Below are 144,179 nucleotides of genomic sequence, written 5' to 3'. Positions count from 1 at the left end.
CATTTTCAGCAGTATTTCTAGTCTATTTGTTGCCATAGCAACCAGAATTTTTGACGTAGGAACAAAATGAAATGACTTGCATAATGTCCATATTGCCATCAATCCATGTTTCAAGTTTCATGAAAAAATATGTAGCACTCTTAAAGTTATCGCAGGATCCAGAAAAGTCCCCTCCGTTGAAACCGGTAGGGGACAATAACCTTCAAGACAGGCAAAATTAATACTTGACATAATTTGTGGGGAAAACTAGGACTTAAAATTAAGACAATTAAACAAGCTTTTTAGTTGTTGTTGTTTAAGTTTTATTTAACATCTTAATTTTGATGATGACAATCATGAATAATCTTAAATACCTCTGGATCATCCCTGCAACATGACTATAGCATGGCAAAATGAAATGATGACTAAAATAAAATGTAAACAAGAGATGTGTTCGTCAGAAACACAATGCCCCCTGTTGCGCCGCTTTGAAATAAAAATACTTTTTTTTTTTTTCACCTTTGACCTTGAAGGATGACCTTGACCTTGAACTTCCACTACTCAAAATGTGCAGCTTCATGAGAACCCCGCTTTGAAATAAAAATTATTATTTTTATTTATTTTTTACCTTTGACCTTGAAGGATGACCTTGACCTTGAACTTCCACCACTCAAAATGTGCAGCTTCATGAGAATGCCGCTTTGAAATAATGTATTTTTTGTTGACCTTTGACCTTGAAGGATGACCTTGACCTTGAACTTCCACCACTCAAAACGTGCAGCTTCATGAGATACACATGCATGCCAAATATCAAGTTGCTATCTTCAATATGGCAAAAGTTATGGCCAACGTTAAAGTTTTTTTTCCGGACAGACTGACATACTGACGGACAGTTCAACTGCTATATGCCACCCTATATGGGGGGGGGGGGGGCATAAAAATAACCAATTATGTAAAATAAGGAGTAAGAAAAGGTATACTACACGCACATCTACCTGGGCGTTGTCCCGGTTCCATGTGTAAAGCACCATCCTGGGCTCTGAAAACAAACAAAAACTTTATAAGAAAAGTTCCAGCCTTGAATCTGATCAGGTTGCCCAGACAAGGACAGTTAATTTCGTATAGTGACATGTGTCCCATAATAAAATCTTTACCGAAATCGTGCAATATCTATTCTCTGGAAATACTCAAGGTGTAAAATACTACACCTATTGATATATGACAGCCAAAAATCTATTTTCGTAGTAAAATCTACATTCTAAAATGACTGTCAAGTACATTATTTGTGTTTTTATCCCAACCTTTAACCCAAAATGCAGGTAAAAATATAAATGAAAATTAAAATACACAAAACTAAATTGTTTGTATGAAAAATAAACTTTATTGAATGAAAAATGTTTTTTTTTAATTCAAGGATCCTACGCAAACATACTCTTCTTGTTTCTCCACGTCCCATGCCCGTCTCCATTCGCCTGTGTTATTATTTTTAGATCGGTCCACGCGAGCCTGATCTACTTTCTCGCGCTCGTTTTTCCAGTCTGAGTACTGACGTCGCTCCTTGCCCGTCATCTGCATCGCCAGATCCATTTTCGTCTTTGGCGGTGATCTCTGCGATTCCTGTACGGCAAACAGTATAAAGTTTCAACAATTTTGACTAAATACATTACTCTATTTATGGTAATAAGGATTCGACAGTTAACTAGATTAATACAATATACATACATGGCTTTGAAGCAATAATAATGTTAAGTAATATATAATATTAAATTAAAAAAATAATTATTGTAACTTTCTTAAGCCTATAAAACTGTTTTTTTTCAAAATGTGACATAAACTTGATCCATAATTTGTTAATTTCAATGTCATTAAAAAGGATTGCACCAATATTGTTAAATTGAGGGTTTTTTCAATGACAAAGACCGCAGTCTGAAATATGACGCTTGTGCCTTGACCAAAACTTCAAGTTTCACTTCCAAACTTCTTCTTTTTCCCTTAACTTCTACATTAACCCTTTCCCACTCAGATGCAAGGAGCTAGTGGCTATATGCAATCAGCATAAAACCAGACCAGCCTGCTAGTAACTCGCAGTCTGTTCAGGTTTCATGCTATATGCTGCTCATCAATATTTAAGGGTTGGAAATGAAGCCTAAAAACTTGAATCAATAAAGAAAGGCCTTTAATTTAACTAGATTTTCTTAAGGGACTATAAATAAGTCAAAATTCGTTTCTGAATGTCAAAGGTTAAATTCCTTAAATGACCTTTGACCTCGCCACCTCCTACGTACCTGTCTCTCTTTCACCTCCTTCATCTTACTCTTCACATTATTGAAGTCTGTTCCTCCGAAATTCTTGGGGTGTCTCCGCGTTGCCTCCCCCTTGTTGTTGTTGTTCTGGTCTCCCCTGTTCTCCTTCTCCCCCTGGGAGAGTCGCTTCTCCCTGTTGGCTTCTGCCGCTAGACGGGGCTTGTCCCGGGTGCGGTCTGACAGGAAGTTGTACTGCGGGTCGGGAGGCGGACCCTGGTGGGACGCAGATGACACATGAACGCATTTTAGAACTAGAGCTTTGTCACAGACGTGACATATACCCCCACTTGCCGCATTGACACAGACTATTTTGCACGCTGTCTTCACAACACAAAAGAATCTAATTTATGGCTATTTTTAAGAATTATTATGCCATAATCATTTATGGCCATTTTGACCTTTGAACTCTTGAATTCTTTCGCATGACACGCCGTCCAATGACTGTGAACAAAATTAATGTACAGAGTCATTTTAAAATCTTACAATGAATGACATAGTTATTGCCCAGGCAAGCTCATTTATGGCCGTTTTTGACCTTTGAACTCAAAGTGACCTTGGAGATATTGACGTAATTCTTTTGCGCGACACACTGTCCAATGATGGTGAACAAATGTGCCAAATGATTTTAAAATCTCACAATGAATGACATAGTTATGGCCTGGACAAGCTCATTTATGGCCATTTTTGACCTTTGAACTCTAAGTGTGACCTTGACCTTGGAGATATCGATGTAATTCTTTCGGGCGACACACCGTATGATAATAGTGAACAAATGTGCCAAATGATTTTAAAATCTCACCATGAACGACATAGTTATGGCCCGGACAAGCTCATTTATGGCCATTTTTTACCTTTGAACTCAAAATGTGACCTTGACCTTGGTGATATCGACGTAATTCTTTCGCACAACACACCATTTAATGATGGTGAACAAATTTTCCAAATGATTTTAAAATCTCACAAAGAACGACATAGTTATTGCCCGGACAAGCTCATTTATGGCCATTTTTATGTCTCCCACCCACTATAGTGGGGGACATATTGTTTTTGCCCTGTCTGTTGGTCTGTTGGTTGGTTGGTTTGTGCCAACTTTAACATTTGCAATAACTTTTGCAATATTGAAGATAGCAACTTGATATTTGGCATGCATATGTATCTCATGGAGCTGCACATTTTGAGTGGTGAAAGGTCAAGGTCATCCTTTAAGGTCAAAGGTCAAATATATGTGGTCAAAATTGCTAATTTTATGAATACTTTTGCAATATTGAAGATAGCAACTTGATATTTGGCATGCATGTGTATCTCATGGAGCCGCACATTTTGAGTGGTGAAAGGTCAAGTTCAAGGTCATCCTTCAAGGTCAAAGGTCAACAAAAAAAGCGGCGCAAAAGGGGACATAGTGTTTCTGACAAACACTTTTCTTGTTTATCTTTGAACTCAAAGTGTGACCTTGATCTTGGAGATATTGACATAATTCTTTCGCGCAACACACCGTCCAATGATGGTGAACAAATTTGCCAAATGATATCAAATCTCATAATTAATAATAAAGTTATGGCTCAGACAGCATTTGACCTTTGAACTCCAAGTGTGACCTTGACCTTGGAGATATCGACGCACTTTTTTCACACGACACACCATCCCATGATTCGGAACAAATGTACCAAGTCATTTTAAAATCTAATGATAAATGACATAGCTATGGTCCAGACAAACTTTCGGTTTTAAACACACTAATTGACCCTGTGACCTAGTTTTTGACCAGGCATGACCCATATTCAAAGTTGACCTAGACATCATCTAGATACAACTTGTGGCCAAGTTTGGTGAAGATCAGATGAAATTTCGGGACAGACCGACAAACAAAGTGACTCCTATATAGCCCCCATTACCAATGGTAATGGGGGTATAAAAAAAGTATAACTTAGAAAATTATTCAGTTTTCTGTTAGTATATGCATCCACACAGCATGCAAAATGGGACTTTAAAAAAAACATTGTGCAAACGGGTAATCTATCCCTACTCAAACTTGGAAATATTATTAGTAAACATACATGTACATGCCTTAAGCAAACACTTTCATTAATGACAATAATTCTTGGCCTTAAAGTAAAACGCAACTTTATTACAATGCAAAAAAAAATGATGAAACAAGAGTGCCAAACTGTCACAAGATACGCCCGTTTTAAGGCTTTGGACAACTTGATAACTTTAAAATGACCCATTTTTGAACTTGACCTACATATCATCTAGACACAACTTCTGACCAAAGTTGATGAAGATCTGATGAAAACTACTTCAATTAGAGAGCGGACACCATGCTAAATGATTGAAATGCACTAAGTGACCTCGTGACCTAGTTTTTAACCTTGCATGACCCATATTTGAACTTGACCTACATGTAGATATTGTCTAGAAACAACTTCTGACCAAATTTGGTGAAGATCGGATGATAACTACTTCAATTAGAGAGCGGACACCATGCTAAATGCTTGAAATGGTTTAAGTGACCCTGTGACCTAGTTTTTGACCCGGCATGACCCATATTTGAACTTGACCTAAACATTGTCTAGATACAACTTCTGACCAAGTTTGGTGAAGATCGGATGAAAACTACTTCAATTAGAGAGCGGACACCATGCTAAATGCTTGAAATACACTAAGTGACCCTGTGACCTAGTTTTTGACCCGGCATGACCCATATTCGAACTTGACCTAGATATTGTCTAGATACAACTTCTGACCAAGTTTGGTGAAGATCGGATGAATACAATTTGAATTAGAGTCCGGACAAAGTGGCGCCGTTGAAAATGCACTAATTGACCCTATGACCTAGTTTTTGACCCGGCATGACCCATATTCGAACTTGGCCTATATATCAACTAGATGCAACTGCTGACCAAGTTTGGTGAAGATCGGATGAATACAATTTGAAATAGAGTCCGGACAAAGTGGCCCCTTTGAAAATGCACTTATTGACCCTATGACCTAGTTTTTGACCCGGCATGACCCATATTCGAACTTGGCCTAGATATCAACTAGATGCAACTGCTGACCAAGTTTGGTGAAGATCGGATGAATACAATTTGAATTAGAGTCCGGACAAAGTGATGCCTTCCGCCCGCCGCCCGCCGCCCGCCGCCCGCCGCCCGCCGCCCGCCGCCAAGGGGTTTCACATAATACGTCCTGTATTTTATACGGGCGTATAAAAACACAGACCCAAAAAAAACACTAGAAATGTAACACAGACACTGATGGACCCACAACCCATCTTTGGACACAGACAAGTCCAATATATTCTTCTGCTGCATGATTCCTCTATACAAGTTGGTACCAGAAAATGATTGGTTTTCATAACTCATTGTTCCTAATAGATTGCATGCAAGAATGGAAACCAGGTGAATTGCATTGATTTTCATTAGAGTCAACAGACATGACAATCATAACACTAATAATATCGAAAGTATCTTGGTAAAAGGCATCTCAAGTGTCCATGAGGAATTGAATGTTCAAGCATGCTTTTCTGACATTAATACAAGTACAAGAGCTTCACCAATTTGTTTGAAAGGAATCAAACACACAAAATTTCATTCTTTATATTCTGAAGTTGAAATGCAGACAAAGAAGACATAATTCTAACAAAACATGTTTCAGCAAAAATTCCTCTCTTTACAATCATCTACACATTCATGTTCTTCACATGTGAAAAAATTAGCAAGATCCACCCAATTATTAAAGAGGAGTTGAAAACACAAGATTAAGGAAATTAAAAACATACAAAGGGCCATACTGTGAAACCATTTATTTTCGTCGGCACAAAATTTCGCACTTTTCATAAAAATGACTATTTCGTCCGCTCTTAAATTCATTAATTTCTGGTTTTGAAAAAAAAAACAACGTCCGATTTGTTTGTAATACATGTAATACGCGGTTGCGAAAAAATCGTGCTGGGGAAAGAGAGGTGACACTTGGTAGTCACTTGCATAAGTCAATTAGCAAGTCTGTTATTTTAGGTGATAGTAACTGTCCCTTATTATTTTATGTCATTGACACGTTCTTTGTTATGATTAGCGGATAAGTGGGACTAAATAATCGTTAACGAGTGTTTTAAACAACGAAGCCAGTTGCCAATTAGTCTTTTTCCATTACTATCACGGTCAAACTGCTAACAATCTTACCTTTATCGGCGCAAATTAGAGAAGGTGCGAACATTATGGGTTATAATTAGTGTAAGCAAATTATTTTGGTCATATTTCATTAAAGTTTCAAGCGTTTTTCATCGTAAATATTTGAAACCAAACAACCAAACACAAATCAAAATGTTCTTTATTAATTTGTAACAAAGCGCAGAATATATGTCATTCAGGTGTTGATCACACATCGTGATATTTTAATTGCGTTTAATAGTATTGTCTTTAATCCGGATTCGCCGCGTGTAGGCTGTATAATCTGCAACACCCCTGAAAAACACAATACACACAATGGGTAATAAAGTTGTTAACAATTAGCGCTAATCAACACTATTATATCTAAACGAAGTCGACCCATTCGATACAGCCTTATTGCATTCGCGTTTTACAGGAAATGTCAGTTGTCAGTACAATGTATAATGAACATCCCTTTGTGTCAAAACCTGATTTAACTTGAGTGTGAATAGTCGACTGTTTCATGTTCTTTGTATCAATGCCATCTGTGTATCTGTATTATAAGTATACCAGTCAACAAACAAGGTGCGCGCTTCCGCATATGGGTATTCGGACGTTCAAAAAATTGACCTACGATTTAGCGTTCACGCTGTCGAACGCATTAAAGCAATAAAACTAGTTTTTTTTCACTATTTCTTTATTTGCAAAAAATACTAGTGGCTTATAACTTACCTGGCAATCTTTTTTTCTCGCATTTTGCGAGTGTGCGAGTGTTAATTTCGAGCCCTGTGTATATGCGTGGATTACGCTGGATTTAAATGCCTCATGCCTACGGTAATTCAGTCTTATTTGTTTCAAATATGGAACATGATTGTTCGTTAGGATCTTGAATTCGTCCATCGGTCGAAGGACGAAAAAGGCAAAAATTAATGTCGGACGAATAATTATGGTTTCACAGTAATTCTGCCAAAACTCTTAAAAAGTCCATTTCTTTACAATCATCTACACATGAGGGTCATTCAACAGTGGCATTTTTAGGTCAAAACATTAGTTGAGGAGTAATTAAAGACTCAAGTTTGGGGACATATAGATGTATATACAGATGTATGTACTGACAAGTGCAATGCTTACTGCCTTTCACTCAATAGGGCATAAAAACAGGTAGTATTAAACACAAACAAAATTCAGAATTTCGTATGAATCTGCAACAGTGAGAATCATCATTTTCAAGTGTTACTCACAAAACTATGCCCATCCTCTCTGCTCTCGCTGCGCTGATAAGGCCGGGTCTCCTCAACCCCATGACCTCTCTGACCTTGACCGGGTCTATCAAAACCCTGCCTTGAGTCATCTTCCCTGCCAGCCTGTCTAGAGTTCTCTCCCCTCCCACCATGTCGGTACTCCTCCCTCGCGTCACGGTAGTTATCTCTACGATCGTAGATATCATTTCTGTCCCTCCTGTCAAAACCGTTCCTGTCTCGTCTCGGCCAATCGTTACCTGCTTGTTGGTTCCCATTCTGATTCCTGTTACCCCAGTTAGAGCTATTCTGATTCTGGAAGTCACTCCTGTTGTTGTTATTATTATTATTCCTAAAACCTTGTCCATTTTGGTTGAAACCTCGACCTCTGTTCCCCCGTTCACTGGCAAAGAAATTACCGCGGCGATCATGCTGATCCCATTGGTTGCTAGGCCCACCGCCTCGGTTGCGGTCTTGCTCACCTCTACCACTGTTCAGTAGAGGATTGTTTTTCAACTCTGGCGGGAAATCACTTTCCCCGTTATTCTCCCAACTGCGTCGGAATGGTCTTTGATTGCCTCTCTGATACGGTTGAATATTGCCACGCTGCTGCACTCGGGGAGGGGAACTCTGACCCTCATCCTCAAAGGTCACCTGCTTATCAACGTGTCTGCGAAAGATTCTAGACTCGAATCCTTCAGTGTGCCTGGTGGCAGACCCATCAGACCCATTGCTTCCCCACGACCCCTGCCTGCCGTATGGCGGGTCGTGGTTGTCATGCATAGATATCGACCTCGACTGTCCCACGTCACCGAGGGACCTGGAGATCTGGATATCCTGTGTGAACGGGAAACATGCTTTGAAACGAAACATGCAGAGCAAGGCAACACGCAATGGTTGACATGGGGCTGACATTCATTGAGGAATATTATTACTATTTGCTAATTACTTTATGTACTGAATACTGATCAATGCATACTTTGACATGCAATTATATTTTGCCAATCTTAACCTGATACTTATTAGTAAACATTTCACACTTGATTTGTGTTATTTACTCCTGTTTTTTTTTTCAATAAGATGTTTAACAAAATGACAGCCTAACAGTAAATCTTTGATATTGTGTGCTCTTTTTAACTGATCAGAAATCACAAACTACTGAACTCATAGTAACTTTACTAAAATTAATTCGCACACAATGGTCAGTGTCAGGTTTATGATGGCCGGTTTTATCGTGCAGAAGATTGAAAAACATCGATGCCATGGGATTCAACTCAAAATAGAAAAAAATCCAAGGAACAGCATTTATTCATCAAACAAATATGACAAATAACTAAGATACATATACACAAATTATATACCAGTGAGACATATTATGGCTTAATTATGGCTTTAAAAGTATTATTCAAAGGACATACTGACAGTTTGACAATAGGACTATTTTCAAATTTGTGTTCTTTTAAAATTTCTCTTATAAATATACTAAAGTTGGTTGTGTGATTTATGCACTGATCAGATTTGATCCTGATGGTTTCATGTTTGTTTCAGAGACAAATCACATGTTTATATTAACCTAATTTTTCTTGATATATATTGTTTAATTCATGCAGTTCAGATGTAAAAAATAGCTTTCCAAAAATATACAATATGTGAACAGTTCAAATATCATTCAATGTCCAAAACCAGTTCTAAACTAGCGCTTTCTCACAACCTTACTAATACCAAAAACTGCTTTGTCAGTAAAGTTCAAGAGAAAAATAATAAGGAATGTGTTGATCATCAGGTTTGAAAAGCGTCTTGCACATCTTCATATTATGTTGATGTCCCATTACAAGTTTAACTACAATTTCATGAAAATTGTGGAAGTTATTGGCTCCACAAATGTTAACCACAGACTGACGGAATGACAGACTGACATAATAACTCCAATAGACCCTTCCCTGCGGTGGTATTACTGAAATGTGCCCCAACACCTTAAACCCTTCCCTGCACTGGTAATACTGAAATGTGCCCCCAACACCTTGAACCCTTCCCTGCGCAGGTAATACTGAAATGTGCCCCAAACACCTTGAACCCTTCCCTGTGGTTGTATTACTGAAATGTGCCCCAAACACCTTGAACCCTTCCTTGTGGTGGTATTACTGAAATGTGCTCCCAACACCTTGAACCCTTCCCTGTGGTGGTATTACTGAAATGTGCCCCAAACACCTTGAACCCTTCCCTGTGGTTGTATTACTGAAATGTGCCCCAAACACCTTGAACCCTTCCCTGTGGTGGTATTACTGAAATGTGCCCCCAACACCTTGAACCCTTCCCTGTGGTGGTATTACTGAAATGTGCCCCCAACACCTTGAACCCTTCCCTGCACTGGTTATACTGAAATGTGCCCTCAACACCTTGAACCCTTCCCTGCAGTGATATTACTGAAATGTGCTCCCAACACCTTGAACCCTTCCTAGCAGTGGTATTACTGAAATGTGCCCCAAACACCTTGAACCCTTCCCTGTGGTTGTATTACTGAAATGTGCCCCAAACACCTTGAACCCTTCCCTGTGGTGGTATTACTGAAATGTGCCCCCAACACCTTGAACCCTTCCCTGTGGTGGTATTACTGAAATGTGCCTCCAACACCTTGAAACCTTCCCTGTGGTTGTATTACTGAAATGTGCCCCCAACACCTTGAACCCTTCCTTGTGGTGGTATTACTGAAATGTGCCCCCAACACCTTGAACCCTTCCCTGCACTTGTAATACTGAAATGTGCCCCCAACACCTTGAACCCTTCTCTGCACTGGTTATACTGAAATGTGCCCCCAACACCTTGAACCCTTCCCTGCAGTGGTATTTCTGAAATGTGCCCCCAACACCTTGAACCCTTTCCTGCACTGGTAATTCTGAAATGTGCCCCCAACACCTTGAACCCTTCTTGTGGTGGTATTACTGAAATGTGCCCCCAACACCTTGAACCCTTCCTTGCGGTGGTATAACTGAAATGTGCCCCCAACACCTTGAACCCTTCTCTGCACTGGTAATACTGAAATGTGTCCACAACACCTTGAACCCTTCCCTGCAGTGGTATTACTGAAATGTGCCCCCAACACATTGAACCCTTCCCTGCACTGGTAATTCTGAAATGTGACCCCAACACCTTGAACCCTTCCTTGTGGTGGTATTACTGAAATGTGCCCCCAACACCTTGAACCCTTCCTTGCGGTGGTATTACTGAAATCTGCCCACAACACCTTGAACCTTTCCCTGTGGTGGTATTACTAAAATATGCCCCCAACACCTTGAACCCTTCCCTGCGGTGGTATTACTGAAATGTGCCCCCAACACCTTGAACCCTTCCTTGCGGTGGTATAACTGAAATGTGCCCCCAACACCTTGAACCCTTCCCTGCACTGGTATTACTGAAATGTGCCCCCAACACCTTGAACCCTTCCCTGTGGTGGTATGACTGAAATGTGCCCACAACACCTTCAACCCTTCCTTGTGGTGATATTACTGAAATGTGCCTCCAACACCTTGAACCCTTCCCTGGGGTGGTATCACTGAAATGTGCCCCCAACACCTTGAACCCTTCCCTGCACTGGTAATACTGAAATGTGCCTCCAACACCTTGAACCCTTCCCTGCGGTTGTATTACTGAAATGTGCCCCCAACACCTTGAACCCTTCCCTGCAGTGGTATTACTGAAATGTGCCCCCAACACCCTGAACCCTTCCCTGCACTGGTTATACTGAAATGTGCCCCCAACACCTTGAACCCTTCCCTGCACTGGTAATACTGAAATGTGCCCCCAACACCTTGAACCCTTCCCTGCAGTGGTAATACTGAAATGTGCCCCCAACACCTTGAACCCTTCCCTGCACTGGTAATACTGAAATGTGCCTCCAACACCTTGAACCCTTCCCTGCGTTTGTATAACTGAAATGTGCCTCCAACACCTTGAACCTTTCCCTGTGGTGGTATTACTGAAATGTGCCCCCAACACCTTGAACCCTTCCCTGCAGTGATATTACTGAAATGTGCCCCCAACACCTTGAACCCTTCCCTGCACTGGTAATACTGAAATGTGCCCCCAACACCTTGAACCCTTCCTTGCAGTGGTATTACTGAAATGTGCCCCCAACACCTAGAACCCTTCTCTGCGGTAGTATTACTGAAATGTGCCCCAAACACCTTGAAACCTTCCTTGTGATGGTATTACTGAAATGTGCCCCAAACACCTTGAACCCTTCCCTGCAGTGGTATAACTGAAATGTGCCTACAACACCTTGAACCTTTCCTTGCAGTGGTATTACTGAAATGTGCCTCCAACACATTGAACCCTTCCTTGCAGTGGTATTACTAAAATGTGCCCCCAACACCTTGAACCCTTCCCTGTGGTTGTATTACTAAAATGTGCCCCCAACACCTTGAACCCTTCCTTGCAGTGGTATTACTGAAATGTCCCTCCAACACCTTGAACCCTTCCCTGCACTGGTAATACTGAAATGTGCCCCAACACCTTGAACCCTTCTCTGCACTGGTTATACTGAAATGTGCCTCCAAAACCTTGAACCCTTCCTTGCAGTGGTATTACTGAAATGTGCCCCCAACACCTTGAACCCTTCCCTGCACTGGTAATTCTGAAATGTGCCCCCAACACCTTGAACCCTTCCTTGCGGTGGTATAACTGAAATGTGCCCCCAACACCTTGAACCCTTCCTTGCGGTGGTATAACTGAAATGTGCCCCCAACACCTTGAACCCTTCTCTGCACTGGTAATACTGAAATGTTCCCCCAACACCTTGAACCCTTCCCTGCAGTGGTATTACTGAAATGTGCCCCCAACACCTTGAACCCTTCCCTGCACTGGAAATTCTGAAATGTGCCCCCAACACCTTGAACCCTACCTTGCGGTGGTATTACTGAAATGTGCCCCCAACACCTTGAACCCTTCCTTGCGGTAGTATTACTGAAATCTGCCCACAACACCTTGAACCCTTCCCTGTGGTGGTATTACTAAAATATGCCCCCAACACCTTGAACCCTTCCCTGCGGTGGTATTACTGAAATGTGCCCCCAACACCTTGAACCCTTCCTTGCGGTGGTATAACTGAAATGTGCCCCCAACACCTTGAAACCCTTCCCTGTGGTGGTATGAGTGAAATGTGCCCACAACACCTCTAACCCTGCTTTGTGGTGGTATTATTGAAATATGCCTCCAACACCTTGAACCCTTCCCTGGGGTGGTATCACTGAAATGTGCCCCCAACACCTTGAACCCTTCCCTGCACTGGTAATACTGAAATGTGCCTCCAACACCTTGAACCCTTCCCTGCGGTTGTATTACTGAAATGTCCCTCCAACACCTTGAACCCTTCCCTGCAGTGGTATTACTGAAATGTGCCCCCAACACCTTGAACCCTTCCCTGCACTGGTAATACTGAAATGTGCCCCCAACATCTTGAACCCTTCCCTGCAGTGGTAATACTGAAATATGCCCCCAACACCTTGAACCCTTCCCTGCACTGGTAATACTGAAATGTGCCCCCAACACCTTGAACCCTTCCCTGCGTTTGTATAACTGAAATGTGCCTCCAACACCTTGAACCTTTCCCTGTGGTGGTATTACTGAAATGTGCCCCCAACACCTTGAACCCTTCCCTGCAGTGATATTACTGAAATGTGTCCCCAACACCTTGAACCCTTCCCTGCCCTGGTAATACTGAAATGTGCCCCCAACACCTTGAACCCTTCCTTGCAGTGGTATTACTGAAATGTGCCCCCAACACCTTGAACCCTTCTCTGCGGTAGTATTACTGAAATGTGCCCCAAACACCTTGAAACCTTCCTTGTGATGGTATTACTGAAATCTGCCCCAAACACCTTGAACCCTCCCTGCAGTGGTATAACTGAAATGTGCCTACAACACCTTGAACCTTTCCTTGCGGTGGTATTACTGAAATGTGCCTCCAACACCTTGAACCCTTCCTTGCAGTGGTATTACTAAAATGTGCCCCCAACACCTTGAACCCTTCCCTGCATAGGTATTACTGAAATGTGCCTCCAACACCTTGAACCCTTCCTTGCAGTGGTATAACTGAAATGTCCCTCCAACACCTTGAACCCTTCCTTGCAGTGGTATTACTGAAATGTGCCCCCAACACCTTGAACCCTTCCCTGCAGTGGTATTACTGAAATGTGCCTCTAAAACCTTGAACCTTCCTTGCAGTGGTATTACTGAAATGTGCCCCCAATACCTTGAACCATCAAATATATAAGCCTTACTGGGAGAAACTGGGTCTTAATGCATATGCTTAAGATGTCATCTCAGATTAGCCTGTCCGGCCTCTACCAGCTAATCAGGGACGACACTTTCTGAATTAACTGAATTTTTGCTAAGAAGAGACTTCCTTTAAACAAAAAGTTCCATAAAAGCTGTAGTGACGTCACTGATTAGCCTTACGGACTGCACAAGCTAATCTGGATCCACACTTTGCACATGTATTTATTCCTGTTTTGGCAGATTGAGATTTATATATATACAACATACCCCGGAATCACAAATGTAATTGAGAGTTCTGCAAGCTCATGAACACCTACCTGCACCTTGAGCTTCTCTTTGCTCATCCTAGCGAGCTGTTTGCCACGTCCAGTGGTCAGTTTTTGGGGCTTCTTCTCTGGGGATCTATCGGAGCGGTCGCTGTGGTCAACTTGTCGGATCTCCTCTCCGTTGAGAGGCTGAAACATCACAACAACAATTACTTCATTGTGAAAACAAGACAGAGAAAAAAATAGAGATTTTTGGCATTTTTCAAAGTTTATCATAAAATGCCTAGACTTGATATATAAATTTGAATAAAATTGTTTGAGTATAACATGATAACAATTTTAACCTAACAACAAGATGTGTTAGTGAAACAGTATGTTCCCCCATACATTTGACATTGACCTTGAAGGATTACCTTGACCTTTCACCACTCAAAATGTGAAGCTCCATGAGATACACATGCATTCCAAATATCAAGTTGCAATCTTCAATATTGAAAATTTGACCTTTGACCTTGAAGTATGACCTTGACCTTTCACCACTCAAAATGTGCAGCTCCATGACATACACATGCATGCCAAATATCAAGTTGCTATCTTCAATATTGTAAAAGTTATGTCAAATGTTAAAGTTTCAGGCAAACAAACAAACCAACAAACAAACCAACAGACAGGGCAAAAACAATGTCCCCCACCGAGATTTGGTTCGGGCTTGTTCAGTTACTTGGCAAGGTTTAGAAAAACTAAAACACACGCCTTGGCCAATGGTTTAGGTTTTTAGTGTCGAGAAACTCTGTACTAGACACATTTTGAGTGGTGAAAGGTCAAGGTCATCCTTCAAGGTCAAAGGTCAAATGTATGGCTTCAAAGCGGCAAAGTAGGGGGCATTGTGTTTCTGACAAACACATCTCTTGTTGTTGTGTATTGTAATATTTTTTTTATGTTAAACACTTCATATATAACCATAATGATTACAGAAATACATCCCATATTGAAATGTTGACTCCAAAGACCCAACAGAATCCTTCTACTTCAACTGACATTTTATCCGTTGTATGGTTATTAATTACAACCATGTTTTTTAGTGGTACATATAGCAAAATACATATTCCATATTTTATGTTATTAATATCTTTTAGGTATGCAAAACATTAATCTTGATAAGTAGTTCTACTTCTATCTTGAAAAACACTTTAATTATTCTGGGAACATATATGTGAGGGGGAAATATTAATTTTACAGCAGTGCAATTGATATAATTCTGACCCCAAATCAGCCCTTATGATACCTACTCTGGTCTCCTTTCTAGGAGACTGTGAGCCCCTCTGGGGCATGTCCGGCTGCTGCCTGGTGGGCAGGGGGCCTGGTCCAGTCTCGATCACCTTGTGGTTAGGACTGACCGAGGTCCACTTGTCAGCCTGGATCTCCTACAAGGCACAAAAATAAACATTATTGTGATTGCAAGCATACAGGGCTACCTTTTGTACTTTTGTACTATAATCTGTTATTTCTCTACCAATGTTCTATAATCTGATATTTTTCAACCACTGTACTATCATATGCTATTTGTCTACCACTGTACTATAATCTGTTATTTCTCTACCAATTCACTACAATCTGTTATTTATCTACCAATGTACCATAATCTGTTATTTATCTACCACAGTACAATAATCTGTTATTTCTCTACCACAGTACAATAATCAGTTATTTCTCTACCACTGTACTATAATCTGTTAGTTCTCAACCACTATACAATAATCTATTATTTCTCAACCACTGTACAATAATCTGTTATTTCTATACCTATGAACTATCATCTGCCACTTCTCTACCAATAACCTATAATCTGTTATTTCTCTACCACTTAACTACAATATGTTATTTCTCTGCCACTGTACTATAATATGGTATATCTCTACTAATGTACTATCATCTGTTATTCCTCTACCCCTTTACCATCATCTACGACTGTAATATTTTTTATTCATCGCTGTATAATCATATGTTATGTAATTGTGGAACTTAATCTGTTGTGCTTCAAACTTCATTTATGACACAAAACCAAAACAACTTAATGCATTTCTAACTTTTCTTTTATCGTTTCATTATCCACTGAAATATCACTGAGTTCAGAAAGATTGATCAATAATATAACAATATACCCCCAGCACTGGCTTGTCGACTATGTTTGATGGCAATGTCTCTGGAATGTGGGAAACATTTGCACATCTTCACTTAATGGTGATTTCACATTTGAAGATTCCGCCTAATTGAAGAAAATTGTGGAAGTAATTGGCTCCATAAACTTAGAAAATTTTTATTGGACTGATCGACTGACTAAAAAATCGATTGATAGGGTGACTCCAGTATACTCCTTTTAAAATTTTGTTTGTGGGGCTATAATATCAAACTTCAAAGGTAAGAATACAGAAATAAGTTTAAATGACTGTAACTGATGTAATTCTTACTGGTTTGTTCTGGTGGCCATTGGCCTCGTATACCTCATGTCTTATTCTTATCATGTCATTCTTTTTACGAATGGCCTCCATTTTCTTTGTGAGAAGGGCTTCCCTCTCTTCCTTCGTAAGTATGTCCAGAAACAGCTCCGCTCCGTCATTGTAGTTCTGAAATGTATGGCTTGCATTATAAGTGAAGTTCTAAAATATGACCCTTGAATTGTAATTGAAATGTTAACATACGGGTCTGAATTATAATTGAAGCTCTGAAAATGGGGCTTGAAATATTAAACATGGAGTTCAGATCATTATTAAAGTTAAGAAATATGGGGCTTTATTGTAATTGTAGTTTTGAAATATGTTCTGAAATATTTTTCTTGTTTAACATTGTAGTTCAGATATATAGGGCTTATACAAGTTGTAGATCTTAAACACAGGACTTGAATTTTTATATACAGTGCTAAAATGTAAGCCTTGAGTACAGATTGTTGATGTAGTTGTGAAATATGGGGCTTGAATCTAAATAATTGTTGAACAAGAGATGTGTTTTGTCAGCAAACACAATGCCCCCTACTGCCCTGCTTTGATTTAAATATTTTTGTTATTGATTATATCCCTTTAAAAATTATTACTTCCCTTGTAAAAATGATCTGTACCTGCCAAATGATAAAAAATAAAATTATCTCCCTTTAAAGCTTGTTTCTTCCCTTGGATTTGTTTTTTTGACCTTTGACCTTGAAGGATGACCTTGACCTTTCACCACTCAAAATGTGCAGCACCATGAGATACACATGCATGTCAAATATCAAGTTGCTATCTTCAATATAGCAAAAGTTATGGCCAATGTTAAAGTATTCGGACGGAAGGACAGACTGACTGACAGACGGACAGTTCAACTGCTATATGCCACCCTACCGAGGGCATAAAAATATGGGGTTTGAATTATTTTTGTAGTTTTGAAGTAAGGAACTTGAATTATACCATAATTCTCATTATAAAATCTACTCCTGGAAATATAATTACAGGTCTGAAATATGGGACATGAACTATATTTTTCAATACGGAGTCACCACTCACAGGGTTTGCCATTTTTTAGCAGTCCCTGGTCAGTTTCCTTATTCTAGAAGCTCAATGTTTTGAGTTCTGTTACAGTTATATCCCCTTTTTTTCAGCAGATGGCCCGTTACCGTGGTTACGTGAGTTATGGAGGTTCCCTGCCCCATACCTGAAAAATATAATTGATATAATGAACTGTACTTAACATGAATGAGATTTATATGTGAACATGTTGTTTTTTTTATTTCAAATAACCAATATCAGCTTCCCTGATTAATGTAATTGTATACTTATGTGAAAAGCATATTTTGAATTCAAACAAACAAGACAAGACAGTAACCAGTTCTGCACTTTCAGTACCAGTGCAGTTTTTTTCAGAATTCCCAGGCCTTTAGGGGAGGGCTGCTCCTCTGCACATTTTTTTTTTATGATGTTATTTGGTGCATTATGACTCTTCAAGAAAAAAACTATGAAGTCATGGATGACAACTTTTTTTAATTGTTTCATCACTTTCTCGCATAGATACGCATAATCCCGACTCAATTGATTCCCCAATTCAACCTTATCAACCCAACTCTATCAATTATTGCATACTTACTTCTTTTTCGGTTGCTATTCATTACCCAATTATACTCCCATCTATTATATTTTTTAAAGCAAATTCTTGTAAATATTGTGGATAAAAGTGCAAAAATATTCTATTAAAACATTCCTCTTTATTTGTTTAAGTTACAAATTAATTATTGCCTATGTGTCTATTTAAACATTTGATTTAATAACTTCCAATTGGCACAGGCTTTTTCCACTGAACACGCGTACATCGCCTGACTTACTTTTCGCGCTTTTATACAACAATAAATACACCAAAACTTTTCACATGACATTGTACATGTCTGCATATTTTTTCGCGCGTTTTTATTGAGTTAAAGAACTCCACAAACAAGAGGGCCCGAAAGGCCCAAAGTCGCTCACCTGAGATAACAAGATATTATGGGGATTAGTCTTCTGACCAAGTTTCATGAAGATTGGACTATAAATGTGGCCTCTATAGTGTTAACAAGATTTTACTATAGCCTTATATAGCCATATAAGGAAAAATGCCCCGCCCCTTGGCGGCCATGTTTTTCAAGCAAATGTAACCATTTTCGAATTCATCCAACAAGATATCATTAAGACAAATCTTCTGACCAAATTTCATCAAGATTGGACAATAAATGTTGCCTCTAGAGTGTTAACAAGGTTTTACTAAAGCCATATAAGGAAAATGCCCCGCCCCCTGGCGGCCATGTTTTTCAAGCAAACGTCACCATTTTCGAATTCATCCAAGATATCATTGAAAGCAATCTTCTGACCAAATTTCATGAAGATTGGACAATAAATGTGGCCTCTAGAGAGTGAACAAGGCAAATGTTGACGTCGCACGACGGACGACGGATGACGGACAATAGGCGATCACAAAAGCTCACCATGAGCACATTGTGCTCAGGTGAGCTAAAAATATGAAGCACTGTTTACTTAAAGCTAGAATTTGTTTATGTCACGTTAACATTTAAATTCAAAAGCGCGTTTCCGTACATAAATTTTATTATGATCTCTTAAGAATTCAATAAAACATTTACAGTCGTGTGTAATGAATTCACCAATAATTTGTTAAAAGGCTGTATGTGTCTTATAAAAAATTTGACCATATTATGCATGCAATGCACAATTTTCACAAGGATTATACCCTGTTGACATCATCAGTCTTCTTAAAAAATTGCTGTGATTTCATCTTTGAGGTGTTAACCTAGGGACCGATTGGTGTGGTAGGTGACAAATACAACAAACTGTTACAAACCCGCACACTTATGGCAATTAGGTCATTCGTCGTCTGCATACTTTTACTGCAGGTATAAAATTCCCACGAGTGCAATCGCTCATGCATTGGCAAATATTGATTTTCCAATACATTAACGCTATGCCTTTTGGCGGGCTTACGTTGGATAAAGAGATAAAATGATTGACGGATGTTCGTAAATTGGCTCTCAAAATATATGGCAAAGTTGATATCGCTTTGATCTTAAGATTGGCTAGTTGCAGTTACTCAAAAAATATACTAATGTGTAAATTGTAAGCGCTCCGCTGACTTTGATATCGAAATTCAAGCGTCCCTGCGAGGGACCATTAAACGGCCCTAAGGAAAGAACTGTTCAGTACAAATATGATTTAAATAAATCAGTAGTGCAATTATTTCACTGTTGTTTTTTTAGCTAAAATATTTAGAATTTTACATTAGTTTTTGAGTGAATTGTTGTACATTCATAAACAAAGTACTTAAATGTAGTGGTTTCAATTTAAATCTTGACTTAGGCAATTAGCCTCATTCTATCAGCGTAAACAATGTATGAAAGTGCCAAAACTCCTTGAAATGATATCATATTATATTATCCGAGAACAATTTTTTGCAAAACTCTTATATCACAAAGTAAAGAGCAAATTAAGGTGAAACAATATTTAAATCAATCACATCTGCCATGCTAATGATTTCAATTGAGATACTGGATATCTTGAGTAAACCCCCTGATAATAAAACACATGATGGTACTTCTTACACCATCCATCTGTTTATGATAAACATTTTACTCATCCTCTACCTGTCTGCATAGCAGTACGCACTGTGAACAGTGCTCGGAAATGCAATACACAAAATAGTTGAATAGTAATTTGCAGCTTGGCAAAGTAGCCATACCTTGATATCTGCTATAAATTATCTATTAGTGATAACAAACAGTTAGGGAGGAATGAAGCTAACTAGTTAATCCAATTGTCTAAGAATAATCCGCAGACAGGAAAAACACCTACAATGTCTGCTATTACTTAATGCTTCATAACTCCATTCACAGCATTATATTATGCAAGCATGTCTCTAAATAAGTAGTGACCAAACAAGCATGTGGCCAACAAAATAATGATTTGACATGGGTAAAACTATGCGTACCGGTAATACATTTTTCTGCAACAGTAGGCTTCAAAGTTGGTTGAAGATAAGTTTTCATTATTGAAGGTAAGCCTAAAAATCTCTAATAAAAGCAGTTGGTCAAGTTTCAAGAAGGATTTCTTCAGTATATAATCTGTATTACAACGTATTCCAAACACTGATTAATAAGTTAATTGCAGAAACAGATGAAGGATGTTTAGTCATAATTTAGTAGAATGCTGAGAGAAATCATAGTTGGCCTTAAATTATCATAAAATCAATTCAACATACAAATAGCCAATGCACTTTTACTTCATGTTTTTGTTCAAACAAAAAACCATTGGGTGATTGGTCAAGCTTAAATTCTAATAAAGCAACAAGCCTTAATATTTAACTCTTTATAGAACTCTCTGTAGTTTTTTATGCCAGTGAAGGCCAACATTCATGTAAGACAAAATAGACAGGCCATTACCTGCAAAACTTTCAAGTATGGGGCTTATCTGACATGAGTGAAGAGAAACCAAGCATAGTACACACACTTTCGAGAAAATAACTGCATATACTTGAGGGCTACATAAGTTATGTTTTGCACGGTGCTTTTGTTTTATTTCTTTTATACTTCTCCTGGCTGAACAGTTATACAAAAACAATTGTTGTAAACACTTATACTTTTTTGCGCAGAATAAAGCTAAATGCTCCCTCAACGTGTGTTCCGACACCGACATATCATACGTAAAAACTTAACAATAATGGCAAAGAGCCATAAATCTTCCAAAGTCAGTTGCTGCAAAAATTGCTTTAGTCACCACTATCTACACACTAAGGTCATTCAGTTGTGATAGTTAGAGCAAAAACTGCCTTGCATCTAAATGTATGTAATAAACACAATTTTTGGATTTTATATTTAATAGTTGAAACAAATATATAAAGGGCCATAATCGTTAAAAACTGGTTGCAGTAAAAAGAATCCTAAGGATCATCTGCACTTTAAAGTTATTAAGCTGACAACATTTTAGCAAAATCCACAGTTCAGTTAAAAAGGAGCTGAAAAACAAACTTTTTTGGTACTATATATATTTTATACAAGAAAATAAAACAAGAGGGGCAGTGGCCCACTGTCCCTCAACCGAGACTTCAGGGAACTGAACTGCTCTCATCAACTTTTGAGATAATTCTGAAATCATTTTCAAACTTGGCTAAATTGAAAACTTGAGATTTAACAAGGTTTTTCTAAATCCATATAAGGATAAAAGCACAACCCCTGGCAGCCATGTTTTTCAACTGATGTAAACCATTTTCTTACTCATCCCAGATATAATTGGAATAAAATGTTCTGATCAAATTTTATGAAGATTGGACTAAACAAGAGAAGTGTTCGTCAGAAACACAATGCCCCCTATTGCGCCGCTTTGAAAAAAATAATTGTTTTTTGTTTTTTGACCTTTGACCTTGAAGGATGACATTGACCTTGAACTTCCACCACTCAAGTGCAGCTTCATGAGAATGCCGCTTTGAATTATTTATTTATTTTTTTACCTTTGACCGTGAACTTTCACCACTCAAAATGTGCAGCTTCATGAGATACACATGCATGCCAAATATCAAGTTGCTATCTTCAATATTGAAAAAGTTATGGCCAATGTACAAGTTTTCGGACGGACAGACGCCATATATTTGACATTTGACCTTGATGGATGACCTTCACCTTCACCTTTCACCACTCAAAATGTTTAGCTCCATGAGATACACATGCATGCCAAATATCAAGATGCTTTCTTCAATAGTGGAAAAGTTATGGCCAACGTTAAAGTTTTTTCCGGACTGACAGACTGACATACACACATACACGCATACTGACTGACAGACAGTTCAACTGCTATATGCCACCCTACCGGGGGGCATAAAAATATGACTTCTTGAGTGTAAACAAGGTTTTACTACAGCCATATAAGAAAAAATGCCATATTTTTGGACAAACCATAAATATTTTTTAACTGAGCCGAGCTATCATTAGAACAAAATGTTCTGACTAAGATTCATAAAGATTGGAACATAAATGCAACTTTTAGAGAGTTAACAAGGTTTTATAGCCATATAAGGAAAAATTTCCGGGCCCTTGGCAGCCATGTTTTTCAACAGACGGGAACCATTTTCAAACTCATACAAGATATCAATCTTCAATTTAACAAGAAATCTGTTTGTCAGAAACACTATGTCCCCTTCTCGCTTTGACTTTTTTTTTTTTTTTTTTGACCTTTAACCTTGAAGGATGACCTTGACCTTCCACCACTCAAAATGTGCAGCTCCATGAGATACACATGCATGCCAAATATGAAGTTGCTATCTTCAATATTGCAAAAGTTACGGCAAATGTTAAAGTTTGACCAAACCAACAGACAGGGCAAAAACAATATGTCCCCCACTATAGTGGTGGGGGACATAAAAATAAAAAGGCTGTTTCCTTCATGATTATTGTGCATCCCCAACCAACTGTTCATGCATACAGAGTCACAGTCTAAACTGACTAATTTGAAAGCAAACATTGTGGGCTTTATGCTGTGTATGATAAACAAGAGGGCCATGATGGCCCTGAATCGCTCACCTGACTCATTAAGATCAGATGAAAACTATGACCTCTATTGTCTACACAATGTTTTTCTATGATTTGACCTAGTGACCTAGTTCCTGACTCTAGATGACCCAAATACAATCCCAATCCAGATTTCATCAAGATAAACATTCTGACCACAGTTCATAAATATTGGATGAAAACTGTGACCTCTATTGTCAACACAAGGTTTTTCAATTTATTTGACCTAGATTTTTACCCCAGATGACCCAAATACAATCCCACCCAGATTTCATCAAGAATTCTGACCAAATTTCATAGAGGTTGGATGAAAACTGTGATCTCTAATGTCTACACAAGGTTTTCTATTATTTGACCTAGTGACCTAGTTTTTGACCCCAGATGACCCAAATAAAATCCCAACCCAGATTTCATCAAGATAAACATTCTGACCAAATTTCATAAAGATTGGATGAAAACTGTGACCTCTATTGTCTACAGAAGGTTGTTCTATTATTTGACCTAGTGACCTTGTTTTTGACCCCAGATGACCCAAATACAATCCCAAACCGGATTTCATCAAGATAAACATTTTGACCAAATTTCATCAAGATTGGATGCAAACTGTGACCTCTACTGTCTACACAAACAAATTGTTGACGGACGGACGCACGGACACACGCAGGCACGCACAACGGACATCACACGATCACATAAGCTCACCGTGTCACTTCATGACAGGTGACCTAAAAATATGTGTCGGAGATAAACATGAACAGTTGTGGTTAAAATCCCATAGAAACAAGGGCTGTTTGTAAAACATGCATGCCCCCCTATATGGGCTATAAGTTGTAGTAGCAGCCATTGTGTGAATACGTTTTTTGTCACTGTGAATGGTGGTGGTGGTGGTGGTGGTGGTGGTGGTGTAGTAGTAGTAGTAGTAGTAGTAGTAGTAGTAGTAGTAGTAGTAGTAGTAGTAGTAGTAATAGTAGTTGTAGTAGTAGTAGTAGTAGTAGTAGTAGTAGTAGTAGTAGTAGTAGTAGTAGAAGTAGTAGTAGTAGTAGTAGTAGTAGAAGTAGTAGTAGAAGTAGTAGTAGTAGTAGTAGTAGTAGTAGTAGTAGTAGTAGGTAGTAGTAGTAGTCGTAGTAGTAGTAGTAGTAGTAGTGGTAAAAGTAGTAGTAGTAGTGGCAGTTAGTAGTAGAAGTAGTAATAGTAGACGTGGTGGTGGTGGTGGTGGTGGGGGTGGTGGTGGTGGTGGTGGTAGTAGTACTAGTAGTAGTAGTACTAGTAGTAGTAGTAGTAGTAGTAGTAGTAGTAGTAGTAGTAGTAGTAGTAGTAGTAGTAGTAGTGGTAGTAGTAGTAGAAGTAGTAGTAGTAGTAGTAGTAGAAGTAGTAGTAGTAGTAGTAGTAGTAGTAGTAGTAGTAGTAGTAGTAGTAGTTAGTAGTAGTAGCAGTAGCAGTAGCAGTAGAAGTAGCAGCATTACAAGACCAATACTTAAGAATGATCAAATGGGAAAAGGTAACATAGCACCAGCAGTAAATATGGGGCTCATTTACAGGTCAGATTTGGAATCTCTGCTGTAAAATGAGATTTTGAATGAATTAAAGGGAGGCAAATCTGTAATAAAAAGAACATGCATAAACCGTAGTTGTTTCCCTTGTTTGAACCATGCTAAATCCTTACAAGTTTGGAAAGAATTGGATGAAAAATTTGGACTTTATTGCATAAACACCATTTTCTAAATTCAAGGGGAGGTAATTCTGTACTTCATGGACCAATAATGCTCATTTTGTGTAGGGTTCGTGTCCTCATTGATATAAAGACACTGTGCAAATTTGGAAAGGATCGGACAAAAAATGTGGAAGATTTTTGAAAGTTTTCACAAAATAGGCAAAAACGAATAAACATGCAAAGTTCAACGAGCTCCTGCGGCCATGTTTTTTGACGAATCAAATTTCTTTGAACAACTTTTTCAGGGGAGCCCTCGAAGGTCATCCCTGTGAAATTTTTGGAAAATCTGATGAGCGGTTTCTGACAAGAAGATTTTTTAAGGTTTTTACCATATATGGTCATGGCGGCCATCTTGGTTATGTGATCAAATTTTTTTTAACAATTCTTTTGTCCCATGACCTAGGGATGCTCCACATGAAATTTAGTTGAAATTGGCTCAATGATTTAGTAGAAGAAGATGTTTACAAATTGTTTACGGACAGACGGACGGACGGACGCCGGACGCTGAGTGATCACAATAGCTCACCTCGAGCTATCGCTCAGGTGAGCTAAAAACCTCAAAAAGGGTGTACATGCTTGTTGCAACAAAGATTCCCTATTACAGTGTTCCAAATTCGCATTAGTCCTATAGCTTGGGGCTAGTTGATCTCGTTTCGGGCTACTGAATTTCCCTAGGTACCAGCCCGATCAGGTTAGTAATTTTTCCAACTTTTGAAAATTAACAAGAGCTGTCAGAGGACAGCGCGCTCGACTATTCGAGTGCTTGACAATATAACATAAGCCATCATGGGGAAATTGTTCATATTCAATAATTTATTAGACGATCTTTCAAAAATAAAAAAAGGAAAAAAAAATAATTTTTTTTTTTTTTGGGGGGGGGGAGTTGAGAGGGGGTATAATGTGGGGTGTGGTCATTAATTATATGATCATTCAAAAATAAAAAAAGGAAAAATAATATAAAAAAAATGGGGGGGGGGGGGGGTAGGGGTAGTGAGAGGGGGGTATAATGTGGGGTGGGGTAATTTATAAGATGATGTTTAAAAAAAATAAAAAAAATTGGGGGGAGGTAGGGGGTTCGGGGGGGGGGGGTTACTGGGGGGATATAATGTGGGGTGGGGTAATTTATTAGATGATGTTTAAAAAAAAATTGGGGGGGGGTGGGAGGGGGAAGGGTTTTTGCGTAGGGGCGTGGGGTATTGTTTGGGTGGAATCCATTGTGGTATTCAGGTAAGTGTTGTTTTGTCAAAGTAATAATAAAATGTGATCATAAATAAAGAAGTTATGGCATTTTAAGCAAAATGTTCAATTATCTAAGTGTAAAAAGGGCCATAATTAAGTTCAAATTGCTTGATACAGTGGTCTGCTCTTGTTTATAGGTTGGGGTCATGTTGGTAAACAAGTATGCAACATATAAAAGCAATATGTCAAAGGATATAGGAAATATTTGGGGTAGTATGCAAACTTTAACATAGATTTATCAATGATATGCATATTCTAAGTATAAAAGGGGCAATAATTATGACAAAATGCTTGATAGAGTTGTCTGTTCTTGTTTATAGGTTGGGGTGATGTTGGTAAACAAGTATGCAAATATGAAAGCAATATGTCAAGGGACAATGAAAATAAATGGGGTAGTACGAAAACTTTAACATTTGCTGCATATTCTAAGTGGAAAAGGGGCCATAATTATGACAAAATGCTTGATAGAGTTGTCTGCTCTTGTTTATAGGTTGGGGTCATGTTGGTAAACAAGTATGCAAAATATGAAAGCAATATGTCAAGGGACAATGAAAAGAATTGGGGTAGAACGAAAACTTTAACATTTGCACGCTAACGGAACGGAACGGAATGGAAACGCCGACGCCGGGTTGAGTAGAATAGCTCCACTATATATTTCATATATAATAGTCGAGCTAAAAATGCTCATAAATTTTATTTTCATCCATCGTTTGAACCATATCTAGCATTTATTTAGCTTCATATGGCGTTTCCTCACCTTCCTGATTTTTTAATATGTTGACATGAAGAGTGTTTGAATGAAGATTTTTTGTTGACCCCGTGCGTTTAAAATGAGGATCTACCCAGGCACATGGTCTATATTGAAACGCACGCTTTCCATGCCTGGAACTTTACTCTGTCAGCAACAATTACGCGCTCTTGTTAAATCACAGGTTTTACACATGGCATCATGTATAGTGAATGGCGCAGATGCATACAAAAGGACTTAACAATATTATCACGTGGCTGTAGAAAAATTGTGTAATTTAGTTCTATAAATGGACATGATGAGATATACTTGTACAGAAATTATATTGCTACCACATACAACTGTTAACAGGTATTGTTTTCACAAATTACTCTCCATAGTACTAAATTGCTCACCATTTGAATTTAACTTCTCGTAAGGAACAATTGTTGTTTAAGTAATTGTTTACGGTAAAAAAGATGTGATGATGATACCTGACACCATCTTTCATGTACTGTTTAATTACCGAAGGATATTACGTAAATTTGTTAACTGTGATTCCTAGAAAATCAATCTGCAATAAACGCCAACTTCAAGACTGACAACAATAAAAAATAATGATCGCCAGTTAACCCTGCCCTAATAGACATTCTCGTTACCAATTGGACGCTGAACAGCTCAGTTTGGCAACTGGAAAGTTACCAGAGAATTTCTCGTGTTGCATCTGTGTCAGCATACATGGCTGTGTAATGTGACTATATTATTCCATACTTTAATATCTCTTATCAGTGTGCGATCTATAACCTCATGTCGCTTTTTGGCGATTAAGCACGGAGCGCGGCTTACAGAATGAATGACCAGATTGACTGTTGTGAATTGCATGTCCCGTGTATTAGAAAACAGATGCCATTATTGGACGTCCAAGTGACTTCCACCATTTGTAAAACAGATGTACAAATGCCGGTTTGGGGCGTTATTTACGCCTGGACATCCATTAACGGAAGCGCTGGGACATACATAAAGAGTTTGCAGACAATATTGGGTACTACACGTATAACAAATTTTAGACAATTAGCTAGTGGACCTTTTCTTATTTCTGTCATTTTAACACTGTGAAACTATCATAACAGAAATTAGCTGTGACACATGACACCACAGGGCCCTCAATCTGTCAAATCCACCGCCTAAATTCGGCCGCATCCCCCCCCCCCTGAAAAGTATACTTTTTTCCCCTTTTTGGGGGAAATATTCCCCCTAAATTTTTTTTTTTTTTTTATAGATAGATGTCTCAGGATTACTATATCTCAATTCTATTTTAATTTAATCTTGTCAAACATACTAAATTATAAAATAAGCAATGAATATAGTGCAAACATGTACAAATGTAATAATTAGAGAGTAAGTTAAAAATCCCCCAAAAAGGGAAACGCCGCGAAAATTCCCCCTGCTATGGGTAGCGACCCGCTTCCCCTAAAATGTATTGAGGGCCCTGCACCAGACTAAAAATGAATACATGGGACAATTAACACCAAATTGTAATACTTTATGTCCATCATTTGCTGGGTCCAGACTGAGCAGTTAGAGCTATGTAAACTTTGGTTCGGGCTAGTGAAAAATTCCATCTGGTAGCCCGAACGGGCTAGTGGTTTCAAAAGTGAAATTTGCACACTGCTATTAAAGTACTTTAATATTACTTTTCATTCTTAAATATGTCCCAAGCAACATGCTTTGCAGTTTCATATGATTATAAAACCAATACACAAAATGTTTTATTGTTATACTGCATGAAGTTAAGGTGTTGAATGCACTGCAAACTGCATGTGCCTAGTGCAATTTTACATATACATTCAACTTTTTTAACATATAGAATGACATTCTATTTTCATAATCTGATACAACTTTACACCATGTGCACAGTTTTCATTTAATTATTTATACCAATCATTGTTATTGTATATTGCAATACAAATATATAGTTTAAAGTCATTTTAAAATTACTTTAAATAAAACAAGGGACAAAATTGTCACAAAACCAGGTTTTCAACTCAAATTGTGACCTTGAACTTGGAGATATTGACGTAATTCTTTCGCCCGACACACCGTCCAATTATATTGAACAAATGTGCCAAATGATTATAAAATCTCACAATGATTGACATGGTTATGGCCCAGACAAGCTCATATATGGCCATTTTTGACCTTTGAACTCAAACTGTGACCTTGACCTTGGAGATATTGACGTAATTTTTATGCGCGACACACCGTCAAATGATGGTAAACAAATGTGCCAAATAATTGTTAAATCTCACGATGAACGACATAGTTATGGCCCGGACAAGCTTTTTCCGTCCGCCCACCAAAATTCGCCAATCTAATAACCAGTTTTTTTCTTCAGAAAACCTGATTAAAAAAGACGATTATACAGAAAAAGACATAGATGATGACAATGATGATTAATATTATGACAAGAAAGGAAATGACAATGTAAATTAAGTGATGAAAACCTTTAAAATAACCATCAGGCCCCAGACTGATGATAGCAATGACAACCCTGATGTTGAAAAGGATTATCATAATAAATATTATGATGACAGCACTGTTTTTTTTAATTATTATTATTAATTATTATTATGATTATTATTTATTTTATTGTCTGGATTGTTCTGCTGTTTACAAAAGTATTTAATAACTTATATCACAACAGTGAATAAACCCAACAACACTTTGCCAAGATTAGTGCATATACTTGAGCAAATGAGTGACAACTGCATTACTTGAATAAGATGTGGAAGAAGAATAGTCTTAGGAATTATTGTATGACCAATCCTAACAGAAGTAATGTGGCCAGACTAGGAAACAAACCTGTGATGCTCTCATTTGTAGTCCAACACTTTTCAACTGAACTTAGTCGGCTGAAACCTTGATTAGACTAAGAAATCCATGGATTTAGCAATATATTGGAAAGACTAGTGCATATCTCCACCCTGCTCCTTCATACCAGCACCCTGTATTTTTATGATCTTTGATCTTTCCCTAAAGGTATTACAGCATGTATGCAATACAGCCAGGATAAACATGGTTTATAACTTGTAAATACAAGTGATGTCTATATCTACATGCATTTATCCAGGTATTTCCATGATGATTATGTCTAATAAGATAGATGGTTCTTACATTAGTGGAATAAAAAAGCATAATAAACAGTTGAAATGATTGAATTAACACTTGAGGTGTGATGTCATCTTTGCAAAAGTACTTTAGTACTAATCCCAATAGTGTGCGTCCGTTCTTTAACCCATTTTATTCAGCAGAAAATTGCCCCGGAATAAGCATACGCAAAGTCTCGAAGCAATCAGTTATTATTGTTGTTGATTTTCAAACGGGAACATGCACAATGATTTTAGCAAAATATTTCTAGCACCATTAACGTCTCTGTGTGTGTTATATTTGCATTTATGACAAATAAATGTTTCGCTTGAACAGAGATTTTTGTTAATATTCTGATATCGGCGCGATACGAATGAAACCGTATCCCGACTAAAATGGGTTAAAAAAAATAGAACCAAGGGGAAAATACATTTTTTTACTACCCACATTGGTAAATATTGTACTGATAGTTACACTGTTAGTAACTGATGGTGTATGGGAAATGCACCATCAGTAATTTCATATCATACGAGAGCTTAATACTGTGTAATGATTATATCTAAACCAACTACTCAATTACTCCTGGTGAATGGAAATTACTCAGGGACCCGGGTGTATGGAAAATACACCATGGGCACTTGACCGCTCTAAGCAAATCGGATTAGGTCATTTTTGTAGGAGGTAAGATATGAGAATATACCAGTCATACACAACCCCCTGGGTCTGTCTCTATGGAAACACTACATAACCATCAGGGATAGTAGGTTCTTACAATAGGTTGCCCAGACGGGCAAGTATCTTGAGTACATGTTCTTTAATAATGCCCAGGTCAAGAATAAGGAGCCCAAGTGAAAGTCATAATTATCTAAAACTTTCTTTTAAGAAAACGAAATCAGACAACAATACAATAAAGCTGACATGGCTCAAGCATAAAGCCTCCTTAATTGAGCCTGAATCTTCTTTCTTTAAAAAAATTAAGTTCTACTGCAGGGAAAATTCTAAATAGCTAGTGGCCTAAGCGGACTTCCAACTTTTGAAATTGACTTGCCCTGGCCTACAACTTATTGCCCCAAGCAAATGGGAAACATTATAATTTCTTCTAATTTCTATCCCTGACCATTTGGACACAACAATTCTGATACAACCCCTTGCATAAACCAGAAGGACTGTCTCTTCCGATACATCAGACGGATGGAATGTAGATCTACCTACACTAGCCAAGTCACACCTGAATGGCTGCTATAGCAAATGTCACTGTTGTTTGAATGATGGCCTTGTTTTCAACAACAAAGATGGTGTAATTATGTAGCCTAAACAGAACAAATTGTTCCAAACTGATTATGGCCAACTACTACTACTAGTGTGGCATCCATGTTGTGATACCCTATACAATAATGTATCATGCATTTAGAAGGTAACACATGTACATTCATACTGTAAATAAAATCCAATAACAAAACAAACGACCAAACAGGTGAATGCTTCACCATTTCAGATTGAAAACAGTTAGAACAATACACTATTGGATACGGCTATTTATATTGACACATTGTAAGTCTTTTTTCACCAACATGAGCAGCATTACACAAACTTACTATAATGTTAATATTGTTTGTGAAGAGGTTAATTGATAAAATCAGCTGTATAATTTGATTGGTGGAAAATAACACCACCAAGGCAACTATACTAAATACATGAACTTGTTCAGACGCTGTTTACTACCTTTACATGCAACATGAGTGTCACTAACAACCCAACTACTCCAGGCTGTAACAACATGGCAATCTAACCGACAAGATTCCAACCATTTGTATTCCGATGTTAAGGAGGTGTTTGTGTACCAGCACCTGTGATTTATTTCCTTTGAGATTCATAATTCATCAAAAGGTTGAGACAAAATAAGATGCCAACCTCTTCATCCAACCACCATGCACCTGACTGCATATCAATCGGTAATGTCAATGGCAGTGCTGGGCAGTGACAACTAACCTATGTCCTACCTCAGCAAGCTTATGGACTAAAGGTTTAACAGGCTGTCATGACACAGTATTCCAACCAATGAAATGTCCAACATCAACAGGCTCCAACACTAACAGTCATGACACAGAATCCCAAGTAATCATATGCCTACCTGTTGGTGCTAAACATGTTATCATTTAGATATTCTCAGCTCAACACCATGCAGACTAATTGACTACTTAATGTTATGATTGAGTGTGAAACTGCCCTATCTGTAAAACATTTCAATATCAGATATGCTTGTTTCATGCTCACTAGTCCATGGGCCTTCATTTCACACATTGAAGTGTCACAGTAAAAGGACCACCATTATCCACATGAACTGCATGATTCAGTGACATCATTGGTACAAGCAGGTTGGTTTCAATTAGCACATATGTGGAAAAAGCACCTGCCGAAACATGTTAACCAGCAAACTGAAAATACAGCTTTATTCATACTTTTAATTTCCTATAACAAAAGTTAAAAACTTATTTAAACAAACACATAATAATTACTCTTGTTCATCTTTAGATACATCAGTTTGAATCCCACCAGAAATGTGTTTGTGTGTATTCAAACTAACAAATGTGTGGTGTTTTGTTTGTTTTTTTTGGGTGGGGTGGGGGGGGATTCTGGGGTGGGGCGTGGGGGATAGTTTGGATGGAGTCCATTGTGGTATGTCAGGTAAGTGTTGTTTTATCAAAGTATGAATCAAATCTGATGTTAAATAAAGAAGTTATGGCAATTTAAGCAAAATTTATTAATTTGACCTTGAGAGTCAAGGTCAATCAAAGGTCAAGGTCAAATTCAACTTGCAAGGTACAGTAACATCATGATAGTAAGAAAGTATTTGAAGTTTGAAAGCAATAGCCTTGATACTTTAGAAGTAAAGTGGATCTAAACACAAAATTTAACAAAATATTCAAAGTTACAAAGACAAAAAAGGGCCATAATTCCTACAAAATGCTTGATACAGTTGTCTGCTCTTGTTTATAGTTTGGGGTCATGTTGGTAAAGAAGTATGCAAAATATAAAAGCAATATGTCAAGGGACATTGAAAATATTTGAGGTGGTATGCAAACTTTAACATAGAGTTATCAATAATATGCATATTCTAATTGGAAAAAGGGCCATAATTGTTACAAAATGCTTGATACAGTTGTCTGCTCTTGTTTATAGGTTGGGGTCATGTTGGTAAAGAAGTATGCAAAATATAAAAGCAATATGTCAAGGGACATTGAAAATATTTGAGGTGGTACGCAAACTTTAACATAAGAGTTATCAATAATATGCATATTCTAAGTGGAAAAAGGGCCATAATTCTTACAAAATGCTTGATACAGTTGTCTGCTCTTGTTTATTGGTTGGGGTCATGTTGGTAAAGAAGTATGCAAAATATGAAAGCAATATGTCAAGAGACATAGGAAATATTTGGGGTGGTACACAAACTTTAACATTTGCACGCTCACGCTAACGCCGACGCCGGGGTGAGTAGGATAGCTCCACTATATATATTTCATATATAATAGTCGAGCTAAAAATGTTTTCAAAAACTTTAGTAGCCTATTAGCAATTATAATTCCAGTTAATTTGAGAATTCAATAACCACTGGCTAATGGCTATTTTGGCAACTGACTACACTAACATTGATTGCATGTATTTTTTCTTCATGATGTAATTATACAATATTAATATTAAAAGTAGATAAATATATCAATAAAAAGTGGTAAACTGTATTGGTTTCATAACTGTCTGAATTAAGAAGAATTGCTGTTGATATATACACTGTGACATTAAAAGCCAGACATTTGAAACATTTTTCAATGTGCTGAGTTCTGAAGACTAAATTTTTCACAACCTAGATTGACATTCACAAATAAATAAAAACAAGAATCATCCAAAATCCCAACATGTGTCACAAAGTATTTTATTGCCCGTATATTTATGTTACATGTCATGATCTTTTTGTCAAGAGGGTCACTTCTATATGTAGGTCTAACATAGTCATACATTTCTAAACCATTACCAACGATGACCTTTTTACTGTTACTTCAACTCAAATTGGAATGAATTACCATGTTAGCAAAGGTTAATGCATGAAATGAATATGTATAGTGAATGGAAGGGGTACAAAACTGTTCATGTGACCTTTAAAAACATATTTATTTAGAACTAATAATGCAAGTTTACATAAAAAACCTGGAGGCTTATACCTTTTGTCTACAGTTACTTTTTTTTATATAACCAATATGTGGTATGTGTTGAATGTTATATTGTCATAATCTAAATTCTGAAAACAATATGTTAAACAGCCTAAAATACTATTTTTAATAGAACATTTGCAAATGAGAAATAGCGGTGCACATATATTATTATGTATACATGCTTATGTTGCAAGTTTTTAACTAAATTACTTGAAGCTTATACAACAACAAAAACAGGCAGTTCAGTTCTTCATAAGCTCCAAGACAATCTTATACTTATGTATGCATATTAGCACAAGGCTATTATCAAGGTGTTATTATCTGGTTTTTATTTCATCTTTAAACCTAACCCCATACACCTAAGTCTACAAATAAACCTCAATACAACATTCCATTCATCCAAAGTCAATATCATTAACCTGTTTGGTATTGTGCACTGGGGCTTTTAACATTTTTACAACCTCCTGACATTATAAACTCCACATTGAATATATCAACTAGCCTTACTATGTACATTCCATCTAACAAACTTAAAAGTGACACATTAATTACATTAACTTTTGTCATTCATTAAGACAATATTTGTGGAAACCTTCGATTGAGAATTGTTAGATGTCATCAGTGAAAACATGACATTGGAGTTTGGTCCCATTTATAAAATAGACCAAAAAAATCACTCTTATACCAACTTGATTAATTGGCCCATCTTTATGTTCGTGTCCTTGTCATCATGTGGCTCATTGTTTATCTTCAATACAATCTTTAAATTAGTAATCTTTAAAATGGGCCAATCTGATTATGGTATAAATTATAAACGTATGATTTGCATTAAAAGTAACGATTTAAATTTAAGTTTAACAATATTTATTTACACTAAAACTTATTGAAGCTCGATTGGTCATTGTATCCCGGGTACTCTTAAGTATACATAAATGTACCCTGGGTACGAAAATATACTGAAACAAACACAGGAATTCTTAAGCTAAATTGGTCGTTGTCTGCTTTTTTCCTAATTAATTCTGTTCATATTTATGTCAATATTCTGTCAAATGGCCTCTATATTACTGAAACTCCTGCTTACAGAAACATTTTAAGGATTATTTTTTCAAAAAGAATTTTGTTTCCTATTTTCATAAGCGTTTGACAACATTGGATTTTAGGTCGGAATAAAACTCGGGTACCGTCTAAATTGGCCGGGTAAGTGTTAGTATATTTTTCATAACTGGGGTACATTTCAGTAAACTTAAGAGTACCCGTGGTACATGTAAGTAGTACCTGAGCCGACAATGACCAATCAAGCCTAACTGAAGCTTTATCTTGGTGATGTTTTTTTTTATCTGGAGCACTGTAAGCTGACACAGCCAATACAGAAACAAGGGCAGTTGCACGCAATGACCAGTTGATATGTAAGAAACTTACACAAATCTTTTAATTTGTTCCGCAAAATACTATTGCTTTTGCTAATTGCCAAGTTTAGTACATGGTTTATTTAACATAATTAATTGTTTCAATTAAGCTAAGAATTCTTTATGTCTAGTGAAAAAGGAGAAGTTTGTTTGATATTCTTATGTCATTTTGTGTTTGTTATAAAGAAAGTTCATGTTCAATTTTTAATTTTATGCACTCATTTAATTTTTTGGATGGAAACAACTACCCAAACCCAATTTTATATTAAAATAATATAAAAGGATCCAAATTAAATAGGCGTTTTTTTTCTCCACTAAACAAGAAATACAAATATAAAGGATCTGACAACATTTCCATTTGCTGTGATGCTTAAAATACAGTATGAAATCACAAGTCAGTTTTTGTTAAAGAAGTTTTACAACAATTCAATTTTAATGTGAACACATCATGAAAATATTAAGTCTTACCTAGAAATTAACCAAACAATTCTGAAATAGGCTGAGAGGATTCGCCTGACCTGTTTTAGGACAGCTGATCTCTAGAACAATACAATCAGCCCACATATAACTTCTATGTTTTCTTTTCAAAATGCAATTATGAGTCATTGGATGTTATTGAGTTGTTATAAGTTCCAATTGAACAATATGTTACCTAACATTAAGTGACACTAAACAGGTTGAACCTGGGATGTTATTTTAACAATGCTTCATTGAATTCTTGTCTGTCAGCTTGAGAAAACAAAATTTATTCTGCTGCAACGTAAGCTCCTGGTCACAAACAGTTGATATACACCACATTATACCCAAACTCAAGCTCCTGGTCACAAACAGTTGATATACACCACATTATACCCAAACTTAAGCTCCTGGTCACAAACAGTTGATATACACCACATTATACCCAAACTTAAGCTCCTGGTCACAAACAGTTGATATACACCACATTATACCCAAAGGTAAGGGTATCACGTTTAAACAGTCACATTTTGTGTTTTGCTAAAAAACGTTTACAAAAACAATAAACATTTAAATGACAGTCAATATCAATATAATACATATTGGTGTGCAAATACCATAGCTGACTAGCAGTACAGAGTATCTTGATGACAAACTGCGGGTACTTGCGGAAAATCGGGGCACTACCGAATTCGGCAGTAATTTATTTCTGGTTGGATAGCGAATGGCACGAACATGAACGGAAACTAACAGAAAATATTTGCAACCGAAATTCTACATCTTGACAATGAAATAGTGCATATGCCAACATCTTGACATATTTTTAGGTGATTGATAAGCAAACTAAAGCACTGCGGTAGCATGTTGAAAAACAATATTTTAACCAAATTGATTGTAATTTTGCTAATTAACTGGGTTTTCATTTTCTGCAGTCAAACGATATGCACATTGTAGTTCATGTGCAAAATACTTTTTAAAAAATCGGAGTGTTGTTTTCGGATCTAGTATTTTTCTTAGATTTTACATTCTTTTCCACATTCTTTAAATTGTCTTTTATGAATACACATGTGGTGATACGGATGGTCTGATAATATTTTATTGTTTTAGTATGACATCATTTTGTGGTATATGCACTGAATATACATCATGTAACTTCCGGATATAATTACTGCTTTCACATACATGCCATACGTCCCGGATTGTCCGGGACAGTCCTGAAAATGAAGAACTTGTCCCGCTTTCCCGGAAATCTGTAAAATGTCCCGGAATTTACAAAATCCATATATACATGTACCTGATCTTAGGCTTAACTGCAGCTCAAATCTGTGTATATCTGCAGCGTCTCCATGACAATGCCTACCCAAATAGGCAGACTACGCTACGTGTCAAAATGGATCAATTAACAGGGGTCCTGTTATCATATCGATTGTCTCACGTTCGCGGTCAAACCGAAAAGGCGGCATTGATTAATGTGGTTTTTAATTGACTTTAATCTACTACGTCATTATTTCCCGCTGCGTAAGGGCAAAGGAAAGTTGTTCACACATCTAAAGTCCAACATCGCTGAGTAAAAAATTAAAAGCAGTTTATGTTCGCACGTTTAACCAACAAAGAAGTTGAGTAAAAAAGTAAGCATATAAAAACGTCATCCTCACTAGGTTTATTATTGTCTTGTTCTAAACCCCCAGTAAAAATAACGTTAAAAATAATAAGTGAATTTGAATTGCGTTGCGTATGTATTGTGAATTGATTTGAGTTGACGATCTAACGGTACTGTATTGTTGTATTTTTTATTATATAAATGTTATAAATGAATAAAGGCGTATCAACAACTACGCATTACACACCGGTCTTAATAACAATAACGCAGTGACGTCACCATCTAAGTTTAGAACGCTTACACTGAAAACACGTGGCTTGTATCTAGTAACGGAAGTAGTAATGTTTAATTTGACGTTAATAGATCAAGTGTATTTCGGATAGGCTTTCAAACTTTTGCAATTAACAATGCGAAACAAAAAAACGTACCAAAAATGCATATGTCTATAAATATCGCTACATTTTATACATGTCCCGGAAAATCGGCAAAAGTCCCGGACAATTTAACTCAATGTCCCGGAATTGGTCTGAAAAATTATGGCATGTACAGGGCTCAACATTAACGGTTGTCCTATTGCCCCTGGCAAGTAAAAGGTGGGTCCGGGCAAGTTATTTTATAATCTAGTTGTCCGCCCAGAAAAGTGCAAAAAAGAACAAAGAGCATCTAATTTAGACTTTAATTAGACTTTAATTGCTGTAATCATTTTGTTAAATGTTCAAAAATAAAAAGGGTTTTGTGGTGTATCATTTTGGTATATTAAAAAATATGAGGTTTACAGTTGATGTGATATTTCATGTTTGGGCAAGTGGCTTTACGTTCAGGGCAAGTAGATTTTCTAAGTATTTGCCCAGCAGGGCAAGTTGGTTTTTCAGTTAATGTTGAGCCCTCATGTATGGCTTTCAGTTTGGTAATGCGATTGTACTGATGCTTTTAAAACGGACATAGGGATACCATTTAAACAGTAGCGTTTCGTTTATTTCATTATGCTTAAACGTTTAGAAAATTCTGTAAACATGATACCCTTACCCAAAGTTCCTGTCCAACATTTTCATATACATTTTGAATCTTGTCGAGCATTAAGTCAATATAGCTGACAAACAAGCATGTTACCTTTGATGTTTTCAAATGTAATGTCATACCTTATGTCTAATGATAAGACATTTAATTAGGCTCGATTGGTCATTGTCGGCTCGGGTACTACTTACATGTACCCCGGGTACTCTTAAGTATACTTACATGTACCCCGGGTACGGTAAATATACTTAAACGTACCCGGGAAATTTAACGCTAAATCGGTCGTTGTCTGCTTTTTTTAAAAATTAATTATATTCACATTTATGTAAATTTTCTGTAAAATGGCCTCTATATTATCAAAACTCATACTCAAAAAGCATGTTGACGCAGTTTCTTTTAAAGATAAGTTTTTTTAAGATAATCGGTAGCGCGTTTACGACATCGGATTTTAGGCGGGAATACAACTCGGGTACAGTCTAATATCGACCGGGTACGATAAAGTATATTTACCGTACCCGGGGTACATGTAAGTATACTTAAGAGTACCCGGGGTACATGTAAGTAGTACCCGAGCCGACAATGACCAATCAAGCTTTAATTAGTGTCAGATTTCTCTGATTGATTGACAGGATTAAAACAGAAAGGCACTAAATGTAAGTTATTTATCGTGCATCAATTTTGTCTACCATCTAGTATGTGGTATAAAACAACCACGTCTAACGCTCGTTGATCTCACTTTTTGGTTTGACATTTCATGCCAAGACAACAGAAACTTTCGACAGGCTTCTATTAAATGGTGACACTCGAGCAAACCAGTATTCCGCACAAATAATAAAGTACACACATTTTGAAATAAATTATTTCCATATTCATCGAATGTATTCGCAAAATCATGTACAAAACCTATTAATTTCCATATATAACATTTACTCACGAAAAGTTCAGCTCGCCATGTTCCTTCTCCACTGACTGAAGCTATCTTCACACTGAAGAGCGCTTTTCTTACCTGGGGGATCGTTTCAAAACATACATGATCTGTCAGACTTAACAAGTTAATAATGGATTGATGATGTTGGGCATTTGTGTGTACTGTACAGGTATATAGTTATGATGCACGTTTGTTGGTGTTTAGTAGAGAGATTTAACTTGTGACTCAACCTTTGGCAACATGGATTAAAATTACTCCACAATTGTATAATAAATTTCTTTTATTTGGTTATAAATTGTTTTCTTCATAAATAAAAGAATAGTCTAGTGGATGACCATATAACGCAGTGTTTGGTACTCTTGCTTCTCATTTACGTTTTCCCCACACACAAAAAAGTAAAATTAAAAAGCTGGAAAATTGCAGTTATAATTCGACTGTGTCAAAATGTGTGAGTCTCGTAATTAAATAAGACGGAGAGCATGGACACTCCAGATCCTCACATATTAAGGCCCCTGGCACAGAAAACCCACAAACTTTAAGCAAATCTGGCCCAGGTCACTTAACATGTTCATGATATAAAAACATTTTTTTTCTATGATCACGAGAGAAATAAAATCGATATTCAATCGAATCCAACAAATGTTCTTTTTATTTTATGCTTTTTCACCGTTTATTTTTTATTGTAAATGAGTTTAACTGGATAATTTCGCTGGATTTATGACGTTATTTCGTTGAAAAAAATGACATCATTTTACAGTCAAACAGTGAAAAATAACGTTATTTTTCACTGTTATTTTTCACTGTTTAAAACAGTGAAAAACCAGCTTTATTTCACTGATATTTCTCTATAAACCACCGGAAAGCATAAAATAAATTTAAATAATGGTTACATTCATGTTTGTTGTCAAATCTTGATGCATAGTTAATATCACTTATTCCCAAAGTCAATAATTAGACCTCCCTCCGAAATCCATTGTTTGAAGTAGAATGAAGCAACTTAAATATGAATGTTAATATGGCAAGATTTGTTTACAGGGCAATAACTCAGAACATTGTGATGGCTTGTATGACTCCACATGCTAATTGTCCACTACACTACTGCCCTCTGAGCTTTAAACTGAGGGTCTAAGCTGGACCTTGTGTTCTGTACAAATAGTGTTATGTTTCAAATGGTAAATGCATGTGTTTATTGTTTATAGTCTGATTATGATACTAGATTCATCTTCAATTGACTTTGACATTTACCCCCCCCCCCCTCCCCCCGATCACTGGGCTATAAGTGGGATTCACACATGAAAACAACTAGAGTTATGGTTCTTGCACTTTGAATAGTTATTTTGATGCTAAATGTATATTTTTAATCATATAATACACATTTGGTGTTTCATCTTTATAATTTTTTTATTCCACAAATTTAGAAGTAAATGAGATATGTTCCATACAATGAAATCAAACAATGGGCAATAAATCCACTCTCGAATACACTCTCAATGAATGTTCTATTTTTTTTATCTCTGCATAAATGGAGTTTATAGAAATGTTTTACTATTTTCCATTTTTTTATTTATAATTAAGTGACAACAAATACACACACATACAGAAGACAATTTATTCAGTAATTCTAGCAAGAAATTATTGTTGAAAATGATATATTGTATATAAAATTACAGTACATTTTAAATAAAATACTGTGTAACTTTATACAAGTGTTTTCACTAAATTTACATACGCCTGATTAGAAAACACAACAATAAATAAATAGACACAAAAAGGTAAACTACAAAACAAAATGACGGCTTATTGTTACTTCTAGCGTGGATTATGATGCAATACTCGATAATGACCAAGTTCTAAGTATTATCATAAATATAAATAAGTCGAATGTTAAAGAAGGGCGTTCAATTGGAAGTATGCTCACATATTTACATTTCTCTTGATTTTATAGTAAGTTATGTTAAGTAAACTGCAGATTATTTTAGATTGCTGCAGGCTGCATAGAGACTTTTAAGTATAAAGACATATTTTTTTTACAAGTGTGAGGTCTTTCTTTTGTTTTAGATGTAGATTTTTATTTTTCTTGTGATTTATCTGCTATTGGAAGTCTGGTAGCCCAAAAGACAATTCTAGGAACAACAACAAAATAATCAACATTCATAAACAAATGGACTGAAAGATTTTTTTAGAACCTTAACCAAAAAGACATGTGTCCATAGGGGACGGATAACCCCACATTCCACTGTTGTCTGAAAATTCCACTTATGTCACAAACAAGCTGGCCAAATGCGACTTTAGATCTCTAAGTGTAACCTTAGAGGGAATGAGTCTGTTGATACATGTGAGACACAATGTCCTCACAGGGTCATTTGAGGTAAGTTGATTTCACCTTTAAACTCTAAGTAAGAACTTCACCTTTGAAATCATGAGACACGTGCTATGTGCAACAAGTGGTCTTACATGTATAATGGATGCATTATTAAGCTGTTTTATGACCTTTGACCTCTTAGTGTGACCCTGACCTTGACAAGTTACCTTACAATCCATCAATGTATGGCAATTAAGGCTCAGACTGGCAACATTTCTCACAGGTGCATACAAAGGTACAGACAGGCAGACGGACAGATCAACTGCTATATGCCGACCTCTTTAAGAGGGGTACACGGGGGAATAAACATATATATACAAAATCTATCGTTACAAAACATTTCTACTGCAAGCAAAATTTGTTACATTTAATGAGCAACTTAAAGTTAAATTTGACGAGTAATTAGAATACAAGTTAGAAGGGCTTATGTCCTGAGCCCATATTAACAAAATCCTTAATAAAAACTTACGTACATTTCTTTGTATTTGGTTGCTTTTGTGTACAAGTCTTACTTAAAATAAAAAAACTTAAATACTAGTCAGATGTTTTCACTTTGCATTAAAATAATACATTTCAACCTACATACAAATATTTAGAAAAAAAGTTAAAGGTCATGAAATTGTCTTCATTTAGTTTAAAAATATTTATTGTCTTCATTTGAACATATAAATAAAAATAGTATGGTAGATCTAAGACAAAATGAGATAATCCACATCAATTCACACTCAGGAAACAATAACTCAGATCTACAAGCTTGTTTTTGAATTCATCTTTATTTTAGCACACAGTTGATATTTCTAACAACCATATATTACAAAAAAACTCGCACAATTCATATTACAAGTGATTTACAATGAGCCATTCAAATAATAGTATGATCACAGTCTATATACATTTATGTTTCAAAACATTCAAAATACTGAAATATCACAGTCTTTGCATATTAATTAATGAAACACATGCTGTGTTGTAACGGGTGTCAGTCTTGAAATTTAAAGATCCTTCACATGTTTAATTCGTTTGTACGGTAAATTTATCTTGTTCCTGAATAATGCAGCTTGGCATGGAAGATAAAATTTAATTTCATTAAAAACAACTTCACCTCAAAACAAGGGATTTCTCTTACGCATGAGAAATGTTTACTTACATAACTGCTAAAAATAAGAGAATTAAAAAAAACTATTTCAGCAAAAGCTGATTTGTATAGACTTAATAAAAATTATAACATGTACAAAACCAACCCTCTATGATTAATAAAAGCAAATCATTAAATAAATAAAATCAGATCTTCCTAAAGTAATATTTCTTATTAAAAAAAAGACATAAATGTGAATTCTTAAACTTCTTGTTAGTACAAATAAAATAATATCAGATCATAACATGTAAAAGGACGGAACTTATTCTGTAAACATGGAATGTATGATACAAATTATAAAATCATAAAAAATACTGTTAATAATAAAAAAATATTTCAAAGTATCTCCCTTAGTAATGTGCAATTTATTTACATAAAAAACAACAACATGGAATTCACTTCAAATTTTGGACAGTGATTATAGTGAAAAAACAAGAACAACAGACAATATCAGAGCTAAAAAAATAGCACAAATCATATGATACTTCTCATATTTGCTATGAAAAAACATTTTCTTTATCATCTCTCCAATAACACTGCATGTACTTATTGAAATCTAACAAATGCACATAACAATGCAACATACATATATCCATAACAACTATCACTAACAAGAGGGCATGTAAGGCCATAAGTAGCTCACCTGAGAAACAAAGGAACTGACCTGTTCTGTGCAGCCCAAGATATCATTAGAACAAATGTTCTGACCAAGTGACATGAAGTTTGAACTATAAATGTGACTTATAGTGTTAACAAGGTTTTACTATAGCCATATAAGGAAAATGCCCCGGCCCCTGGTGGCAATGCTTTTCAACCAACCGGAACCATTTTCGAACTCGTTCAAGATATCATTGGTACAATTCTTCTTACCAAGTTTTATGAAGATCGGACAATAAATGTGGCTTTGAGAGTGTCAACAAGGTAAATGTGGACGCTGCACAACACACAACGCATGATGGACAAAAGGTGATTAAAAAAGCTTACCATGAGCACAAGTACAGTTAAAGGCTTTCTGTTTCTGATGAAATTGTACACAGAAATAAAACTGATTTTTCAAAATTTCAATCTTGCACAAAAAACACCTGCTACTTTAGTACTAGTATTTGTATTTTTCTTTGGACAAAAGATAAATACTTCAATACAAAACAACTATAGAAACATATCAAAAACTTCTACTACTAAATGCAGTACAACTTATTCATCAATTATATTTTAACATATTTAGCATGTCTTTTGGTAACACCCATATCTGTAAACTTCGTGACGAATCACAAATGGTTATCTTCAATAGATTTTCTTCGTGCAAATTTCCGTTCGAAATCTTCATCGGACATTTGCATAGGTGCTACAGAGTCATTTTGACCTTTTGGCAGGCGGGAGGGTGGGGTTTGAGATCGCCTGTGCGGGCTTTTGGAAGGTGTGGCGATACGCACTCGATTGTTTTTGGTTCGTTGTCTGCCTGGAGATTTCTTCATGTTGTCAATGTTTCTTTCCAATTCTACAACCTGTAATTGATAGTCATTGTTCAGTGAAGTGTAGAAAAGGTATCAGAAAATTATATTTCCATTTTTTTCCAATAATAACAAAACTGAAACCAGCATGCAAAACCAGAACAAGCCAAACATATTAATACAAATGTCAAAACAGTAGAGCCACAACTGAGATCTTCAATCAAAATATGTTGTAGAAATAATGGAAATATATCTAATTAGACAAACAAAAATATTGTACATATATATATATTTTATAGCATTGTATGATATGTCAACTTGAAAATGAAGAAACAGTTGCAATCACAGAAGAAACATAGCATCATGTATAAATATGAAATAACCTAACACTGACCAGACCATGAAACACATCACCCACTATCCCAGTGATACCACCAGGCCTGCTTACCTGCTGATGGTTGAGGTTGGCCACCTTGATCTCGTTCTGCAGGGCCCTCATAGTGTCCTGTAGCCTCAGGTAGCGCTCCTCAATCCGCGCACGCTCCTTGTCCTGATTTATATAAAATGTTTGTAAATTTCGAAGTTCTTTCTGCGTCTGGGGCTGCATTATGTGAGGAACCAAAGTGTGTCCCAGCATTCCTACTTAATTTCATTACTATACTCAGGGAAGTTGGGATTTTTAAAATATTATAACTGCAATTTCTAGCTCTTCAGTTTTTACTAAAAAAGATATTCAATTTTGATGTGGTATATTGCTGTAGGAGGAAACAGTAGAAGCTGAAGGGAAACCCACCTATCTGTATAGAGATCACCAAACAAGGTCATATGTGCAGGAAGTGAGGTTTGAACTGAACTGCCTAAGTAAAAGTATGTGTACAGCAAAAATCAGACAGCAAAAAGTATGCACATTAACCCATTTATGCCTAGTGGACTCTCCCATCCTTCTCAATTGGATCAATTTATTTCCAAAATTAGAGATGTCTAGTATATTTATTTCTATATTTAGAATATTTCTTACAGAAATTCCTTTAAGCAAACAGCGTAGACCCAGATGAGACGCCGCATCATGTGGTGTCTCATCTGGGTCTACGCTGTTTGCCAAGGCCTTTTTTCTGGACGCTAGGCATAAATGGGTTAATAAAAAAATCTGATAATAAATATTGCATACATTATTCAACAGTTGAATTTGGAAGGCTGCAATTATGCTTCACATAAAATAATGATTTGGAAGTCCAATATCTGTTATAAATTGTACTGTACATAAATAGCCATTAAGATCATTTGAGCCTCATTTGGGAAAACTGGGCTTAACAGATGTGCATAAAGGGTCTTCCTTGATAAGTATGTGCAGTCTGCGGAGCTCATTTGGGAAAACTGGGCTTAACGCATGTGCATAAAGTGTCGTCCCTGTGCAGTCTGCAGAGATTTATCAGAGACAACACTTTCCACTTTGACTTGATTTTTGTTTGGAAGAGGCTTTACACAAACAAGGGCTGTTTGTAAAACATGCATGCCCCCCATATGGGCTCTAAGTTGTAGTGACAGCCATTTTGTAAATATGTTTTTTGTCACTGTGACCTTGACCTTTGACCTAGTGACCTGAAAATCAATAGGGGTCATCTGCGAGTCATGATCAATGTACCTATCAAGTTTCATGATCCTAGCCATAAGCTTTCCTGAGTTACCATCAGGAAACCATTTTACTATTTCGGGTCACTGTGACCTTGACCTTTGACCTAGTGACCTGAAATTCAATAGGGGTCATCTGCCAGTCATGATCAATGTACCTATCAAGTTTCATGATCCTAGGCATACCGGTAAGCGTTCTTGAGTTATCATCCGGAAACCATTTTACTATTTCGGGTCACCGTGACCTTGACCTTTGACCTAGTGACCTGAAAATCAATAGGGGTCATCTGCTAGTCATGATCAATCTACCTATCAAGTTTCATGATCCTAGGCATAAGGGTTCTTGAATTATCATCCGGAAACCATTTTACTATTTCGGGTCACCGTGACCTTGACCTTTGACCTAGTGACCTGAAAATCAATAGGGGTCATCTGCTAGTCATGATCAATCTACCTATGAAGTTTCATGATCCTAGGCATAAGCGTTCTTGAATTATCATCCGGAAACCATTTTACTATTTCGGGTCACAGTGACCTTGACCTTTGACCTAGTGACCTCAAAATCAATAGGGGTCATCTGTGAGTCATGATCAATGTACCTATGAAGTTTCATGATCCTAGGCCTAAGCGTTCTTGAGTTATCGTCTGACAACCACCTGGTGGACGGACAGACCGACCGACAGACCGACCGACAGACCGACATGAGCAAAGCAATATACCCCCTCTTCTTCGAAGGGGGGCATAAAAATTCCATAAAAGCTGAAAGTGTCATCCCTTATTTACCTTTTCAGACTGCACAGGCTTATCAGGATGAAACTTTAGGAACGTCCATTAGGCCCAGTGTTCCCAGAAGGCTGTTCATTGATGTTATTTTTATAAGAAACTTCAGAAAGAAGTCTATTTAGTAATCATACTATTTGATGAAAGGGAAGCAACTACACCAGTTCCCATACACTTTTACTGCTTAAAAATGCCATAATTTATCATGAACTGTATATTTATTGAAATGAGAAAGAGCATTTCCAGCAAACGCTTGTGCAAAATCCATAGAACAATAATAAAACAAGAACTTGACACAGTAGTTATGAACAACCCCCCACAAACACACATCTCACCACTGCTGCGTGAAGTAGTACACATGAAGCAAATTGTAAAAATTAAAACACCCAAGGTTTGCCAGTTTTTACCCCAGGCACAATGTTACGTAGTAAAATAATAAACCTTTCGTCCTTTTTCTTATAGTTTTTTTGTTACGTAAGTCTATATAGATAATTTTACCCCAGGGTCATAATTATATGAACTAAATAATGGGCAAATATAATATATCTGGGGGGTGTAGTTTCAGACATAACACTACAGACTTTTGCTTATAAAGTCAATAATAAATGAGAATAAACTTCAATAAGCTTGGCAGTATTTTTCCTAAAACAAAGGCATTAACACTTACCCTACTGCTTTCAATGTTGGTTATGATTTGATGCTTCTCTATTTCATGAAATAGCATTTTCTGTTCTGATTCTCGGATCTTCCGCACTTCCAACTCGTCTGTCAGGTCCAGAATGTGATCCTGAAAGCAAACAAAGGTTGCCATATATGATGGAAGTGGGCTCTTATCTGTGCTTATGATCAATAACATTAATGATATTTAATTACAGTTTCACAGCTAAGTAAAAAAATAAATAGTGTAGGACAAAACCTTGAAGAGACTTTGAATTTAAAACATTTTTTTTCAAGAATCACTTTGTCTTGTTTATAAAATGTTCTTTTATTTAAATTTTCATTGTTCATAATTTTAACAATATATGGTAGTCAAATGTACACTATTTCAATTACTTCTTAATAATACCCATTGAATTTTATATTTATTTATTATAAAAATACGCAGAAAAATAAAGAACACTTCCACTTTGTATTCCTAAAAAATAATTAAAATACAATTACAAACATGACATAAAATGAAATGTAGACAGTTGCTGATTTGTATCATTTAAGCTACAAATGAGAAAGTTTCAAATAAAACCATAATCCTGAATACTACAAAATCTGTACCAGTAATTCACAGGGACACAGACAATACCACAAGTAAACATACAACATTTATTGTCAGTTATCAGAATTCCCACAGCAAAGTTTGCTACATACATTTACAGAAGTCCACACATTATTACAAATTACAGACAAGAGCTGTTACAATACACCAGGCTCAACCACTCTTCAGCTTTGCTAGTATAATTTACATTTTCTGTCAGTAACTGATACCCAATGATCACCAAGACTTGTTTAAGTTATGCAATATATGTAAACCTAACGCTGAAAATTTAAAAATCAAAACAAGAATTGGGACCATTACAGGGTTTTGAAACTTGGTAAGTGACCTCACTAAATGACTATGAATATGTTGCAGATTAACCTTAACTGAATGACAAAACCAACATTTGGGTGAGCAACATAGCTATTCTGTTAATAGTCCAGCTAAAAAACATACAATCTAAGCTAACATTCAACTTAAAACAGTTCTCACTTTTTCTTTTAGTTCTTTGTTGTAATTGCGAAAATACTGTAAATAAAACAATTACTCCAATTTGTAATGTACAAGGTATACCAAACAATATTTTTTATTCTCCATCTGACTCTATTGAAAGCAGATGCATCCATATCAAGTACCAGACTAGATCAGAATTATGACGGCTATGACAACAGACATACAGTTTTGGTTCACACACAAAAGACAAAGAACACCGATTCAAAGAAGATACATTAGATATTGAATTGAAGATGAAAAGTGCCCATCAGACCTTGTGTCCACAAGAAAGTGACCATCTACATGTTTTTTTATTGTACTGTTCATAAAATTGGGTTTGAAAAGCCAAAGTAAGCCAACTAAGATACACACCTCAAGAACTTCAACAGCTTGGAGGTTTTCTATTTCTCGTTGGGCCAACTCTGAAACAACAACAAATAAATATTATACAGCTTCAATCAGTTTTTACTAAAAAATATTTAATATGATTTACCATAAATAATTTTAGACACACATGTAATGTTCAAGCAAGAATTTGTTCAATAAATTGGATAAAAGCTTCGATACCCCTATGCTTGGGAATACAATGTGTTCAAACATTTGCCTACTCTAAGGTAAGCCCTTCATGATGAAAAGCATGTTCAATTACCTTAAAAATAACTGTTTAACTTACTTAAGTCTAAAACTACAGATCATTGCAATATAAGACCAAAATGTATCAGTCAATAAACAAATATCCAAAATCTTATGTTCAGAGCAGTGTTACAAAAAATGTGACGGTAAACAACGTTTGATAGTCAATTGTGCACCTTGTTTAGCTGCCGCCAACTCATCGAGTACTTCCTCTCTGCGCGCTAGCTCTGTGAGAAGGAACTTCCTGTCGCTCTCATTGGCTGTGAGCGCATCACGGATGTCCTTGCGCAGTTTTTGCTCATACTTGATCTTCTCACGTACCTGGTTACGCAGCCACTTCATCTTGATCTGAGGGCAGAACGAGTTGAATACAGTAAAATGAATGAATTTATAAATTTTCTTGGAAAACGGGGATTACTCCATGTGGGTCAAGTGTTGTCCCAAATAAGCCACACTCTATCCACATGCATTTCGTCCAGATTTCACAGAATTAGGCTCAAACGATAAAATAAATGGTAGTTTCTTGCATCAGTCTGAATAAGTTAGGTAAGGTCTAATCAGTTAGGTAAGAAAGGGATTTAGGATGTTCATTGTTACAAAAATAATGCAAATGAATTGCTTACTCTTAAAAAGAAATACTTTTTGTCCAGAACAAGATCCTGGACCAGAATAATCGGTTAACAATATAAATCCAATTTTTAACACAGTTTATTTTGTAAATTTATATTCACTTTTTTTTCGAGGTCAAGTTGGTTTTATAATATATTTTAGTTTGAGCAATTTTGCAAGGCATGATTGAATTATCCACTTTTTAAAATCGCCTTTAGAAAATTATATAATATGAATCTGTGTGTGATATTCTGATAGAAAAAAAACTAAGATGATACAAGTTTTTTTGTGACAGAAAATGTGCAATTGGAGATGTTCATATTATAGCATTAAATGTTTTTGACAGCAAAACATGCCGTTAAAAATATTTCCATGCACACCTTTCCAAATACTTGATGTTTTTATGACCAATCATATTAACTTCTTGAGGTTCAATATCACATATAACTAGATGTAAACAAAGTAAATAACACCTACCTTAATATCAGCAAGGAGATTTCCATTCAGAGCACCTTTCACAGAACTAACAATCTGAAATGTAAATTGTAATTGTTTATAATTTACTGATATCAAATACACAGCTATGGTACCAACATTTGAAAACCATAGTTTATTAAATGCAGGTAAAGGTTTAAACTATGGTATCTTCTTAACTTTTCTACATGAGATGCAGCAGTTTCACACTAATCCTTCTTAATTTAAAGCATATGAGGGCCACTCAATACAACACTTCTAATTACAAATCACAGGCACTAATTCTTAAAAAGTGCAAAATACCAACTTTGCAACATAACAAACCTTGAATTTCTCTATGCATCCAGTAGACATGACATCCATCAAGGCATCAACTTCAGAAATCATGTCTGAGGTAAAATTCTGAAGGAAAAAAACATGGTGTGAATAGTGGGATCAATAAATGTCACATTTTATACAAAAGTATTACAAAGATGAAATGAACAACTGTTAGCAGCAGATGTTAAACAAACATTACAGTTTTTTCCTCAGTGGTTAGTTTTGTTTGTTGTCACATTGAATTCAATCAAAGGCCTTAAATTATTTGCATCAATTGTTTCCTAATATCTTGTATTGGCATTTTGTCTTCAGTCTGCTTATCAGGGAAAACACTTTCCCCCAACATATTTTTTTTTCATTCAAAAGAGGCATCCTTTAAACAAAAAAATCTATAAACAGGAAAGTTTTGTGACAGATGAGCCTTTTTGGACTGCACATTCTAATCTGGGAAACACTTAACACATATGCATAAAGCCAAATTTTCATAGAATGAGGCTTAAACACTGGTAGGAATTCCCATACAACGATACCTCATATCTGCGTTCAATCTTCTTGAGCTCGCTGTTGAGGGTGAAGATCTCGTCCTCAAGTCGCTTAGCCTTGGAGATGTCACTCTCCGTAAGCTGCGTGTGCGTCTCAAACTCCTTCTTGGTGACCTCGAGGCGACTCAACAGCTTGTGGTTGTCCTCCTCCAGTCTGCAAATACACAGAACCATGTGTGTAAAGTGTCATACCAGATAAGCCTGTGCAGTCTGCACAGGCTAATCAAGGACGAGATTTTCTGCCTAGATTGGATTTTCATTAAGAGCTTTCCTTTACATGACAAATTCCATAAATGCAGAAAGTGTTGACCCTGATTAGCCTGTGTGGATTGCGTAGGCTTATCTGGGATGTAATTCTTGTTCCCCTTTCGTCTGGGAATTCATGGCCTAAACAAACTTTGAGTACTTCATGTAGTATTTTATTTCAGGAAAAATCTCAGACCAAAAAAGTTAATAAACAGGGTGTTGCCTTCAACAAACAAGAGATGTGTTTGTCAGAACCACAATGCTGCGCTGCTTAAATTTTTTTTTTGACCTTTGACCTTGAATGATGACCTTGACCTTTCACCACTCAAAATGTGCAGCTCCATGAGATACACATGCATGCCAAATATCAAGTTGCTACTTTCAATATAACAAAAGTTATTGCGAAAGTTTAACAAAGGTAAAAGTTTGAGACGGACGGACGGACAGACAGAGACAGACAGAGACAGACAGACAGACAGATACAATGACAGATACAATGACAGACAGACAGGCCAAAAACAATATACCCCCGATCATTTGATCCGGGGGCATAAAAAGTGGGATAACAGATGGACCAATTTTATGACAACTTCTTCTGATGAGTTAAAATGAGAGTAAGGAAGTAGAGTTGAGGTCATTGACTTCAGTAAGTCTTGAATTAACAGGACTTATTTTACACAGAGACTACAGTTTTCCACATTTTTATTGAATCCCTATATCGGGTAAATGAAAGAACCTTTTAGACCCTTACCTGTTCATTCCCTGCTGTAATATCTCAGCATCTTTTCTGTACTTCTCCTCATTTCGCTTGGAGATTTTAAGACTGGACTTGTCCTCCGACAATTCCATCTGAAATGCATCAAACAGTTGTATAATGGGACTGTCCCAATGAGGAAACATAAAATATAATGGATGAGAATGAAGATGTTTACAATCATTATGATGATAACATTTATTACAATTATTATAATGATGACTTTGATTATGATAACATTACATTGAAGATAACATTTTTAATGTTGATAAAAAAGATAAGGGTGATTCATGAAAAGAATGCTGATGATGTTAACAAACATAATGATTATGATGAAAATGTGCATCAGTCTTATAAAAATTGGCATGCTGCATTTGTGAAGTTTCGTCCAAGATTAGCATTGGCAGTCTGCACAGGCTGTTTAAGAACTGAGTTCCTATAAATGAAAACTTCCATAAAATCTTAGAGTCATCCTTCGCAAACACTTAACATGTGTGAATTAAGCCCAGTTTTTTAGAACGAGGCTAAACAATTTATCATGGAGAAGGATCTGAGGCTGTTTTCCCCGTACCTTGAGGGCCTGTATGGCGGCCTCATACTCAGCCTTGTCCTTCTTGAGTTTTCGCTGCAGGTCCTTCAACACGTGAGCTTCACGAACCTTTAACATAAATGTTTGACATACACTAGACTGTGTCAGACACCACATTATTGATTTGATTTTAAACAGAACTGACTTTCTTCATTTTCAAATTTAACCAAGTTGTCTTTTAAAGCTGCATTTGTTTGGTCTATCATATGATAAAATATATAATTTAAATGCTGTTGTTAATTTTGTTATTGTATCGTGACTTAAGAAAGACAAAATAAATCCAAACGCACATTTAAGTAAACATTTTAGACAAAATAAATCAAAATGCGCATTTTAATTAACATTTTCATAGACAGCAACAGTAAAACTTTTTAAATCATTCTGTAACTCCGCTTTACCCTGCCTGGTCAAAAAAAAAACCTCAAGTGACCCGTCCTGAATTGTACAGGCCTTGACTCAAATGAAAGACAAGCCAATGTAAAATTATAAATAAACATATAAGCCCAGAGCTGGGATAACTGGGCTTAATATAATTGTGTAAAAAGTCCTCCCAGATAAGAATGTGAATCCACACTTTCCGCCTAAACTGGATTTTGGTTTCAGAGAGACTTACTTTAAATGAACAATTCAATAAAAACGGAAAGTGTCCTTTCTGATGAGCCTGCACTGACTGCACAGGCTTATCTGTGATGACTCTTAAGGCACAGGTTTCACATGACAAGGTCCATCTAACTTCAGGGTTTCTCTTATTCAGACGTCTCTGAAATTTCATCATTTATATATACTATTCATTTAATCAGACATTGTACCTTTGCCTCGTTGAGCTCCCTTTTAAGGGTTTCCACGGCGATTCTGCTGTTCTCGCGCTCCTCATGCAGTTTGTTAGTAATCAGCTTGATTTCCTCCCGGGCGGCGCGCTCACGATGCTGGATTTCCATGTAGCTCTGACGCAGATCCTGCAGGGACATAAGTGTGAACATTGACCTTAATGTGAGGAGTTTAAAAACTGAAAATGTTTGCCTTGTATCTTGCCAAAATTACTGCTTATGTGATCTACTTAATTTTTGCTATAATTATTATATTTAATCATAATAATTGATAAAAACCTATATATATAATGTATTAAACTTGAGCTTTTAAAATATAGAACAATTTAATACAGAGACTCCATTAAAGATACAAATTCTCGGCTATAGATTCTTTTAGATTCTAATACCAACATAAATACATGTATAACGTATATAATCACTGAAAAACAATTAAATAAAGAAAACAACCACAGCAGAACACATTCACAACAGAATTGAAATTAATCATGATAACTCCAATCGCAAAAGTCATACTATGCTTAAAGTTTCAAAACATACATGCTAAAATTGATTAATCAGGATTAAGTAGACAAAGACAAACAAAATGAAATACATCGTGCTTAATTGTATATTAAGTACTTAATTCTGATCTGTATACTATAGATGCTATACAATGTATTCAGAATTCAATCTGTTTTCTATATACAGAATAGACTTTACTGTGCTATTTGGATGCATGCATGTGTGGTGAACCACTACCTTAAAAATAATAAACAAATTATGTATCAAAATAAAAATAAAGTCTTTCTCATTTAAAGTATACATTTTTATTCCTCCTTGGTGACAACTGAGTTATGACTCGATCAATTTGAGCCTCAATCTGGAAACACTGGGCTTAATGCATGTGCATAAAGTGTCATCCCAGATTAGCCTGTGCAGTCAGCACAGGCTAACATTTAATGGAAGTTTCTTCTAAACCAAAATCCAGTCTAAGCATTATACCCAGTTTTCACACAGCCAACCTCATATAGCAATCGGAAATGTGACCAAAAAGCAAACATGCAAATAAAAAGGAATAACAGCAGTTTCATTCTACGCTGGCATTCTAACTACATGTCCGCTGTTCAAGCATGACCTACCCAGATGCCATTCGTCTGAAATTGGGTTAATGCACACATAAATGTTACAAAGTGCTAAAAACTTGTTAGAAGTTCGATAAAATATAAAATAGTAAAATCATTGAGAAAGCATTGTGCAGTTTATTTGTTTTTTGCATAAGAAAAAGTGATGTTTTGACTACCATTTCTTTTGCTTAACATAACAACATAAAACAGTATTGTCAATTCATCAGTTCATGTTGTTTAAAATGTTAGCCAAAAAATATATATATATATATATATATATATAATTATTGAATGAATAAACAAAGATTTCAAACAAAAAAAAATCTTAAGAAAAAAAACACACTCTTATGAGCTGAAACAAATCCCCTTTAACTTAATAAATGTTTATCAAAAGATTTCAAGCAAAAAAAATAAGTAAAACAAACACTGAGAGGAGCTAAAATATAATTTGGTAGCCAAAAGGGAAAAATAACAAATCTAAATAAAAACAAACATACACAAGCTTTCTACATGATATCACTGTATAGAAAGGGTTAAAGCAAACAAAATAAAAATATGAAAAAAGATGTTCAATAATAAGGGGGTTACGGGGTTAGCAGGTGACCTACATGGATTTTCCCATTCGCCTCGGACAACTCCCCGGCTAATTGGCCCTTTGTAGCACTAAGTTCCTTTAACTCTTGCTGCAAAAAGCACATACACACTTTCCATAAAACACGTGACACCTACAGCCAAAGGGCGTGCTACCTTCACCACTTGTAGATGAATGTTGTCAATTTGGGTGGACTTTACTTTGTATTGTACCAAATAGACATTAGAAATCAGTAAATTTGAATCATTTTATCAAATGCAGGAGCCAGCAACACCGCGACTACGTGAAACACACAGCTATAAACATAATTCTTTTTAAGCTTTTGTTTAATACTGTATTCAAGATTATATAATGTTTTAAAACAATTAAAATTGACTTTCTCTTTTTTTATTCTAAATTCTGTCAGCCATAAACATTTTCCATATCAGATATTTCTTTTTATGTCAATTATCACTTTTCAACCATTAAAAACATAACTCATTATTTCTCATTCATAATCCATTTTCGGCCAATGACATTTCAGCCTAACTCTCGCACCCCGTACCTGCAGCTGTGCTGCCTGGTCCTGAGCCAGACAGTGTGCGGCCTCTACAGCAGACAGTCGGTCCTCCAGGCGGTTCTTGTCCTCTGTTACCTGGGCAATCCGCTGCTGTGCATTGTGGTAGTCGTTCTCCAGCTGGAGGTAGACAGAGATATACATGTTATTGGGACTTGCATTGGGAAAACAGGGTTTAATGCATTGGCAAATGTCGTCCCCAATTAGCCAGTGCAGACTGGGAAGACACTATGCTTTTGTGAGCGTTCAAAGAAAGTGCACAGGCTTATGTTGGACAACACTTTACATATTTTGGACAACACTTTAATATTATAAATTAAAAATGTACACACATTTTTCATTGAAACACTATGATATGACTTCTGGTTGTACAAGCAAGAAAACACTGCACAAATTAAAAAACTCCTGTATTTACAACATGACTTATTGAGACAATTAAGCTTACCCGATCAGAGACAGATCTAGTGTCTCTCAGTTCTCTGTCCAGATCCATTCGGAGGGACTTCAGTTCATTGATTTCAACGTCCTTCAGTCGGATCTGCTCATCCTGGGCTGCACGCACAGCCTACAAAGTGATTCCACTGCATGGTGACAATTTTGAAATATTTGTTTCACATGTTAAGAGTTAAATTAGAAACTTAGGAAATTGGCAGGAATAATGCTTTCATCAAGTCAAAATAAAAATGTCAATTCACAAATATTGAGTCTTGCATCGTTGACAATCTCATGCTTTTGCTGAATTTTATTTCGGGGTAAAACTAGAAAAAAGAGTTGTTACAATCAAACAGTTAAAGCCAGCTATCGGCCGTTTTTCTTCTTTTTTTTGTAAAAGTGACCTTGACCTTAATCTAACAAGAGATGTGTTCATCAGAAACACAATGCCCCCTATTGCGCCGCTTTGAATTTGTTTTGTAAGGTAAAGGGATACACAAATCAAAATATAAGATTTCACATTGGAGCTTTATCAACACCGGTTATGGACAGAGAGAAGTTCCCATACCAGTGCGTCCCCGAGCTCACGCCGCATGTTCTCAAGCTGAATGCCGTACGTGTGTCCCTGCTGACGTATCATCTCCATCTCCTTGATCAGCTGCTCGTTGCGCACCATCATCTGCTGGTTCCCGTGCTTGTGGCGGTCCAGTTCACGCTCCAACTGCTTTACCTTCAACTTCCACCTGGGGATCGGAAAAAAATCTGATTGGATTAATATGTCAATAGCATCGTTGTATATGCAGTAGCCATTATTTTTGTATATTGCTTTTAATACACATGAAAATATGGTAAAATGGTTAGTACTGTACATAAAAATCAGCTGTTGGTACACGATTTGGAATTGTAAATACTAGACATTAAAAGAGCTATTGGTACACAATTAAGAATTGTAAATACTAGACATTTAAACAGCTGTTGGTACACAATTAAGAATTGTAAATACTAGACATTTAAACAGCTGTTGGTACACAATTAAGAATTGTAAATACTAGACATTTAAACAGCTGTTGGTACACAATTAAGAATTGTAAATACTAGACATTAAAACAGCTGTTGGTACACAATTATGAATTGTAAATACTAGACATTAAAACAGCTGTTGGTACACAATTAAGAATTGTAAATACTAGACATGAAAACAGATGTTAGTACACAATTAAGAATTGTAAATACTAGACATTAAAAGAGCTATTGGTACACAATTAAGAATTGTAAATACTAGACATTTAAACAGCTGTTGGTACACAATTAAGAATTGTAAATACTAGACATTAAAACAGCTGTTGGTACACAATTATGAATTGTAAATACTAGACATTAAAACAGCTGTTGGTACACAATTAAGAATTGTAAATACTAGACATGAAAACAGCTGTTAGTACACAATTAAGAATTGTAAATACTAGATATTAAAACAGCTGTTGGTACACAATTAAGAATTGTAAATACTAGACATTAAAATAGCTGTTGGTACAAAATTTTGGGTCACAGCGCTGAAAATAGCTTGATCTCTCCATATGAACACAACTTTCTATACCTTCATTAAAAACAAAACAACAACAAAACCAGTTCCAAACTAGAGCTTTGTCACAGACGTGACGAATACCCCCACCTGCTGCATTGACACATAATATTTTGCATGTCGTCTTCACAAAAAACAGTGGACAACATGCTCAATTTTTAAAACACACTAAGTGACCCCTTGACCTAGTTTTTTTTCCCAGAAAGGCCCATGTTATAACTTGGCCTTACGTTCATCTCCATAAAACTTCTGACCAAGTTTGGTGAAGATCGGATGTAAACTACTTGAATTAGAAAGCGGACACCATGCTGAATGTTAAAAAAACGCACTAAGTGACCCAGTGACCTAGTTTTAGGCCCGGAATGGCCCATGTTCAAACTTGTCCTAGAGATCATTTAGATAAAACTTATGACCAAGTTTGATGAGGATTGGATGAAAACTACTTGAATTAGAGAGCGGACAACATGGTGAGCTTTAAAACGCACTAAGATCCCCCGTGACCTAGTTTTTGACCCGGCATGACCCATATTTAAACTTTACCTAGACATCATCTAGATACAACTTCTTACCAAGTTTGGTGAAGAGTGGATGAAAACTACTTGAATTAGAGAGCGGACAACATTGTGATGTTAAAAACGCACTAAGTGACCCCATGACCTTGTTTTTGACCCAGCATGACCCATATTCAAACTTGCCCTAGACATTATCAAGATACAACTTCTGACCAATTTTGGTGAAAATTGGATAACAAGGGACAAAATTGTCACAAAACCAGGTTTTCATTGTGAAAAAAAATCTGATTAAGGGAGACAACTCAAACTGAACTTTTGAAATGAACAAACAAAATTAACCCCCTTTGTAAGTTTGTTTCAAAATAAATCTATTTTAAGTTGTGGTGACCTTGACATTGGAGATATTGACGTGATTCTTTCGTGCGACACACCGTCCCATGATGGTGAACAAATGTGCCAAATAATTGTAAAATCTCACAATGAATGACATAGTTATGGCCCAGACAAGCTCATTTATTGCCAATTTTGACCTTTGAACTCAAAGTGTGACCTTGACCTTGGAGATATCGACGTAATTATTTCGCGCGACACACCGTCCAATGATGGTGAACAAATGTGCCAAATGATTTTAAAATATGACAATGAACGACATAGTTATGGCCCGGACAAGCTTGTTCCGCCCGCCCGCCAGCCAGCCCGCCAGCCAGCCAGCCAGCTCGCCCGCATTCGCCAATCTAATAACCAGTTTTTTCCTTCGGAAAACCTGGTTAAAAACTACTTGAATTAGAGAGCAGACAACATGGTGAGGTTAAAACACACTAAGTGACCCCGTGACCTAGTTTTTGACCTGGCATGGCCCATGTTCGAACTTGACCTACACATCATCTTGTTACAACTTCTGACCAAGTGTGGTGAAGATCGGATTTAAACTACTTGAAATAGAGAGCGGACACCATGCTCAATGTATAAAACGTACTAAGTGACCCTGTGACCTAGTTTTTGAACTGGCATGGCCCATGTTCAAACTTGGCCTTCAGATCATCTAGATAAAACTTCTGACCATGTTTGGTGAAGATCGGATGAAAACTACTTGAATAAGAGAGAGGACACCATGCTGAATGTTAAAAAACCCACTAAGTGACCCCATGACCTAGTTTTTGATCCGGCAAGGCCCATGTTCGAACTTGGCCTTAAGATCATCTAGATACAACTTCTGACCAAGTTTGGTGAAGATCGGATGAAAACTACTTGAATTAGAGAGCGGACACTTAATACGGACGGACAGACCGACCGACCGACTGACAGACAAGTTCACTCCTATATACCCCCCTAAACTTCGTTTGAGGGGGTATAATAAAATATCTCATAGTTGACACTCACTGCCGCACTGTTTCCTGAGCTCTACCCTTGAACTCATCCCGTTTCTTCTCTGTATCCGCCAGCGCCAACTGAGTGTTTCGCAGCTCAGTAAGCGCCTTGTCTAATTCTCTGCTGCTGTCGCGCAATTTACCCGCAGTGTCTTCCACTTGCACCAACAGGTGGTTCTTGTGTCTCTCTGTGTCCTCACATTTGTCTGACACAGCCTTCAGTTCGTTGATCAATTTTGCTGTCTGCTTTTCACGATTTTCGAGGTCTTTGGTTAGTGTCTGAATGAAAAGAATTAATCAGTAAGTACATATTCAACTAAGCTAAGTTTTTAAAAACATTTTTCTGTTTCATTATAAGATTTGTATTCATTGTAAAATTAAAGTTATAAATATCGTTTTACAATAAAGAATTTTAAATAAAAGCAAAAGTCTACATAACATCATTTCAAAACTATTTGATAAACCAAGTATTTTAAATGTCACCAAAAAAAAAGCGATAATTTTTCAAATGAAGGGGACAGTACCATTATCTAATAACAACCTCACAAAAATACAACAAGGGCTTCAAAAGAAGCTCATACCCCGGTACTCTTAAAGACCGCCTACATGAACCCACCTCTATATGGTAAGAGAGCTACATAGACCTACCTCTATATGGTCAGAGAGCTGCATTCTCTGTCGCTCTGACTTCTCCAGATTTCTCCTGATATCCTCCGACTCAGAGGAGCTCCCCACAGTTCGATTCACCTGCTGACGGAGCTCCAACAATTCACGTTCTAGACTTTTCTTTTGGTCTTCCTCCACTGAAAATTAAATATAGATATTAAATACAAATGAAATTGAGGTCTGCTTTGTGAAATTCTGGCTAAACGCTCATAACGTATTTCTGCAGATTAGTGCGTGCACATGCAAACTAAACAGGCTAAGCTGGTACAACACTTTACACACATGCATTAAGCCCCATTTTTCTAGAAAGCAACTCAATTAAAATGAGATCTACCTGCAACAGTTCATATACTTTTTGTATTGCCTACTCATTTTTTATAAGCAAAATAAATGCTTTAAAGTATACAACAAGAATCAATTAAATTAATTTACCATTGAAAAAAAGATAAAAAAAGTTACTTTGAAAATCAACATAGTTTAAAGTACATCTTTATACATTTTCTATTACTTTTGAGAAAGTTTCAGAATTTTTTTCCCAATGTATACCACAAAACAAAAATATAATTTTGGCCAAAAAGATTAGATTTTTATTCAAATTTTACATTTTGTGGTATATTCAAAAGGAACACTTCCAATCAAAAGAAGTTTACATTCAAATAAAAATGATCATGAATCTTAGCTCTATTGTTAAGTGTGAAAACATCAACAACATGCACTGACTAGATCGTCGTTTCCTTCTCTCACGTAGCTCCTCTTCTATCCGGGCCTCCTCCATCACAGACTTCATACGGGATCTGTCTGTCTCCAGCCTGCGCAGCTGGTTACGCAGCTCGTCAACCTAGACATGGCAAGCATTTAAACTATCTAAAATGTATTTGTTTTCTAGGGAATTTATGAAAGAATATAAAAAAAATCAAAAATTTTCATGTTTGGAACATAAATATGTCACTAGCTTAAGGCCATGAAAATTAGTCATTTCTATGGTATTTACGTATTTAAAGATATTGTTTGAATCCACTTATTATGAAAAGAGTTGAAGCAAAAGTACTTTCTGTATCTTTTCTTTTTACAATCTTCTGCAGCAACAGTCATGTACAGGCAAATACAAAGATGCTTAATTCCTTACATATACACAGATTTCTTTTTAAAAAAACACTACTAAATGCCAAGAGTCAAGCGTAAAACTGTTAATTAACATGTTCATATATCTGCTTCATATTTCTGTAGCATACAGATTTGCATTCAACCTATCATTTCTCGCCACTGACCTGCGACTGTAGGGCAGACTTAGAGCCCTCGGCCATGTCCAGCTTCCTCCTCATGTCGTCTAGATCTGTCTCAAGCTGTAACACACACAGACAGTGTCAGTAACGGCAGTTGGCATTCATTGATTAATGCATGTGCGCAAAGTGTCAGACCAGCTTGACCTACGCAATCCACACAAGCTTATATGGGACAATACTTTCTGCTTTTATGGTATTTTTCGTTTAAAGGAAGTCTCTTCTTAGCAAAAATCCAGTTAAGGCCAAAAGTATTTTCCCTGTTGAGCATATGCAGACTGCACAGGCTACTGTAGTTTGTGACGAAACTTTACACACATTTTTTTAACCCAGTTTTCCCACAGCGAGTCTCATTTAATGGGCCATCAGAAATATAGATAAACAAGAGCACCGCATAACAGGTGCCACACTCGGCTTGAATAAATGAAAGCTTGTCAGAATTTTTTTATTTTTTTAGGGGTCACAGTGACCTTGACCTTTGACCTAGTGACCCCAAAATGGGTGTGGCGTGTAGAACTCATCAAGGTTCATCTACATATTTAGTTTCAAAGTTGTAGGTGGAAGCACTTTGATTTAAGAGCCAATGTTAAGGTTTTAGCACGACGCGGACGGCGGACGTCAGACGGCACGACGAGTTGGCTATGACAATACCTCGGGTTTTCTCCGAAAACGCCGAGCTAAAAATGGTGTTGATTGATTGAGGAAGAATGCTAGAGAAATTATTTGAAAAGAATCTTCTACAAAAGAAAATGATTCCTCTGATTTGAAAAACAAATTTGAAGAAAAAAAATATTAGATTATCATTAATACAAATTGTCTATAGTTAAGACTTTGTTTCAGATTGAAAACTTTTTTTGTTAGGGTCGATTCATAATTATTCAACTGCAAATAACATGCATATCGATGCATTATATCAGTAAGTGGAATACATAAAGGTCACTGCAAATTCTGGTTACATGCACATCACTTAAATTGCACATGAGCTTTCGAAAGCGAACCCTCTCCACCATACCCTGTGCTTGTGCGTCTCCGTTGACAACATGCTGGAACGTATACGATCCTCTATGGCGGCTTGCTGCGAGTGCAACTGCTGCTGCTGAAGTGCCTGCAATGTGCCCAGCTAGATGTGTCAACACACAACCACTACCATGAAAACCAACATCACATAACCATACATGTGAGCGAGCAGTTTACACATGAGCAAAATTGATTTTGTAAATGATAATGCAAACTGTGAAAATAGTACTATTTGCTTCTGAGAACACCGATAAAAAAAGCTTTTAAAAAGGCCTCTGGTTCCCAAGACACCAACTGCACATGTAACTTGCATAAAAAAGCGTTGTTTTTATCAAATAAATATTATTTCTTTACACAATTTTTAAAAAGTCAAAACTGTTCTGATAAAAAACCAAATAGACAGCATGAGACTGACATTTTTTTACGTATTCAAATGAACAAAAACAAAGAATTCCTTCTTTCTTAATTTATTTAATTGCCTTTTTTGTCTTCAACAACTCAGTATATCCTACAAATGATTTTTAACTTATAACTGAAGAAAGATTTAATAAAGGGCAGAAGTGTAAAGGAAATCTGAACGTATTGTGTACATTTCTGAGCTCCATGGAGAGGTTAGAAAGCTCCTCATATCGCCCGGTCACTGCACGGTCCATGTCCATATCAGCCTGTATGCTGCGCAGCCTGCGCTCCACCCTGTCTGCCACCTGTCACACAACACAACACTTCACACTGTGTGCACAAACATTGCCCAATAGATCTGGGCCTGTACTTACATACAGCCTCTGTTACACAAAGGTATGTGTATAAAATAAGCAGTGCTATCAGAATGGCAGAGAAATGTAATTATTTTTTACCAAAATCTCTATCACAATTATGTCCATTTAATAGTTAAATTGGTAAAGACAAAATCAAAACATTATTTATTTATTTTAATTATAATATTGTTCTTGCAGGTGTGATTTAAAATTGATATTTAAGAGAAACTTTGTGTTAAAGTACTAGTCCTTAATATTTTAATTTATTGTGTAAACCAGAAGCTATTTCTAATACACTGTACCAACATAAAAAAGGTGGAGATTGTGCATATTTCACACTCAATGCAAATAACTTACAGGATCGCTAGACTGGAATCTTTTTAAATCATCTGAAATCTCCCTTATCTTCCGTTTTGTGTCCATGTCATATCTAAAATGCAACATACTTTCTTATATGAACTTGTGTAACTCTATAGTTAGGACCGTTAAGCTTAAGTCTCACAAGTCCATTGATGTTTAAAAAAAATTTACAACAAAAGCCCAAAACTAATAATAAATTTAAAATAAACAAGGGCTGTTTGTAAAACATGCATGCCCCCCATATGGGCTCTCCGTTGTAGTTACAGCCATTGTGTGAATATGTTTTTTGTCACTGTGACCTTGACCTTTGACCTAGTGACCTGAAAATTAATAGGGGTCATCTGCCAGCCATTATCAATCTACCTACGAAGTTTCATGATCCTAGGCATAAGCGTTCTTGAGTTATCATCCGGAAACCATTTTACTATTTTGGGTCACTGTGACCTTGACCTTTGACCTAGTGACCTGAAAATCAATAGGGGTCATCTGCAAGTCATGATCAATCTACCTATCAAGTTCCATGATCCTAGGCCTAAGTGTTCTTGAGTTATCATCCGGAAACCATTTTACTATTTCGGGTCACTATGACCTTGACCTTTGACCTAGTGACCTGAAAATCAATAGGGGTCATCTGCGAGTCATTATCTATCTACCTATCAAGTTTCATGATCCTAGGCCTAAGTGTCTTGAGTTATCATCCGGAAACCATTTTACTATTTCGGGTCACCGTGACCTTGACCTTTGACCTAGTGACCTCAAAATGTATAGGGGTCATCTGCGAGTCATGATCAATGTACCTATGAAGTTTCATGATCCTAGGCCCAAGCGTTCTTGAGTTATTATCCGGAAACCCCCTGGTGGACGGACCGACAGACCGACCGACAGACTCTTCTTCGAAGGGGGGCATACAAATAATTATAACAAAATTGTAATAGTGTTAAATGTGCAGCTTATGCAAGCATAATTAGAAATTTAAAACCATATTTTTCTCAGATCCTTCAAATTTTGTATCAAGCAGCTGACAATTATCCATTACAAAATTGCATCTTTTTAGGATGATGTCATGAGAGAAAAAAATACATAACCAGAACATAACCCTTAGATTATTAGTGATGACAGATTGTCTGCACTTTTTACAAAAACAAGCTTTAAAGATAACCACTCTTTATTTCTACGTACGTATCTCGCCTGTCGACCTCTCTATTGAAGGTCGTCTCAAGGTTGAGATGATCGCTGGACAGGTCTCGCACTGCGTGGTGCAGCTCATGTAGCTCCTTGTTCATGTCGTCTGCAAATCTCACTGACGAGCGACGTGGTTTCCGTCGACGACGAGAAATAGGAGAGGCGACTTCGTACTCGCTGTCACTCTGTGGAAACATGCGTTTATATATTACCGGTACCTACACAATCTCAATCAATCTGTTAGGCTTGAATTGGAGAATTAAGTTTCCATTACAGGCATTACACATCACCACATTTAACTCATTTTAGTAAAGATCCAATTATCAGTAACAAATAAATCAGCTCCTTCAATTACATATACAGGTGTTATAAACATGTGTCTATTTTAAATGAAATGATAATCAACAGACTGGATTAAATAAGTATGCTACAAACAAGTGATCAAAAACAAATTTTCCACCACCAACAAGATTATTAGCATTTAATTTGTAACAATGCAATGCAGAGATATATGCTCACTTTGATTTTCAGCATTAATTTTTGAACACCATGCCTACATTTCTACAAAAAGTGTTAATTGAAAACAATATTAAAAGTAATCTAAATCGTAGTATGCATTTAAATGCTGAGCTCCATACAATTATATGCCATTTACCAATCATATAAGCTCTTTGACGCATTTGTAGTCTTTTATCAAAGTAAATTTGAGACCTTTTTTTAAATAGATTCAAGTTTTTAAGACTTCATTTCCAACCCTAAGATACTGATAAGCAGCACACAGAATAAAACATCAATAGACTGCAAGTAACTCGCAGGTTGTTCAGGTTTTATGGTCTTTGCATATAGCCATTTTTACTTTGCTTCTGAGTGGTAAAGGGCTATACAAGGTAAAGACTTAGGCCATGTACCCCATAGTCTCGGAACCTTTCCTCCCTGATCTGCTGGTGTGTTCGACCAACGTCCTCTCGTAGCTGGTAAATATTGAACACTTGGTTGAATAATCCAATCAATTAATCAATCAATTAATCAATGGACAAACACCCTTACACAAACAGAAAAGTGGAGTGGTCTATTTTTGTCTACTGGTTAATTGTAAATGTGATGAGGAATCAATGGCTTAAATTTTAGGGTGGTCAAAGACGGCATATTTTACCCTTACTTAAAGCATTTCATTTGCAAACAGAACTAATTGCTAAAAAATATATGAAAACAGTTGTTTTTAACAAATGCTGCATCAAGCAAAATTGTAAACCTCAAAATGCAAAAGCAAAAAATTGTGATTGCAAAAAATGTGTAGACCTATATGTGTGTTTAACTGAAATTTCAGCATGTGCTGAAATTTGCATATCTTCTGTTAATAAAACAGTTGAAACATATTAAGATTATTATATAAAGTAACATAAAGTTTACATGCAAGTCAGTTTGTTATTGGTTGTTGAAATCATACAAAAAGTGAAAAGAAACAACTTTTTTACAATCACAACAACAACAGTTGACATGTACAAATTTAAGATCTTCATAACATTTTGGTCCATAAATATGATTTTAAACCAGTATTACTCGGCAAGTATACTTTTATATATAATTATTTGTTATTGTTTTAGTATTTAACTCATGCTACATCCAACAAAATATGATAACTAACAAGGGCTGTTTGTAAAACATGCATGCCCCCCATATGGGCTGTCATTTGTAGTGGCAGCCATTGTGTGAATACGTTTTTTGGCACTGTGACCTTGACCTTTGACCTAGTGACCTGAAAATCAATAGGGGTCATCTGCGAGTCATGATCAATGTACCAATGAAGTCTCATGATCCTAGGTGTAAGCTTTCTTGAGTTATCATCCGGAAACCATTTTACTGTGTAAAGTCACCGTGACCTTTAACCTAATGACCTGAAAGTCGCTAGGGGTCATCTGCGAGTCATGATCAATGTACCTTTGAAGTTTCATGATCCTAGGCCTTAGCCTTCTTGAGTTATCATCCAGAAACCATTTTTCTAAGTTGAGTCACCGTGACTTTGACCTTTGACCTAGCGACCATATGGGCTGTCATTTGTAGTGGCAGCCATTGTGTGAATACGTTTTTTGGCATTGTGACCTTGACCTTTGACCTAGTGACCTGAAAATCAATAGAGGTCATCTGCGAGTCATGATCAATGTACCTATGAAGTTTCATGATCCTAGGTATAAGCGTTCTTGAGTTATCATCTAGAAACCATTTTACTATTTCGGGTCACCGTGACCTTGACCTTTGACCTAGTGACCTGAAAATCTTTAGGGGTCATCTGCGAGTCATGATCAATAAACCTATGAAGTTTCATGATCCTAGGCATAAGCGTTCTTGAGTTATCATCCGGAAACCATTTTACTATTTAGGGTCACCGTGACCTTGACCTTTGACCTAGTGACCTCAATTTCAATAGGGGTCATCTGCGAGTCATGATTAATGTACCTATGAAGTTTCATGATCCTAGGCATAAGCCTTATTGAGTTATCATCCGGAAACCATTTTACTATTTCGGGTCACCGTGACCTTGACCTTTGACCTAGTGACCTGAAAATCAATAGGGGTCATCTGCAAGTCATGATCAATGTACCTATGAAGTTTCATGATCCTAGGCATAAGCGTTCTTGAGTTATCATCCGGAAACCATTTTACTATTTCGGGTCACCTTGACCTTTGACCTAGTGACCTCAAAATCAATAGGGGTCATCTGCGAGTCATGATCAATGTACCTGTGAAGTTTCATGATCCTAGGCCTAAGCTTTCTCGAGTTATCATCCGGAAACCATCTGGTGGACAGACGGACATACGGACGTACTGACATACGGACGGACCGACATGTGCAAAACAATATACCCCCTCTTCTTCGAAGGGGGGCATAAAAAGCAACAAGAGTTATTTAGTAATGTAATTACCCTGTCTACATTGTGTCTGTGATCTGTGCTAACATCCCGGTACTGATCCAACATACGATCCAAACTCTTTAAGTTACGGGTTGTACCCTGAAATTAGCATCAACATGAAATGAAAATTCATTATTAGAAACATATGCTAAGCCTTTAAAGCAAAAATTTTACCACAAATTAACACTGCCATTGCATGATATACATGTATCACTTTTTTTCACAATTTTTGGAATGGGGCCTAGACCTTTCAATTGAAAAATACAATGTTGTTTTGATTATCATTTGAGCATTGAGTTGTTGTTTTTGCCTCAAAAATACTATAAAGGTTAGAATTAAAGTGAGTTTAATGTTTTAACTGCCTATGTTCAACATATGAAGCTATACAGGTAAGAGAACTAAACATTTACTGGTAGTTAAACAAATATTGTTTTTGGAAGCATTCAATTGGGTACTTTAGGCACACTAAATTAATTTAATATATTTTCAAAACAAACATTTAAGGGAATTTAACTACAAAAAATAATTAAAACTATATCAAAACTAAGTTTTCTTTATTAAATTGAAAAATGCTTGCATGAAGCCCCAGTGTCTAAATCACTGCATTATTTGTAAACTTCTCTCGCCAAAATAATGATTTGTATGATCTGATTTCTTCAATCAAAGAAATATCACACACAATTTCCACAAATCACATAAAGTGTGGTGATGTATGCATAGCATAAAAGGTTAAGGTAAATATTTGGCAATTGATTTTTGACAAGTACACTTCTGAATAGGTTCAGAGGTGATAAAAGAGATAGCATGAAATGAAAGATTAAGTGATCGATATTTCTCTTAACCTTATCTAAACTCATTTTCAATTATTACAATTTCATTCTTGGTGTGTTTATATGAATGTCTTTATTTCTTGAAACTGCAGAGACAAAAATCTGTGTATTTCAGAACTTTTCATAAATTAGCTTAATATTAAGATAAAATGGGTTTTGTTCAGTACTGTATGGCAATCACCATAAAGATTTGCTCCTATATAATATTATACATACCTAACAATGCGTAGGGTTAGTAAATGCTTTAACTTATTACACTGATTGAATGTTACTTTAGTGAAACAAATTATTTTAACACATCTACATTTTTAGTTAAAGCATCAAATTAAACGGATATTAGCAATTGGAATTCAGTCTATTATTTTGTGTTTACTAGTTTTGTTGTAAAATATTACTCAAAATATATGATGAAATCTTCACAAAAATGATTTAATTTTCAAGATTGAATAGCCTTACTCAACAAGACAGGCATCAAATTGTATGATTGCAATTGTTTCGGATTACAGGTGGGAACATGCTGTACAGTTAATCTATCGCACCTACTCAAATAATGCCCTGAGTGTAAGATACCCTGAGTACAATACACTTCACACTGGTTTACAACAGACCATGGATCTGATTGTCATCTAGATAACCTGAATTACTTTATTAGAAACTACTTGGTTGATGTAATAAACTGAACAGTTAAACAGGGCAGAGCTTGATCAAATGTTTATAAAAATTGATTAATTAATAAAATTGCATGCTTCAACTGTTATGTGATAGTTTCTTAGATATTTGAATGTAAAACTATTGAACAATTATAATTTAATATAAAATTGTAATACTTATAAGTTTGTAAGAAAAAAATGTTTCAAAGATTAACAAACAAAGTTGTTCAGAATGAAAATTATGATTTAGGTGGTATATTGTTATAATCATAATATGTTAAAATTGCCTATTAAAATTGGACATCATGTAAAAAGAATATGTGTACATTATTCCTTTACAATTTGGGAATATGTATATGTAAGCTAGGTGATCTCTGTAAACAAAGGTACCGGTAAATGATTAACCCATTTAAACAGTAAATTGTAAATTTTACCTGTGCACTACAATGAAAGTATACATGTACACAGCCATTTCTTTTTTTTATTATTACAAGTCTTTTATTTTCTTCGTAAGATATTACAGGCATACATACATAAATAACATACATACAAGCATACAAGCATTTATTATAAAAAGTATTTTATGAACATGTATTAGAGGGGTACTTAAACTACTCTATCCGTAAGAAACAACATATATACATGCACGCATGTTATTAACAAGATACTTAAGTACAGCTATTTGAGTACAGCATACATTAAGTTTTGAAACATACATTCAATTTACAATTTATACGGTTTAATATTTCTAACACTATAGCACCCAATTTGCTCATACATATTATAAGACTTTTGTTGTAGGTATGTATATATTTTGTCTGTATTATATTAAACATTCGAAAGGTAAATTAATTGCTGAATTGCATAATGTAAGATACATTAAACATGCAGACTTCACAAATTATCTGGTTTAGCAATATTTATGGTCTTTAAATAATGTGTTATGTATGATTAGTGTTGTCATTATGGGTGATGTCGACAAATATTTTTATAAGGGACCAGTCTCTTAATTCGTCATCTGTTTTAAGTGTGGTTTTATATATTTCAAAATTGTGCTTCATGCTATTCACAACGCCAAAGGTTGAGGGGATTGTGTTTTTCTTCTGACAATGAAAAATATACCGTTTAATTTCTAGACACAGAATGTTTACATCGTTCATTTTTGGGGTCGTGATTCTAAGTATAAAATCTTGACATGTAATATCAATATTTTCACTTGGTCTTCTTCTATTAATAGTTTCAACAACATATTTAACCATTTTCTTGTGAATATGGACAGTACCAGAACAAGTGTACAATATTTTCTACTTCATTATTACAAAAAGTACAAAGATTATTGGCAGCTATTCTCATTTTTAACATAAGAGATTTTGTTCCCAAGATTCTGTGGACTATTCTGCACTGGAACCATCTAATATATGTATCTTTAGTTAGGTTGAAGACGAGTTCATGTGTGTTTTTCCAGTCAATATTAAAAAAATCTGAATTCCATTTTGTTTGACATGCTGGAATGTCATTGTTTTTTATTAATGTTTTATAAATATGTTTATCTTCTTTTGGGCTGCTTACTATTTTCTTTATATATGTTGGTAATATATGCCCTTGAATTTTATTGTAAAAAATCAACATATCTTCAAAATGTTCTATATATTTACTTATATTGTTAATAAATCCTTGGTATAATAAAAAATTTACGTTTGTTCCGACATGTTCATCCAAAGATTCTTTGGAAATAAAGCAATTTCTTTCTGTCATAATATCTCTCACAAAACGAATACCTCTTTCATATAGACTTTTAATATAAATATGACTGTTGTTAATTTTAAAATTATGATTGTAAAATAGAGGCATGTCCAGAATATCACTGCCATTTCTTGAGTAAAACTATGTAAAGTAAATTGACTACAAGATTGATTATAATTATATTATTGGATTCAAAATGTTAACATCATTATGGAGACTTCCATTATGATTATGAATACAAAATTTACTTATTATAGCAAGAAAAGGACATAAATGATGATTGAACACTGAATAAAATATGAGCAACCTGCCAAACACTGGAGTGGCACAATACATTTATTACACTCCTTTGTTCATTAATCATCACTTTGAACAAGAGATGGGAAATAAATAAGCTGTATGATATAAATTTTTAATCTTGCTGTGCCTTAACAAGTTAACATGTAGCACTGATATTAAGATTATTTTGTAGAATCCAAAGAAAAACAAAATCAGCACATAAAAGGCATGCACAGTTCAAAGAAGTTTACAGCTTTATATTATCAGTTAAAATTATTCTGCTACATTCAGATTGTAAGAAGAATCAACCTTCCAAAAGAGTGTGTCTATAATTGTTATATAGACAAATTGCAAGCATAAGCATACACAAATCAATTGAACATAAATATTCTATTAATTTATTTCAAATCATTTGAGAAGATAAAAATGTTACAGAAATACAGTGATAATTATAATAAGAATTATATTAATTATCAAAATTCACATGCATTTTAAAAAATAATTTAATTACATCCCGCTTTAACCATAGCATAAATAACATTAAATTATTCATCACAATTCTGCTTTAATTAAATAACAGTAACACAACTGATAGTAATGGTAATATTCATACATGTACATTATTTGACACATAATGTAAACTCTGACTCTTATTCTATGTTTGGTACTCTATATTTTTAAACTGTAATTGTGCATTTTTGAGTGCAAGTTACTGTCATTGTATGTTAGCAAACACCACATTCAACTTCAGTTTTGATTGTACTTTTTATGATTTAAAATAGTGCTTAAACACCATCTGTAGATAATTTGTAGTTATGAATAATCATAACAACTGTTATCGTTTATACAACGGAGTTAGGTATTTATAATGTTGAAAGGTAAAATATTAGCATGCATACACGTTAAATTAAATTAAATTAGACAGCTACTATATTAAATAGAGAACTTCTGTAGTTTTGCATATTATTTTTTAACCCATTACATATTCACACTAAATAAAATTATTTGAATGACATTTTACAATATTTTTTCTCCACAATATCAACTTGCATCCCTGGCTCGTCAGCTCCTTTGATTGACAACTGGCGAGTGGTCAATTAATACATTGAGTAAAACACAAGAATCTGAACCCAAACCGATCTTATATATTGTTAATCAATCAATAAATTATTATATAATTAGACAATATTATCTCTTTGTAGACATAAACGGAGCAGTAGCTTCAACACATTTATTGGACAAAATGGATTTTTTTGTTTACCTCTAAGTTTTCTGTTAAACGGTGAACTCTATCATCTAATGCCATGTTTATTGATGTCTACAGTCCATGTTCCATACAAAATCTGAAAAAGCACACTTCATGGTAAGCATAATTACGATGATAGTTATTTAAAAAAAATGAAACGCTAATTACATAATAATGCATATCATCTTTTTTAGAAGGACACTTAAAACCATTGATAAAAATCATTTGTTCACTTTAAAATATCCATTTTGAATACAACTTTGTTATTGCAAAGCATACAAAAATGAAGGTGTATGTAACTATTAATGATCTTTTTTCAACACTTCACCAGTATTGGAAAAGCACAATATTTACAGTTATTATGTAAATTATCAGGAAAATGTCTTTGTATTGTATTGTTTGCATTGAACCAATGTGATATATAGAGACACATTTGTCCAGACAAGATGTCTGAATTGAAACATGGTTTGACAGTTTAAGGTTAGGAAAATATAGAATGGTTCATGCTTTAGAACTGTTAAAACATTTGGTTCCAACTTGTTCTTTTTTAAATTTAACAACACATCAAATATGTCTGCATTATTTCAACCATATTGCTCAGTTTCAATGTTCAATTAACTTAAACACAAATCTTGAACAATATTTCTTTACTGGTTACTGTGTAAACTAAAAGCATGTAGAATAATTTAACACACTTACCTCAAACAAAATTGCAAAATAAGCCACCGCCAAGCAGTATCCAATGTCTAAATGCTACATGATGTGCAGTTTTGGGCAAAACAATCCAAATGTTTCAAATGAATTTATGTTTCAATCTTCTTATCAATGGCTCCAAGCAGTTCAGCAGAAAATAACAATATGGAACCCACAGCAAGTTTAAACTTGAAGCTTCTAAAAATGGGCTCACTGATATTCAATTATATTGTGTCCATTGTACATAAAAATGTCAAATAATAATTTCAAGAACAGTTACATACAGTTGTAGATGAACTTAGATTACTTAGTCCAGAATAACCTGCAAATTAAAGTTGATTATTGTTGCAGTCATTGTATCTACATAAACCTATTTTTAATGAGCGTCTAAAGACTTTGATGACAAATTCGTAATTGGTTGAATAAACATGAACATTTCAATTAATATAACTACCAAATGCATCGGCATACGGTGCATTTTTATTGTCATGTTCATGTGGATTCTGGCTTTTTATATTGTAGTTGTTGTTACTTTAATCTGGTACTGATGGAGATTAAATGTGTTTGGGCTTGTCTTTGTTTACAATTGGCAACCAATAAAGCGTCTCTGTGTCTGGGTTGGTGTAATTTGCGGTGCAATGCATATAATCGTGACCCGATATTTAATTCAATTGTTTGCAAGCAGGTTGTGACCGTAAGATTAAAGTATAAATGAATGTGTTAACTTAAAAAAATCAGTGTTATTATGAAATAGATGACATAATGATGTAATTTATCATAAAGTTAGTAATCATAACCTTTGATCTCTAGCTGGTATTTATGTCTCCGTTCTACTAAAACAATAGCAGAAACCACCGTTTATTTATGTTTACTTCTGTTTACAACAATTACTCAAAATTTCCACCAACCAAGCATCTCCCACTATGACTTTTTAGATCTTTGACAAAACATAAATCCAAATAAAACAACATGCGAAGTACAAGTATTTCTTAAACTTTTTATTTTCCATAAATAAAATAACAACACGATTATGCATGAATAACATTCACTGGTTGATGCATGTCTAGATTTCTTTGCGGTGCTTATGTTTACATTTTTTAAAATCATATATGTCGTTTAAAGACTGAATTACCATCAATAATGAATACAAACACATTATTATATTTCAATACGTAACAGTCTACACACAATGTTGAAATTAAGTCTGGTATTTTAAGCCTTCACTTGGTGCCCGTGCCATGTAAGTAGATCCTTGCTCATGTCGAACTTTTCCACGTGACGATTCACGTGCACGATTTCCCATTTCTTCATCCACGGACCTTGAATTGTGGTATCGAAGGCGTCATCCTCAGCCACCTTAATGACCGTAGGACAACATATTAAAATATCATGCTACTTGTTAATGCAGATTGGTTATTATTGCGGTGGGACACACAATTATTGTACGCATTTTTAATAGGAAACACGTAACTAATGCACGTGAATAAACATGTTACCTAGTAAAAGAATTGTTCAAAATGAAAATTTGACTATGGGGAGATTCCGTTTGCCATTTTTGAGAAAAACACAAATGACTAGTACTATTTTGCCATTCAGTCATTTTATAAAAGAATTTTATAATGAAATGTAAACGAACGTCCTCGATTGAACATCGATTTTCACACGAATGCATTCAATAAAACAAACCGTGTAAATATAAGTTCATTTAACACAAGACTCGCAAAGGCATAATCACAAATCAGTCATGCCGATTTACTCACCGGTGTCAAATCTTTCATATCCTCGACCAATTTCTTTTGCTCCGCATGCCTATCGACGAAATCAAACTTGTCCCAGTCGACCACGTAGTGCGGATCGTCGGCAGTCCTCATCAGCACGCTCTCCTTCATGTTGTAGAAACCGTTGGGAAGGGCGGGATCCTGCCAGCGAAGGTCCAGGCTCCAGCGAATCACGTTAGACATGTTTGGGAGGCTGCAACAGCAAGTATTCCTTGAGTAAATAAGATTTGTGTCCCGAAAAATTCGGACCTAATGCACTATATAGTCCGTACACACGGGTTAAGCCAGGTTGAAACGTACGACATGCTTTCATGGTATGTTCTTCCTAATACATATACTAGTATATCTCTTTTGAACATATATACAATGCACTGATATTGTTGTTTGGTTCAGCGTGTGCGGAATGAACAAGCTGATTCGGAATTACGAGATACGGTTCGCATTATGTCTCGTTTTCCCACTTCTTGCATAATTTATTTTGTGAACCCAGATATTCGGACGAATATTTAAGAACCACGAACATATCTTTCTTTTTTCAACTTTTCTTAGTATCCTGTATGTTTTTGGTAAATATAGTTACAAACATATTGTATCTTACTGAGAACAGACAGTACCGGCCTTTTAGAAGAACGGAATTGCGCAATACCGTGACTCGACGTTATCTAGGAAACTTTGCAAATCAATATCATACAATACAAGCACTGTAAATACAAAATCGGTGAAGACATTTCGCAAAACTGTACCGTACACAATATAGTTCTTCATAATAAAAAATACATTTTTATGTCATACATCGTATAACATATAATATATCCCCTCATAGATTTAGAATAGAAACTGGCAGATTGTCTAAACCTAATCATTCACTTGTTGAGCAAAGGACATGTATAACCTTTAACCGTCTAGAAAACGAATGTCATGTTGTGCTTCAATGCAACTTATACTCTGATTTAATATGAAAATATTTACATTCATATTTTAGATAAAGACCAAATATGCAAAAAATTATATACTTTATGTCTTCCGATAGTGAATCTGTGTTAAGAAAACCTAGTGCCTTTCTTTGTGCCGCATATTCACTAAGATTAACTAACATGTGTCTGTCCATATGATAAAAATGTACCCATCAAATATATTCCATGCATGTCGTCTATCTATTAATGCTGTCGACTTATTTTACTAGCTAAAATATGTTAATTGCGTCAGTTGTTTGCTTTTGTATGTACATAAAATGTCCATATATTTTATACGTTATCAAAATGTTAAGAATCGGCATATAGTGTTTAAATAATTGTTTTATCGAATTTAATGTGTGTATTTAGGATTTTTGCTACGTAATGTATACTTTGCATGTCATCTACCGTATGTTTTTGTTGCAAAATAAACACGTAATTTGTTATGTTATTATAATGTAAAATTTTCATTCTAAATCACATTATTGCATGTTGTATTACTCATCACCTGTTTTTTTGTTCAGTAGTTTTTGTTAGTTCTTGTTATCATCTCACTATGGTTTTGTGACACAAATTTATGCACGTATAATTAACTGATAATGATTGACTGATATTATCTATGTATGAAGTATGTATAATTTTCAACAATCTCGCTTACTCATAATTCACTTACTTATTAGAAATATGTGTATAGTATTATTTTATCAATTGCCTGATATAAAATGTGTCAACATGGGCCATTGGCCTTATGGAAATATTGTTCATAAAATATTAAACATTGAAACTTGAATAAAATATTTTGTAGTTAGACAAAGTACCAACAATATGTCACCATATCAATTGTGTAACGATATCAAGTTCTGACTCGCCTTCTATGTGGAATCAAATTGTTAATCAGCAACATCCCGCCGTAAGGTACACGGCACAAAACACGGTTTTTCTCAGTGTCGACCTCTGATATGAAACAATTACAAAATTATACTTATTACACAAACCAAATGTTATTATATTAGATCAGTACAAGTTATATTAAACCATCACATCTTATGTGAAGTCTTTTTTTATCGTTTACTAAAAGATATAGAAAAATATCGTCATGGTCTTGACATGCTCACCTACATAAGCTTCATTACACGCTTAACGCTTTTGTAAAAAAATGAATGTTCAATGCAATAGTCGCCATTTGTAGAACATAGGCATGATATTATGATTTCTACATGTTTTTCAATACACGTGTGCGCCTACCCAATGTTCTCCGAATCTCCTCCTCCTCCAGCATCACGTACCACGTGCCTCCATGGCAACACTGGTGCGTGGCCACCCTGCCTGTACGGTGACCTCGCGACATCACCTGCAGCAGACGAGAACATACGTGGCTCGACGGTAAGATGGGTTTGCTATCATTACGTCACACAATAATTAACTCATGGTCGTACTTAGTTTTAGTTTGTGTAATTTATTCACATTTCATTTATGTACAAATGTTATAAAGAACGATAGAGAAGACAAAACGGAAAATGACAACACGTGCACGTTTACACCATTTTGTTCCAGAGTCATGGAATGGTTTTATATTAATTTTTAAGACAACGTCAATTTGGATCTTACTTTGCATCCAACTGCACGATTTCAACTTACGCTATACAACCTACGTGTATTTTACTTTTGTTGATTTGATGGTTGCAGTTTCACTTTACCTTATTCTAAACCATTTATACCTTTATACATACATGTAGTTGAACTATAACGTAGCTCATATACAGTACAAAAGTTGATGTCCACGCACCTCCATACAGCCGTTATATTCATCGGCGTCCAACAAAGGTATCCATGCGGTGGGCTGCAAGACTGTGTAAGAGTTGTTATCAAGGTAACCGACGTCTGAAATCCGTTTGTGTCAATACATTGTTCTTAACAAATAATTATTAAGTACTCCAAAATACATCATGGTTTACTCATATAATACAAGTAAATAACACTTTTTTTTAGAAATCAATAGATGTGTCGGTGTCCTAATTTAGTTTTAACGCTATGCTATGCAATATTGATTGTGCGTGGATAATAACAACACTTTCAATTTTCCATTAATATGGTTGCTAGTATTTTTAACGTAAGAGAGAAAGAAAATCACAAAACATGGGTAAGGAGTAAACGAGTTCAAGCACAGGCGAAGAAACATTGCTTTTGTAATGTCTATATGCACTGATTTGTTAAGAGAATTAAGGGAATCTCGAAAGAAACTCGTTTGTTGATCATGGTCTGTAACTTGCTTAGACAGTTTGGTTCGTTGATGCGTATCTTTATGTTCGCAAATAACACCATTACCTTGATGCCAGGGCACGGTAGTAGCCTCGTTTTGAGGTGTCTTGGTCCGAAGGTTCCAGACGGGATGGCCGGCAATATTTGGACCAATCAACTGCTCCACCACGTTAAGCAAACGCTCGTTTGTCCACAATTTCTTAAATGCCTGGAAGAGTTTTGTTTGGCTTTTCTATAACCAAATACGATAATGAATTGGCAAAAACAATTGAAAACGACAGTAAGATTCGGTACCAATATACATTATGCTTGGACATAATGTACATTATGGTACTTGCACAAATACATCATTACATCTGGAAGTCTTCCAAATTTGTGGAGAAGGATATTGGCCCCAGGAAACTCTGATTCTATTTTAGTCAAGCGTTCAAACAAGCCATGTTCGCTATATGTATCTGAAAAAAAAAACACGAACATATAATGTTTTAAATAAAATGCATATTCTGTTATTTAGCAGATCTACATTGTGTGCCTCCTCATATAAATAGTTTTGTGCTACTTTCAACATAGTATTGATATAGTATTATTAACATATTCTGCTTTCATGTCTGATACAGAAATACATGTGTCATAAAACCAAAAACATGTTCAGTTTCTTCAATTGAAATATAAACATTCTTTCATTTCAAATGCGAGGATTGATTAGCTGATCCTCGCACAGCAAATTTCTTTTAAAGCTAGATAATACCATTATATTTCATTAAAATAAACTTCCTTCAGAAAAACCTCTGATTTTTCCTGCCGTGTGCAGTTTTTGCACCATTTGCTCCACCAGCTCATTGACCGCCTCTCTGCAGGCATCCAGGTCCTTTCTGTCGAAGAAGTTGTCCACGATAACATAGCCCTGGTGAGATACGAACGTGAGCAATGTTACGCGCTTAACACTAGTGTGCAACCTTTCCGTTACTGGGTTTGGGGTATATATATGATGGTTTGTGTGTAAGATTTTCCGAATTTACGCCCAGACAATTGGCCATAGCCTTTAAAAATGACTAGCAGTCAAGAATAGCTCTCCCGATAATGTTTCCTGACTTAATTATTCATCAAATTTCAGGTTTTTTCCTCCCGTTTTACATAGTTAATTTAGGTAAATTAAAATATATCATTAAGAATATTTCATGTCTTTGACAATAATTGGAATACAACTGCACCAAAGACTCGCGTTCCTGCTACATTTTAGGTAAATGACTCAATGCACAATAATATCGACAGTTAATAGTCGTCGTTTTAAAACATACGAGCATTTTCAATTGACGATTTTTCAGGTGGGGTAATATTTTCGGTATTGTGTACTACAAACATTGAAGCGGGTATGCACGATTTGTATATGTGTTAAATTGTAATATATTGATAAAACATATGAAACATTAACACAAAATAGGCAAGAAATAATATACATTGAAGACGAATTTCATAAAATGCAGCAAAAACAAAATTATCGCCTAGAGCCGGGACGAAGATATTTCGTTCATGTTTTCCTACAATAACCGAAGCTTTCGTCTTTTTATTAGGATCGGAGTAAGTGTTCGTGTGTCGCTTGAATAGATATCGTTGTAGGAAATTAAAATGATACGTAAAACTAAATTTAGATTCACATCGTACATGCATGATATACATGCTGACATTTTCGATTTCAGAATTAAATATCTGGCCTATTTAGCATTTTTTTGGCACATGTTCTTCTTAACTTTTATTTTAATTTATATTGAAATATATGTATAATAAGTTTGCTTACACCTTTTACATAAATTCATAAATATTTGACAAAATCCTGCAACAATTCTAAATTGAAGATTGCTTAAGTTATCGTCTGCTTAGTTCATCAATATTTATTGGGTTATCTTTATGTTCACGGTCGTGAGGTCACGAGGCTCTTACACCGTTTTAGGTACAACAATGTTGTGACAAAACCTCAAGATTGTTTTCTGTTTTAACTATCGGTATCAAAATATTAAAGATGTAAAATCTTTAAACTAATAGAATTATTTTGCAGATAAAAGAATACTTTTCGGAAGTATACATTTAAACATTTATTTATAAAATATTTTAAGTCATCTGAACAACTAATAATGTAATATCGCCTATTAATGTGGCTCGTCAACACGTTCTTTAATTACATTTCGCTGGTTATTCTATTGCTATTAATTAATTCCCCGAGTCAAAACATAAATAAGGAAAGCCAGAAAAGTTATGCAACTTTTGGTTAAGCCAATATTACAGGGTGGCTTTTATTAATACTGGTTGGACTGTGAAGCAGTGTCAATATAATTTTTTTTAAATAAGAGGTATCGACATATTTCTGAAATATATGTACCCAACGAAAAAAGTATCGAACACATATTCTATGTAAAGCAACATTCCGTATTTGATAAAAATTAAACGAGGAACCAAAATACCGCCTTACGTCGTCGAAAAACTGCCGTATCATTTCCTCGGGAAGTTGGCCCGGTTTCTTCTGTTTGGGTTGTTCTGGCATCGCCCTGATATCAAACTTTTCGGGATGGGCATCCTTAGAACTTCCCGGAATAACTTCCTGCTCACCTTCCATGTTTGCACCGCCCTACTGGAGCAAAACTAACTCCTATCAGTATAATTGGGGTTACCGTGATAGTGACTTTAAAGCTACTCGCTATTTGTTTTTACAAATGCATCGTGAAGAGTACGTGACGTTTTTATTTACAAAAATAATTATTCTAAGGAAGTTGGCACAAGAATATGAACAACTCTGGATAGTAGTATATATTATGGTAATACGTGTTTACAGTAAAGCATATCTGTGTACTTTTTTTCAGCGTAAATATGCAAAGCCATGCACAAAAAAGTGTATTCCAATGCATGCCTTATGATATGTAAAAGAAAAGCACGTCGGTGCCGTTAAGTCAATGGAGTCAGTTTCATATTGAATTTTCGTATGTTAATAAATAAACAGCGTCATATGAGATGAACGTACGTACATTGTACATGTTTATCTTCATACCTTACATAATTCTTTTTAAAACATGGACGGGTTTGTATAAGTTTCGATATCAAACTCGTATTGTTCACCTGAAATAACGTGACCTACAATGACATAGATTTTCATGAACTCTCATGTAACATATGCATTCTAACACAGGAACTCTACTAGTCTACTAATTATCTATGTTTATGAAGTTTTCCCTCAGATTACCAAGTTTTCCCCTCAGATCCATACACAATAGAATGATGGTAAATAGCACCACATTGTTTATGTTTGCACTTGCTTGCTTGTGTTTGTGAAGGTAGAGAGCCCAATACGAGCTTATTGATATGATCTGTCAAAGGACTCAAAACTCTACATCTGTCGCCAAAAACTAATACCGTCATTAAACTCCGTCGTTTTATTTGTAATACCTGTAGAACTGATTAACTGAGATTACCACATTATCTTGATCGAAAGTGAAACTACATGTATATTATTTTCATTTCGCGACGTAAACACTAAGTATATGTTGTTTGACGAATAGAATCAATGAAAGGCGATATTAAGTCTAATTTTTCGGACATCATCGTTTTAGAAAAAAATAATAGTTGTGACTTATTTTCCCGACGCCCAGGTTTTCCCATTTTTATGACTCTACAAGTGTACGGGCAGATGCATGTTATTAGAATTCATCTTACCGGTCTTTGCGTTAATCCAGTAACATATCACACCTAGCTGTGCTTTTACAACCGGATTACGTTTATAAAACATGAAAGATACATGCAAGAAATCACAGGACCATTACGTGTGTTTACTCAATACAGGTAATGATTTCACAAAATAGCTTTAAGTAGTATCGCAGTATTAATGTACGTGTATATTAGGTAGTTTTTTTTATAGTGTCTCAACATTTTGTTACATTTACTTGTGAGAATACTTTTGTGTATTAAAATTTCTAGTGATTACGGTAGACTATTATTATTATATAATATACTAAGAATTCACATTATCATCATTTTATTATATACATGTATGATGATTTGTTTATTTTATGAATTAATTATAATGATTGTCCATGTGTCGTGATCTTTAATAAAATGTTTCACTCAAGGTGTTAGTTTATCAGTATGATATAATATACTGCTGCTTCGAGGATGATGCTTTGGAAAACGATTTTTGTTCATTACTTAATAAATCTCAACATATTTTAAAATATTTATCCCTCTAGGTGCATGGTTGATAGCTAAATGTCTTTGATTAAGTATGAAAGACTGATGAGCATCACGTCATCAACCCAACGATACCTCATGTGGCTCTTACTCGGAGCAAGGCTACTATGAGTTATATAAATTCTGACACTGATGAAGACAAATTAAAAGGTTGTTTTGCACCCAATAATTTCATATTGATTTTAGCTTCTCGGTCTTCTGTGAGACAAAATGAAAATCATAAATGGTATAATTGAAACATACACACGTGTGTAACTGGTTTTAAAAGTATATGACGGTATGTTATAATGTTTTCATCACAGAGCAATCAAATTTAGTTTAATTAAAAGATCTATGCTATGATTTGACTATCGACTATTGCAACCAAAATTAAACTTTTTGTTTGTGTGTTACAATATATTCCATGTGACTTTCCCGCGACGATATCCGAACATTTACGATACACGCGAGATTGGCGTCTGGAGCAACGCAGCTCTGATGAAAAATAAAAGCGAACATATTGTATCTCGTTAAATCTATGCTACCTTGCTATAAGGAACACTGATTTTTTGTATGGGTTAACTTTATTTTACGAAACATTGTACGAATTTTCGTTGATTTTGAGTGTTATTGTGGCTTTAAGACGGCATTTGACATTGTTTGGTATGCAGCATTGTTGGCTTCAAAGAGGCTGTACAACATCAACGTCAAACTGACCTGAGTCATCGATCACCTGTATGACAAAGCCACCAGTGATGTCTACTTCAACAGCAGCATGGGGACTGGTTCAAAACTACAGTTGAGACAATGCAGTTTGCTCTCTCACACCCTCTTCAGCACCGGTACTTAAAGTCTAAGGCTGATATCTACATCTACATGGTACTGTATATTCAATTAATTCGGCATTAAAAATTTGGCTTAAATGACTGCTCAGTATGACAAGAGATGACATAGAGGTATCATAAATTGTGTTTAATGACCACATGTGGTTTATGCAGAGCCCAAAGTATAGGTCCCCAGCTGGCTCTATGACACCGTGTTTTCTTTGTCTGGACAGTATCCAATCATAACAAGATAATCGGTTTGTGATGAAGAAAGGGGCATTCAAATACCTAACATGCGGAAACAAAAAGTGTCGAAATTGGTGTGAATTAAATAAAAACAATAACATTTATCATGAGAGTTTATTTAATACGTAACAAGGTAATAAGGTAACAAATATAGAGGTTCAAATCAGCTACTAGGGCCTATATGTTGCATATATTAAAAATTTATTGGTTGTTTGTTTTCATCCTTATTTGTGTTCGTTCATTAAATTAAATTAATTATGAAAGAATGTCTATTTCTGGGTATTTTTATTCTAAAAAATGGTCGCGAAAATGTGCCTTAACTTAAGAAAATTGCGAGCAGTGTTAAATATTTCAATGCAAATAAAATGGCGACAGCGCTTTTGTTTTCACCGTCGTCAAGGGGCATGTAACTCTAACTGACGCAAGTGCCCGGATGATCATTGTGTCACACCGGTCTTACTGTGACAATAACGTAGTGACGTCACCATCTATGTATAGAATGCCCGGATGTTGCGATAAGGTCGTTGAACGATTATCCTATATTTCATACACTACTTTGTATCATTATTAAAAAGTCTTCTTTGGATGTAGGCCACATGGCAAAGAACCCGTTGTACTCGATACAAATCTATAACACAAAAATGCATGGCCCTTCTACAAAGCTACCGGATTTTCTATACTTTGACCTTTTTTTTTACTTGTGGTCGGTTTGACCTGCTCCTAGCTTCGGTACGCATGCGCACTAAACCGCGCGTTTTATAAACAATAACACAAACCAATACATAACTCAAAATGACCAAGAAGTCGAAAGGTTTTGGCTTTTTATATTTATAAGCATTATGTTTAATTATGTCATTATACCACGTACAATATTTCCATTTTGTTTTATATACTTGTATTAAAGCGAGCGTAAATTAATTGCAGGTCGCGAAATCGTATGACTGTCAATACGATCCAAACTCTGTCAGTCAGTGTCATGCAAATAATGTTAATAATGATGCACACATGTGCTTTCATTGCTTTCAGCTGCTCCTATACGGATATATTACTATTGCACGTATATTGCAATAATGGTGCATACACCGTCCGTCTTAAAGTTTATCCTCCAGTATCCTAACATCGTGGTAATAACGAAAGTCGGCCTTGCGCGACGTAAACTGTTAATAGATCTTGGCGGTTCAACACTTAAATAAATCATCGGTTATCGGTTAATGTTACAACGGTAGATAAAACAAAAAACATGCAGCAAAATATTACATAATCTACCATTTCATTACATACCCATTGCTCAGCGTCTCGGTCCCTGTGTATCCTAAGTTCGTGGTAAACCTTCCCGGTTAAAATTGTTCAACTTCCAGTTTCAAAATGTTTTTTTTTGTGCATTAGGCCAATCAAAACAATTGTTTACTGTAATTAATTAACTTTCATTTAGCTGAGAATTTTTTTTATGTGGGATTAACAAGTTCTAACTTTTGAACACTGAAAATAACAAAAACACTATCTACATATGTCTCATTAAAACAGAACTTATTGTTCGGAACCAGCAATGGCTGAATGCAGTAAAAGAGATCCTCAATCCTTACATAATATTATTAGCTGCGTTTACATAAAGTAACGTAACTACTCAAAATCAATGAAAATTTCGTACAATATTTCGTAAATAAAGCTTAACAATTAAAAATCATTGTTCCTTATGGTCACTGTCGAAAGTTCAACGCCAGATGTGGTCTGGTACACTAGATGTTTGTGGATACAAAATACTTGTTTTTAATTATGGTTTTAACATGGTACCATTTTAGTGTTCATGTGTCGTGTCAATACATAATCGCAGGAAATTAACATGGAATTTATTGTGGTCACAAATAAATAAAAGCGAGCAGTTTGTATCTTCAAAAATCTAGTAATCATACAACATCTAGCGTTGAAATTGTGGCAATTGCTATAAGGAACACTGATTGTTTAAGTGTTAACTTTATTTGACGAAATACTTTACGAAATTTTCGTTGATTTTGAGCGTTTAAATGGAGACTAACCCATTTTGACCATTGATAAAATGTAGAAAACAGCTAAAAAAATCAAGTCACTTTAACCAAAAAATAAAAATTGCTTAGCCATAAATTTAAGTACTCATTTGCATACGCGGCCCTTGAAAGGTCACGTCGTCTGCTCTGTTAACGAAAAAAATGGGGCAACACTTTTGGGCGTTATATCGGTCATTTTTCATGTGCTATGAACATGGAATAGTAAAATATCATTTTTTTAGAAAGGTGGTAATACATTTATTCTTATTTACCTGTTTGAATCGCATTTAGTTGAATTTCTTCTCGGACGCTGTGTCAACAAACCACTATTCTTACTTCTGATATAAGTCACACGCGGAAAAATAACGCACGTGACGAGAGGTCACCAGAATAATGGATACCACGATGTTGGGATACTCGACAATATAGTATTTGCTAGTACTTTTAAACCAGTCTCTTTATCTTTCTCAGTTTCTGAGAAAGTTTCTCCTCAACTTCTTCACATACAGTACACTCCACGCGTTTTCCCCCAAACCCCCCCCAAACCCCCCCCCCCCCGCGTTTTTTTTTTCTGCTAGCAAGTGTTCACGCGGCGTTGAGAGAGCGAGGTGAACTCGATAAAACGCTCGGCGTTACGCCGCGTTCGCTAATTCCCGCGGCCTGTATTACTTTAGCCTAGTCGGTAAATGCAGACAATTTCCGTTTCTATCAGTGACCGCCGCGCAACGCCGCATTAGCAGTGTGCTACTGGGCATGCCAAAAAATAAAAACATTGTTATAATAAATTGTTTAATACTGTAGAACATGTATAAAAAAGATAATTGTATAGAAAATTTATACGTATAAAAATTATGTTTTTTAATTCACAGGTACGTCTACAATATGAATGAATATAAGACATTTGACAAATTAATATTTAAATCATAACACATATAAGACAAGAATAAATGTTACGTAAAGTTTCCAAATGATAATAATAACTAGTAATCCGAAACACACTACGATTTTTAATGTTAACACGACGTTTACAAATGCTTCCAATATACAGTCATCATGTATATTTCCCGACAAAAGCGCGCAAAAATTATGCTGCAATGTACAAGGTATACTCCTGCAAAGCATGCGTGTATTGATTTTTTTGATACAAACTTTATAGCGCAGACAACATTGAATTTGGTTGATTTCGGTTAAAAGTTTCTTTGGTATTTTTTAACAAAATTATATCGCAAATAAGTTGATATTTCCTCCAAAATAATTTCAATTCATACACGCCGAATCTTTATCTTTACGGTATTTTAGTAGAGTAATTATTTTAACAGTAATTGTACTATAAACTGATTAAAGAAGACATCTGGGCAGAACTGGATTTTAAGTGTTTGACGTTATGAAAACACGCAAAGCTTGTCTACTGACCTATTGTGTAGACTGCTGTCTGCGGTGTTTTGACAAAAGGGATTAACATGTGTGAATGTCACTCTGCTGATTTGGTCCATAATTACTGGTAAACATTGTTTTGAATTTCGACGCAACAAGAATACAACTGTGAATATTAAATGCAACTATCAACTCAATAGCTACCACCTTCTCTTAGCAATCAATGGAATAACCTAACTTCAAAGAGAAAATAATTGCCTTAGCGAGCAGAGAATTGACTTTGTTCCGACAATTAAAACCATTCCTTATGCATTCGTTAAAAGTGTTTACTTGAGTAAGTTATGCCTTTAGACAGGAAGCGGCTTTTCTTTGATTACGTCAAACTGTCAATTCACACAGATTTGTGAGATTTTTAGGGTCCTTGGTCATTTGTTTACATGTTCAGTATAGAAAATCACCTGCTAACATGAAAACTTTGGATTAAATTATCAAAATAAAAACAATGTTGCAAACTGTGTTTATATTAATTGGTAAGTATTAGTTAAAAGTAGGGATGTCAACGAATATCCGAATATTCGGTCCCGGACCGAATATTCGGATACTGTTTTCCGAATCGAATTTTTGGAAGAAAAAAAAAATCCAGTAATTTCAAAGACTTTGTATTCGTAAAATATGCTTCAAACATTGTCAAAAAAGTTGTTCCTCGTGTCATAATGTTTATTCCGGTAGGCGCGTTAATGCTTCTCTATGGTGATGACAGTATACCGGTCATAAATCCCGCTAACAAAGCCAGACACTTTGTGTCAAAATTATGATAGGTGCAAATCGCGTCGGCAATCAAAACACCGACCTGCACTTGATCCACTGACTCCAATTACATTTAAAATTATCAAAGATTAAATGGGTGAAGGAAAAGCCACTTTGTGTAAAAACAAATAAGACCGTATGGCAATTAAAGCACCGACCCGTCTTGATCTAATAACTCGAATTACATTTAAAATGATCAAAGATTAAATGAGTAAAGAAAGAGCCGACTTGGTGTGAAAAACAAAACAGATTGTATGTTTATAATCACGTTGTCCAATCAAAAAAGCTTTTAGAAAATAATTCACTCAACCTCTAATGAGTATTTGCGTATCGTATGGTCCAAACATTACTTAATTACTCAATATTCAATCAGGTATTATACTTAAAGAAATGTTTTTGGTATTTCACCCTCATTTAATTGAAAATATTATAATTGCTACACGCATAAAGTAAATATCTGTCCAAGCAAAATGCCACCTACGCCTTCCGCTGCTTGGAAGTATTTCACGACATCATCCGATAAGAAGTCGCCGATCCAAGTGTCTTTTAAACGTGGCAACTTTAAAAGACTGACTGTTTAGTCTGTTAAACAGGTTCAAAGTGTGTTGTGGCTATGTACATACTAAGTAATTCGTTTAAGTTCAGCTTAAATTATATGTAGATCTAACTGTTTTGTCATGTAATTATTTTGTCGTCATGTAATATTATGTTTCTCGTTCTATTGTTGATGTACGATATAATAGTTTAAAAACAGTTTTTGTCATTCAATTTAAACAATAAAAAGTAATCAACAACATCAGCTTCGAATTAACGACGGCAACGCTGTGTCAATATTTAAACACTTCCGGTGAACTTCCGGTAAAAAACGAAAGTAGAATTCATGGAGTAATGGTATGGTAAACAAAGTTGACTTTTTTCCAACAGATGTTGACCGAATATCCGAATATTCGTTCGGAAGGGTGACCGAATATTCGAATACCGAAATTGGTATTCGTTGCCATCCCTAGTTAAAAGACAACGTTTTGTTTGTCGTAAATCAACGAGTTTTCTATACAACAACAACTACTTCTACAACCACGTCGGGATCGATCTACATGTATCTTGGTATTTTTTTTTTATTGAAAATATTATACTACATGTACATGTATGAACTTGTAATAAATGTAATTTTATTTGAAAATCTGGAAGTCAAACAAAAATTGATCGTTATCTCGTAAAACGCGGAGTTTCCCCCCGCGTTGCCAACGCCGAGGGCCGCCGCGTCGGTTTAACAGTTTTGCCGATCGTTAACCACCGCATCCAAAATCATGCAAATGCCGCGTCTGGCGGGATTTTCTTAATCTCCCTCCAGGTCAATCACCGCGGAGTATGGAGGGAAATTGGGGAAAACGCGTGGAGTGTACTGTAGTATAAAATTGTTAACAATCAGGTGCCATCCATCAATCAAATATTGTTTACTTCAGTAAAATTGATAACAAGCAAGTTTGGTAATGCCAGTACAGAGTTTTTTCTGCTATGTAAAAAAGGCTAAAAAACCGACCCAATCCATAACGGAAATTGTAAAATATGATTATTAAATCTCAATTCTAATTCATAAACATCTAACTAAGAATAAAACTACTGTATTGTTAGCTAAAGAAACTTCAGTGTACAGTTTATATAGTATTGACATACCTGTACGCTGAAGCCAACCCCGTATCGAAAGTCATCCAGAGTCGTAACTTATTTATGTCACGCTATAAATCAAAGAAAGCTCATTTTCTTGGATACATTTCTACGTTTATTGGTGAATGAATATAAATTACTGCATTGGGGAATATTTTAAGGTTCTAATGTTTCAAATGCAGCTTACAATAGATGAAAATAACTCATCAGTCTGAAATTCACAATTTTGACGCCATTGTCGCTATGTCACGTGACGAGTTTTCATTTGGATATTTTCGGATCGACCTTGACATTTTTTGCTGAAATTGTAAACATTACTTTTGTTTTCTGAAATCTATTATTTGTGATTAACAACTTACGTCTGGTGGATTATATGACTGATTTCAGTGTGAATCAGGTAGTTTAAATAATATTTACCTTGAGTTCGTATTTACACTACAATTTGTTTACAAAACAAGCCAGAATAATCTAAAATACCGGGAAATGTCATTCTGAATTTTAAAACAATTGAGCACAAGGTATGCAGTGCTCCAGCTAGGCCTAGGTATGTTACTAAAAATAGAAATAACTTCATATGACCGTGAAATCTCGAGAGATTCGCATTTAAAGAAAGTCTGTCACTGTTTTTCTCGATATGTAAGAGCAGAATAGATAAATTTTAAATGTTAAAGATAGGATTTTGTGAAAGAATATATCAGTTAAATGTGAAAAATGTCGATCTTTCCGATCAAGTTGTTAATTTGGGCCAATAACTGCATTTAAAAGCTGTTTTATACCGGTTTTTGTTAATTGTCAACTTTTCTGGATTTCTGGTTGACTTTCCTAATGGGGTTGGTACATACCTATAAAGTCGCGCCGGTCACAAGTCATAATCAAAGTACTGACAGTACTGGTGTGACGATGCTTTTGAAGAGGATGGATATAAAACATCAATTTAAGTCTATCTATATCACCACAATTGTGTATGTTGTTACAAACATTTGGGTACGGTAAAAATTTTGGGTACGAAAAAAAATTTGGTAAAAAAAAATTTTGCGTACGGTCAAATGCTGCTGGGGGGGGGGATGAGATTATCCGGAAAAAAAAACTGTCCGGAATGGTGACCACAAAAAAGACAAAATATAACATTGCGCCGGGAGCGGGAATCGAACAGGTGTAGTAAAGGTGAAAAAGCGAACGTCCTTACCACTGCGCTAGGGGGACGGACACTTACGCAGAGAAATGTTGTTATATCTATATATATCATAGCAGTGCAGCGTTTACAATTTGCAGGTTCGAAATTGTTCGCATTCTTTAGTTTTGTGATCACGTAAAAAGTTAATATTACATGTTTTTATTCGCAATTTATTTACTAAATCGAGAACAAATATCAAACAAAATAGAGAAAATATATAGTTGTTTCATTGGTCCATAAAAATAAAATGGATGTAAAATTACTAATTTTAAATTAACGTTCTGATACACTTATTGAATCTGTTTCCCCAGGATATGCTGTTCTATTAATATTTACCTTTATCAACACTAACGACAACTCTGCTAGGAGAATGTTATCAATGAAAATCAACAAGCAATCTCCTACGCAGTGGCGAATGCCAAGGGAAGTAACTGAAAAATCGAGTTATCTCAATCGGACTGGCTCGGTCTTTTACATAGGTCCCCATTGTGAAGAATTTTTTTACTGGTTATCAAACCTTAGACGACGCTGTTCCAGCATTGTCAAAAAGCGAAATTTAAAGTTATGGTAGCCAGAACTACTGTATTATTTTTTAGCTCCACTGGCCAAAGGCCACCGGGGCTTATGTCATGGTTCTGTGTCCGTCGTGTGTGCGTCCGTGCATGCGTCCGTGCGTGCGTTAACTTTTTCTTTAAACATCTTCTTCTCCTAAACTACTGGTCCATTTCTGATGAAATTTCTCAGGAATGTTCATGTGGTGAACCTCTTTCAAATTTATTCAAATTATGCCCCTGGGGTCAAATTTGACCCTGCCCCGGGGGGTCAAAAAATTGAAAATTTGCTTATAAAGGGCCTATTTTGTGCAAACTTTAAAAAATCTTCTTGTCCATAACCATTGGGCCTAGGGCTACCAAATTTAGTATGTAGTGACATCTTATAGTCCTCTAACAAGTTTTTTCAAATTATGCCCCTGGGGTCAAATTTGACCCTGCCCCGGGGGGTTAAAAATTGAAAATTTGCTTATATAAGGCCTATTTTGTGCAAACTTTAAATATCTTCTTGTCCATAACCATTGGGCCTAGGGCTACCAAATTTGCTATGTAGTGACATCTTATAGTCCTCTACCAATTTTGTTCAAATTATGCCCCTGGGGTCAAATTTGACCCTGCTCCGAGGGGTAAAAAAATTGAAAATTTGCTTATATAAGGCCTATTTTGTGCAAACTTTAAAAATCTTCTTGTCCATAACCATTGGGCCTAGGGCTACCAAATTTGCTATGTAGTGACTTCTGATAGTCCTCTACCAAGTTTTTTTAAATTATGCCCCTGGGGTCAAATTTGACCCTGCCCTGGGGGTCAAAAAATTAAACATTTGCTTATATAAGGCCTATTTTGTGAAAACTTTAAAAATCTAACTGTCCATAACCATTGGGCCAAGGGCTACCAAATTTGGTATGTAGTGACATCTTATAGTCCTCTACCAAGTTTGTTCAAATTATGCCCCTGGGGTCAAATTTGACCCTGCCTCGGGGGGTCAAAAATTGAAAATTTGCTTATATAAGGCCTATTATGTGAAAACTTTAAAAAATCTTTACGTCCATAACCATTGGGCCTAGGGCTACCAAATTTGGTATGTAGTGACATCTAATAGTCCTCTACCAAGTTTGTTCAAATTATGCCTCTGGGGTCAAATTTGACCCTGCCCTTGGGGGTAAAAAAATCGAAAAATTGCTTGTATAAGGCCTATTTTGTGCAAACTTTAAAAATCTTCTTGTCCATAACCGTATGGCATAGGGCTACCAAATTTAGTATGTAATGACATCTTATAGTCCTCTACCAAGTTTGTTCAAATTAAGCCTTGGAATCAAAGTTGACCGTTCCCCAGGGGTCACAAAATTGAACATATGCTTATATTGGGCCCATTTTGTGCAAACTAAAAAAATTCTCTTGTCCATAACCATTGGGCCTATTTCTACCAAATTCGGTAGGTAGTGACATATAATAGTTCTCTACTTAGTTTGTTCAAATTATGCCCCTGGGAACAAATTTGACCTTGCCCCAGGGATCACAAAAATGAACATAAGCTTAAATAAGGCCTATTGTGTGCAAACTTTAAAAATCTTCTTGTTCTTAATTATAGAGCCTAGGGCTACTAAATTTGGTATGTAGTGATATCTAATAGTCCTCTACCAAATTTGTTCAAATTATTCCCCTGGGCTCAAATTTGACCCGGCCCCGGGGCTCACAAAACTAAACATATGACGTTTACCAGTGGAGATTACTGCGGTCGTTTGGCTGTGACCAACAACATCAACATCTTGAAAACATGAGATAAAACCCTGTCATTTAGTGCCATTTTAGGTCAGATGGTGACTGCTTACAAAGGCATTGAAGTAAGAACATGTGTTATGAATGTTTTTCTTACAAACTGAAAAAAGTCGGGTTTTATTTTAATATGTCGAAAGTGACCATATATCCGGATGAAAATATTTTGGATGACATGTTAATTTCATGTCTTGTGTAGTGTTTAAATCAGTTTTATAATATGTTATTGATTTTAAAAACACAACTTCCATGAACATAATTATTTCAAGAAAAGTCAATATATGATACTGCACGGTAAACTCAAACTTTGTATCCAAGAGAAGGTGTTGAAATTAATGAAGTGCAATGTTCTTAACTATCGTATATGCTGCTTTTTAATCACTAATTATTCATTGTTCCATTTGTGAATCGTGACTCATAAATTGTGGATATGATTGTCAATTGCTCAACAATCCATATATATTTCTGACCATTTTATAATTTTTTACCAGGTTTTCCGAAGGAAAAAACTGGTTATTAGATTGGCGAATGCGGGCGGGCTGGCTGGCTGGCGGGCTGGCGGAATAAGCTTGTCCGGGCCATAACTATGTCGTTCATTGTCAGATTTTAAAATCATTTGGCACATTTGTTCACCATCATTGGACGGTGTGTCGCGCGAAATAATTACGTCGATATCTCCAAGGTCAAGGTCACACTTTGAGTTCAAAGGTCAAAAATGGCCATAAATGAGCTTGTCCGAGCCATAACTATGTCGTTCATCGTCAGATTTTAAAATCATTTGGCACATTTGTTCACCATCATTGGACGGTGTGTCGCGCGAAATAATTACGTCGATATCTCCAAGGTCAAGGTCACACTTTGAGTTCAAAGGTCAAAAATGGCCATAAATGAGCTTGTCCTGGCCATAACTATGTCATTCATTGTGAGATTTTAAAATCATTTGGCACATTTGTTCACCATCATGGGACGGTGTGTCCCACGAAAGAATCACGTCAATATCTCCAATGTCAAGGTCGCCACGACTAAAAATAGATTTAAAAAAAAAAAAACTTACAAAGGGGGTTAATTTTTTTTGGTCATTTCAAAAGTTCAGTTTGAGTTTTCTCCCTTTATCAGATTTTTTTTTCACAATGAAAACCTGGTTTTGTGACAATTTTGTCCCTTGTCTTAATATAAGTTATGAATTGATCTTAGAAGTCAAATGTATTACTTAATTAAATACATTTATAAATATAAAGAAATAATCTTAAGATTATCATAATATTCTCAGGCCTGTTGGTCTTAGGGATGTGTGGGTTGATGAGCAATTTCTCCTTTTATCACAATGATTTCTACCCTACCTGATCATTTCCTTCATATTCCATTTTAATTTAATTGACGTCTGCAACCTCTTTCAAATTGGGAAAGTCCAAAATGTGTCGTTTGGTAAAGGGTTAAGGCATTTTGATTACTATGGGTCTTGTGAATCTGTTTCAGATCAAATGCGTAGATTTGATCTTCAGCATCTAAAAATATGTGACATAGAAAGAACGACAATATCTTTTGGAGAGATAAATGTACCTACGTTATAAGCAAAGGACCTGTGCAACAATTCCCGGGCTTTTAAGTCTGTTTAGTTAACACGGTAGTAACTTTTTCCATATATAAAAATGCTCACCCTTCCAACTTTAAACCCCCAGTGGGACTAGGGATAGAAAGAGAAAGTCAAATGCTTGAGTACATTTCAACCCATGCGCATTGCACGTTTTCTTCGCAAAGAAAAAACAGTGGAGCGATACAGGGCCATCATGGCCCTCTTGTTTCCAAAATGGCCAGGAAAAAGCCTGATGTGTCAATAATTGTTGATAGAAAAATTCCCAATATGGTCCATTTTGTCGCTAAAAAATGCAAAGAATTGTCATTTCAGTCATTTCAAAATTCCAACTTTGGACAGGCTCTTTTTGTGTACATGAAGGAGTTTTCTGATGGACAGTTTTCCTTAAAATGATTTACTCCTGTATGAAACTGTTTTTAACCAGGTTTTCCGAAGGAAAAAACTGGTTATTAGATTGGCGAATGCGGGCGGGCTGGCAGGCTGGCGGGCGGGCGGAACAAGCTTGTTAGGGCCATAACTATGTTGTTTATTGTCAGATTTTAAAATCATTTGGCACATTTGTTCACCATCATTGGACGGTGTGTCGCGCGAAATAATTACGTCGATATCTCCAAGGTCAAGGTCACACTTTGAGTTCAAAGGTCAAAAATGGCCATAAATGAGCTTGTCCTGGCCATAACTATGTCATTCATTGTGTGATTTTAAAATCATTTGGCACATTTGTTCACCATCATGGGACGGTGTGTCGCACGAAAGAATCACGTCAATATCTCCAATGTCAAGGTCGCCACGACTAAAAATAGATTTTTTTTTAAAACAAACTTACAAAGGGGGTTAATTTTGTTTGTTCATTTCAAAAGTTCAGTTTGAGTTTTCTCCCTTTATCAGATTTTTTTTTCACAATGAAAACCTGGTTTTGTGACAATTTTGTCCCTTGTCTTTGTTTATTTCCCTGTACTGCCCTTTTGATTTTTTTAAAGGTTTTGATTCATAAATGTTGTATCTAATTTGGAAAAAGTAATAATTATATTATACCTTACATGCCAGAAGTCCCAATCTTGGTGGGAGTAGGGACAGTCCTGACACAATTGGTCCTGACAGTCTTAAAAAAAACGACATGTGTTCTATAAGTTCACAATAAAATTCGCTATTCAAGCTCCGTCTGGTTTAAATTACCATCGCTAATCCTTTTATAGCCCCCTATTAACAAACCATATCTACTAGTCTAGTTGAGTGATCCAGTGTTGATTTTGACACCTTATTAGTGTCTCTTGGCAATTTTTTTTTTTTTCTGGCATTCACACCATGGTGTTTTTATGATAGGGTTTGCTAATTGCTAGCAATAGATGAATAGACTGGTAGTGAATTTAAAGCAGACTGCTTTTGTATTTCATGACCCAAATCAAGTCCAAAGATACTATTACGCGGTATTCTGTGTATTTTACCACCTGAGGCTAAAAAAATTGTCAAAACACCAATTTGGTATATCAAACAAATTGAGCGCTGTCTGATATACATTGATGTTTCATATAAATTTACTTTTTGTTTTTAACTGATTTTCAGAAAATAATTTGTACATATTGCATCAATCTTAATTTAGAGTTAAATGATGATTGGTTGAATGAAAAAAAAGTGCTTGATCTGCGCACATCTCGTTGAACGTTTGCACATGCCTAGCTTTTTCCCAAATGGATGTCAAATAGAGGCATGCCCCACATTGATTGTTTTTATTTGTCCCGCTTTTGGTCAAATGTCCCAACATTTTTTATGGAATTTTGATTTAGACCTGAAAATTTTCAGGCATGTATAATACATGTATATACTCATTTTAAACTAGCAAATTTTACCAATTTTCTGCTACCATTACATAGTTTTACAATATTCTTATATCACAATATCGTGAAATTAAAAGAAGGAGCATTCCACAGGACATTTAACAGTCTTGTCAGAGCCCGTGAATTTCCAAATAATAGTCCTATGGGCCAAATCTTCTGATCCAGGTGATAATTTCAGTAACTGCAACATTCTGGTTATTATGCAGAGTTTGCAAAGGTCTGAAATCATTTTGTTGTTAGGTTACAAAGTTTTGGGATTGCCAAAAAAAAAAAAAAACAAGATGTATGCAATACCCCTGGGGCTTGCATTTTATCAACCCAGATGCACTTAAATAATCGCCTGGGATTTCAATAGATTTTGAAAACCAGGAATTGAATGACTTCTTTTTTTTAAATTTCAGGGGTCAGATGAAGTGTTCTGGGGTCAAAGTACTAAAGATAATTTGTTTGTACATGCTCAATTAATTCTCTGCAAATGTTTCTTAGCGTACATTTTAGTTAAATACTATGCATTTTAGATAACAATATTTGTAAGAATTTAAAATAAAGATGGATGTATAACAGGCTTTTTTAACCAGGTTTTCCGAAGATTGATTTTGAAACAAGGGGGGGTAATTGTGATGAACAATCATTAGCAATGCACATTTTGAGTTGCAGTTGTCTCCCTTTATCAGACTTTTATGCCCCGGGATCGAAAGATGGGAGGTATATTGTTTTGGCCTGTCTGTCTGTCATTGTGTCAGTCAGTCAGTCATTGTATGTGTGTCACAAAACTTTTATCTTGGTTAAAGTTTTATAACTTGCAATATTGAAGATAGCAACTTCATATTTGGCATGCATGTGTTTGTCATGGAGCTGCACATTTTGAGTGGTGAAAAGTCAAGGTCATCCTTCAAGGTCAAAGGTCAAATATAATTGTATTTTTCGTTCCTGAAAACTTAACCTTTGTTAAAGTTTGGTCATAACTTTTTGAATATTGAAGAAAACAACTTGATATTTGGCATGCATGTGTATCTCTTGGAGCTGCACATTTCGAGTGGCTAAAGGTCAAGGTCATTGTTCAAGGTCAAAGGTCAAATTTATGGCTTCAAAGCGGCGCAACAGGGGGCATTGTGTTTCTGACAAACACATCTCTTGTTTTTTATTGAAAACCTGGTTTTGTGACAATTTTGTCCCTTGTAAAAACTTTTATAAACTTTATTTGACAGGATCTGACAATGCAGAAACAATATCAGCATCAGCGGTAGGAAATAGCACCTATGATTTCAAAGGAGAGTCACCTTGTCATGGAGTAGAAAACAAGCTGAAAAAGAGACCTACGAAGAATGCTGGGGAAAAACAAAAGCCAACTACTGGCATTAATGCAAAGTCAGTGAGCGAACCAACCAAAACACAGACAGAGACAAGAAAAGGAAAAATCAATAGTTTGAGCAAAGTTACTCCAAAAATAAACCAACCTTCATCTAAATGTAGAAGCCGCCAAAATGAGGTTGTAACTTCAGCATTGGCTAAACAGAGGAGTAACAAATTTGTTAAACCAATACCGCCTCCAAATTTAGATGACATTTCTCCAGTAGTAAAAGACACAAAACAATCGAAGGGGAGGAGCAAAAATGAGAAACCTGTTCCAGAAAAAAGAAGACTGAGATCATCAGACTTTGCACAAGAGTCACCCATTGTTTCCAATACTTCCAAGAATAATGACAACGACAGTGCAATCTTCCTTTCACCAAGGATTCCAACATCACAGTTGTGTGCAGAGAAGACGTCAACACCAGTCAGTGTGACAGTAAAGAAAACAGCAAAGCAAGTTAATAAGGTTCTGAAATCGAAATTAGAAAACACTTCAACACCGAACGACAAGTGTAGGCCTACTAAAACTTTTTCAAGAATAAAGGACAAGTTACCAGCTGTTGGTCTGTCACCAGTAGAAACTGTGGAAAGAACGGAGACGCCAACATCTGACTATGCATCCATGGACTGCATTGTGACACCAAGTCCTGTCCAATCAAGTACACAGAGAAGAAAACGAGAGCACTCCCCAGCTTTCACACTTGATGATGAGACTGAACATTCAGGTAGTCTGCAATTTTAAACTGGTCTAGGTCATTTTTAGCGAGGCTGTTTTTGGAGAAAACCGGAGCTATTGTCATAGCCTGCTCGCCGTCCGATGTCCGCCGTAGGCGTCGTGCTAAAACCTTAACATTGGCTCTAAAATCAAAGTGCTTCCATCTACAACTTTGAAACTTCATATGTAGATGGACCTTGATGAGTTCTACACGCCACACCCATTTTTGGGTCACTAGGTCAAAGGTCAAGGTCACTGTGACCTCTAATATAAAACTTTAACAAAAACCTTAACATTGGCTCTAAAATCAAAGTGCTTCCACCTACAACTTTGAAACTTCATATTTAGATGCAACTTGATGAGTTCTACGTGCCACACCCATTTTTGGGTCACTAGATCAAAGGTCAAGGTCACTGTGACCTCTTATATCAAACTTTAACATAGGCTCTAAAATCAAAGTGCTTCCACCTACACTTTTGAAACTTCCTATGTAGATGCACCTTGATGAGTTCTACACGCCACACCCATTTTTGGGTCACTAAGTCAAAGGTCAAGGTCACTGTGATCTCTAATATAAAACTTCAACAAAAACCTTAACATTGGCTCTCAAATCAAAGTGCTTCCACCTACAACTTGAAACTTCATATGTTGATGGACCTTGATGAGTTCTACACGCCACACCCATTTTTGGGTCACTAGGTCAAAGGTCAAGGTCACTGTGACCTCTAATATCAAACTTAAACACAGGCTCTAAAATCATAGTGCTTCCACCTACAACTTTGAAACTTCATATGTAGATGCACCTTGATGAGTTCTACACGCCACACCCATATGGGTCACTAGGTCAAAGGTCATGGTCACTGTGACCTCTTAAAAAAATAATTCTGACAAGCTTTCGCAGCCGAGCGTGACACCCGTTATGCGGTGCTCTTATTATGCCCCCGGATCAGATGATTGGGAATAACCGGGTATATTGTTTTGGCCTGTCTGTCATTCATTCATTTATTGTGTGTCCCAATTTCCCAAAACTTTAACCTTGGTCATAACTTTTGTGATATTGAAAATAGCAACTTGATATTTGGCATGCATGTGTATCTCATGGAGCTGCACATTTTGAGTGGTTAAAGGTCAAGGTCAAAGGTCAAATATATGGCTTCAAAGCTGCGCAATAGGGGGCATTGTGTTTCACAAGCACAGCTCTTGTTTTATGCGTGCTGTAATTTTGAATGTTTTGTTGTTGTCGTTTTAGCTCACCTGATTGCTCAGGTGAGCTTTTGTGACCTGTCTTTGTCTGTCGTTTGTCCGTCTGTCCGTCCACATTTGTTAGTAAACACTCTAGAGGCCACATTTATTGTCCGATCTATATGAAACTTGGTCAGAAGCTTTGTCCCAATGAAATCTCGGTCGAGTTCAAAACTGGGTCGTGCCGGGTCAAAAACTAGGTCAAAAGGTAAAAAAAAAAGAGAAAACTTGTAAACACTGTAGGTCACATTTCATGCCCAATCTTCATGTAACTTTGTCAAAATGTTTGTCTTAATGATATGTTGGTTGGGTTCAAAAGTGGTTCCAGTGTGTTGAAAAACATGGCCGCCAGTGGGCATGGCAGTTTTCCTTTTTGGCTTTAGAGAAACCTTGTAAACACTCTAGAAGTCACAATTTTTGCCCAATCATCATGAAAGTTGGTCAAAACATTGGTTTTATTGATATCTCGGACAAGTTCGAAAATGGTCCAGATCGGTGAAAAAAAACATGGTCGCCAGTGGGCGGGGCATTTTTCTCTATATGTATATAGTGAAAACGTGTGAACACTCTAGAAGTCACATTTTTGGCCCAATTTACATGAAATTTGGTCAGAACATTTGTTTCCTTGATATGAGAGTTGAGTTCGAAAATGGTTCCAGTCAGTTGAATAACATGGCTGCCAGGGGGGGGGGGGACAGTTTTCCTTATTCGGCTTTAGAAAAACCTTGTAAACACTCTAGAAGTCACAATTTTTGCCCAATCGTCATGAAAGTTGGTCAAAACATTGGTTTTATTGATATCTCGGACGAGTTTGAAAATGGTCCATATTGGTGAAAAAACATGGCCACCAGTGGGCGGGGCATTTTTCTCTATATGTATATAGTGAAAACATGTGAACACTAGAAGTCACATTTTTGGCCCAATTTTCATGAAATTTGGTCAGAACATTTGTTTTCTTGATATGAGAGTTGAGTTCGAAAATGGTTCCGGTCAGTTGAATAACATGGCTGCCAGGGGGGGGGATGGGGGCAGTTTTCCTTATTTGGTTATAGAGAAACCTTGTAAACACTCTAGAAGTCACAATTTTTGCCCAATTGTCATGAAAGTTGGTCAAAACATTGGTTAAATTGATATCTCGGACGAGTTCGAAAATGGTCCAGATCAGTGAATAAACATGGCCGCCAGTGGGCGGGGCATTTTTCTCTGTATGTATATAGTGAAAACATGTAAACACTCTAGAAGTCACATTTTTTGCCCAATATTCATGAAATTTGGTCAGAACATTTGTTTCCTTGATATGAGAGTTGAGTTGGAAAATGGTTCCGGTCAGTTGAATAACATGGCTGCTGGGGGGGGGGGGGGGAAGTTTTCTTATATTTATATAGTAAAAAAAGCTTGTGAACACTCTAGAAGTCACATTTTTTGCCCAATCATCATGAACCTTGGTGAAAAGATTGGTTTTATATAAATCACATAATTAATGCCATAATTATTGCCATTAGATTGTCCAAATTTTCATATTATACAAAATCCTTGTAAACACTCTAGAGGTCACAATTTTGTTTCAGATTTTATGAATCTTGGTCATAATATTTATTTTTGTAAGCAAAGTTTGATGTTTGGTAAGGGGGGTGAACTCAAAATATAGGTCACCAGGTCAAATCATACAACAATAAAATCACTCCATATGCCAGAGTATTGGTTCAATAAGGATGAAACTTGACCAGGATGTTTGTCTGGACAATATCTAGGTCAAGTTTGACGTTTGGTAAAGATTAAATGAACCGACTCCTCTCAGGTGAGCAAATTAGGGCCATCTTGGCCTTCTTGTTTCACAAGTCCTGTTATGCAGAACTTATTACGATGTTGTCATATTTTTATTGTATTTGATCTATAGCATTAGTTCAAAAGTTGTTGTTCAGAACCACTTTTATGGACTACATGTAACATAATTTGTTAAAGACGCATAACTGAATTGGATTTTGCATATTTTAAAAGAGACTGAGTCTTCAGTAAAAGGACAATTTCACAGTTTACACTCGCTGTTGACCTCAAACTCTTGGATTTGTAAAGAACATTAAGAAGTTAGGGAGCAAGACAAAAAAGAGACCGATTATAGCGTAGCTGTATTAAACGCTCCAATATATATGAAATATTACGCTAGTCAATTGTTCCAAGAGTTTGTATCACTCGAGTGGCTTGTGTGATGACGTATCACACGAGAGGCAGAGCCTCGAGTGTGATGAGAAATAGCTAAGAGTGATAATAGGGTAATACAAACTCTTGGAACAATTGACTAGCGTAATGTTCCTTTTATTATATACAACAACTAACGAAAACAGTTAACAAATGTATTTTTTACATGTACTTTAATAAAACTGATAAAACAATGACTAAAACAGTACGCTTTAGTTTATTTAAGAGGCGTATGAATACAGTTTATGTAAGTTAACGTGTAATTATTCGAACCGGGAAACACAGGTTTTCGACACGCTTACCTCAATGCCATGGTTAATCCAATTTTTATAACAATTAAGTTGACAACTTTAATCCGATGTTAATAACAAAAACATTTAAACGATATGCACTTCCACTTCTATCTTCCATGTCTTTATCGAAACTTAGTTTAAACCACACTATTTTATTGTTTTTCTATCGAAATATACATTTATGCATGATACACACTCCAAAATACGTTTTTAACACATAGTTTGCTGCTAAAAAGCACCACATCCGACATGTCATTACAGAGTTTAGATAAAACTATTGTGTTTTGTCACAGAAATGACGTCACAAGATTTGCTACGTAATATATTTCGTAATATAAAATATATTTTATTTTCGATGCGTGTAATGTGACGTCATTAAATGGGTAGAAGTAGTCCGGCTAGTATGGTAATACGGAATTGGAAACAGCGAGTAGGGTAATACAGGATTTTTTATTTCAACGATTGATACACCCTGTATTTTGTTAAAAGCATTAAATAGGTATATAATAAAAGTTTGTATTATTCTGTTGATTATTTTCTTAAAGTCTTTGTTAATAATAAGACTTCAACCAAAGTTGGCGGTGTTGTTGGTCCATCTTCAATAAGTCTGGGCAGAGCTCCAGATAAGGATTTAGTCTAAAGGGTATTTCACCCCGTGATATTATTCTTAAAGCGTATTTTACTCCTTTGTTTCAGCCATAAAGGGTATTTAGGAATTTTTTGGGGTATTTTTCATTTTCATAGAAAACTGACACAGTAAATGGCGTGTTTAATCTAGAAATATTATTATTGGTTATTTATATTATTAAATGCAAAAAGAATGAATTTACAAGGACGATATGAACAGACTTTCTTTAAAAATGTTCCCACAGGAGCCGCTGGTTGCTTAAAAATCCCTTTTTAGCTCGACTATTATATATATATTATATATATAGTGGAGCTATCCTACTCATCCCGGCGTCGGCGTGACCGTCTGCATTAGCGTCTGCGTTAGCGTGCAAATGTTCAAGTTTTCGTACTACCCCAATTATTTTCTTCGTCCCTTGACATATTGCTTTCATATTTTGCATACTTGTTTACCAACATCAGCATCAGACCCCAACCTATAAACAAGAGCAGACAACTCTATCAAGCATTTTGTCATAATTATGGCCCCTTTTCCACTTAGAATATGCAGCAAATATTAAAGTTTTTGTACTACCCCATTTATTTTCATTGTTCCTTGACATATTGCTTTTATATTTTGCATACTTGTTTACCAAAATCACCCCAACCCATAAACAAGAGCAGACAACTCTATCAAGCATTTTGTCATAATTATTGCCCCTTTTATACCTAGAATATGCATATTATTGATTTATCTATGTTAAAGTTTGCGTACTACCACAAATATTTCCTATATCCTTCAACATATGGGTTTTATATGTTGCACACTTGTTTACCAACATGACCCCAACCTATAAACAAGAGGCAGACCACTGCATCAAGCATTTTGACATAATTATGGCCCTTTTTACACTAAGATAATTGAACATGTTGCTTAAAATGCCATAACTTCTTATTTATGATCACATTTTATTATTACTATGACAAAACAACACTTACCTGAATACCACAACGGATTCCACCCAAACAATACCCCACGCCCCTACCAGAATCCCCCCCCCCCCAACCTCACCCCCCCCCCCAAGTAAAAAAAAAACAACATCATCTAATAAATTACCACCCCCCACATTATACCCCCCTCTCACCCCCTACCCCCCCCAACCCCCCCCCCCTCCAAAAAAACACTATTTTTTTAAACATCATCTAATAAATTACCACACCCCACATTATACCCCCCTCTCATGCCCTCATCCCCCCCCTCATTTTTTTTAAAACATCATCTAATAAATTACCACACCCCACATTATTACCCCTCTCACCCCCCCTACCCCCCCCCCCCCCCCCCAAATTTATTTTTTATTTTTTTCCTCTTTTTATTTTTGAAAGATCGTTTAATAAATTATTGAATATGAACAATTTCCCTATGATGGCTTACGTTATACTGTCAAGCACTCGAATAGTCGAGCGCGCTGTCCTCTGACAGCTCTCGTTTAATCCACAAACATGATGGTCCGCCATTTTAATTAGAAGCTTATTTGGTTGCCTTACTTTTGATTCAATGGTTAATTTACACTTAAAACTCAACAGGATTATTGTTTAAACCGGTTACGCACTTTAATCTATTTAAAATACGTACAAAGATTTGTATTGCGTTTTTTTACGTACTGGGCCGATTTTTAATGTGTTTTATTTTTTTATTTTTGCGTAAATACGCAGATACGCCTCTTATCTGGAGCTCTGAGTCTGGGTCAATTTTTGAAAATTATTAGGAAAAATAATCTATTAAAGTTTTGAGAGATTCATTATTGTTTTGCAACATCATATTGTGGTCCACTACTTTTTTTTCAAATCATGAGTCTAAACTTGCCTCACTGCAGGATCACAATTAATCCAGCTTACATGCTGATTGACAATTTGAATTGTATTAAACTCTGTACCATGTTCTGTTCAGAATGTTTAGAGCTGAACAAATCTGTGGATAAGATGTACAAGAAGAGCAAAAAGAAGTATGACCATCACCCCAAAAGATCAGTAAGTACATATACTTACAGATAGACTTTTATCTAAAACATCTGACACTTAAAAAAACATGATATGCAAAATGACAAGTTACATTCACAATCAGAAAAGTCCTAGAACAGTTACTGTTAAAGAGATGCGTGATGCTCCTAAATACATTGTAAATGCTTTAACATTTTTATCGAGCTGGATTTCCAAAAGCTTGATTTCTCAGTCACAATTGAGTGTATATGTATGTGCGTGCATTGGTCCAAACTTGTATGGACTATAACATTGTCAATAATAGTGCAATTTTAAACTTACTTACAATGAATGTTCACCATCATGAGAACACATTTGATTTATCATGATTAACACATCTGACCCTGTCTGTAAAGTCACAATTAGAGGTCAAATGTGAAATTCGGCCATAAATGGCTTGTATGGACTGCAACGTTTTCTCTCATTAATGATGCAATTATAAAAATAACTTAACAGAAATGACCATCATGAGATGATGTGTTGCATGTAACAACATTATCACTACCCCAAATGTCAAGGTCACATTAAGAGGTCGAGGGTCAATTTTGGCTAAAAAAAAAGCTCATTCAGTAAAAAAAATAGTCATGTCCAGCCATGACAAGCTCTAAGTGAATGTGTAGCATTTAAATTCTATCTCCCAACCTCAATGTCGAAGGTCAAACTTAAACAACAAAGGTCAAATTTGGCCCAAAAAATAGCTTGTCAGAATTGTTTGTTCATTATTAACCAGGTTTTCCGAAGGAAAAAAAATGGTTATTAGATTGGCGAATGCGGGCGGGTGGAACAAGCTTGTTTGGGCCATAACTATGTTGGTCATTGTCAGATTTTATAATCAATTGGCACATTTGTTCACCATCAATGGACGGTGTGTGGCACGAAAGAATTACGTCGATATCTCCAAGGTCAAGGTCACACTTTGAGTTCAAAGGTCAAAAATGGCCATAAATGAGCTTGTCTGGGCCATAACTATGTCATTTATTGTCAGATTTTAAAATCATTTGGCATATTCGTTTACCATCATTGGACGGTGTTTCGCACGAAATAATTACGTAGATATCTCCAAGGTCAAGGTTGCCACGACTAAAAATAGATATTGAAACAAGGGGAGTAACTGTGATGAACAATCAGTAGCAATGCACATTTTGAGTTGTAGGTGTCCTTTATCAGACAATTTAGTCCCTTGTTTATTATGCAATTTTAAAAAACTTACCATAAATGTCCATTTTGAGACTGCATGTAAAACCCGTTTAGGTGTATAAACCATCTTTCTGCCCAAAGGTCAAGGTCACACACAGGTAAAAGGTTAACTTTGGCATCAAAACAGCTTCTGTAAAATGTAGCTTCATCATTCCATTTAAATTATTTAACAGAAAAATCACAATGTGAAAAAAGTGTGTCCCTCCATGGACAAAGATCAAGATGACGCTGAAGGCAAAACAACAAACATGTCACCAGCTTGTTAAATAATTGACAATGGTCTCATCATGCTGAAAGCAGGCATCAGGCTAGATCAATAAATGCTAGAACTTTTTTTTTCTAAAAAAATAAATGATAAGGCGTATATTTCTTTAAACTGTAATTGTAATAATTAAATTGATAGAAAATGGTTTTACATACCATAAGTCTATTTATTTGTTATTTCATATTGTAAACAATGAATTAAATTGAACAAGATATTGCTCTCTTAATTTTCCAATTGATGCTTGCTTATAGATGCAGCTATTTAAAGATTTCCACCATGTCACAGTAATAAAATCTAACAAAATGTGTAACTATGTTTTGTCATTTTCAATACAATGAAGCCAAGGTGGCCATACATGATCACCCACAATTGTTTGGCTAGAGGAAATGATGGACATGTTTCAAATACTATTAAGTAGTCATCATGCAAGAATTCAGTTGAATCTCATTTAATGCCCCCTATCTAAGAAAAGGGGGCATATAGTGATCGGACTGTCCGTCTGTCTGTCTTTCTGTCATACTTTGCGTTTAGGTTTAGAAAAATGCTCATAACTTCTATGTCCCTTGAGATATAACCTTCATATTTGGTATGCATGTGTATAATATGGACAAGGCCTTTTCATACGCTCACAAATTTTTACCCCTGTGACCTTGACCTTGAACTAAGGGTCCGCGTTTAGATTTCGAAATCTGCGTTTAGGTTTCAAAAATTCTCATAACTTTAATGTCCCTTGAGATATAACCTTCATATTTGGTATGCATGTGTATAATATGGACAAAGCCTTCCATACGCACACAAATTTTTACCCCTGCGACCTTGACCTTGAACTTAGGGTCCGCGTTTAGATTTCGAAATCTGCGTTTAGGTTTCAAAAATTCTCATAACTTCAATGTCCCTTGAGATATAACCTTCATATTTGGCATGCATGTGTACATGGACAAGGCCTTTCCATATGCACACAAATTTTTACCCCTGTGACCTTGACCTTGAACTTAGGGTCTGCGTTTAGGTTTGGAAATCTGCGTTTAGGTTTCGAAAAATGCTCATAACTTCTATGTCCCTTGAGATATAACCTTCATATTTGGTATGCATGTGTACATGGACAAGGCCTTTCCATACGCACAAATTTTTCTACCCCTGTGACCTTGACCTTGAAGTTAGGGTCCGCGTTTAGGTTTCGAAATATGCGTTTAGGTTTTGAAAAATGCTCATAACTTCTATATCCCTTGAGATATAACCTTTATATTTGGTATGCATGTGTTTATGGACAAGGCCTTTCCATACGCACAAAAATTTTGACCCCTGTGACCTTGACCTTGAAGTTAGGGTCTGCGTTTAGGTTTCGAAATATGCGTTTAGGTTTTGAAAAATGCTCATAACTTCTATGTCCCTTGAGATATAACCTTCATATTTTGTATGCATGTGTATATGGACAAGGCCTTTCCATACGCACACAAATTTTGACCCCTGTGACCTTCACCTTGAACTTAGGGTCCGCGTTTAGGTTTCGAAATCAGCGTTTAGGTACTAAAAAAAGCTCATAACTTCTATCAAGCGTTTATAGGGGGCATAAGTCATCCTATGGTGACAGCTCTTGTTTTTTTTTTCCCTGTGTTTAGGAGTCAAAGCTGAATGAATGGGCAGAAAAGATGAATTCAGAGCTGGAGGACATTGAGAACTTTGAGCTCAGCGTGGAAGGCTGATTCACCATACATGTACCTATGGGACAGAACTCTGGGGGCAGCCATCTGCATTTCACAAAAAGTTGTGGTACTTGATGTACAATCAGGCATATGTATAGACATAGTTGCAAATGTATGGCTTAAAGTGCGGACCCTCTACTGTGTAGCACAGGTAGTCATACCTTGTGGATAGATCCCTTCTATTTTGACTTAATGTGTTTTAGTGGTTAAACTTGTAAGAGTATTTATTACATCTTTTTTGCTGTAGACAATAAGTGTTTGTTGTTTTAGATTTTTCTCAAATGGGGTTCTTATTATCACCTTTCGTGTAAAACCTATTTTCAGCCACTGTACATTAGAATACAATGTAAATTAGATATATGTGAGATATATTTACCACGGAGATATATTGGAGCTTTGTTGAAAACTTAGCAAAATAGTTTAATTACATAAATTATATTACATACTATGCACATTCTCTTGTCATACAGTTCCACAAATCTGTGTACTATCACTTCATTACAAAGGACTTACTAATTAATTGGCATATAAACAGGACTCACCTCTTGTAAGTGACTTCCTCTCTCCTTCCGATCTTATTGCGGACCAAAATTACAAACACATTTGAAAACAAGTGATGCAAAGTTCTTAGATTTTTGCAAAGTCAGAAATTCACCTATAAACATATCCCAGAAATTGTCATTTTTAGCGAGGCTGTTTTCGGAGAAAATCCAAGCTATTGTCATAGCCAGCTCGTCCGACGTAGGCGTCGTGCTTAAAACTTAAAATTGGCTCTAAAATCAAAGTGCTTCCACCTACAACTTTGAAACTTCATATGTAAATGCACCTTGATGAGTTCTACACGCCACACCCATTTTTGGGTCACTAGGTCAAAGGTCAAGGTCACTGTGCCTCTTATATCAAACTTTAACATAGGCTCTAAAATCAAAGTGCTTCCACCTACAACTTTGAAACTTCATATGTAGTTGCACCTTGATGAGTTCTACATGCCACACCCATTTTTGGGTCACTAGGTCAAAGGTCAAGGTCACTGTGCAGGGCTTTTTTTCCTTCTTTGGGACCCCCGAAAAATCGGCCCTTTCCCCTAGGATTTTTTTTCCCCTCAGCAGGTAAATTTTCCCCTAGACTTCATTTTTTTCCCCTAAAAAAAAAAACAATTTTTTTTTTTAAACTTTAAATACATAGGTTAACCTGATCCAGTGTAGAAAATATAACATACAGCATGATTAAATTATCTGTTGCCTTGAATTTGTTTTAAAAATGGCAAAATATGTCAGGCTTTTTCCGCTCCATTTTGGGAAAACGCCACACTGGAATTTTGGGAATTTCGCGTCGTGAAAACCCCCATTTTGGGAAAAAAATTAATCGCAAAATTGGCTCAATTGGGAAAAATTATCGCATGTAAATAGTGTTTCTTATATTTCAAAGAAGCCGTAAACTGGTAAATAACGACTATTTGGATAACTTATTATTAATATTTTACAAAATATTATGAACATGTGTGATAAGTGCAGGTTTTTTAATCTGAATTTGGGGAAAAGGCTTGGCCTTTTTTGAGGTGAAAAAAATCAAGCGAAGCGCCGGATTTTGAGGAAAATAAGGAAATTCTTAAATAATCATTAACATATTATACAGTTTTTAAAACAAATTCAAGGCAACAGAATTCAGGGTTTTTCATCTGATTTTGGGGAAAGGGCCTGGCCTTTTTTGAGGGGAAAAAAATCGCGCGAAATGTTGAATTTTGGGGGAAAAAATCTGCGAAAAGCCGGATTTTGGGGAAAATAAGGAAGTCTAAAATAATCAATTTAACATATTTTACTGTTTTTAAAACAAATTCAAGGCAACAGATAATTTTATTATGCAATATTTTTCTAGTTTCTACAGTGGATCAGGTTAACTTATTTATAAAAAGTTAATTTTTTTTTTTTTTTTTTTTTTTTTTGGGGGAAAATGAAATCTAGGGGCAAATTTACCAGCTGAGGGGAAAAGAATCAGAGGGGAAAGGGCCGATTTTCGGCAGGTCCCAAAGAAGGAAAAAAAACTGCAGATAATTTAATTATGCAATACTTTCTATTTTCTACACCAGATTAGGTAAACTTATAAATTTTAAGGGTAAAAAAAAAAAAATTTTTTTTTTTGAATTGGGATTTTTTTTTTCAATTGGGAAAAAAACAACCAGATTTGCATTGGGAATGGGGCCGAATTTCGGACCCGTGGCATAGGGCGGAAAAAGCCTGTATGTTGAATTGATTATTTAAGACTTTCCTTATTTCCCCCAAAAACCGGCGTTTCGCGTGATTTTTCCCCCCAAAATCCGGCATTTCATGCAATTTTTTTCCCCTAAAAAAAGGCCAGGCCATTTTCCCAAAATCAGATAAAAAAAAAACCTGCTGTGACCTCTAATATAAAACTTTAACAAAAACCTTAACATTGCCTCTAAAATCAAAGTGCTTACACCTACAACTTTGAAACTTCATATGTAGATGCACCTTGATGAGTTCTACATGCCACACCCATTTTTGGGTCACTAGGTCAAAGGTCAAGGTCACTGTGACCTCTAATATAAAACCTTTTAACAAAAACCTTAACATTGCCTCTAAAATCAATGTGCTTCCGCCTACAACTTTGAAACTTCATATGTAGATGCACCTTAATGAGTTCTACACGCCACACCCATTTTGGGTCACAAGGTCAAAGGTCAAGGTCACTGTGACCTCTAAAAAAAAATGTTCTCACAAGCTTTCGCAGCTGAGCGTGGCACCCGTTATGCGGTGCTCTTGTTTGAAATACCAATGACAAATTTTTAAGTATTTTAAATAAATACAATGTAATAGTTTGTTGAATGTGTTAGAGATGATTTTTTTTATTTATGAAGTTCATCAAATATATAAATCAATTTTATAAAGTGTAAGTCATATATATTTTGTGAGGTTTCAATTAATTATTAGAATAAATCATTTAAATAGGGTCACATACTCACAGTAGTGAAATGACTAACCCTTATTTATTGTATCTCACCAATTGCTTAGGGTGGGGGCATATTGTGTTTGTCAGTCAGTCTGACTGATGTCAATCATTGTTATGTTGCATTTCTAACTATACTTAATTGTAGAGCTTTCATATTTCACATGTTGATTGGTTTCTTTATAATCAATACATGTGCCAATATGGATTTTGGTTTCAGTAGGTCTTACAAAGATCAGGCTTAAATGGGTGACTGGGCCACATGTGTAAAATTAAGTTTCTGCTCATTATTTTGAGAATTAATAATTCAAGAGCTTTCATTTGCTGATTTGACTGTATTGAATACAAGAACCTTTTTATGTCCCCACCACCATTATAGTGGGGGACATATTGTTTTTTCCCTGTCTGTTGGTTTGTTTGTTTGTTTGTTTGCTCACACTTTAACATTTTGCCATAACTTTTGCAATATTGAAGATAGCAACTTCATATTTGGCATGCCTGTGTATCTCATGGAGCTGCACATTTTGAGTGGTGAAAGGTCAAGGTCATCCTTCAAGGTCAAAGGTCAAATTCACTCATTTTATGTACTCTTTTGCAATTTTGAAGATAGCCACTTGATATTTTGCATGCATGTGTACATGTATCTCATGTAGCTGCACATTTTGTGTGGTGAAAGGTCAAGGTAATTCTTCAAGTGCAAAGGTCAAATATATGGTGACATAGTGTTTCACAAACACATCTTGTTGATTTTGGGTTCAGTAGGTAAAGGTCAAAATTGTTACAAATGTTATAATTGATTTCTGTTCAGTTACTTATTCTTAAAAAGTTGACTAAAAGTATTTAATAGATTGTATAATTTATAGATATTGACTATTGTGGGTCGAGAAGCGATCAGTAAAGGGTTCTGCTTATAAAATGTAAAAACTTAATATGCCCTGATGTATTTATTTATATTTTATTGTCCCCTACTGGTTTCACCGGAGGGGACTTATGGTTTGCGCTCCGTCTGTCAGTCTGTCTGTCACACTTTTCTGGATCCTGCGATAACTTTAAAAGTTCTTCATATTTTTTCATGAAACTTTAAACATGGATAGATGGCAACATTGACATTATGCACGTCACTTCATTTTGTTCCTACATAAAAAATTCTGGTTGCTATGGCAACAAATAGACTAGAAATACTGCTGAAAATAGTGGTTTTCTGGATCCTGCAATAACTTTTAAAAGTTCTTCATATTTTTTCATTAAACTTGAAACATGCATAGATGGCAATATGGACATAATGCACGTCATTTCATTTTGCTCCTACGTCAAAAATTGTGGTTGCTATGGCAACCAAAAAAAATAATTCTGAAAATGGTGGAATTTCTGACAATGGTGGAGCCGGTAGGGGACCATATTGCTTGACAATAGCCTTGTTTTTTATTAAACTTGAAAAATAGATAGATGGCAATATGGACATTATGCACGTCATTTCATTTTGTTCCTATGTCAAAAATTCTGGTTGCTATGGCAACAAATAGACTAGAAATACTGCTGACAATGGTGTTTTGCTGGATCCTGCGATAACTTTAAAAATTCTTCATATTTTTTCATGAAACTTGAAACATGGATAGATGGCAATATGGACATTATGCACATCATTTTCTTTTGTTTCTATGTCAAAAATTGTGGTTGTTATGGCAACAAATATATATATATATATATATATATATATATATATACAATTCTGACAATGGTGGAATTTCTGATAATGGTGGAGCCGGTAGGGGACCATATTGCTTGGCAATCTCTTGTTTCTCATCTGCCTAAATCATGGCTTATGTTTTAGACATTGTTTAACTGGATTCGATTGTATTGATTGGTGTTGGAATTTCTTGTAAATGTTAATGATTTACACTTTTTTATTCTCTGTTGTGTGCTTATATTCTTTAGTGAAGAAAATTATACATTGTGTGGTAACAATTGTTGTGTATGTGTGTAATTTCCACATTTTCCATTATTAATTAAAGGGCATAAATATGCATATGGCATAAATTCTATCTTAAGTGAAAGAGTGTTGGTATTATTTAGATCATTTTTTATGTGTGCATAAAACTTTAGTTTTGTTATCATTTAATTAAAATAATATCTTTAAACATATTAATACAGTAATGGTAAGTAATGGCCAAAGATGTGTTGAACCGAAGTACAATTGATATATTCTTGTTGTTTCACTTGTAAAGCAGAACTGTTGGTCATTAATTTTCAGTGCAATGTATAATAAATACAATAAATAGCTGTCTTTTAAGTAGTGTTTTTAAAATAATAGATTTGCCCTTTTTCTTCCGTCCTGTCCCAATTATGTGTGTTGCATGTTACACAAAAACCTCTGAAGCCACTGGTATGAATCTTTGCAAACATAATAACCAGGGTGTGATCATGCACACATCCAGCATTTTGTTTAAGGTATTTTCACATTAACCAGAGTTAGGTCCCTTTTTAAATTAAACAAAAAAAATTTGTAATTTAAGTTGTACTTTACTAAAAATTTGGATAATGCAACTGAGCATATGAACCTGCTCCGCTCCAATTTTGGGGGATTTTTCGTAAAAAACTTGAGTTATGATCCTTATTATGCACAAACTACTTTTTAGCATGTGTCCATGAAACTATACAAACATGTTAACCAGCATGAGATGTTACATACATATTTTAGTTAGATAATTGTTTGCACAACCTGTCATCTTAATGGTCCTGTTAAAAAAAAACTTTCAAATTTTGTTGCGCGAAATCCAAAGTATTGCTTCTAGAGAGCTGAAACTTTACAAACTTGTTAAACAGCATGTGCACTTGAGCATCTCCATAGTTAGATCAAATTATTTTTATGCCCCCGGTAGGGTGGCATATAGCAGTTGAACTGTCCGTCAGTGTGTCAGTATGTGTGTATGTCAGTCTGTCTGTCCGAAAACTTTAATGGCCATAACCTTTTCAATATTGAAGATAGCAACTTGATATTTGGCATGCATGTGCATCTCACGGAGCTGCACATTTTGAGTGGTGAAAGGTGAAGGTCAAGGTCATCCTTCAAGGTCAAATGTCTAATATATGGCGTCTGTCTGTCCGTCCAAAAACTTTAACATTGGCCATAACTTTTGCACTATTGAAGATAGCGACTTGATATTTGGCATGCATGTGTATCTCATGGAACTGAACATTTTGAGTGGTGAAAGGTCAAGGTCATCCTTCAAGGTCAAATGTCAAATATATGGCGTCTTTCCGTCCGAAAACTTTCACATTGGCCATAACTTTTTCAATATTGAAGAAAGCAACTTGATATTTGGCATGCATGTGCATCTCACGGAGCTGCACATTTTGAGTGGTGAAAGGTGAAGGTCTAGGTCATCCTTCAAGGTCAAATGTCTAATATATGGCGTTTGTCCGTCCGTCCAAAAACTTTAACATTGGCCATAACTTTTGCACTATTGAAGATGGCAACTTGATATTTGGCAAGCATGTGTATCTCATGGAGCTGAACATTTTGAGTGGTGAGAGGTGAAGGTCAAGGTCATCCTTCAAGGTCAAATGTCAAATATATGGCATCTGTCAGTTCGAAAACTTTAACATTGGCCATAACTTTTTCAATATTGAAGATAGCAACTTGATATTTGGCATGCATGTGCATCTCACAGAGCTGCACATTTTGAATGGTGAAGGTTAAGGTCATCCTTCAAGGTCAAATGTCTTATATATGGCGTCTGTCCGTCCGTCCAAAAACTTTAACATTGGCCATAACTTTTGCACTATTGAAGATAGCAACTTGATGTTTGGCATGCATGTGTATCTCATGGAGCTGAACATTTTGAGTGGTGAAAGGTGAAGGTCATCCTTCAAGGTCAAATATATGAGGTCTGTCCGTCCGAAAACTTTAACATTGGCCATAACTTTTTATGTCCCCCACTATAGTAGTGGGGGACATATTGTTTTTGCCCTGTCTGTTGGTTTGTTGGTTGGTCTGTTGGTTTGCGCCAACTTTAACATTTGCAATAACTTTTGCAATATTGAAGATAGCAACTTGATATTTGGCATGCATATGTATCTCGTGGAGCTGCACATTTTGAGTGGTGAAAGGTAAAGGTCAAGGTCATCCTTCAAGGTCAAAGGTCAAATATATGGGTCAAAATTGCTTATTTAATGTACACTTTTGCAATATTTCAATATTCAAGATAGCAACTTGATATTTGGCATGCATGTGTATCTCATGGAGCTGCACATTTTGAGTGGTGAAAGGTCAAGGTCATCCTTCAAGGTCAGAGGTCAAATATATGTGGCCAAAATCGCTCATTTGATGAGTACTTTTGCAATATTTGGATAAGCAACTTGATATTTGGCATGCATGTGTATCTCATGGTGCTGCACATTTTGAGTTGTGAAAGGTCAAGGTAAAGGTCATCCTTCAAGGTCAAATATATTGGTCAAAATTGCTCATGTAATGTCACTTCTGCAATATTGAAGCTAGCAAGTTTATATTTTTTTATGAATACTTTTGCAATATTGAAGATAGCAACTTGATATTTGGCATGCATGTGTATCTCATGGAGCTGCACATTTTGAGTGGTGAAAGGTCAAGGTCATCCTTCAAGGTCAGAGGTCAAATATATGTGGCCCAAATCACTTATTTTATAAATTCTTTTGCAATATTGAAGATAGCAACTTGATATTTGGCATGCATGTGCATCTCATGGAGCTGCACATTTTGAGTGGTGAAATGTCAAGGTCAGAGGTCAAATATATGTGGCCTAAATCGCTTATTTTATGAATACTTTTGCAATATTGAATATAGCAACTTGATATTTGGCATGCATGTGTATCTCATGGAGCTGCACATTTTGAGTGTTGAAAGGTCAAGGTCATCCTTCACAAGGTCAAGGTCATCCTTCAAAGTCAAACGTCATATAGGGGGACATTGTGTTTCACAAACGCATCTTGTTCAATATTGAAGATAGCAACTTGATAATGGCATGCATGGGTATCTCATGAAGCTGCACATTTTTAGTGGTGGAAGTTTAAGGTCAAGGTCATCCTTCAAGGTCAAAGGTCAAAAATAAATAAATAAAAGTGGCGTTCTCATGAAGCTGCACATTTTGAGGGGTGGAAGTTCAAGGTCAAGGTCATCCTTCAAGGTCAAAGGTCAAAAAAAATAAATAAATAAAGCGGCGTTCTCATGAAGCTGCACATTTTGAGTGGTGGAAGTTCAAGGTCAAGGTCATCCTTCAAGGTCAAAGGTCAAAAAATAATAATTTCAAAGCGGCGCAATAGGGGGCATTGTGTTTCTGAGGAACACATCTTTTGTTTTTTTATGCCCCCGGTAGGGTGGCATATAGCAGTTGAACTGTCCATCAGTCAGTATGTCAGTCTGTCCGTCCATCCGAAAACTTATGGTCATAACTTTTTCAATATTTAACATAGCAACTTGATATTTGGCATGCATGTGCATCTCATAGAGCTGCACATTTTGAGTGGTGAAAGGAGAAGGTCAAGGTCATCCTTCAAGGTCAAATGTCTAATATATGGCGTCTGTCCGTCCGTCCAAAAACTTTAACATTAGCCATAACTTTTTCACCATTAAAGAAAGCAACTTGATATTTGGCATGCATGTGTATCTCTTGGAGCTGAACATTTTAAGTGGTGAAATGTGAAGGTCAAGGTCATCCTTCAAGGTCAAAAGTCAAACATTCCGTCCAAAAACTTTAACATTGGCTATAACTTTTTCACTATTGAAGATGCCAAAGATGGCAACTTGATATTTGGCATGCATGTGTATCTCCTTGAGCTGAACATTTTGAGTGGTGAAAGGTGAAGGTCAAGGGCCTCCTTCAAGGTCAAATGTCAAATATTCCGTCTGTCCGAAAACTTTAACATTGGCCATAACTTTTTAAATATTGAAGATAGCAACTTGATATTTGGCATGCATGTGTATCTCCTGGAGCTGAACATTTTGAGTGGTGAAAGGTCAAGGTCATCCTTCAAGGTCAAAGGTCAAAAAATAAAAAAATAAAAATTTCATTTCTCCATTCAATCTCTTACTTACTTTTCATGGAGCTGCACTTTTTGAGTGGTGAAAGGTCAAGGTTATCCTTCAAGGTCAAAGGTCAAATATATGGATTCAAAGTGGCGCAATAGGGGGCATTGTGTTTCTGATAAACACATCTCTTGTTTTTTACAAAGTTGATTTTTTAGACAAAAGCTGAATGTGTGGGTATTTGTGACCTATGGACACGACGTTACTTAAACAAAAGTCTTTACTTAAGTTAAACACAAGGCTTTACGTAAACAAAAGTCTTTACTGAAACAAAAGTCTACCTAAACAAAATTTACGATATTGGTATTAATGTCAGAAAAGACACAGCAAGCACTGTCCATAAACATAAGGAAGTAAATCAGGTCAACAATTTGTTTACTGTTGCGTGTTTTATTTTTATGCCCCCGTTAGGGTGGCTTATAGCAGTTGAACTGTTTGTCAGTCAGTCTGCCCGTCCGTCCGAAAACTTTAACATCGCCCATAACTTTTGCAATATTGAAGATAGCAACTTGATATTTGGCATGCATGTGTATCTCATGGAGCTGCACATTTTGAGTGGTGAAAGGTCAAGGTCATCCTTCAAGGTCAAAGATATGGCTTCAAAGTGGCGCAGAAGGGGGGCATTGTGTTTCTGACAAACACATCTCTTGTTCAATAAATAGTTCAGTTTTATTTACTACATGTAGCTACATTTTTTTACAGCACTTCTTTCATTATTTTCGTTAGAAACTTTTTATTTATCCAGCATTGTTTTATTATTTGTGCTTGAGAAGGAGCAGTTGCCAATGGACAGAGGTGAATGTATATTTATGGATGTTTTTATTGTGAAAGTCAAATAATTATTTTGAATTTTTAATTGTGTACAAATTGTTTATAAAATGCAACAATTGGCAACATTAAAGTAGCATTACTACTCAAAATCAACTCAAAATTTCGTACAATATAAAGTAAAATAAAGCTAAACAATTAAAAATCATTGTTCCTTATGACAATTGTCGAAATTTCAACACCTGATGTGGTCTGGTAAAAAAGATGTTTGTGGATACAAAATGCTCGTTTTTATTATGGTTTTAACATGGTACCATTTTAGTGTTTGTGTGTCGTATCAATAGATATATACGCAGTAAATTAACATGGACTTTATTGTGGTCACAAATAAATATAAACGAGTATTTTGTATCTACAAAAATCTATGTAATCATACCACTTCTAGCGTTGAAATTGTGGCTATTGATATAAGGAACACTGTTTGTTTAGGTGTTAACTTTATTTTACAAAATACTTTACGAAATGTTCGTTGATTATAGAGACTTGAAGCTTTTATTGAGACATGAATAAATACAAAGAAGAGTTAAAATGTTATGTTATTTAATTTCCAAAACTACAAAAGTACATTCAACAAATGCTATAATATCATAATTATATATTTTGTAGAATTGTCAAGCAAAGTAACTAGAACTTGACTTGTTTTTGCCCGGTCTGTTTGTTTGTTGGTTTGCGTCAAATTTAAACATTTGCCATAACTTTTGCAAAATTGAAGATAGCATATTCATATTTGGCACATATTTGTATCTCATGCAGCTGCACAGTTTGAGTGGTGAAAGGTCAAGGTCATTCTTCAAGGTTAAAGCTCAAAAATATGGGTCAAAATGGTCAAACATTAACATTTGCCATAACTTTTGCAATATTGAGGAAAGCAACTAATTATTTGGCATGCATGTGTATCTCATGGAGCTGCACATTTTGAGTGGTGAATGATCAAGGTCATCCTTCAAGGTCAAAGGTCAAATATAGGGGGGGGGGGGGGACATAGTGTTTCACAAACACATCTTGTTTCAATTCAATTTCCACCACCTCTCACATATTTCGTCAGTGATTTTCAACCAGGTTTTCTGAAGGAAGCTTGTCAGGGCCATAACTATGTCGTTCACTGTCAGATTTTTAAATCATTGGGCACATTTAACCATCATTGGACGGTGTGTCGTGCGAAAGAATTACGTCGATATCTTCAAGGTCAAGGTCACACTTTGAGTTCAAAGGTCAAAAATGGCCATACATGAGCTAATCCGGGCCATAACTATGTCATTTATTGTCAGATTTGAGAATCTTTTGGCACATTTGTTTACCATCATTATATGGTGTGTCGCGCGAAAGAATTACGTAGATATCTCCAAGGTCAAGGCCGCCACGACTAAAAATAGATTGATTTTTAAACAAGGGGGGGTTTTCTGTGATGATCAGTAGCAATGCACATTTTGAGTTGTAGTTGTTTCCCTTTATCAGACTTTAATTTATTGAAAGCCTGGTTTTTTGACAATTTTGTCCATTGTTTTTAATGTTGCATGTTAACTAGTGCACCCCTTAACATCATGTATTTACCTTTGTTTGTTAAGTATGAATGATACTTTGTCGATTAATTTCACCGTTATACAACGGATAAAGAAAGAGACGCTATATTTGTTGATTAACTACATCCTTTTACACTGTCGAAAAAGGAAGACAAGCTACTTTTTTGGCTACACCGTCCAAAGAAGGACAAATGATACTTTACCGTCGAAAGAAGGACACGTAATACTTTGTCGATTTAACACACCGTAACTTAACCGTGGAAAGAAGGACATGTGATACCTTGTCGATTTACCACCAACGTTACTTTACCGTCGAAAGAAGGACACGTGATACTTTGTCGATTGACCACAATGTTACTTTACCGTAGAAAGAAGAACACGTGATACTTTGTCAATTTACCACAATGCTACTTTACCGTCGAAAGAAAGACACGTGATACTTTGTCGATTTACCACACCGTTATTTTACCGTCAAAAGAAGGACACGTGATACTTTGTCGATTTACGACACCGTCGAAAGTGCACCTACAATTCACGAGGACAATGCTACTGTCTTGGCATGAATCATACTTTTGGACACACACTAGTATGGTGATTCTTGAATACAAACATTTTTTTCCTGGGGGTTCTTACGTTAATTCGATGCATTTTTTCGTCCATTAAAATCACACGCCACACACACTGATAAGCAAAGTTTTGTCTTTAACTGGGTATTGAAACTTGGTAGACCTTTCACATTTGCACCCGGTCTGTTTCGTTACAATAACAGGAACCTTGATGGCAGCATTAGCCTGCATCTCTTCTAGTTCATAGCGCTGGATCTTCTTATACATGATCAGAATCATGTAAACTACCCACAAGAAGATCGAAATCAATGTGAAATAACAGGAAAATGCCAGGACGACGTCATCAATGGTCACGTGATACAGAACGCAGTCCTTACACGACGAGTTTAGCAGAAGAACAATGAGGCGGGCGACGAGTGCGACACCTGAAAGAAACATGTTGAACAAATAAGTATTATTGACGAAACTGTATTTGTCACTACGACAGTATAAATACAACGACAAAACAATCGACACTCAGCTGTACTCGTCAACACTTCCACAAACGCAAAAATACACGCAGGTGAAGTGTCTCAACATGACTTGATGGGGGCAAATCCGTATTGTTTAACTAGTAGCCCTCAGCATTCGGTGTCATTACAATTATGTAAGCTTTTAAAATAGTAGGTTGTCATATTGATTTCAGTAGGAGCTGTTGGGTACCAGTTGTTTAGGGGCACCGTTTACTTGTTCAGGTGCACCAGTTAAATGCATTTTATGGAAACAAAACACTTTCGCACTTACAGCCGACGAACAGTGGAATCACGTACAAAACTGTTTCCCGACACACGCTGCTAATCGGGAGAGTCGGTACAGCCCACCTCTTGCGGTACAGCGACGGCAATTTCCAAGTTGCAATCACAAGAAACACAAGTCCTGCATAACGACATACTGGGACTATTGTTCCATACACTACAAAATAAGACAGCATGAATTAATAGAGTGAGAGAAACAATTTGTAACTTTTTGTAACCATAAATATTGCGATACTCAGACAGTGTCTTTAGCACATATTTTCTAAGTAAACTACGCAGCGTCTCGCACATGTATTCATTGGTTTTATTATGCAAATAAGCAATTGTTTTTTGTATAAAAATTTAAGAAGATACCTATGTTCGGGAGCGTGGATACCGGAACCAGCAACCGCTGATCATGTTTGTAACGCGCCATTTCGTACTGGACCATTTCCGCCAGTGCGCACAATAGTCCGAGGAGATGGGTAAACGTAAGGCAGATTAACAACACGACGTGCGCGGTATATGCCATATCAATGCTTGCAGATTTGACGCACAATGTAATGATAATCAGATGTAATGAATTATATTTCTGTTGTTTTTTCAGCGATAGTGAGCAATTTAACTGTCCTGCGTATGCACAAATTCGGTTTAAAAATGCGACTGGCCTATCGAACGTTCCACGGTTAAATAACGAATGAAAAGAATGCGACATAAATATATTTGCAACTGCTGCATGGAGACGGGCAATATACTCATTTTTGTAAAATAAGCTTCTAAAGCATTCTGGGATTCCGGGTGAGATCCAATGGCGAGTTAACACGACCACCTTTATTAGTTGGGTTTCCATCAATGAAAAGTTTTTCCAACTACGATCTAAATTTAGATATGAACATTGCTCAGGTGACATACCCATAATTGGATGGCGTCCAACCCTCCTTTCACGCGGATCATTTATGGCGTTCCTTGCAGACCACCGTTGCAAAACTAGCAGTCGTTAACCTTTTGGTGGAGTTATTTTGTAAATTAAATAGTGAGAGATGAAACTGTGCGCATATTCTGAAATTTGTATGCTTAGCATTTTGATAAACAAGGTACGTGTGATATTTCTTGTATTCTCATCTGGAGTTTTACAGTCGTTAATTTAATTTTCCGTGGCCTTTGAGCAAAAGGCTCTGCAAGTTACGAGAATCCAAGCTTGTGCGTCATCATTAGTTATTTGGATTAAGGCCACACACAATGCTAAAAGTTTATTAAAATAACAATTTTTTCCATATGCATTTTTTTTCAAATATGCATATAATTTAAGGGTCCGTAAAGACCGGTACAGCCCGTCGAGTCGTCAGTTTGGATTACCATATTCCCTTTTATTTAGTACCATGGCGAGCGCATTGTTTGTGTCGTTCATAAGAAATTAACGGTATATATCGTATCATAGTGTTGCAAAAGTAATGACCTATCCATGCTGGACAAACCTTTTAATAGTTTCTTATATTGACTTGTGTCCTTGTCGTTTGGCAACGTGATCGCGTTCGTAACTCCATCTTAATACTAATGCTCACGAAACCTATTGTGCAAAATTAGTTTTTAAAGTCAAGCAATTCTGAATAAAGTAACGCTCCGGACGAAGAGCTCTAGATTGTTTTAAATTGAATAGCGAGCGTGAACTGAGAGTATAGGTACGAGTCCGAGACTACTATAATTGAACATTCAATACAATGGCCAATTAAGTTAAAATAGAAAATTCGTATAATTGACCCTAAGATGCTTTAATAACTAAATTGTTATATGTAGACATTGCCCGTACGATAACACAAATAGTAACCAGGATGTGATGAAAGGCTTACAGACTAAAAACGTTGCAGTGAATCATAGCTTATTATTCCTCGCTTCGTTCTCTTTAGAAACCCGTGCTTTGATTGTTTAGGCCATTGTATAAGCCGGCATACATGCCAGTAAACCATTGCTACTTGAAAGAACTGTACTTATAATCGAACAACCCAAAATTTAATTATTTCATTCTAACGTAAAATGTTTTGTTAATCAATCTTATGACAATTATTGAGCACCGTAGATTTGTTCGTATACCATATCTTTAAAAGTGTTAAGTACGTATGTATAATTATCGTCCTTGGTTAAATAAGATTTTTTTGAAAATTTGCAGTCTTTTGTTTCGACCATTGTTGCCTTTCGCAAACGAATACGTAATTCATTCTAAATATAGTTACGCTGTACTTTCCATGTCGTTTTAATCAATCAGGTAGACTTACCGTGATTTAATTTCCGTAGGAATTTCCCATATGCTATTTAAAAAGGCGTGTTGACGAGTTTTACGTTATTTTCTAAAATAAGAATGTCAATCGAATACAATTATAAAACACCATAAAGTCGTGTAGTTATGAATTATAAAGCCCAAGTCTCACTATTGCCGGTAGAGCCCCGACCCATCCCGGTTTGCTAACGCCGGTCGACCGGCGAGAACCGGGATGATGCGTAGAAACTTTTTAACGCGGTCACACTATTTCACGGTGCCGCCCCGGTTGAAGCCGGTCAACAACCCGGCAGTATCCCGGTCAACCGCGGACATTCTACGGTTTATCCCGGTGAAGCCCCGGCAGAGCCACGGTTGTCGCTATAATGCCCAGTTGGAGCCACGGTGAAAGCCGGCAGCGTCCCGGCAGAGCCTGTGTATACCGGGGCTATTCCGGCATCAGACCCCGGCAGAGCTACGGCAACGCCCCTGTTAAACGCCGATCGTCGCCGGTAATGCACAGGCGGAGCCCCGGTGAATACCGCTGGCGTCCCGGCAGAGCGCCGGTTTACCGATGTACCGTAGCTATACCAGGACTCTGCCGGCATTCACCGGGGCACCACCGGCGACAACCGGGGCGTTGCCGTAGCTCTGCCGGGGTCTGTATGGGCTTCGGTGGAGCTACGGTGCCGTCATGGTTGTTCCCGGTGCCGTCCCGGTTGTTCCCGGTGCCGCGCCGGTCGTTGCCGGTCCTTCCCGGTGACTCCCGGTCCATTCCGGAGGTATTAAACAGTTTAATACTTTCCCCGAGGAGCCCCAGTTGTCCCCGGTTTATCTCGGTCGTCCCCGGTGGAGCCCCGGTTCATCACCGGCATAATAGTGAGACTGGGTCTTAATGCAAATATTAATCAAAATATTAAATTATAAATATTTTCCCCGGGCATTTTTCGTGAAGGGTTTAGCAAAGTTGTTCTACCTAAAGGAAATGTTTATGGATTACCTATACACTTGGAGACACTTCTAACGCATCACTTAATCATATCAATATAGCTCCCGTATTTTTGATCGGATTGTGTTGAAATTTGGACCAAGAATAATTCAACACATATCTGATTACTCCTGAAATTTTAATTGAAATTGAAAAACAACAAAATGTAAAACTTAACAAATTAAAAACGTCACTTTAAAAGTCAAATTCGCAGACTCGTACAACGTAAAATAATAACAATGTGAAAATAAAACGCATAAACTTACACGTCTTAATAACTGACCGGCTTGCATTCATACGAGCCATAATGTTTTTCTTAAATTAATGTTATGTTGTTCTTGTGTAAAAACTTACCTAGAATTATGAAATTGAAATTAAATTGGAATAAAATGTATATCGCCTTTTACTACATTTGGTGATTTTTCTAACGCAACACTTTTAAAACTTACATATCTCAGTAATGAGTAAATATTTTTATTTAAAATTGCACATGTGATCATTTGACTACAATATGTGCAAGCTAACAATAAAATCATTCATCCGTGACGATCGGACGCTTTAGCAAGTGGGAAAGGTAGCCTGTAAAATGTAAAGTGCGCGATTGCGCTCCTGAATATTCATACGAGCTATATTGTTTTGTAAATAAATTTTATATTTTCCTTATGTAAGAACCCACCTAAAATAATTAAATTGAAATAAAACTAGAATTTAATCGCGTTTCAACATGTTCACGTGCAAAAATATAGAACCACACCTACCCCACGTGCTGAAGCGTCCAATCGTCCCGGATGAATGATTTTATCGTGAGCTTGCATAGAACGTAGTCAAATGATCGTATAATTTTTTTTAAATCAATATCTTTACTCGTAACTGAGATATTCAAGATTGAAAAGTGATGCGTTAGAAGTGTCTCCAAGTGTATGTGCATGCGCGTTTAATCGTTATTGATAAACGATACTGAAATCGTTGCGAAATGTTCTAAGTGACAGGTACACTCATGTTGACATACAGTTCGACTACATTTGGAGATGCGTATCAAAGCCTTTTTATGACAGGTGGGAGGGGGTTCATTTTTTATTTTCTTCTTCACGATTTCGCCAATGCATAATTGCTACAAGATGACTACTATTGTTTAAAGTGGGAATACAACGTTTTAATACGCTTTACAACGAAACGTCGATGTATACATGTGATGCATGTAAGCCAAACTGAATTTCATCATTAAATAAAGGTGACCTTTTCCGATCCCTCTCCGCAGTGCTGAATAACCATATTATTTTTCTTAATGGATATGCATTTTAAACTTCCCATTAACCTGATCTTCATCCTAAATCTGTATATTACTTACATTAATAAATCGATTATTTATCCAAAGACGTATAATAATGTATTTTTATAGGTCTTTGATTTATCCTATGGCAGTAAAAATATTCTCGCAATTTGTCAATGATATTTTGGGATATACATTTTGATGGTTTGTATACTTAATTGGAAAATTGGAAATAAGCGTATCATAGTTTTGCTGTCGTTGCAATTTTGAATTGCTCACTCACTTATTGATCCGAAAGTAATTATTAATCCAATGAGCTTCACAAAACTCATTAATGCTCTGAAATATTTAATCATACACTTAACAATCGTTTCAGTGACCATTGTCTTCTACTTCGACGTTGTTATGAATCATGAATAATTGTATATCTTAGTAAGAGTGTAATACAAAATAATAGTTTATGAGTTTAATAACTATGGATGATAATTGCACTACCGAAACATTAAATAATCAGAAAATAAAAATCTCAGGAAAAAACGTGCATCGGCCGGGAATCGAACCCGGGCCGCCCGCGTGGCAGGCGAGCATTCTACCACTGAACCACCGATGCTATACATTGTTTGGCTGTCTAATGTAAACAGGTCCGTGAATGTAAACTTAATACAATCCAAGGTAAACAACCCAGGCCCTCTTACCTTGTCGTGTTGCGCTTGTCGTTTTTCGGCGTTAGCTGAATAAGCCAGCTTTTCACCCTGACTTGACCTTTGTAAGTGTCCAATAATACTCAAATAAAATTTCCCGCGGCTAGGTACGAATGAATACACTTCATTTATTCCATTGGCTGATTTGAGTATAACACCATAACATTGGAAACATATCCGCGTCTTTGTAACACTGTTTTACTGCATGAAACAATTTTATCTCTAATGAAAAGGCTCAATAGATAGAACAGTTTTACAATCAATTTTCGACATAAATACAGTTTGTGCGTTCACCTTTTATTTTCAGAGAATTACCCGCGCAAAAGCGTTTATACTAGTAGCTATGTTGTCATATTTAGTACTTACTTGCATTGCATTTCAACCCGCGAGGTTTCGGGTCAACTCCCGGCCATTTGTGAAAGTCAGAGTTTATATACAGTTCATCACCGGAGTTCGCAAGAAGGGGTTGCGATCATTGTGGTACACCGGTCTTACTGACAATAACGTACTGACTGTAATGCATTGCATTCCAATCCGCAAGGTATCAAGGTCAGTTTGCGGTCAGTTGCAGAAATCTTTATATAAACGCCGTCTCGTAAACTTTGTGCACTTGAAGTCTGTTTTGATAAGAAAGATACTAAATAAAGATATTCGGCGATATTATTGTGGTATGTCAATCATCGATTTTTAATATGGTTTTAACATTTGCATGATAAGGACCAATTTTGATAAAAATAATTAGAAATATTTATCCATTTAGACCAGTTTATTAAGCATGAGCACAATAATTCACTATACTATAATTATGCAATTAAATAAGATTCGAGTATTGCCGGCTGACCTATATGCAATCGTTTATTTTCATGTTTCTTGTGTTTTTCTATTCTGTAAATATAGATATCTGAGTAATAATATCACATAAAGCAAAATAAGCCACGAAATCTGGCGCAACACCCCGTAATTGATTTGCTTATGATGTAGCTAAGAACTGCGCAGAAAAAGGCATCCGCTACTTTTTATCTCATAAAGATAACTTTTGATCGTTCATAAACATCGACCACAATCAACGCCGTATATCTTTTTAAAAGATATTTCTTGTTAGTCATAAATCGTCTGACACGTGTAATCAGGGTCCTATGTAGTCCAAATAATATCGACCTCATATTTATAGGAGTAATGCCAAAACAGTAGGTCCCTGAAGTAATTTCACGCCTTACATGTACTTTACATTTAATTAAATTAATGACTCCGCAAGTTTCTTCTCCCACTCCATTTAAATAAACTTATCCCAGAATGAGTTATGAAAAAAAATCGGACTCATTTTAAAGGGGCCTTTTCACAGATTTTGGCATGTATTGAAGTTTGTCATTAAATGCTTATATTGATAAATGTAAACATTGGATTTAAAAAGCTCCAGTAAAAAAAGAATAAAATAAAGAAAAAAATAACCCTCAACTGCATGGGCTCGAAATACTAAACCTCGGAGTAAAAGTCTATCGCTTAGACCACTCGGCCATCCATGCTCATAAAATGAGTGATGTATTTCATATTAAATGTAAGCTATTCACTTAATATCACAAAATATAACGACAGCAACCGAACTCTCCAAATTATTTAATCGTTCGCGTTGCAACGCTTTCTAATTTTCAGGCTTTTTAATCGTCAAAGGATGCATACAATGAATATGTTAGAGCATGGTAAATGTTCAGTATTACTATTTCCTCACAAATATCATAACTACAACGGAAATTTTCGAATCTGGATCATTTTTTTTTTAATTTTTGTAAATTTACTAAAACGTGAAAAGGCCCCTTTTAACTTTGTTTTTTGTGTGTTTCTCCAACGTCTAATACAGTACGAGATTGCGTATAGAGTCATTTGTTGAAGAACTTAAGTCTTTTAGTTAGGACTAACACATAATATGTTAAAACTTAATATATTACATGATACAAGAAATGCCAAAACGCGATATTACACGGTGCCATTTTAAATACATTTTTAAACAGAACTCGTGCGTGTGTGTAAACCCGCAATGGAAGTGTGAGCAATATATTTTGCCTTTGTATAAATGAAGTGTATTTTCATTCTTGCGAACAGAAATATTCAAATGTCGCAACTTAAATAAATCACAATTACATGTCTTTCGTGTAATTGATTTATATATCACATATTGACGTGCTGTTGATGTAAACAATACATGAATAGATTTTTTGCTGACGTGTTTAACGCACCGATAAGATGTTTTTGAGCACACTCATCATTAATGGTATTCAAATGATAATGGATACGTTAGAATAGAACCATTTTTGTTTTACAATTATGGTTTGTGTTCGAAAACACGACACACTTATTATCATTCTTTTTTTATCATGTGCGTTTTATTATTTCCTGCCATATGTGGAGAATAATTGATAACATCTAAAATGTGGTTGCATAGACACACAATATACTGATCAAAGGCGGTTAGCGTGTGGCTATGATACTTATTAGTAAAAACATCATTTTGAATGATAAATAATCATATTATAACGAAAAATTAACTTTTCTGAAAAAAAATTCAATATAAAATATATATAACGAAAAATTAACTTTTCTGAATATCATAGCCACACGCTAACCACCTGTGATACTGATGACGAATCGGTGTGTAGCGTTCAACAAATAAGCCCTTAAGTACAATGTCAAGATTCAGATTAGTATTCGCTATATCATTGTCACATTGTGTGTTCGTGGGTGGCCGTCTGCCCATGTACGTATTGTAGCCCGCTATGTACCTCTTTAAACAATAATATTAATATTTACTTTAACATTATAACATGACGTTGTGTCGAGTACTTGCACCAGTTACTTGCGTACGATCTACCCCCTGTTAAACACAATCAGCTCCCATACACGCATGCCCCTTGACAAAGCCTTTCAAAACAACAATAAATACTGTTATTGTGAGTACAATATATTTATCATATACCGTAAGTACTTTTTGTGACGGTGAGAGGTTCGCCTTATATGAAACGAAATTTCTTTAGCTAATCGTTCTTTTTTAAATTAGGTTCTCTTAAGTCGGTCGTGTGTAATAATTTGTGCTTATTGCATGACCATCCCAATCAAGTAGGATATATATGAATTGGCCATATCCGATTTTTGTATACACAATTCCACGTGTACACGACACCGACTTTAACTTCGCATGTAAACTAGTATAATTTGTTAAACTATCACATACAACAAATACACTCGTATTAAGATGAGGTCTTAGCTATACAATCCGTTAGGAATTGTACAATACATTCGATTATTGAAATTATAAGCAACGGTTATAAACCTGGTTAAACCTGGTTCAGTAAGTGGTTCGCACGACATTTGCATTAGTAGTGTGACGCTCTAGCAAACTGATCTAATGGCAAGATGATGTATAATGGTTTTTTATTTAAAGCGGGTATATACGATTTTTTATATGTGTTTAATTGTAATATATTGATAAAATATGTTACAATAACACAAAATAGGCAAGACAAATTATACATTAAAGCCGAATTTCATAAAATGCAGCAAAGACAAATTAGCGCCCCGAGCCGATAGTGACGTACATATTTTCCTACAATAACCGAAGCATTCGTCTTTGTATTAGGATCGGAGATAGTGTTCGTGTGTCGTATGAATAGATATCGTTGCAGGAATTCAAATAAACCGTTAAACTAAGTTTAGATGCACATCGTACATGTATGGTATACATGCTGGCGAATTCGGCTGTACAGCCGTTTTCAATTTCAGAATTAAATATCTGGCTTATTTCGCAATTTTCGACACATGTTCTTCTTTATTTTTATTTTAATTTATATTGAAATATATATATAATAAGTTTTTTACACAGTTTATATAAATTCATAAATATTTGACAAAATCGTATATACCCGCTTTAAATATCTGATTATATGTACTGCTGACAGCTCGCGGTGTAGCTAATAACGTTATCTAATAGTTTTGAGCCGGTGACCAAGTTAATGTAAGGTAGCGTGGCCGAGCGGTCTAAGGCGCTGGTTTTAGGCACCAGTCTCTTCGGAGGCGTGGGTTCAAATCCCACCGCTGCCATTATCTTTTGGCAATTTTACTGTAACGCTAATAGAGTAAAAAAACTTATTTTGTACGTAAACGTTTATACGTTTATACGAAAATTTAATTCGAATATCTTTAAAATCCTATGAACATCAATTGAAGTGGGTTTTCCATCTATTAAAGTGGGTTTTCAGGCACTCATTCTAAAGGAAATCGTCCATACAGCTGTTGAAGTCATCGTTAATTCGCTTCCGCGACACGCATAATGAAAACAATGTAGATTGGTTTTTTTTATACAGATCTACGCTCCGTTCCAAAATATTCCATTTAAAGGTACCTTTTCACAGATTTTGGCATGTTTTGAAGTTATGATTTAATGCTTTCTATTGATAAATGTAAACGTTTTCTCTAAAAAGCTCCAGTAAAAAATCAAGAATAAAATTTAAAAAAGTAACCCTCAATAGGGCTCGAACCACTGACCTCTGGAGTCCTGGCGTAAAAAGTCTCCCACTAAGACCCCTCAACCATCCTTCCGCATACAATTCAAGATGTATTTTATACTATAAATAAGTAATCCTCGTAGTTTAACAAAATATAACGACAACAACAGAACTCTCCAAATTATTCAATCGTTTCGCGTTGCAACGCTTTATTATTTTCAGGGTTTTTTTAATCGTCAAAAGTTGCATATATAATGGCTATATAAGAGCATGGTAAATGTTCAGTATTACTGGTTCCTCACAAATATCGTAATTAAATCGAAAATTTGCGAATCTGAAACAACTTTGTTAAATTTTGTCAATTTACCAAAACGTGAAAAGGCCCCTTTAACACGATATTCACATAATGGGTCCATTTGTGAATGCATGTAGGGGAAGAACTGAAACCTCAGGCATAAATGTTAAATGATTACATTAAGTCCCGTTCTTTATCCACTTCTTTGCGTATTTACCATATGAACACATTCAACGACAGCGGGATGATTTGAACCGACGCCCCCGAAAGACTGGTGCCTAAAACCAGCGCCTTAGACCGCTCGTCCAAACTACTTACATATTAAAAATTACAAACAATTTAACAGTATTTATTTTTAAGCTCTGTTTCTGTTTTAGTTGTTCGCGAGAATAACTAAGGTTAATAGTGCTCGATTGGTCATTGTCGGCTCGGGTACTATTTACATGTACCCCGGGTACTCTTAAGTATACTAACATGTACCCCGGGTACGGTAAATATACTTAATCGTACCCGGTCGATATTAGACTGTACCCGAGTCGTAATCCCGCCTAAAATCCGATGTCGTAAAACGCGCTGCCGATTATCTTAAACAAACTTCTCTTTTAAAAATATTTGTGTCAACATGCTTTGTGAGTTTGAGTTTCGATAATATAGAGGCCATTTTACAGAAAATTGACATAAATGTGAATATAATTAATTTCAAAGTAATAGCCGACAACGACCGATTTAGCGTTAAATTTCCCGGGTACGTTTTAGTATATTTACCGTACCAGGGGTACATGCAAGTATACTTAAGAGTACCCGGGGTACATGTAAGTAGTACCCGAGCCGACAATGACCAATCGAGCGTTAATAGTGTGGTCTTGAAAATCGGTGGGCAGGGTACTGCTATTCACCAAATCACAATCAAACCGCATCCGCGCCGAGAAAGAGTATACTTTACATAACATTTTTGCATAATAAACATAGTCAACTGTGTTTTACGTTAAACTCGCGTAACTCATCTCTCTTTTAAGGTCCCAGGGGCAGGACAGCCAATAGATTCATTCGCGAAGACGCAGCGACATCTGTTCATGAACTCTGAAAAATAAGTGTGTGTGAATAGACTCAACCCTCATCAAAATGAAATAAAGATTTGCATGGTGCAAATGGGAAATCGTGTGGAATCGTTTCGTATTAAATGATGTTGCAGCTTAATTTCTAATGACCAAATCATGTTTATTTTACGGAACGACATTTGAGCGGAGGTTGTAATGACACACATAATCATTCAACAAATGGGCACTAAAAGTAGATCTATTACTTTTAAAAGGTGTTACTACGTTCATACAATAAGGAGCTAATGAATAAGCCGAGCTGTACCATTCGTGAGTTTAATGTTGGCATTATCGGAGAAAACGGAGATTAAAAGCCCGAACACCACGAAATATATATTGCATCTATCGAATCAACAATAAAGTTTTTAAATATGTGTGGTGTTTTTTGTTCAGTTAGGGTATCTTGTTCCTCTGTCAGACATTTTCGATCGCTGTCCTAGATTGTGTTGGTTCGCCCTTGCAAAATTCTAGTCATAACTTTCACCAGTTTGTATGCTTTCTTGCCCTTGTTGTTCTTCAGGTTTTCATCAGTGTTCTGGCTCTGTTCTTCAATCAAGTTTCCCTTTCTTGGTTTACTGCTCTGTACTGCTCTACACTATTTCCCTGTAAGGCCACGAGGAGACAGTCAGCATTGGCGGATTAACAATATAATAATCTCAAACTTAAGTTGTGCCGGTTGCATAGATGGCCTAGTCGGTAGCAAAAAAAGGAAATAGAGAACCTTATTGAGCGATTGAATACAACCTCCTCAGCTTTCGGCATGCAGATCATTGCATAGAAGGCAAAACTGGTGACCAACAACACCAACCACATCAAAACTGACATCAGCGTCTGTCACGAGAAGCTAGAAACCGTCAACAGCTTCAAATAAAAAGATGCAGGATACGAGCCCGAAATACCCGCCATAGTCGCACAAACCACAGCAGCGCTTAGAAACCGTACGAATATCTGGAAGGACCGACACATAGTATCTGCTCAAAGATCAGACTTATGCGCGTCATTTCAATATCTGTGTCGTCGAATCCTCGGCATGTCATATAAAGACCGCATCACCAACGAAAAAGTTCGAAAGACAGTCACTTAAGCCAGCGGGTCCCACGAAGATCTACTGACCACTGTGAAAGGATGGAAACTAAAGTGATATGGGCATGTCTCATGAACGTCAGGGCTTGTCAAGGCAGTGCTGCAAAGTCCAGTACATGTAGAGAGGAAGATGAAAAGACAAATGAAACGATGATAAGATAACACATCATAATGTACAGGGTTGAGGCTTAACGACCGTCCGAAAGACAATATGATTGGAGATCTGGTTGCCAGGAAACTTGCAGTGTCCTAACGGTCGTTCAGACTACGCGTTACGTGAGATGATGTTGTGATATGTACAGCAACCCAATGGAAGTAATTAATGATGCTGCTGAAGGCAGATGGGTGTTGAAGTCATTCGACCACTTTTTAGATGATTGCTTAGTTTTCAGGATCAATCTCAATCTCATTCAAAGGAACAGACCGCAAAAGCTTAGCAAAACGTCTTTGTACATAAACATCAGACAAATACCATTTCATTCAAACATCCATACGTTTAGCACACCTTATCTCAAATATATAAATTAATTACAAAGGTATTTCAAACCTAATGCAATCATTTCCATTATTATCCCAGTAAAACAAACCTTCTTAACACCCTATTGATAGTACTTGTTGTTTCACAGTGGGTCGCATCATTATGTTAAAGACAGTACCGGTAACCGTAATCAGGCTCTTAAGCCCAACCTCCGCACAGAGATTTGACTGGAACCAACATAGCTGGTGCTAATTGTATGTGGGAGAATGGAACGACAACACTGCGTGGAGATTGTCTTTAGCCGTAAATTAGAAGCATAAAAACAATATGACGTCAGAGGTACGAGGCACCAACGCAGTCTATCTCAATTATTAGTTAAGATTTTCATTTAAAATTTGAAATAATTTTATAATGATAGCGCGCTTCACCTTTTCAACGTGCAAAACTATACATACCCACGTGCTAAAGCGTCCAATCGTCACGAATGAATGATTTAATCGTGAGCATGCTCAGAATGTAGTCAAATGATCACATTTAAAATTTCTTATCATAATCATAATCTTGACTCAAACCAGAGACATTCAATATTGAAAAGTGTTGCGTTAGAATTGTCTCAAAGTGTAGACTGATCGCTAACGCCAGGTGACCTCTGTTGTCAATCAAGCTTTTGTATTCATTAAAAAATATCATGTGTATTGTATAATATAAAGAAGTGAAACTCCAGCTGCTGGAGAAGTATTGAATTCTTACTATATACAATTAGTTGGTCCTTTATTTAAGGCAAGTGACCGATTGCCAAAACAGTACAAAACAGCACAAACAGCACAATACAAAACAACATAAACACATATATGAATAAAGCTGGGGTCGCCGCCTTGGAACGGTCAATGCAAAGCATTGGGAGTTTAAACCGGTTTTAGAGCGCTCAATCTCACGCTTGGCCCAGCAATATTCATGATACATTTAAGTGTAAATAAAATTTAACCTCATAGCATTGTAACTCAAATTAAACAATAATAAAAAGGAATTAAACGTATTCAATTTAATTACCATTTAATTACTCAATGGTAGGAAAGATACCAGAGCAAGAGAGTTACAACTTTTTGAGGAACGATGAAATGAAACTACGAACAAGTGTCAACTACATTCCTTCTTTATAGAAAAAGATTTAAGAATATAGCGTCATGAATTTAATATTTCAGATCATCATCGCGCAAATACAGGAAGAAGCAGCAATAATGGGTGTAAAAGATCCATATTACATAGCTTGGTTGTTTATGTGAATGCTTAAAAATAAATCAAACAGGAAACGCCTGTCAGAGGAAAAACACAACTAATACCCCCAAAACACCGATTCCGTTCGAAGTACGTTCTGAAAAATGTGACTAAACGGGCTCGAACTGTGTGAGAACGGAGTGATCATAGTAGCAACGTGTTACGAACTGTCTTCGAACTTTGTGGAAGGCCTGGAACGGGGTTGAACAGGAAAGGTGTTTCAGAACTTTGAGCCTACTCACAATTTTCTTCCGACCATCCCGTTCTACAATTAAACGTACTGGAAACGGAATGGACGTACTAAGAACGGATAGGTCGTACTAAGGTCGGGTTAGAAACGTGCCAGAACGTAGTTCGAGCGGACTGAAATTACCTGTAAGATGCCACACCGATCGAGTCCGTTTCTAGTCCGTCCAATCCGTGCTCAGACAGACCGACCACGTCCGCATTACGTCTCAAGTACGATATTGTTTCGCGTAAATAAATAGAAACTAAAAGATACTAAGTACCTTGTGTAATCTACATCCCTTTGTGTCAAAACCGGATTAATCTTGATTACGAAACAGCAGTGAATGTGTGCATGGATTATGTTGGAATTTAATGCCTCATGTCTACGGTAAAGTTTTAAAATATTGTTCAACTTAGTGTTTGTTTTTGTTCAAACATAGGGCATGATTGTTAGTTAGGATCTTAAATTCGCCGATCGGTCGACTGACGAAATTTATGAAAATTAATGCCTGACGATTAATAATGGTTTTACAGTAAGTTCTTACAACGTTTGCAGCACGTTCTATAAGTTCTCAGTAAGTTCTTAGTACAATGTACTCGTTTTACGGAGTTCGCTGTAGGTTCCTAGTACGCTGTACTCGTTCAAGGCAGTTTTTACGACGTTCAAACCGTAAATACAATACGTTCAGACAATATGCATATAAATAGAGGTCGTTGTCTCAAAATTCATCATTTGTGATATTAGGTTGAAACAATTAACATGGACACTCTTGGAGATGTTAATTTTGTAAATGTTGGCTTCGTGCAAATTATGTTAGAAGCAGAGCAGCAATATAATGTTTTGTTGGGCCGAGAAAGAAGGCAGAGACGACACAAAACTTGTTGGGTGAGAAATTGGTTAAAACCAGAGAGAAGAATAGTCGTAGGTCATTATCATCAGCTGATGGAAGAGCTCCGCTTGGACGACCAAGAGTCCTTTTATAGCTACTTGAGAATCACCCCGCCAATGTTTGACGAGCTTTCGGAACGCGTCACCCCACTAATAGCGAAAAGAGACACCAAATACAGAAAGGCTTTGTGTGGAATGAAGCTCGCTATCACTCTCCGTCATCTTGCAACAGGAGATGGCTATGCAACCCTTCACTACGATTTCCGGGTAGCCAGAACCACAATAGGCCTAGTAGTGAGAGAAGTATGCAATGCACTGGTGATGGAGCTGAAACATGACGTGATTGATTGTCCTGTTGATAGTGACGCTTGGGAACGCGTTGCCAAGGAGTTCAAGACGCGATGGAATGTTCCACATGCACGTTGAGCTCTGGATGGGAAACATGTTGCCATCAGAAAGCATTTAAAGACAGGGACCATGAACCATAACTACAAAGGCTTTTTCTCAATCGTCCTTTTGGCCTGGGTAGATGCAGACTATAAGTTTATGTGGATAGATGTTGGTGGTTTGGGAAGCCAGTCCGATGCTCAGATCTACAACCAGTTAGAACTGAAAGAATGTTTGGAAGACGGCTCTATTGGACTTCCTCCTCCGTCACCCTTGCCAAACGATGACCAGGATTTCCCATACTTTCTGCTAGGAGATGATGCATTTGGCCTTCGCGCATACCTCATGAAGCCATGCTCGGGCCGTACTCTGACAAGAGAGGAACTGATTGCCAACTACCGGATTTCCAGAGCAAGACGTGTGGTGGAAAATGCCTTCGGTATTTTGGCACATCGTTGGAGAGTCCTCTTGTCAACGATGCAACAGATGCCACTGACTGTACAGGTTATCATTGAATCGTGTGTGTGCCTTCATAACTTCATCCGTATTCGAAACCCGGCTATTCAGAACATTCAATTAGATAACGAAGATGGTGCCCACAATCACGTACCTGGTTTATGGAGACAAGACGACAACCTACAAGACGTAGATATGCCCAAGGAAGGAAACAGAGACACGGTTGCGGCCACGAGACAACGGGACTACTTAAAATACTATTTCAATAGTCCTGTTGGACTTGTGCCATGGCATGATAGAATGGTTGGTGTTTAGATGCCATATAACAGGACATTTAGAGAACGATATTTGACATGTGACAATCTTGGTATTTTGGTGTAAATGCTATAGTTTAATTGATATGAATGGCGAAGAGCATATGAGTCATGTTCTGAGAAAACTGGGCATAATGCATGTGCGTAAAGAGTCGTCCCAAATTAGCCTGTGCAGTCCGCACAGTCTAATCAGAGACGACACTTTCTGCTTAAATTAGACTTTTGCTGAGAAGAAACTTCATTTAAACGAAAAATGTCATAAAATCAGAAAGTGCCGTCCCTGATTAGCCTGCGCGGACTTCAGAGGCTTATCTGGGACGACACTTTTCGCACAAGTATTAAGCCCAGTTTTCTATTAACGCGACTCATATTTTCGTAAGAAAATAAGGTTAAAACATAGACTGTATTTCTTATTTTGGATTATTTTAGAGAAAAAAACAACAAAAATATCCTCGGAATCACAATTTTTATTTCGGAAAATGCAACATTATCAAGATGTTCTTAAACTTGTATGTAAATAAAACAACACTACGAAATGCTCATCATTGTATTCGTTGATTACTTTCAACCTTGAATTTGAATAAAATAAAGCACATTACAATAGTAAATGTATTTTATATTGAGTACCTTAAGCAGCCAAATATGTTTCAGATTAAATGTAGATACACACTGTCAAAATATTTTCAAACTAAATAAAATGATTTGAACGAAGGCAGTATAATAAGCAAATAATTGAAATAGTAAACTACATTTGTAAATGTAGTCAAGATAAGTTTACTAAGTTTCATTGGTATCACTCTTCTTGATAACAGTAAACATATTGTTTCATAGTTTCAACAGCAACAAAATAACCGCTTTAAATGTAACTACACAGTTGAAAAATGTAATTATCGAAATAGTATACCTCGTACTATATCTACTGATTTGCACGAGTGTGATTGATAAAGGAACTCTCCTGTTGAGCCTGGTCTAGCAATGGCATGCTCAGCATTGTGGTATTCAGGTGTGCAGCTGTTGTCCGGCGGTGAGTCAACAATATTACACTGAGGGGTGTTGAGTACAGAGTTGGATTGCTGAATTCCTGGTTGTCGCTGTGGCGGTATAGAGGAAGGTTGTTGCTGCGACTGGACGACATTCTGTTGGTTTTGCTGGTGTTGAGGGTTGAAATATCTCTGAGACTGGTTATGTTGGGATGATTGCTGGTAATAAGGAACTTGTTGATTAACCCATGCAGGGTCTGCGAATCACCAAACACTAACGGGGTTCTGCACAGTTGATGGCCACATATGAGGAGGTGGTTGCCAACACACTGATCTAGCAGGCCTTGTTGTTGCTGTTGGAGGTGGTGAACATTGTTTGCCTCTTTTGAGATTATTATCTTTGTCTTTATACACAAGGACAGTCTTCACGATGTCTCTGTGCATATCAACCCATAGATTAGGACTAATATCGTACACGGACCCCCGAACGTATTCGACAAAGGCTTCTTTCATGCGGTCTGTGTTTGGTCTGACCATATAATGTACAAGACGATTCTGCATGTCCATGAACTGGTCCATCCTTCCGCTGATTGCAGAACTTAAGTTCTCACTAGGTTTGCTAGTGGAGGAATTAGGGGTGTCGGTAATCAGTCCAGATGTTGAGCAGCTGTCTTCATCATCTACCGAATACGGGGTTGTAGACGTAGCTATTGGTGGAGGTAACTTCGATTTGAGCTGCAACAGTAAAAGTAGCTTATAAGTACATGTACAATTTGTATTTTAATGTTTGCACCAATTTCTACATTTCCAGCTGTATATAGTGTATCTTATCAGACTAAAGTATTACAAAAAAGCAAATGCATGGAATGTGTTTTTCAATTGTATATGTAGCAATGTTTAGATATACTTACACTTACAACAGTTCTTTTCTTCACTTCGTATGTAAATGGAGTCAAAAAGGAGAATCTATTCAGAACCCACTCGTCCCTATCTGACTGTTCAGGAGCACCATCACCAGATTTCGTCTTCTTTAGTTTGGTATAGCGGGTTCTAAGACTGTTGTACAAGATCTTTAATTCGTCACCGTTCAACTTCACACCCATTACTTCTGCTATCTTTTCCCAAAGGAAGGGGTTTTTCTTGGTGTCTTTGTAGCTCTGAAACTTCTTGTTATAAAGGAGTTCGTTAGATTTTAGCCAGTCAACCATGGCTTCCTGCTGTTCCATTGTGAGATGTGTGTGGATTTTGGCTTTCTTCTTGTTTGGTTCCTGGCTAGGTGCTTCATCTTCGTCCGATATTTGACTACCCGACCTGGACGCAGATCCATCATCTGTTTCTACCGGAGACACAGCGCGCTCATTTTTATTTTTAGATTTGGCACGTCATTCAATCATACTGTTGATTTTTTTTCTGACCAAAACTACACGTTCAAGCAAGTTCACATCCCGTTCTGTATGGCAAGCGGTTCGACGCATAATCCCAAGAAACTAGGTTTCTCATGAGAACCTAGGTTCTCAGAATGAGAACCTAGGTTCTCATGAGAACCTAGGTTTTCAAATGAGAACCTAGGTTCTTGTGAAAACCTAGGATACCAAACAAGAACTTAAGTTCTCAGAATGAGAACCTAGGTTCTCATGAGAACCTAAGTTCTATGTGTCTATGAGAACCTAGGTTCTCATGAAAAACCTAGTTTCTCATGAGAACCTAGGTTCTCAAGCGTAAACCAAGGTTTTCAAATGAGAACCTAGGTTCTCATGAAAACCTAGGTTCTCATGAGAACCTAGGTGCTCATGAGAAACCTGGTTTCTTGGGATTTGATAAACCTTGGTTCTCATGAGAACCTAGGTTCTCATGAGAACCTAGGTTCTCGTGAGAAACCTGGTTTCTTGGGATTTCATAAACCTAGGTTCTCATGAGAACCTAGGTTCTCATGAGAAACCTAGTTTCTTGGGATTATGCGTCGAACCGCTTGCCATAATTAACCTCCAGTTGTCTCCCATTGCTTGGTACACGCTGGCGGCATATGTGTTAAATGAATAGAAATAGGCGTGAAACCGTGAATGTTTCTCCCCATGAGCATTTTCTGAACAATGTTCAGACAATGCTCAGTAATATTCTACGAAACTTATCTGTTGAATATTTGTGACAACAGGCATTAGCCGTCGGTGACCGCCTCTTGTTCATGTTTCCGTGCATGGGTGTTCTTGAGGAATGAAATTAGTAAAGTAATCGGTCGACATTGGTCTGAACACGTTAATAAAAAATTGAACTGTTTATGAAATACATCTTTAATTGTAAATATTATTTTGAGACTAAAAATTCAGATCAATAGTTACATAATACATTGTTACATCATTAAATGAGTTTCAAATATTCAGTTCCCTTGTTCGGGCCTCAAACGACTGTACAGTACAGTTTTCTATTTTAAGTATGTCTGTGACCTACATTTGGGAAGCAATCATTATGGTATAAAATACAAGTTTTATCTCTATTGATTATGTGTAATAATGTATTATTCAATCGTAAGATATCGGCAACACTGCAAGAAAAACTTATGCGCTAAAGACTTTGCAAACATATTTCAATAACTTGAGATATCTGCAAAAATAAAGTTCTTAACGGCGTGTTTTCATTCTGTCCAGCCCGTGTGTAATCATATGTGAACCCCATTGATCCTGCGCCCTGAATAATATGTGTCCCGTATTCCAAACGAGCAAGTTTACGCCGTCCGACGCGTAATTCTGAAAACCTAGGTTCTCTGAAAACCTAGGTTCTCAGAGAGCCTAGGTTTTCAGAGAACCTAGGTTTTCAGAGAACCTAGGTTCTGAGAGAACCTAGGTTTTCAAAGAACCTAGGTTCTCATGAGAACCTAGGTTCTATGAGAACCTTGGTTCTCATAATGAGAACCTAGGTTCTCATGAGAACCTAGGTTCTCTGAAAACCTAGGTTCTCAGAGAACCTAGGTTCTCAGAGAACCTAGGTTCTCAGAGAACCTATGATTCCCAAATGAAAACCACGGATATGGCAAGCAGTTCGACGCATAATCCCAAGAAACTAGGTTTTTCATGAGAACCTAGGTTCTCATTCTGAGAACCTAGGTTCTCATGAAAACCTAGGTTTTCAAATGAGAACCTGGGTCCTCATGAAAACCTAGGTTCTCATTTGAAAACTTGGGTTCTTGACGCCATGTGCAATCTTCAAGCGAGAACCTAGGTTCTCATTCTGAGAACCTAGGTTCTCATGAGAAACCTTGTTTCTTGGGATTATGCCATGAACCGCTTGCCATAGTTCTGCATTTTTTTTCAGAACGTGGTTGGACTGTCTAAGAACGTGCTTTGTGTATGGGCCCCTTAAATGACCTAGTAGATTAAAATAGTGAAAGTATGAAGCGATGACGTCACTAAAACATCATTACCTTTTGATAAAAATGAGTTTATTAAATTGAAAAGTTTAGTATATACATTTTCTTTAAGATATTTTAATTTGCGAACGCGCTTCAAAACATCTCCATAAAATGATGGTTGTGAAATTCCATTATTTAAATGCCATTTTAAAGAAACATTATATTTCGAAATTTTAAATCACCATACTTTGAGTGATTTTTTTCTAAGGTTATGAAAAAAAATCCTTGTTTTAGCAATTTCTTCGTTAATATACGATTACGATCACTAAAATATTTAATACATGAACATGCTCTGGCATAACGTACCAACTGTGAAATGTTAATACAATAGGACGGACCTTTAGGGATGTTGCCATCTAGGAACGGAAAATTCACAATTTCAAAGTTAAAGTCGTCCCGTTTGTCGTATAAACTAGTTTTATTCATAGTATTATTAATAGTAAGATGTAAGTATAAATACGCAGCGTCTTTATTGGATAGACACGATCTATTTAAGACTCGTTCGGGTAGATTTTGTGAATATATTGTTCAAAGAATGGGTTATCTAAATTAAGTAAGCCAAGAAAAAACAAGATGAACATTGTACATTCGTAACTCAACGAACCACATTTTATATCCGTAATCAATACATGTTAAATAGATCGAACGTCACGTGTACAACATTCAATTCTACTCTTTAATCCCGTACAAAAGGAACCAATTAAACGAAATTTCTCAATTTGATATAAGAATACACATAATTAATACCTGTTTTTTTTTCAAAGCCTAGTGGATTATGTTCGATCTAAACTTAGATAACGCTTAATTACTATTCTTTGTATACCTCCAGAATACCTTTAAAAGCCAACAATTACGCTCAATGAAAGCAAATACCTAAACCGATATATAAAGCTTCAAAATTCATTGAGAGTTAATGGTTGAAATTTATTTAGGCCTTTATACAAACACTTCTGTACCGTCGCTCACAGCGATATGTATTGCTGTTTGCAAAGTCATTTATTCGCTGATTAAAAGGATTCAGTCTGGGTGCAAATTAATTCATTGGAAATCCGTATGTGTTAACCTTTGTAAAAGCCGGTGTTATCTAAGGAAAATATATTGTTTGATATGGATTGCTCCTGATAGCGCTCTAATTCTTGTTCTACGTTATTTTTGTGATACTATTGAAAGTTTAAGTGTTGCAAGGACTGTAACCATGCCAACCGGAATGCAGAGGGCGTACACGACTTACGATGTCTACAGAGAGTGAGTATTTTTCTAGGTAGACGTTGGTCAGAATACTATGCGACGGCGCTTCTTTATGATCGTATACGTCAAAACAAACGCACGAAAGTTAATGAGTGTCATACTTATGTCAAGCTTATAGCTGTGGTTCATGCATTGTACTGCCAGCATATATTGTGTTTACTTGTAGCCCTTAAGAAAACTTGTTCAAATATTTTCGAATTTTTAAATGACATTAAATGAATTAACTTACTATCCTGTTTTATTCGGAATATTTTTAAATAATCATAAGTACACGGGCAAAAGATAACATTAAAAAAAAACTTTTCTTGGGCTCAAACCCTGTATCTCTCGAAGATACCACCACTACTCCTCGCAGAATTTTTTAGTAATGCCAAAATGGGTAAGTTTAAGCACTGTGTTGATGATACACACTCTTGCTAAGTAATACATTTTGTTCAGATTTCTATCTATTATCAAGAAACAACCCGATATCTTTAACAGTAATCTTAATCAAGAACGTTATTTTGCTTGTTTAAATAAAATGCACAGATTCTTTTTAACCTATGAATTTTGCCATTAGCCAAACAGTTATCAAGTCCCCAGTATAATTATCAACGTAAATTGTTATTAGTGAAGTGTAAAAAGCCCTCGTCACACGTTCATTACAATTATCATTTGCCACATTTCTTTCAGAACTGTCGAGCATAATCACGCAGACTTTGCACAACTTATAAATGTGATTTTCTGGTTTCATTTTTATTTCTGGTTTTAATACGTTGTAATAAATCAAAGTTCCTTGGGGTCGAAAATAAAAGTATGGTTAAATCGAAAGGGAAACAATGTTCAATCGATTAAATATCCTCTTAGTTCAAAAACATGGTATCAGCTACAATAGAGCCATAACTATCATCTATTGAATAAGTTGACAATTCGTAATTATCACTGAAAGGCTTGCTTTATGTACAATACAAATTTGAAAAAAAAGAATTGTAAATAATGGTTGTTAATGAATATCTGTCTTCAATAAACACGAGTTATTAAAAGATATTTATCGTTTAAAACTTCCGCATTACCGGTAGTTCTATTTTCAGTTGAAGGTTTGATTCCATAACTCTGCGAAAACCGTGTTGAAGTGCCTTAATTCTCAATGTTGAATAAACACACCATCTATGCTCTTTGGTAACAATATACAGATGGCTTATTACCACCCGAATTTGCGTTCATACAAAATGTGTTCAAAAACACTACTATGTATACGCAGATAATATAACATCACAACGACAATTTTAATGCTCTTGTTTACTATATGTATTCTAAAAATGTTTGTTTTTTTATTTTAAGAACTTGAAGTCCGCACTGCTTGAGAAAGTTACAATAATAACGCACCGTTGCAATTCGCTAAAATGAACTCTTGAGTATATGGATGAAATGAACACA

General features: G+C 36.1%; 6 protein-coding genes, 2 long non-coding RNA genes and 2 other non-coding genes across 21 annotated transcripts in view; 6 read left to right on the top strand and 4 right to left on the bottom strand.

Moving 5' to 3' along the window:
• Window positions 1-23,979, top strand: part of LOC127871880 (uncharacterized) — a 92,009-nt gene extending 68,030 nt beyond the window's left edge. The window contains exon 2 of the long non-coding RNA XR_008045594.1: window positions 23,565-23,979. This is a non-coding gene — a long non-coding RNA (uncharacterized LOC127871880). The remainder of the gene's footprint in view (window positions 1-23,564) is intronic.
• Window positions 1-39,800, bottom strand: part of LOC127871821 (coiled-coil domain-containing protein 9-like) — a 55,254-nt gene extending 15,454 nt beyond the window's left edge. For 4 of the 10 annotated variants that reach the window (XM_052415031.1, XM_052415034.1, XM_052415036.1 and 1 more), the window contains exons 1-9: window positions 39,702-39,800; window positions 17,738-17,885; window positions 16,673-16,828; window positions 15,494-15,628; window positions 14,256-14,393; window positions 7,669-8,502; window positions 2,265-2,495; window positions 1,412-1,596; window positions 969-1,018 (exon numbers count right to left, since the gene is read on the bottom strand). In XM_052415031.1, coding sequence (XP_052270991.1) covers window positions 969-1,018; window positions 1,412-1,596; window positions 2,265-2,495; window positions 7,669-8,502; window positions 14,256-14,393; window positions 15,494-15,628; window positions 16,673-16,828; window positions 17,738-17,749 — 1,741 coding nt within the window. In that variant the 5' untranslated portion in view covers window positions 17,750-17,885; window positions 39,702-39,800. The remainder of the gene's footprint in view (window positions 1-968; window positions 1,019-1,411; window positions 1,597-2,264; window positions 2,496-7,668; window positions 8,503-14,255; window positions 14,394-15,493; window positions 15,629-16,672; window positions 16,829-17,737; window positions 17,886-39,701) is intronic. The other 6 variants (XM_052415032.1, XM_052415035.1, XM_052415037.1 and 3 more) reach the window with 3 other exon arrangements.
• A 1,490-nt stretch (window positions 39,801-41,290) lies between these two features.
• LOC127871870 (centrosomal protein of 128 kDa-like) lies at window positions 41,291-74,398 on the bottom strand. The gene is made up of 27 exons (XM_052415135.1): window positions 73,549-74,398; window positions 72,865-72,946; window positions 68,114-68,200; window positions 66,101-66,163; window positions 65,190-65,377; window positions 64,008-64,080; window positions 63,486-63,599; window positions 62,891-62,983; window positions 61,867-61,941; window positions 61,319-61,436; window positions 60,581-60,735; window positions 59,946-60,211; window positions 57,040-57,214; window positions 56,485-56,604; window positions 56,028-56,159; window positions 55,500-55,574; window positions 53,768-53,914; window positions 52,941-53,027; window positions 52,367-52,464; window positions 51,358-51,523; window positions 50,834-50,911; window positions 50,513-50,566; window positions 49,603-49,774; window positions 49,166-49,215; window positions 47,720-47,839; window positions 45,092-45,193; window positions 41,291-44,697 (listed from the first exon to the last, which is right to left on the bottom strand). The coding sequence occupies exons 2-27, from the start codon at window positions 72,907-72,909 to the stop codon at window positions 44,461-44,463; spliced, it is 3,090 nt and encodes a 1,029-aa protein (XP_052271095.1). The 5' UTR covers window positions 72,910-72,946; window positions 73,549-74,398; the 3' UTR covers window positions 41,291-44,460.
• Window positions 74,399-74,525: 127 nt separating this feature from the next.
• On the bottom strand, window positions 74,526-82,380 carry LOC127871842 (phytanoyl-CoA dioxygenase domain-containing protein 1-like). 2 transcript variants are annotated; one of them, XM_052415090.1, is made up of 10 exons: window positions 82,232-82,380; window positions 80,997-81,155; window positions 79,319-79,436; window positions 78,887-78,987; window positions 78,599-78,740; window positions 78,060-78,121; window positions 77,519-77,624; window positions 77,143-77,227; window positions 75,303-75,513; window positions 74,526-74,898 (listed from the first exon to the last, which is right to left on the bottom strand). In XM_052415090.1, exons 2-10 carry the CDS (start codon window positions 81,138-81,140, stop codon window positions 74,755-74,757), a joined length of 1,113 nt encoding a protein of 370 aa, XP_052271050.1. In that variant the 5' UTR covers window positions 81,141-81,155; window positions 82,232-82,380; the 3' UTR covers window positions 74,526-74,754. The 2 variants fall into 2 exon arrangements, with proteins under 2 accessions (XP_052271050.1, XP_052271049.1); XM_052415089.1 differs by having other exon boundaries at window positions 78,060-78,154; window positions 82,232-82,379.
• On the top strand, window positions 82,052-121,461 carry LOC127871843 (uncharacterized). 2 transcript variants are annotated; one of them, XM_052415093.1, is made up of 4 exons: window positions 82,052-82,357; window positions 97,814-98,683; window positions 104,962-105,041; window positions 108,132-109,483. In XM_052415093.1, the coding sequence occupies exons 1-4, from the start codon at window positions 82,303-82,305 to the stop codon at window positions 108,213-108,215; spliced, it is 1,089 nt and encodes a 362-aa protein (XP_052271053.1). In that variant the 5' UTR covers window positions 82,052-82,302; the 3' UTR covers window positions 108,216-109,483. The 2 variants fall into 2 exon arrangements, with proteins under 2 accessions (XP_052271053.1, XP_052271052.1); XM_052415092.1 differs by lacking the exons at window positions 82,052-82,357; window positions 108,132-109,483 and adding exons at window positions 84,519-84,622; window positions 120,940-121,461.
• Window positions 110,459-119,718, top strand: LOC127871874 (uncharacterized). The gene is made up of 2 exons (XR_008045589.1): window positions 110,459-115,808; window positions 115,942-119,718. It is a non-coding gene; the product is annotated as an uncharacterized LOC127871874 (long non-coding RNA).
• A 4,514-nt stretch (window positions 121,462-125,975) lies between the features above and the next one.
• On the bottom strand, window positions 125,976-126,046 carry Trnag-gcc (transfer RNA glycine (anticodon GCC)). Its single transcript has one exon. It is a non-coding gene; the product is annotated as a tRNA-Gly (tRNA).
• Window positions 126,047-130,144: 4,098 nt separating this feature from the next.
• Trnal-uag (transfer RNA leucine (anticodon UAG)) lies at window positions 130,145-130,226 on the top strand. The gene has a single exon. It is a non-coding gene; the product is annotated as a tRNA-Leu (tRNA).
• A 5,803-nt stretch (window positions 130,227-136,029) lies between these two features.
• LOC127872673 (uncharacterized) lies at window positions 136,030-136,401 on the top strand. Its single transcript, XM_052416002.1, has one exon. The coding sequence runs from the start codon at window positions 136,030-136,032 to the stop codon at window positions 136,399-136,401; it is 372 nt and encodes a 123-aa protein (XP_052271962.1).
• A 51-nt stretch (window positions 136,402-136,452) lies between these two features.
• LOC127872671 (uncharacterized) lies at window positions 136,453-137,133 on the top strand. The gene has a single exon (XM_052416001.1). The coding sequence runs from the start codon at window positions 136,453-136,455 to the stop codon at window positions 137,131-137,133; it is 681 nt and encodes a 226-aa protein (XP_052271961.1).
• The last annotated feature ends 7,046 nt before the right edge of the window (window positions 137,134-144,179 follow it).

Source organism: Dreissena polymorpha, chromosome 3, assembly GCF_020536995.1.
Source record: "Dreissena polymorpha isolate Duluth1 chromosome 3, UMN_Dpol_1.0, whole genome shotgun sequence".
NCBI classification, from domain to species: Eukaryota; Metazoa; Mollusca; class Bivalvia; order Myida; family Dreissenidae; genus Dreissena; species Dreissena polymorpha.
This window is presented reverse-complemented; position numbering and strand designations above follow the sequence as displayed.

What these genes read in the sequence shown, in the direction of transcription:
- LOC127871870 (XM_052415135.1), bottom strand. Translation starts at nt 72,909, where the DNA reads ATGGCATTAGATGATAGAGTTCACCGTTTAACAGAAAACTTAGAG. An exon ending in AGTCTGCCCTACAGTCGCAG is followed by an intron (nt 61,437 to 61,866) that starts GTCAGTGGCGAG and finishes TGCCATGTCTAG; the next exon opens with GTTGACGAGCTGCGTAACCA. An exon ending in GGGAGCTCAACGAGGCAAAG is followed by an intron (nt 53,028 to 53,767) that starts GTACAATGTCTG and finishes TTTATGTTAAAG; the next exon opens with GTTCGTGAAGCTCACGTGTT.
- LOC127871842 (XM_052415089.1), bottom strand. Translation starts at nt 81,140, where the DNA reads ATGGAAGGTGAGCAGGAAGTTATTCCGGGAAGTTCTAAGGATGCCCAT. An exon ending in AATTTGGAAGACTTCCAGAT is followed by an intron (nt 78,741 to 78,886) that starts GTAATGATGTAT and finishes AAACTCTTCCAG; the next exon opens with GCATTTAAGAAATTGTGGAC. An exon ending in AATTTGATTCCACATAGAAG is followed by an intron (nt 75,514 to 77,142) that starts GCGAGTCAGAAC and finishes TTGCTGTTGCAG; the next exon opens with CCTCCCAAACATGTCTAACG.
- LOC127871843 (XM_052415092.1), top strand. An exon ending in TGATGAGACTGAACATTCAG is followed by an intron (nt 98,684 to 104,961) that starts GTAGTCTGCAAT and finishes TGTTCTGTTCAG; the next exon opens with AATGTTTAGAGCTGAACAAA. An exon ending in ACCATCACCCCAAAAGATCA is followed by an intron (nt 105,042 to 120,939) that starts GTAAGTACATAT and finishes TCGCACTTACAG; the next exon opens with CCGACGAACAGTGGAATCAC.
- LOC127872673 (XM_052416002.1), top strand. Translation starts at nt 136,030, where the DNA reads ATGGAAGAGCTCCGCTTGGACGACCAAGAGTCCTTTTATAGCTACTTG.
- LOC127872671 (XM_052416001.1), top strand. Translation starts at nt 136,453, where the DNA reads ATGAACCATAACTACAAAGGCTTTTTCTCAATCGTCCTTTTGGCCTGG.